General features: G+C 39.8%; 1 protein-coding gene across 1 annotated transcript; it reads left to right on the forward strand.

Annotated features, from left to right (window-relative positions):
* Positions 1 to 84: 84 nt before the first annotated feature.
* LOC105916836 (aarF domain-containing protein kinase 1) lies at positions 85 to 67,899 on the forward strand (the record flags this gene model as incomplete). Its single annotated transcript, XM_036131448.1, is given in 10 exon segments — positions 85 to 189; positions 2,185 to 2,268; positions 26,493 to 26,696; positions 38,653 to 38,811; positions 43,342 to 43,500; positions 45,052 to 45,168; positions 46,425 to 46,574; positions 50,951 to 51,148; positions 63,431 to 63,624; positions 66,380 to 67,899. Coding segments are annotated over 10 exon segments (1,530 nt in total), but the record flags the coding sequence as incomplete, so codon positions are not given.
* Between the last annotated feature and the right edge of the window lie 37,433 nt (positions 67,900 to 105,332).

A 105,332-nucleotide genomic window follows, 5' to 3' on the forward strand; every position in this document is an offset into this window, starting at 1 on the left:
TCATATGGGAACTCACTGAAAATAAATTGCTCTCTCTCTCGTCCCACAGTCCTCCGATGGCGGGCCGGTCTCCTCAAAGTCTCCTCTCTGGCCACAGCAGTGTTGGCCTCCTCGGGTTTCTACCTCTACAACAGGCAGCTGGACCTCAGTGACCTGAGCGTGATCCGCTTCGGACGAGCCGCAGCTGCCGTGAGTTCACATCGAGCTCAGATGTTCTCACATGTAACGACGTCTGGTCTGGGTTTGATTACAGCGTCCGAGAGACAGTTAGTGCGGGGAGGAAGCGTTATTGCCGATACGTGTCTGTACCAAGGTTCATGGAGCTCTGTGAACTCCAGCTTTATAACATATCTGCAGACCGATGATCACAAGTACAGAATTTCTTTTAGAACCAGAACTTTATCCAAAAAAAAAAGCAATTTTTTTTAAATCATATTTGATTTGTTGCATGAGGTATAAAACAGAAGAAACACTGTGCCAGTGTTTGTGTGTATGTGTATATAATAGATATTATATATATATATATATATATATATATATATATATATATATATCAAATAATAGTTAAATGACAATAGATGAAGTCAGGGGTCAAGTAGCACACTAATTACATCTACTTTTGGTATTTTTTAGTATGAACTGTCGTTCATTTCTACATGTTTCTCTCCTGCGGGTTGTGCTGACATAAACTCTAATACATTACATTTTTATAAAAATGCTTTTATTCACATATGTTTTTATTTCCTTTTTTAGAAAAAAAAAGTTCATTGCTTTTTCTAAAAAAAAACATCTTTTTAAGAGTTTGTCTTTGACTTACGTCTCACTCTTAAAGCAGTACGAGTTATTTTGACAGATATCAGTGTCAATATTCTATAGGGCTGGGTGGTACGGCTTAAAAATAAAGTCTCTGACTTTGCCATACCAAATCTGATTAATTATTTTTTTTTATTTTTCCACCTTTTATTTCATAAAAATGAATTTGAGAAATTCTGCTTAAATATTTGCTTTTATTTCAATCTTCTTGTCAGGGAGTGGACCTGAATTCAAAGTGCAACTAAATACAAGCTGGGAAACATGCATGTTTCTAAGACAAGATGGTGGCCCTGCCGTAGTAAACAATGAAAATATAACAAAATGTTTGACGCTATCAGTAGTACACAATGAGCTAGATTTAAGCATACATCTAAGAAAAGGCTTCACTTGTAACTTCAAACTAACTTGTGCCTCATCTTGTGGCAAAAATGTTTCCTTTTTAAAGGGGTTAAAACTAAGACTGGAATTGTTCTCTAAACCACAAGTATCAGGAAATGATTGAAGTCGATTATAAAAAAAAAAAAAAAAAACCTTCTCCAAGAATTAGGAAACAATAGGCAGTTTGGCTATGCCCCTAAAAGTACCGATAAAGAAATCTTATCCGGTCAGACGACAAGCTCAACACACCACACACCTGAACAGATTTCACTTAAGATCATTCAGATATCAGATGGGAAATCTTGCAAATCTTCTCAAGATCAAACGTGAGTCCGGAGTAAATAAACATGGACAACAAGGAAGAATATTGGTGATAGTCTGTGGACTAATTTTAACAAAGAAAAAGCATAAAACGAAAAGCTGTCAGTTAAAGTAGCAGAGACAACGAGGCTGGGGGCCCTGTGCTTGCTGAACTGTGAAATGGAGGCAAGCCGTATTTTTTTTATTTTTTTCCTCTCTCGGGGAATCCCTCACCTAGCTTTCTGGTGTCATTCAGCAGGCTGCCTGCTCATTTGTCTTCGGGAGACACCCCACACGGTAGGATGTCGGGACAAGACAAACCAACGTGTTGAATATCCCTGATTTGAGGTCGGAGCGGTGCCGACGTTCCACTGAGCGGACCTGATCGTTCTTAAAACACCACACACGATGATCTCTTAAGATTATTTTAAGAGACGGCGATAATCGGCGCCTCTCGAAAGGGCGAGATCGGGGCAAAATCGGCCGGAAAATCCTGATATCCAAATGACCTCCAGGAACTGCTGACCTCGATCTCCTAAGCAATAGAAGCATCAAATAAAAACAAGAACCAAGCGGTGAAGCAAAATGGAGGCTTTTGGGGTTAAAATTTAAATCATGTTGAATTAATTTATTGCTGCCTGTTTGATTGTCTCAAGATTCTGCATTTTCACCTGTTTTTGCGTGTATTTTCAGACGGCAGTGATCAGCTACGACTATCTGACAGCGTTCAAACATGTGGACTACGGCACAGAGGAGTACTGGGCTCTCAAGTCCAAGGTAGGTGTTCAGTTTCTATGGAGGGTGGTTCGTATAATAAGTGAAATCGTCTTTGCTCTGCATGGTTGTTTTAAAGAGGATTTCTGTTCAATCTGGCAGTAGCCAAGTATAACTTTGAGCGTTTCACTGTGCTTGCTTGTCAACGTGTTACCGTGATGAAATAAACTGTCTCCCTGCTCAGAGGCAGATTTAATTAAAGAAATTGGATGTGTGCAAAGTTTCAGATTACCAGAGGAGGTGGGTTGGTTATCTGCCTTATACAAACCAATAGCTAAGATGTTGTTTGTTGTTAAGCAACTACCGTAGTGTTGTGTTAAGGTCAACGTTGCAGCCACCCCACCTACCTACCATTGGGGCTATAGCATTTTTGATAGGGATTCCCAAAGCCTGTGTCAGGCCTGGCCAATGTAGGTTTAAAATGTTATGGTATTTATTCTGATGATTATAAAACTGAGGATAAAACTCCAAAGCGTTTCCTCACATATTTAGTTTACGTAGTTTGCAAAAATCATCAATTGGAGTTTATTGATGTTGCCACTGAAGTTGTTTTCATGGTATACAGTGGCAATGTTGCTCAACTCTGGAACGTGGGAATGAAGAATTTGTTTTAACAAATTAAGTAAAATGTGAAGGTTTGAATAAATGTCCAGAGAAGTTAGCCTTAACAGCATTAAATAAGTATTTCCAGTGCGGTGTGGAGAGCTTTAAATAGTATCTTTATCTACTCATTTTCTGTCATGGCACTCAACACACACACAAAAAAAAAAAAATTATGATTGCCCTGTTTTGGATAGGAATAGTGATTGTACTTTGTTGATGTATTCTTTGTATGATTCTATACACCGGACTCTGACGTCTGTAATGCGATTGCTCTGCATCAGTGGCGGCTGGTGGTGATAGAGTCAAACTAAAGTTCATGGATTATAATACAATAATAAACTAAATGAACATTTTGCGCTCGTCTCCTTAATGGCAGCAACATTTCAACAAGTTTCTAAAAGAAATCTATCATTTAAAATAAATAAATAAATAAATAAATTAGGGCTGGGCAAGTTAACGCGTTAATTTCGCGTTAACTCATTAGACTATTAACGGCGATATTTTCTTTAACGCGCGTTAACGCATGTTGGTCACATGCTTTTATTTTGTGAAGGTCTGTTGCTGCGGTGTAGGGGTTTGAATCAGAACAGTAGGTGGCGATAATGCGCCAATAACCTCGCTGTCAGCCCAGCCTCAGATTCAAAGAGGAAGAAAGGTGCTGGCCGGAAAAAAACAAAGCCGACATGCGGAAGGCGGTGTTTCCCGCAGGAACCGCGAGCGAGCTTAGGCGGGGCGAGGCGGTGAGTTGGCGGCCGGAACAAGTTTTGTGCGGAGCGGAGCGGGGGGGGGGGTGTCTGCATCGACGCCGTCGGTGAAGTCGCTTCTCGTTTCAAAGTATCCATGTATTTTTGCCTGTTTTCCCCCTGCCATTCACTATATGCGCGCGAGAAAGCAACAACAAAAAACCGCGTGTCAACGTCAAATAAACGCAAGCATATCGAGTTAGCAAGCATTTCAGTTTAAAGTTCTTCCAGCATCGAATATGACAGAAACAAGTTAGTTGTAACCACTGCCAAGTTAAACTTTGGTATTAAACATAAAATGGTAATGCTGCTCCCTGCTGTTACCTCAGAAATTGCCTGTTTTTGGTAGATTTTTTCCCCATAAAGAGAATTCCCTGTCAGTGGCAATAAGCTTTAATTTATTATTATTGCTATTTTTTGTTTTACATGTTTAAGTTGAGCTTTACACTAAATATGTGTTACTGATAAGTGCTACAAATGTTACAACACTTTTGTTCATATGGCAGCAGAACATTAAAATAAAAGTGCTCTTTACACTACTTTTGAATTCATTCTTGGAGTTTGTAAATACAATGCGATTAATCGCGATTAATCAGTGCGATTAATCAGTGCGATTAATCGCGATTAAATATTTTAATCGTTGCCCAGCCCTAAAATAAATACATTCCCTTTTTCCACGGAGAGCATGACCAGCGCATTCAGTTTCTCCAGGTTCATAGTGTTTCTGAGAAATGTTTTTACCGAGAGTTGAGGAACACCTTTCATTTTCTGCGGTGGTCACGGGTGCGATGATGATGAGGATCTTTAAAAGAGTGGCGGTCTCTGAAAATTGTTCTCCATGAACAACTAGAGTAGGTCCACAGCACCACAACAGGTTATCTGCTGTAGATGAGACCAGGTTCTGTCTCCAGCTGGGTCGGCCTTCAAGGCACTGTGCGTCTTCACGAAATGACCTGTGATGTTCCTCAAACCTGTGCCCCTGCAACATGGTTGCACAGACTAGATGTTCTGTGAAGGAGAGGCGCTCCCTAGTGTGTCCTAGAATGCTGTTGCAGAGAAAAAATAAATATATATAGAAAAATAAATATGTAATAATTTCATTTTGTTGACACTTCTACCTTCTATTGTTGATGATTTTAAATATTTTGAAAGAATTTTCATCATCATAAAGAAAAAAACACAAAAATAGATGCTAGCCAGAATTGGGTTTGGCATAACACGAGTGTCCTTCCACGGTCACTTGCCTGCTGCTGGACTTTTAAGCCTGTTTTGATCCTGTCATATCACTTTATCAGTTGTTTTTTCCTCCAACAAAAGCCTTTATATAATTGCTATATATAATTATATAATTGTTTTTGTTGTAAATAAATGAAAGAAATTTCTTTTTTTGCCATCTTTGTCTCATGTCATTTTGTTGTTGTTGCCTGACTCTTCCATTTGCATCAGGAAAAATAGCAGTTTTGTCTCAGCACCCGCAACTGTTGGGTGCTAAGACGTGTACCATTGCAGCCCAAGATTTGAAATGAAAATAATCATCTGGTTCTCTTCTTGACTTTCGTGAGATGAAACTATTAACTGTCTTTGGAAGTAAGAGGGGTTCATCCTGCTGAAGCTGCAAACTGGAAAACATGAGAAATGGAAAAGCTTGTGGCACATTCTTTGCACCTTTGAATTAAAAGGATTTTCATGATTCATTTAACACTGATGTTACAGCTTGGTGAGGACACATTGTATTTATCTTATAAACCTTAAAAGTCAATGCATACTGCAGATAAACTGCAGTATTCACTGACATTAAGGCTGCAAGATATTTGGTAAATATATTTTATTAGTTTGCAAAGAACTGTTTGTGATGCAGTATTTGCTGATTATTATTTCCCCAGAATCCAGCGTTAATGCCCTGCATGCAAAAAAAGATATTGAGCTGGTTGAATGGAATAAATGCTCAGATCCCAAACAGATTATTGTGCCCAATATGCTAAAGGTCACAGAGACGGTCGGATGCATCCTAGTTCCAGATGAGGGATGACGAAAATATGTTTATAATGTAGTGATGGTGTCAGTTTGATATTTACCGATCAAATCACCATTGTATTGTTTTGTAATATGATGATCAATGTTAGATTGTATGAAACAGTCACTTCAGTGAGAACTTCTACTAATTTTACAGCAAAAATAAGAAAACCAATATATAGTATTTAATTTTTTAAATTTATTGGGACTTTTAATTATTTAGTGGTACATTTATTTCATGATTTATTTATTTAATTTGTCCCTTTAACCCTTCATAATCCTTTAATTAAACTAAATGGGTTAATGGAGTTATAAGTAAGATATTTACTGTAAAGTCAACCTAAATCATTCTCATTTGTCACCTGGGATGGAAGTAACATTCCCTATAAACAATTGGTCCTCTCCATCAACAATGTCTTAGTCAAGTTTTTCTCCTGTCAAACCTAGAGGTACAGTAAGTGTGTAGCCTTTGTTTACTTCCTGGTTCCTGAGCCAATCTTATGAGACTTCCCAAGGTTCCCAAGATAGAGCGCAGCATTTCGTATTTTATGTTGGCAAAAGAGCAGTAGCATGTTAATATGGAAGCCAGTAAGAGAAGCAGCCCAGATATAGAACAGAATACATTGTCAATCTATCCTTTTGTTAGTAAAAATTCAGAAGGGTTTCACACCGTTTAAAAACGGCATATTAGATATTTGTGATTGGCAAGCTGTTATACCGATTTGAGCCACAAGGTGTCAGTATTACTTATAGCTCCTTTTAAATTGAAAAAGTGTTATCATAGTTCATTTGTGCAAAGGACCCAATAGACCACTAAAAATCAATATTTCACACATCCACTTACAAAAACGAAGAGTTCAACGCACTTCCTTGGTAGAAATATTGTCTCTTTTTATTTCATTTTCCAGTGTGACTTTAGCAACAGGTATCTTTCCGCATGTCTTTCTCTTTCCCTCTCCTTATGTCCTCTCTCTCTCTGTTTACACTGTTTCAAACATTTTTACACCGTCATTATTACTCAGAATGGCCCCTACCTGTGCCTTTGCACACGGGGAAGCACTTTTCTTTTGAAAACTGTGGAGGAAATAAACATCTCCTGCGCTGCTGCGATTTGACGGCAGCTAGACAGACTAGCTTTGTGGGAGCCTTTCACCGGTGGAGCTCTGGAAGTTAAAGACGGGTGCTTGCGCTATGATGCTTCTCATCCTGTCACCATAGAAACACGGATTAATTGATTGCGTAACTCCAAATCAAGTCCCGGTTGCAACATTTGAAGACTATACATTAGTTCCACCTGCAGATAAATTATTAAAAAAAAAAAAACCCATAAACATCAGGAAGTGTTCTTGTGCCCGGCCTGTCTTGAGCAGAACTTTTGAGAATCACTGTCCTTATTCCATAAAGCTTTGTTTTCATGATAAAATAAATCCTAGAGTTATCTCCTGCTGCTGAATCAATACGCTATGTGAGATGTTTCTTTAAAGCTGTTGTGTTACCAATCTGTTATGTTGAGGAGAGCACCACCGGCAGTGTGACAGTTTGCGTGGTGAGTTTAATCGTCTCCCGATGTGCTGCATGCTGCGTACAGGTGCTTCTCAAAAGGTCGGTCAGGATCATTCAAGTCGGCTCTGCGGAGAAAAAAAAAAAAAAAAGGTCAGAAACAACCTGCTTCCCGTCTTTGGAGCTCTGCTGCTGTTTGGTGGTGGTGCAGGAATACTGCAGTGAACCTTGAAGAGCACAGTTCAGCATGGCTGGCCATGTGGATGGGACTCAAACACTCAGACAAGTGCTCCTGCCCCTCGGGCTGCGCCGGTCAAGCCTGGCTGCACACGCTGATTAGAATTAATGCATGTTGCTGATTTATTCCAGAGAGGAGGCTCAGCTCCTAATTATCCTGAAGTCAAAGAGGTGAGGCTTCAGAGCTGCAGCTCATTCTTCTTCTTTTTTTTTGCTTCTGCGGACTCAAAGGACCACAGGTAGAGATAGTAGGTCAATGACTTAATAAAGTCTGCTTTATTATAAGAAAAAAAGAAAACACAAGCTTATCTCGTTTTGGGGAACAAAACACTTTGAATAAAGTGTTGAAACAACATACATTCAATGAATATAAAGTTAATATATTCAAATACAATGGTGCTGTACAGTGGTGCTGTTGTTAGCACTGTTGCCTTGCAGCAGATTCTGAACCAGTTCTAATCTGAACAGATTCTCAACACTGATTCCAGATTCTGAACAAATTATTCCTTGGACTCTAAATGTTAAGTAACTGTTAACGTCTGACTCTAAACAGGTTCTTTAACAGATTGTGAACAGATTCCCAACAGATTCTCGGCTCGACCTAAAGAGGCATTAAACTTCTACAGTCTTTCTGGAAGCATTTTCTTTTAAATAGACTCCTTGGCTGTGAACACGCTCCCTGAGCAATTGTCTTAATCAATAGTTGTCCAAGCTTTTAGATTTTTTTCTTTGGACACCGGCTGCTCTTTTACTCAGTTTAACTCTAGTCGCTCTACTTAACCTTGTGCAGTTATTACTTATGAATATGACACAAAAAGTCACATGAGTTTAAAACAAGGCAACATTGGGCACAAATTAAGGTCTCCAGCACACACACAGCATCCAAAAGTCTGGCATTTTCCCAAAAGAAAAACAAAAACAAGAGCTGAGAAATCACTCAACCTCCATTGGATCATCTACTATAATCCAGGCAGTCAATATGAAAAAGCAGGTTAAATCCATGTAAATCCTGCATGTCAGATGAAGTCATTATGTCAGCGCCCACTGACTTCTAAAATTATTTCCCTCTTTGCGACTTGTTTGACTGCATGGTTAATGAGCTCCTGCAAGTGCTCCTCCACTTCTTCCTCGTCGTCCTGGCTGCATGTTCATCGCTCGGCAGAACAGCCAGCTGCTTTCAGCCTCTCCTGAAGAGCTTGATTCAAAAGCCACTTGAACAGCCAGTGTCGGAGCCTCATCAAAGGCTTCCCTGAGCGACCCCAGGGGCCATTCACAGCCAATTAGAGAGCATCACAGAACAAGCATGCAAACACTCTGAAGTCTGCCAAATGAGAAATGGAACATGCCTGTAGAATCTGAGTCTGCTGACTAAATTACTTAAGTCAGAGAGAGTTTGAAGTAATTCGTAGCCTTATTAAAGCTTATTCGGAGATGACCAAAGTTGGATTAAAAGAAGAAGTTGAGCTGTATTTTATATGTTTTCTTTTGGTTGACGCCTCAATAAGCCTCTAGGGGGATCCCGACAAGATGTTTCTGAAAAAGATGAGATTCTTCAAGTGAAGGCCATGAACATGCCACTCACTGACATATAGATGTCGATATTCATACTATTTTTTTTTTGCTCAGTTTAACCACAGCGGTCCTTTCAGCCTCATAGTGGAGGATTGTGTGTTGATTTATACAGTCTAAACTGAAAAGAAAAATAGGACAAAAAAGTGATTTCTATAACAGACATTACTATTTTTGTTTGTGGTAAAATACATTGTTGTTTTCTCTTCTACTCGTTATCTGACTAATTGTTTTCAATTCAGTTTTATTTAAATAGCCCCAATTCACAGCACATGTCATCTCAAAGCACTTTACAAAGTCAAATTACACTGACAGATTGGTTTTCCTATCTAAGGAAACCCAGCAGATTTTCTTTTTCTGGTGTGTAATTGTTGTTCCTGTCAGCATGCACAGAAGCGCAATCACAAAAGTCTGAGCTACAGACCGTTGTCTGTTTGTTGGCAAAAGGACCTTGGGTGGTGCTCTATCGTGGCATTTTATGGCAGGAAGGGGCTTAGCACTTAGTGGCAGCTGTTCACATCTACATACATGTGTGCATGTTCATGGGCCGGCCCAGCTTTGTAAATGAGACTGGACAACAACTTAGATGTGGTGTGACGTCATACCATAGTCCATCTGAAATATTACCTTTGGTTTTTCACATCACTTTTTTTTTATTATTTCTACCTAAAATAATTAAATTTAGCTTATTGCTTCTTTAAAGGTGTATATAGCCATGTTATATGATTACAAAAAAGACCAAAAACCATTTGATCATGATAAAATAAAGCTACGTACACCAAGCCTTCATCCTGATAGTGTTTTGATTGTCCTTTTGAGTCTAGATCGAATCCAGCAACAGGTGCGAGGAGCATATATAAACAAATGTGGCGCCATCTAGCGGCAGTATCGCAGAACTATCAAAATGCCGGTTTGCTAAATTATTAAAACAGTGTTAAATAATGCAGGACCAAGCCTGGCCCTCTGCAAGGCCTCGCAGTAAAGCAGCAGCTCGGCGTGATTGAAGACCAACCGTTATTAATTAAATACAACGATCTACAGCAACTCTAAGAGCCTCATATTAGAACATTTACCCACGTCAGTCAACTCTGTGGTCACATCTGAGCCTCCGCAAGTTTAGTGTCCACTTCAGTGAACACCAACATTCACACTGTATGCACAGCGACATTCCAATATTTTCCCTCTTGGAATTATATATTTTTTGCTATTTTTATTTTATTTTTTTTATTTATTTTTTATTTTATTTATTTATTTATTTTTTTCATTGCATCTTGGATCATTCTTCATTGTTTTACTGGGAGAGGCTAATAGCCGTTAGCAAATAATGTGCGAATAATGCACCTTTTAAAGTGCAACTTACCCTCATGTAAAAGCATAACCCCACCCCTAAACAAATTTTGAGAAATGCCAACAAAGTGTGCAGTGCCAAGAGACCCTGTGCGAATATGGAACGTTCAATATTGAATTCCTGGCACCTTGTTTAGCTTTCAAGTTTACCCAGTTAATGTTTGATATAAATTCAGGGGTTTGTAAAGCCATTCCAGAGTCTTAATGTTATACTGCTCTGTCCACTCTAAAATCCACTCTAAAATCTTAATAATGTTTAGATCCCTAATCCAATCTGTCCTTCTCATCTTAATAGAAATTGGTTATAATATCGTGTTGTCCAATTTTTAACAATTTCTCTGTAAATTAAGTCAATTCATAGGGGCTTAAAGAATTGAGAGACTCATTTCAAAGCTGAACTTTTTATTGAAGGGCTTGTGTGAATGCGAAAGAGAATTTCTAACTTGGCTATTTTTCAAACTGGAGATTTTGTTTATTGAACCTCTCACACAAGCAAACATTTTGGTGGGAAAAGTATATATATTTATTTTTTTAATGCCCTCTGAAGTGAAACATCCCAACCTATCCAGTAAAACAGTGATTCTGTGGAATGTTTCCTATTCTTATTTTCTTATTTCTTATGTTGTTGATTGTGGCGTCCTCGGATTGCAATTCTCCATTTTTTTTTTTCTTTTGTGGTCCTTCCACCTGCCCTTCAGCTCTTCATGCCACTGAGTCAAATCAAAGACAAAACAACCAGACAGATTAAAATGCACATCAGAAGCACCATTAACATCACAGAGTGCTGTGCGACGGAGATAGGTCTTTATCTCTGCACTGATTATGCAATCCTCTCCTGCTCCTCTTTGACTGTTGTCTCTCTCCTACTCTCTCCCTCTCCAGCTGTACAGGCTTCTATTAGCATCTCATTACAAGCCATGCCAACACATGATTGGGAAATTAAATGTAGCTTGCTTAATGCAAATGAATAATGCATGACTGGTGACTGAGGCCGGGGGGCATGGTTGGGAGGGGTTCGGTCGCCTTGAATATAGAGATTTAAAAATACAGTAATTGAACGTAGCCTCACTTTAAAGATAAAGGACCTAACAACACCATGGGCTGTATCACTAGTGGGCTGCTTGTTATTTCTGTCTGCTGTCCATTTTCAAAGGATAACGTCTAATTGCAAAGCAGAAGTCTGCTATTACCTCGTGTTGCTTATTCACTGCTGGTCCTATTAGCAGAATATGTTGCGCTAAAAGGAGGATCTCCACATCTGTCTAAATCTCAGAAATGTTTTCATTTCAATTTCACTAAAACTAAGAAACATTTCTTACCCTCGCTGAAACAAACAAAAAAAAAAACAGCGATTCAGTACGCACAGATAATCCAGTTTGGGTGGAATTCGGTCCGTATGCAGACCCGAGATAGAGTTGTATATTATTAATTACGCAAGGAGCTGAGGTATCTGTCTACAACAGGCCACAGATAATCATTTGTGGCATCAGGCAAATAATAGAAAAACGGTGAGTGATGGTAAACGAACAGCATTATTCATAGTTGATGGAGTTTGATAGGGGTTACATTACAGCTCTGCATGTTGCAGGGTGGGTCATTTGGTGATGGCACAAACACTTGTCATGAAGTTGTTGTTGTTGTCCCAGGCAGCTTACACCGACTGAGAATTGCCGTGTTACTCCACCAAATTCAATATGCAACCCGTGATAAACTCTTTACCATCCCATCAGCTCCTGAATTGTTACTCGATGAACAGCATCAGAAAGAGAATGCATTCACCATCCCATCCCATGAATAACAGAGCAAACAATTCAACTTGCTATCTTAATGTGGCTACTTAGTTTCACTGTTCTAGAAAGGGTAACTCTTTGCCAAAGGAATTACCCACTTACCCACTATTGGTCTGCATGGGAACCAAGTTACCTCACACAAGTGGACCAATCCTTCTGGGATGCTTTTCTTCATTTGGTCAGTGAGTGTAGCTGAGCCATTCAGCTCTAAGGTCCATGAACTGCATATAAAGGCCATCTTCAGGGAATCAAGAGGTGTCGTCTCATCCAGTAATATCTCACTTATTGAATTTGCACATCTAGCAAAGCCAGACATTTGCCCTTTTTATAAACCAAATTTGAGGTTTATGCTTCCCTGTTAGTCAGTAGCAGATCATTTCTGATGGCATAATCTGCCCTCATACTGCATTGTCGATGCTCGGCAACTGCACAGTAAGATCTACTGGCCTCATCAGTTTCCCAATGACAGTACACTTTTTAATTTTTATTCAGTGTTCTTTCAATCTTAGATTATGTGCTTGAGAATTTCTCTTGTATTTAAATTAATAAAAAATAAAATAAAAGGGATACAGTGAATAGATCTGGTCTATTTTCTTCCCTTTAACCACTAAAGATAAAAAAACAAAAACAAACATGTGTTACCCAATCATCTAATCACCACAATTTGGCCTTGAATCCTGTGCGTTTTGATTTTAATGTTTTACTAACCCCATCTTGCTTGGGTCAGATTGAATCATACCATATAAATTAAGGTTCTTAATATCTTATTTGCCAATAAAAGATTATTTTTTAAAACTGTTGGGTTCTTCATCACATTTAAGATGACCTAATGAGCCATTTGACTTTTGGTTGAGATTATGTTGGTATGGGAAAATAAGTTCTGCCATTGGCTAAAAAGCAGAGATCATTTTTTGTTGATTTTACGCTATGCTGTAAATCCACGCCTTCTTGGACTTGCTTTTTAAAAATGTATTAAAAAGTGTCAAGATTATCCCAGTTTGTTAACACTACATCCGTAATGATGATGTTTCTTGATCCAAGTTAGTTGAAAAATACTGGTCTACCACATACTGGTGCATTTTCTTTGTTCCATGATGAACCAGAGTATGTGTTTCAAATGCCGTGGTGGCACACAAAGAGGAAGATTTTGCATTAGATTGAAAAAAAAAAAAAAGGTATAGTAAGGAGATGAAAGCACACTGCAGGTGTTTAAGTTCATTTTAACTGATGGAGAGAAAGGAAAAGCACAAAGGGAGACGTGATAAACTGGTGAAAGTGATGTCTAATGATCCCTTTGCCTCCTCAGCTGCAGGAGGCAGAGCGGCTTTAGGCAAGCAGCCATTTTGAAGGCAGCTTTCCATGGCTGAGATGAAAAGAACAAAAACGCTGATTCACTCGACACATCTGCACAGCATTATGCAGCCTCTGTCTCAGCACCGCCCAGAGGTTAAAGATAAAGCGCTGCTTTTTGCCCCCGTTACACTGAATATGTCTGAGGTTGTCACAGTGATATGAAAGAACCACCAAGGGGAAGGAAATCAGAGCCTCGGCTAACATTGATTTGTGACTTTTCACCAGAGAGAACAAATCTCGCTCTGTATCAGCTGCTTTTCTGATACTGAGCTCTACTGTATTTTTTTTCTTTATTTTGCATATATGATTTAACTGGCTTTCTTATCCACAAAATACAGAAGCTATTACAAATGGCTGCAGGGCTCTGCAACCCTCCGCACAAGATCATCTAATCAGTGATCGTTTATAAAAGCAGTTTCTGAAAGCACTTAGAGAGAAATCTACATACCAATAAAAGAAGGATGCTAACCTGGTCCTTGGAAAGTCCTGAAAATGTTCAAATAATGCTCTGCTTTTTCTCTTTCATGTAGTTTCCTTTTGCTTTAACATGATGTCGTTTGCTGGGATTCAAACATGTTTTTTGAGAACTCTGGTTTTTCAGCTGCATGTCAAGTAGTGGTAATTACAATCTGAGCTAATGATACTCTGCCAATAAACAGCTTTTCACCCCAGATAAGAGAGGTTTTACAAGTGAGTTCCTCGGCTGCATTATTTTCCTGGTTAAAATATTGATGCTGAGGATAATATTGTTTGTTCCTTTAGTTCATGCACATTTTTTTTTGTTAAAAAGATATAAACATTAATCCAAGTTTTGGGTTAGCTTTTGTTGCTGCAGAATTTAACGTGAAGGTTGGAAGAAGCAAGATCAGAGTCTTTCACTTATGAGCAGTCAAGTCACTTTACTGAATTCCTTCTGGTTTGACCCAGTGGATTTGGTACATTAAAGAAAATATTTAAAAATGATTTCATTTGTTCTTTTCTCCAGGTCCCTTCAAAATTTCCTTGTAAAACTAGGACATTTTCTTGATTTCTAGAACGTGTCTGGTCAAAATATCTTTTCATTCCACAAAGTAGCAGCTAGGGACCTCTAAAAAAGCATATGACCTTGCTAATGTGTAATTTTATGTCAAAACCAATATATAAATTAACAATTTTTTATTTTAATTTTTTTTAGAAATTGAGAAGCTTTGAATTTTATTGTAATTTTCAATATTACTTGTTAATGGTGTCCAGCCTTGAATGTAAACCTGTTTTTCTCTCAACTACATATTGTAGAAAACTAGTAAAGTGAAAACGTCGCAGTCATGAGCTGGTCGTTGTAACTTGTGATTTGATTTTGTCTGCTGAACGTGACCCCGAAGCCACTTCTGATTGGTTGATCAGGCCCTCATGATGTCTACTTCTCTTTAAGTGCTGGCTCCCAGAGCGTTGTGACTGAAAACTTAGACCGATCCTTTCAGTCCATCAAAACGTTTTTTCCCAATTAGGTAAGAAACCTTTTGAGATCTGTTTTTTTTTTCTTAAAATATGTTTTAGTTAAGTTTTTGGTGTGCATCAAATCCACTTTGTAACCTTAATCTGCAGGCGTTAAATTCCTGCATAATTATGTTTTTTTCCCCTTAATCCAAAAGACAGAGTAATTCAGATTCTGCTTAACAATTTATCTAAGGTTTCCCTCTTGTCGTATTAAAATTGCGGTCTCTTTGTTATTCAACAGTCAGAACAGCCTGGGCCAGGTCTGGCTGCCTTCCTTCTTCTGAGTGACTGCTAGGCTGATTCAAACAGCTGCTTGTGCTGAGATATAGGTGTCAACCCAGGTTAGAGACAGTGGGAAGGAACAGCACACTGGCCAGAGGCCATCTCAAAACCAGAACTGTTGGAGCAGCTCTGGTTTTGAAATCTGACTGATTGAAATGATTTCCTTCCTGATTTTTAGTTGTTGGCTGATATTTTTCTCATAATATTTAGCTGAAGTAGTGATTTCATTGTTGATTCTTTAATGTTTAATTGTTTAATCTTAAATGGTTGTCATTACAATATTGCAATCGCAAAGGACCGCTTGTATTGTTTTTTTTTAAGTGCCATTCTGCCAGCAATTATATGTAGTAGCTGGATAACTATAGATTAAAAGAAGTCTCTTAGGTAAGGCATTCTGGGTTTCCTGATAATGGCATGCAAATGATTTTCAGGGCCTTTTTTTATATTCTTTAAAGACTGGATCTGATTCACCTCATCTTTTGTTCAAAGTGAATATTCAAATATGATTGAAATAAAACTAGAAGGCCTGGTGTCGATGGAGGGGGAGCTGCTTTAGTAGCGTGAAGTTAATTTGAAAATCACCTCTTATCCTTTGTTAGAAACATAAGTTCACACAACGTTCAGTGTGTATCTTTGAAATTAAAGAAGTGTTTACAGCTTGTTGGTCACCTAACTCCCGCTCACCCTGACCCTGTAGCACCACCGTTGTCCTGTCTCTAGACTTTTACAGTTTTGGTGCTTTTTAGTGTCGAAAGAAAGCAATTTGATGTTGGCACAGTGCAAGTCTCTCATCGTGTTGCCCTCCATCTTTCCACCAGCAGATGTCAGCATTGACTGCATCCATCAGCACATCATGACTGGGAAAAGGGGGGGCGTGCTCAGCCCTGATAAGGGTCCACCACCACTCCTGGAGCTCTTGCTCTTGTGAGGGACAAGCTATGTAAATACGGGGTGGGGCCAGATAACTGCTGACCTTGACGTGCTCATGGCAGCAGCTTATCAGCCAAACAAGTCCGAGGCAGGAAAATCCTTGAGGGATGATGGAGAGGAGGGAACGTTTAACATTTGCTTCCCGACTGCCTGCTGTGGTTACATCATGGCTGACAAGCTGCACTCCAGCAGCAACAGCAGCGTAAATACTCCATTTCACTGTCGCTGATGTGTTTTTGTTTTTTTTTTTCTTTTTTTTGCTGTTGTTTTTTTCTTCCTGTGTGCCAACCAGAGTAGACGTGTCCCGCGGCAGCTGGCACGGCGCCGCAGAAATCACACCATGTTGTGTTTTTTAAAGGAGTGGCCACTGCACTGCAACATGATGTGCAGGATAATTTAATTTCTTAATTTAATTCCCCACTCCCTTAAACCTGAGAGCACTTCACTATTGGATCACGTATAAAGGAATGTGTAGATGAAGCTAAAACATTTTAGGATCATTTCAAAGAAAATATGTTCGATCAAACACAGGGAGTTGATAGACATGGTGTGGACACGTTTGTTTCCATGGTGACCTCTGAAGTCACTAAAGTTGACTATCCTTTTAGAGGCGTTGTTTCCGATTTGTCTCTGCCATTACTGTTTTCAGGTGAAGCTTAAAGCAATTTAATCTGTTTTTGTTCTAAGCAATCATCTTTTTTTTTTTTTCCTGATGGCTTCATTAACGTGTTTAAAGCCAGACAGCCTCAGCAGCTGACGTTGCCTGTTTACTGCTGTGAATAGAAATGAGGAGAAACTGATGGAGGAGTTAAATCTCAGCCTGATGTTTTGGCTTTACAGAAAATTATTTCAAATAGGAAGCACAACACGTTTCTGGCTGAGTTCCTTATTTGTGTATGATTTATATTTAAAGTCGCCTTAAAAAACAAATCCAGGGTATCGACTGCAACACAAAAAGAGGATTCTGGGTGACTACACCAAGGATTTAAAGTTTTGGTTATCTCTGAGTCTCAGCAATAAAAGATCAGTGATCATCACAGGTGAAGATTGTTAAACTTTAGTTGAGCAAGTTTGTTAGAAGGTTGTTGTGGTAGAGCTAAACGTAGCTCTTAGCAGATTAAGACAGCTGCAACTAGAACTAAGGACATTTATAGAAGCATGGGCAGTCCCTGCTCCAACCATCACATTCTAACTAATCACAGCACTCATTTAACAGACGTCAAAAAAGCTGCAAACAGAAGGTCACAGGAGAGATAAAATACAAGTCTGACAAAGCTCTTATATTATGCTCCTAAAATGTCATACAATCTACTAAAAAAGACATATTGAATCAGATGTCATTCTGCCTGAGACAGACTGAGGTCTAATTCACTAAATAAATTTCATAAAACACACAATCTTGTTTTTCCCCAATGTTTTACAGTAAATAAGAATAAACATTTGATTTTTTTTGTTTTGTTAGGATTAATATTATGCCTAAACAATTAAAAAAGGTTAAGATGGCTTTTTAACTCCCTAATAATTCCCTACCTCTTAGTTAAATAGAGGCATACGTGTGCATGTCTTAAAGGGGACATTTTATCCAAAACCCACTTTTTTAGCCTTTAACTACATTGTGCTGAGCAGTTTGAGTCTCTATGAGTGCAGAAAACCTAAATGTAGTCTTCAGATACTACGTAGATATCTTTGATTTTGTTTGAATAATATTTTTCAAGCCGCTGAGTTTTCTCTATTCTGTGTTAATTTTTTTTTTAACAATTATGTCACAGTATTTACTGCAGTGCTGCTTAACAAGGTCATTAACTTCTGGATTACCATTTTCGCAAATCTGCCATTTTGATTTTTTGCTGCGATTTTGTACTCTAAGAGTGGATGAAGTCAAACGTTTGTTTATTGGGTGAATTAACCCACACAATTCATTACACTGTACCCCAGAATACTACAAAAATGGCTGAATGGGGTTGAGTGGAAAACTCTGTGACATGGAGGGGGGCGGAGTTGAGGTGCCTCCTTTAGATTTATATAGACCGCACCAAAGCAAGTTGCTCTTAAGCCCCATTTATACTACCCTTTTTTAACCGTGCCGAGAACAGTCCGAGCTCGGTAACTGAGACAACTATCGAGTGTAAATGGAACGCAACTGAACTGCACTGTGCCAGACACAACCGATCTGCGCTAAATCTAGTCCAGTTCGATAGGTGGGCTCGACCCAGTTTTTCAGTGGCTCGGTTCTCTGATAACAAAGAGCGCATGAGCAGACCGCGTCATCTCCTCACAGTCAGAAATTTCAGACATTCATAAAAACACTAGCTTACCTACCGTGCCACATGATTTCCTGTAATGATTCTGCTTAACAGTGTGATGAATCTCAACGTCTGTCGTTGTTTCCTGCGTCTGTAAGCCCTGATTAGACTATTGTTGTCTTATCCACTTCCCAAAAGCCAACTCTGTCAAGTAAATTTACCAAAGGTTGCCTTTTCGCCTGACTCTCCGCAAACAACGAAATGTCACAATCATAACATGAAAATTACTTCCTGAATGTTACGGGTGCCGCCATTTTTATTTGCTTGATTCCCTCCTTCAATCCTAGAGAGCAGTAGTACAGTAGATCGTCAATAGGAGGCGAGGAACCATGCTAGTGTGATGTGTAAATGATCGTAAGAACCAAGCTTGGCACGGTTAACTGATCCAAGCTCGGTCCAAACTTGGCATGGATCAGTTAAAAAAGGGTAGTGTAAACGGGGCTTTAGACGCACCTCAGAACAGGGGCAAAACAGGGGCTGTGAGGCAAAAATAACAAGCAATTGAGAGCAAAGCATTGCGGTTCCACTTATATAGCCCACAACTGAATGATTTTAAATGTGAAAAGGAAGATAAGAAAAGTATGAAATGTCCCTTTAAGGCAACACTTCAAACTCACTGCTTCCTTGTGTGATATCACTGGAAAATTAAATCAAACCAGCCAGCATATCAGGAAGAAAACTGACATCCAGGAGTCTGGTTCATCCTCAGATACAGTTTCTCAGATGCCTGCAGTGTTTATCTGTTTAGACAATTACATGCAATTATGAAAACCTTATAAATGTCCAGCAATGAAGCCATTCAGGAGACTTTTTTTTTTTTTTTTTTGTCCCAGACATGAACGCGTGTTGAAATGGCGTGCATGTCAACCCCAAAACAAAAGCAAAAGACAGCTTTCTGTTTCAAACCATGTAGACAACGTGCCCCCGGTTGAACTAGCAGGAACTGACAACATTTTGGAGCGTGACATATTCTAATAAGCAAGGTAGTGGATCTGAGCAAGGCTTGAAGTAGATCGCAAAGCCACAAGACGATTGGTAAAAAGGTGACTAATAGAGATGCACTGATCAGTCTTGCCGCTACTTTTAGCCAGTTTTTAAAGACTTGATAGAAATGTCTGATTCTGAATTCTCTTTAAGTAGATATTTAAAGATCTAAAAATTAACTTATACGGTGCCATGAAAAAGTATGTGCAACCTTGCACATTTTTTTTTGTTTTTAATTTTTTGTGACACTTCAGTGTACCACATCGTCAAATAAATTTTGCTTAGAAGAAATTGTACACCAACTAATTTTCTTCTCCTGCTGCCTCAGTGTGCTACCCACAGCTTTCCTTAATGAAGTTTTAACATCTGATTTGATATATAATAATGAACACGTCCCTTCTTTCAGGTTTTTTTTTCAGGCCCTAAAACAGCAATTATCAAACTGCTGTTGAAAAAGAACAATTTGGACAAACTACTACTGTAGAACGTCAAGCCTGTCTCTAATCTCCCCTCAAACCTATCAATAAGATTATTGAAAAAGCTGTGTTTCAACAGTTAAATACCTTATATACAGTGGCCAGCTGCTTTGACGTTTTCCAGTCAGGTTTCCGTGCTCACCACAGTACAGAAGCCACCTTTGTCAAGGTGTTCAATGACATCCATATGAATCCAGACATTGGAAGAACTACAGTACTGGTACTATCGGTCCCTCTTTTTCAAGTGACCTGGCCAAGACAGCAGCATAAAACGTACAACAATACAAAACCAAATTCATAAAACACACAACCAGAAACCACAAAAATTACATGCGGGGTTCCCCAAGGGTGCATCTTGGGGCCCCTCCTATTTAATATCTGCATGAGTCCTCTAGCTTAAATCACAAAAAAAAAACAAAAAAACAAAAGTAGGCTAAGTGACTTATTTTTGGGGGGAAGATTTTCCTTCCACTTAACCTTCCATTAATGTCCCAGAATACAGCTTTATATAAGCAGCCAGCTTCTTTCTCTCTCCACCTTTCTCCTATTTATCCATCTTTCTCTCTTTTTATTTTTCTGTCTCTATCACGTGTCTTATATGTGGTTGTATTTTGAAAGACATCTGCCTTTCTTCCTCCCTACTTCTTGATTGAATGAAAATATCTTTAACTCTAGAGTTTAGAATAATCTTGATCTTAACTATTCAATTTTAATTTTATATGAGCGATTCATGGGGTCTATCTAGCAACAAACATTCGTTTTCCAAAAATAAAGCAGCCACATGTTTTCAGTGATGCACTCCGGATGGTGGATTTTTGTTTCCAACAGACAGATTTTTCCGTGACAATCAAAGCAAATGGTATTTTGGTAAAATGTCTAAAGATGACCATAGATCCGTGTACTTGTTGAGAACTTGCTATATTGAGTGTTAAAGTTTACAATAATCGATTTTAAACAGATGCGATCATCATATTTGTATTAGGCAAATGTTTTTGGTGTGTTGAAATAATCACGTGTGGCACCATGTGAAACTGAAAAGGACACATTTGTTCTGTTTGATCCCATTCTTCCGACACAAGCATATAATTCTGCCGGGGATAACTTAATTTAAGTATTCATGACCCATGTTCCTCCATCAGAACAGACTCCACCAACGTCTGCACAGCTAGTAGACGCTCAGTGCTCCTGACTCTGTGGCACCCTTTAGAGCAGCCATCCTCAGAAATTGGGTGTGTTTACAAAATGCAGGTACCTTTACCAAGGCAGGTAAAAATATGTCCCAACTCAACGTGCTCTCTCTCCTGGCGGGATTGTGAGTTTACCTGGTTGTGAACGCCTATTGGCTTAATTTCTTGAGACAAATTTCTACATTTCCCACACCTTCTGCCAGTGGACGAAGAAGTGAAATGGATAGTAGCATGTTTGATTGAGCACCTAGGGCTGTTTCTTCTCCAGCAGGCACCCAAGGCACACCTGTCAGTGCAGCTCAGAGGGGCTGCGACGCCACGAGTCGTGACTGCCTTGGAGCAGTGAAGACTTCTTCCTGCCGAGCAGTTAATAGTGTGACACCGTGTAGTTCTCGTAAAATTTAGCTCTTCATGGACTCTTGTCCACCCAAGTATAAGGGAGCCAAGCTATAGAAATGGCTTGTGATCTGGTGCTATTTAGAAAGGCTAATAATTTTAGTAAAAATAACCGTGAACATGTACAGACATTTAATAATTTACTACATCCCATGACCAAGGGTTCTTGTTGGAGCACCCCCCTTGTAGAATGGTAGGGGAAACACTGAACTTATCCTGACCTATTTAAAAGCTTTTCAAGGATTTCATTTATTTGGGTAAATAGCAACTGCCCTTAAATTTAAGAATTGGTTGTGCCAGAGTTGGTGGCAACTACTACCGTATTTTTCAGACCATAAGGCGCACCGGATTATACAGCGCACCGTGAATTAACGTGTCTATGTGTGTCTTTGTCCACATATAAGTTGCACCGGATTATAAGGCGCACTAAATATTCTTCCCAAGTGTGTCATATCACTCCGGCCCTCCACGTACACAGCTCTCTACTGAGAGGGAGAGCTCTGTCGGGAGGCCAGAGTTGTTGGACTGCAATGCCCTGTTTCTAACATAACGGCAAAATAAACGTAACTTTTATTTCAACACAAAGTTTCTTGCAAGTCAGGATTTCCTAACTCCAAACTTTAAAATTCACACCGGCTGCCTTGACTATAAAATAATAGTACTTAAGGGGAAACAAAATCATTCCAGTTTTGTCAATAAATCATTTACACAAAAAGTATTATACAGCTTTCTTTAGGTTGGTGGTTCAAAACTCAGCCTGTCACTTGCTCCCCATGCGCCACTAAGTGTGGAAGCTCAGTTCTCTATAAGGGTTGGCTTAAAAACAGAGACAAATTTCCCTTCTGTGGCACTCTAAAGGGAAATATTTATTTATTAAGTGAAGATATTATGACAGTTTTTGAAAGTACAAATTGAAAATACTGCAAAATTGTTAAATTGGGTTTGATTTAATTCCCATATAAAGTTCTGACTTCAAAGCTAAACAAAACAGCATAATTAGTCAAGTGAAAAAAATACAATAAATAATTTTGAGTACCACTAAAGGCAGCACGAGGGCCACTAGTGGTCAGCTGTACTCTTTGGTGTCAGTCAAGACGAAGATAAATGCTGAGCGCAACCTGAAGAACACCATCCCCACAGTCAAGCATGGAGGTAGAAACATCAGCCTTGGGCCTTTTTTTCTGTCCTGATCCGGAACGTTAAAGATGGGGCTTTTGATGGGTCTTCTAGGAGGACAGTGACGGAAGAAAGGAGTGTTTAAAAGAAGCAAAATAAGGTTATGGATTGGCATAGCTAGTCTCCGAAGTCCTACAAAGAGTCAGTAGAGAGAACTTTAATTTTGAGTTACCATTAAGCAGGCATTAGCTCTTTAAAGAAAACATTACTATGGTACAAAGTAATGGACCAAAATCCCTCCTAAAAAGGGAAACCGCCTCAGTATTTGGTGGCCTTAATGATGAGGGTGAGTATTATAATTTCATTTCCAATGTTGAGGAAGTATTTACAAATTATAATTACCTGTAATAGTTGCTTTCTGGAGCATGTTCTGTATTTGCTACACGCTGGGTTGGTTTTTACTGATCCCGAGCGTCCACCGGCTCGTGGCAGAGAGTCTCTCTGCCGTTCTTGCAGCACCAGGCACCGCCACTCAGGCATGACAATAAAATGCAGAGCATGAAATTAACTGTGCCTGCTGTTGGAAAAATCAGCGCCCTCCATCTTTCCGTGCCCTCTCTCGTCTTCGCTTCCTAGGCATTCTCCCCTAAACCCCACATCCTGGCTGTTCTCAGGGCATTACAGTGAGAAAGCCGCATCGTAGCGGCACAGCGAGGGCTCAGAGAAATAACAAACGGCATTTACATTATTATTTTTTTCTCCCAATTTGTCATGTTTCTGTCGGGCTTTGTTAAAATAAATATTTTTAACATTATCCGGAGCAGCGGAGCCTGTGCGTTACTGCAGGAGAACTCTTTGAGAGTGGCTTTGCCGCTTTAATACTTGTAGCCGAGTCTTATTGACCGTACAGGCTTAAATCTCAGCACAAACACTGCGCAGCCTCTCCCCTCCCCGGTGACAGGCGGAGAGATGAGCCCCAGTGAACTGAGTAACGAGCTAATCATGAGCATCCCAGTAATAAATAGGTCTTGTTCATAGTCCACTAATCCCAGTCATTTAGTCGTGGTGGGGCTGCAGAAATCAATTACTGCAGCTGGAGCTCGCTCCCTGCTTTCCAGCTGCACACAACATGTCCACACCTCTGACTCTAGAGACAAAGGGTTTCACTCTCGGATCTGTTTCCAGATTTATTAGTTATATAGTCATTTTCCTTCTTGAATTTCAGGGCTTCTGATAATGTCCGCTACTTATTTTACTTTGAAGAGCCTTTAATTTTTAGACTCATTTGAGGTTTGTTGTATGGTTAATGGGTTTAGGTCATTGAACGTGTCTCTCTAGTGAGGATCTGTGTCAAATTGATTTAACTAGTGCGTTCACTCTCTTGACTTTACCCTGAAACAATATCAAAGTGCACAAAAGCGAGGTGAGGGAGGGAGGGGGGTGCTCTCCTGGAAAACAATTTGCCATCTGTGCTTAATGGTATCTGAAGGCCGTCCACCGGCAGGCTCCGCAGGGAGCTGCCCTCGGGGTCCCCACGTTTGAGCAGAAACGGAGTAAACGGCAAAAAAAACAAAATGCGGCCTTCATGGACCTAAAATTTGTAAAGCTGTGGTTGAAACATCGGGAGAAAAGTTAAGGCTGCTTTTGTTTGACAATAGAAACGCTGAAACCGATAGACACCGGTTTACCATGCAGTGCCAGCCTGCTGGCCTAAGAGCTTGCTCGTTTACTGCTTCGATGTTCTAAAAGTGATGCTTTGATTAAAGTAGCTGCCAGTTTGATCCTTTTTTTTTTGTAGAGGGTACATTTTTTTTCATCCTCCCTTTTGCTTGCTTGCTGGTTTAGACTCGGATCCATCCCACCATTAGACTCCTGCAGCGCTTTCTTTCCTCCAAATCCCCATCTGAGTGCAGAGAAAGAGTGTGGAGATGCTGTGAGGCGTTCTGCACCAACCCGTATCTCTCACGAATTAACCCTTGGTGTCTCAATCACTACTACTCCCTTCCGTTGGACTGCGCACGCGCCGAGCTGGTGGGCGGTGGCGTGTGTCAGCCTATCCCCGAGCAGCGTCCCCCCCCTCCGGCTCTCAGGGAGCTGCATCGCCATGGTGATGTCATCCTCAAGCCCAGGGCCCGCCCTCGTCCAACCAAGCTCGCTGATTACTGGAGGAGAGGGGAGAAGAGGAAGAGCAGCGATCGAGCTGATGATCGAACCACAAGTCGACGTCACTTTGGGTCTGACCAACTTCCCACACAAGTTTGCAGTCACAGTCGTTTTAAAGGGCTGTTGATTGGATTTAGATGATGATGACATAATCTGCTGCAAACAGGTAATCGTGATAACGATCTGCAACGTTCATACAGTTTAATGTAATCTCATTAGAATGTAAAATCTTCCATGGAGGCAGTAAAGGTTGAACTAAAGTCCAGCTCACATGATGTTTCCAGAACCACAGGGCCTTCTGATAGAGGCCTTATGCATACTAACAGAACTAAAACCTACACAGTTTTGAGTTTTGATCATCTTATTTCTAATAATGCATTTCTTTTAAGAACCTTTCCTTTTTTTAACGTTTTTGTTCGTCCATTGTTATCTTATTTGTATTTCAAATTTTTTTGCTGTCTCTCTTCATGTTCATCTTTCCTTAATGCTATATATATATATATATATATATATATATATATATATATATATATATATATATATATATATATCTCATTAACTTATTGTTTTTGTTTGTAGTAGTTTATTATTTTGTCATGTTGTACTTGCTTTTTATATATTTATCTTGCTACATTTAACAATTTTATATGCAGTAGATCCTGATGGAGAAAACACCACAGATTGACTCGCAATTGAAAGAGTTCTAAACACCCAATATTTGTAGGACATTTTCTATTCAAAATACCAACTTAGATTTTTGTAGTTTAATTGTATTGTATAAGGAGACATGTTAAATAATAGCAAAAATAATTTACGGCCGAAGTTAATTTCTAATGACACTTTATTCAGAATCCATTGTCATTTAAAATATTCTTTGTTTTTATTTAATATGAACTCTAAAATGAAAAGTGTTTTGTACTTTGTTTAATTCAAAACTGTTTTTTTTCCCTCTGAAATAAAGGAATATTTTTAAACTGTGCATTTGGGTTAATTGTAATTTTATTATATGTATTGTTTTTTTCTTTTCTAAAATGTTGTACGTTAAACACTGGTAGAGATTTTTAACCCCCCCCCCACCCGCACCCCATCCATTTTTGTATTTTCAGAATTCTTTTTTTATTCCAGCCACTGTTTCTGGAGCTAAAGGAGTGCTCCGTGCACCCCAGTGTGAGAAGGTGGCGCTGCCGTAACACAATTCAAGACATTTCTGAGCAGAAAAGGCTCATCTGGTAATCTCTGGTGACTTGTTTCTGTCATTGCGTTGTCATCATCGGCCAGATGACACTGGTGTCAAACGCTCCTGTGGGACTCAGCTCTATGTGTGTGTGTGTGTGTGTGTGTGTGTTTGTTTGCGTGCGTGTGTGAATGTGTGGGGGTTACTGGGGTTAAGGGGAGCTAATTTCACGCCTTTTTATTTGCACGGGTCTCAGGAGACAAACTCTCTATAAGCATTATCACTTCCAGCTGGTTCAAATGGGACAGACGGGACCAACACACACAGTCTTTGTGTTTGTCCCTCTTCTGTCTCGGTGTGATGATGCCTTCCAGCACAAAGTCAGATACATAAAGAAACTATTATCATGTTCCTATTTGTGGAGGAGGGAAGGTTTCAGACGACATGAAAGCTCAGCTTTCACCTGATCTTGATAAAGGAACCATTGATAGCTGCTTGCACTTTTCAGATGGGAGCATTTATATCATAACGATTAGAAGAGGTTTTATGTTTTGCACAATAATCTAATAATCTTTCATTCTGCAGGTGCATCGACGATCAGCAGAGCGCCTTCGAGACTTGTGTTGCGCCAACCGGGGCACCTTCATCAAAGTGGGCCAACACCTCGGTGCTTTGGACTATCTACTGCCCGAGGAGTACACCTCCACCCTGAAGGTGCTCCACAGCAGAGCTCCTCAGAGCACCATGGAGGAGATTCAGCAGGTCATCAGAGAAGATCTTGGAAAGGAGGTACAGCCAGTTAAATGTATGCAGCACCAACAACTGACCAATGTTCTCAAAGGTTTAAAGATTAACTTTAAGCAGGCATTATGACGCTGAAAAAGAGGTCGTTATTACTGCTTGTCTGATCATTAGACATCATTGATTATTTTCGCTAGGACCAAGATGTCAATATTGTATTTTCAAAAAATTCTAATGGTGGAGTTTGGGGTTGAAAATTAAATTATAGAAGAGAAAAATACCCACAGCATCACAGAACCTCTACCTTACGTAGCAACGGGCATAGTACGTCTTTAGCTTATCATCCTTTGTTTCTTGCCAATCCCTTCAGGAGTTACTGGTACTAAAAAGCTCAGTCAGGATTTGAGCTGACCGAAGCTGAGAGTTGCAGTTAAAGTCCCAGTAGAGCAATTTTGGCAATTTCCACATGTTTATGATCTTGATGGTAGGACAGACAAGACTTTGTTTCTGGTCTAGTCATTTCATGATTTCCAAACGTTCACACACACATCTCCCTTACTTGAATGGCATCTTGTCCAGTCTCTCCATTTTGAAAAGTAGCCAGTAGAAATTGTGCTATATGTCACTTTTATTCCCAACAGAAACTGGAAGTAACGGATTACTTATTAAAAGTTGGTGTGATATAATTTTTAGTGACTGATAAATGAAAGATGCACCATGAAGTGTGCTGGTTTACGGTTTTGGAATGACTTCACTCTCAATCCCTGACCGGTGACAGACCAGTCAGGAGCAAAAAAAAAACAAATCTATTTATCATGGCTGAGTGCTAACAGGTTACCGTAACAACAACAACACACTTTGGTTTGAAATTGCTTTGTAAATACAAAATTTCAGACTCAGAAGTTTAAAGAGATATTACTGCTGTTTGAAAATAAAATTATTTTCTATGGTGATTTGTCAGTTGCAACAACCGGAGGGTAAGGCCTTAAGGATTACTGAAAGCTGGAAGGATTACAGTAAAGATGTTCTGATTTACCTTTTTATAAAATCATATTCTATCTGTGAGGGGAAATACTCCATTTACAATTATTGGCAGTCTTTTGGAATGATCATAATTAAGTTAACTATCTAATAACTCTACCTGCAAAACACACAGATGCTGCTTTTAACAATTAGCTATGCTAATTGCTAACAGAAGATTTATTTTTAACCAAAGATTTATATATTATATACTTTTTATATTAACAAATTTATTAGGAAAGTGTACTTTCTATTTATTCGTGAAAATGATTTGTCTAAAATCTTCATAGCACATTAAGGCTTTATAAAATTTTAAATCAGAAATTGCCAAAATACTCTCTAGTCATTGCATCTTTTTCCAACACACAACTCCAAAAAAGGTGAATTTCTTTTCAAGCTTTTTATTTTTTAATTCATCATTGCAAATACATGTGCAAAAAAAACATGGAGAGTGGCTGTGAACATGTAGTCTAGGACTGAAATCTTGGCTTTTTATTCAGCAGCCTGTTTACACCTCTCTACAACAATCTGGTTTCTTATATGATTGTAAAATTCAGCAATTCTCTAATTTTGAAAACAGCGTGAATTGGCAGTTCAGTCTGGAAAGTACAGGTTAAAATATAAATAACACTGCAGGTGAAGCGAAGTGAGATTTACATTAGCCAAAGTACTCTGAGGAATTTATTCTCTCTAGCAGAAAAATACGTCTTTGAGCTCCCGATTTTCTTTTATTGCACTTACGTTTGCACTTTTTGGCACTCCAGGCTCCTTTATCACCAGCTCTGGTTTGGCGTTAAATGTGCACTGGTCTGTACATCTGCACTTTGTGGGTTGGAAAAAAGAGGGAAAATAAAGCAGAGCTTGACCAGTCTGACATTGTGTCCTTGTTTGGTTTTATAAGCTGAAAAAGCCGTTACAGCTGTTGGCACCGAGTGCGCCGTTTGCTCTCAAACCAGTTGTTATGACAGCCTTTTAGGGCCTGCAGGAGGCCAGGCAATTATTCTGTTATACTCGGGTACACAGGTCTTCTCCTAGCACACAGTCCCCACTGCTGCGTGGTAAAAAAGTGGGCTTGTTGTGCCCAGTTTAGGCACATTGAATCAGCAACATCAGTAGCAAAGTTAATTGTGTTCCCCTTTACGTAATTTAGCTCTGTATAAAAGTTGATGTAATCTTTGCATCAATCAAGTTGCATAAAACCATCAGGTTTGGACAGAACCTTAGTCTGCTGCTGGGGGAAAAAAATACAGCTAAATATATTAAATGATATATCCTTTTAGAGAAATTTATATTTCCTTCAAATATCTTTCATTATTTTCATCGGATTAGAAGGATCACTTTTAGCAGTTATTAGATCCGAACAACACAGTTGATCGTGTCTGGACTGTTTCTCTTTCTTGGATCACTTTGGTGAGCACATTAAACTTTCTCACTGCTGGGTGTTTCAGTGAACCAGGTGGGTTCTGAAATGATTAAAGCAGGCCGCAGTTATGTTTCTGGTATGATCTTCCTAAGATCCCGGCATCAATTATTTAGATAATCTGTGAACTATGCCTAAAAGTCAAGAAACCAAGGCCTTTAGAAGAGCTCTACTCTTTCCAACAGAGTAGTCAAATATACACCCAGAATTATGCCAGAAAGTTGTTGATGGCTATCAAAAGCATGTGAGGGAGGTACAACTTGCTAAGATAACTGAAAATTTACAGACGTATATAAACACCCATCCGGCTTAACAATCTATTGTGTTAGTTCCCCTTTTATTGCCAAAACAGACATGACTCGTTGGGTAATGTACTCTTCATGGTCTGCACCATTGTTCGGGCAGGTAGAACATGTCTCAGTAACCTAATAAACTTCTTCTATCTAGGGTTAATTAAAGACCAACCTAAATATTATGTTTTAGGCCTAAACAATGAAAAGCAAACTAATATGCACTCTAAATTAAAAAAAAGAAACAAGGCAAAAGGAATAGAATTGTGTTCCAATGAATTTTAAATTAACCTGAGTTTGTTGTTCTCCTCAAACCAATTCTGAATCATTTTTCGCTTGTGGCGTGACATGTGGGTTAGCTGGTGGTGCAGTTCATAGCACTGTGACCTTGCAGCAAGGAGGTTTTGGGTTTGAAGCCTGGTCTAGGGTTTTTCTCCATGTAGTTTGCATATTCTCTGGTGCATGCGTGGCTTCTCTCCGGGTACTCCGGCTCCTTCACACTGTCCAAAAACATGAATGTAGGGTTAATTAATCTCTCAAAATTACCCTTATGTGTGTGCATGGTTGTTTGTCCTGCGTGGCTCTGTGTTGCCCTGTGATTGGCTGGTGACTTGTCCACGGTGTACCCCCGCCTCTCTGCTGGAGATAGTCACCAGCCTCCTGTGAGGATGCAGGGATAATAGTATAGACAGTGGATAGCTGGTTGTATCTTCACCCTTTGCTTGCTAGGGTTCTTTCAGAATACTGTGGTTTCCTCTAGTTTAAAAACATGTGTTTTAAATTAATTGGTCTGTCATAATTGGCCTTAGTGAGCATAGTTGTCTGTCCTGTGTGTCTTTGTGCTGTCCTGTGATGGACTGGCAATCTGTCCATAATATCTCACCCCTGGATATATATGGATATATATGTATAGATAATGAATTTCACATTATCCAATTGTAAGAGTACAGAGCTATCTCAATACCATCTCTATGAAAAGATGCACATGGTCTGCAACAATGTTTAGGTAGGTGATACATGCCAAGGTGATATTCAGATGAATAGCTGAATAGCTATTCATCTGAATAGCTGAGCATTGCCCTGAGCATCACGCTACCTTCACCGGTTTGCCTTTTTTCTTGGAATGTGTCCTGGAGTCATGGCTTGCCCAGATAAATGTGGTTCTCTTTCAATCATTCGCCCGATATCTCCCTATGGGGTATGTTTTCCCGCTAAGAGCTTAGAATCTTATCACACTAGATTCCTGGATCAATGTGTGCTTCTCTGCTTTTTTTCTCACTCTTTTTGTATCTCTGCTCTGTCTTCTCTAACCCCCAGTCGCTCGAGGCAGATGACCATTTACACTGACCCTGGTTCTGCTGGAGGATTTTCCTCCCTATCAAAGGGGAGTTTTCCTCTCCACTGTCACATCATGCTTGCCCAGTATGGGGGATTGCTGCAAAGCCATCAGACAATGCAGACGACTGTCTCTGTGGCTCTTTCAGGAGGAGTGAATGCTGCTTGGAGAGACTTGATGCAACCTGCTGGGTTCCTTAGAGAGGACACTTTTTGACCAATCTGTATAGTTTGATTGAATCTGACTTTGGAACGTGCTTTGAGATGACATGTATCATTAATTGGTGCTATATAAATTGAATTGAATTAAATTGAATTGAATTGAACTGGCCATGAATGGCTGCATTGGGGTGTGTCTGTGGATGCAAAATAACACTAATAACATCTGCTGGTGATCCGCATGATGTTTGTGTGCCCTGTCTGACAGCTCTACTGCAGCAGGTGCTCTTCACAAGTGAGAAGAGCTGATGGGCATCTGGGGACTTAAGACTGTACTGTAGACAGCAGTGTAGACAATAAGGTACACAAGCTCCAAGTTGCTTCTGCACAACCATAGTGTAGTAGAATTCTGATTTTCCAGGCCCCAGGGGAGTCAGCTCAGGTTTTCCAACAGGAAATATCCTCACTGTTGACATGACACCACCAGAGGAAACTAATGTGGTTTCTACTCCAGATACTTTCTTGTTCCCAAGACAAAAGTGGTGGAGCTACTTCCCATTCTTTATCTTTAAGCTTTGGAAAAAAAAAAACATTTTGGAACTTATAAGTTCAACATGTTGACGCATGCCGCCCACTTAAAGTTTGTGCATCCAGACAACAAATGCATAACCAGAGGGATGCATACTTCCACTTACCAATATACCTGCTGCACATAGGGTCTCTCTGTTTTGCGTTTCATGATCTGGTTTACAAATACAATGTTCTGCCCTTGGTCTTATCTCTGAGTCCTCAGGTATTTTTGTAGTGTACAGATGTGGCCATTGCTCCTCTCAGGAGTTAGAGCGTTTGCATTGCCACCTACATTGATTAATGGCTTTTTATGGTGAACTCAAGAGCTTAAGCTCTAGCGCACAGCAGAAAACATCAAAGCAGAAAGTTCCTGAATTCAAAATAAACCAAGAAAAAAAAAAAGCTTACTGACTCCCAGTCAGGTTTGTCACTGGACATTGTCTCATTCAGGGCTCTCCTGTTCACGGCTCAGTTGACAGCTTTCCAGACCTTGACCTATTTGGGGTGGGGAAATCTCTCCCATTCAAAGTGCGCCTCAGGCTGCGTGGCCTTATGACCTCAGCTCTGGTCACAGCTCCCCTGAAATCTCTCCTTGATATGGAGAACCCCCCTCCTCTATATGGTTTCAGTACCGGGTAGACAGTATGGCTTTGCTGAATCTTCCTTTTCTCTCCTGAGCAGTTCCACTAGGAATTTTCTATGGCTGCATCCCTGACAAGCTGGGGTGCCACCTTCGAGGGGAGATTCAAACATGGGGTGTGGGGACTCTACGTGCAATCTTACCACATCAGCTGCCTGGGATAATTGGCTGTGTTTCTGTCTTTAAAATGTTTCCTTCCTTTCATAAAGAGTCACCATGCTTTGATCAGAACAACAGTCATGACATGGCAACAAACAGGCTAAGGTCCCTTTGGTTGCACAAGCTGACACACAGACTGTGTAGAGCATCTGTTCATCTCTACTCCACCAATAGTATTGATTCTCCCAACTCTGGCCAGAGTAAGGGACTGCCCTTAACCCTTACTGGCCCAGCAAACACTGGCTGTCAGAGTATGACCAGTCGCTGTGTGGCAAACCTTTACAGCTACTGAAACACAAGGATCTACTTTCTTATGCACACGGGTAGATTTTTCATTCTCAACCACATTTCTGTTCTTGAGCCTTGCCCTGAGGGGGCCAACCCTATATGCAGCAGACCTGCCCTCTAATTTTTTTTTTTGACTTTTCCAAGTTCTTGGCCACTATCAACAGTATTTCTATACCTGTGTTGATGGTAGGGTATTTGAGGAGTGGCGCCATCTAAATCACACCGTGCCATTCACCTTTTCGATACCAGTGATCCGTACATTACTCCGGAAAACAACTGGACAATGGAAGAACTACTGTAAAAGTTTATTTGGCAGCCACTTCCTTTCTGTCACATTGGATTTGACAATATGGCGGTGGGACAACATCCCCTCGCCTCTTGTTTTATGAAGTGTGTTCCAAGGCTACGGCCATGTGTCTAAACAGATGTCACGCTCCATGGGATCTCCAAACTGTTTTGGATGAACAATCGCAGGCAATTTTAATAGTTGCATTTTTAAATTTTATTTTGAGTGTTTTACATTTGAAGAACTAGGACCTCTGGAAATTTGAGACTGATAAGGTTGGAAATGTTTATATAAAATGTGTATGAACTCAGGAACATTGGAACTGTGTATTTCAATCAATACTGTTTCTATTCAGAAGAAAATATCAAAGAAACATTTTTAAAATAATGTATTGTACTTGATTTTTAGGGCTTTGCAATTAAAAAAAGGTCAGATTTTCCATAAATAAGCTTTATTGTGAAAACGGGATTTTCTATTTTTATTTTTTTGTTTTTAGGTTATAGTTAATGGACATGTATATTTATTAAAAAGGTATTAAGAGTTTTTTTTTAACTTATTTATTTATTTTTTAATATGTAACAGCATATACATGCATATTTAACAGCATATAAAATACTATTTTAATTTTTGTTGTAGAATAGGCAGCAGCTCTAACAGCCAGGGTAATTATTAGTACCACTTGATTTTCAAACTGTTTACAGCAGCACACCTGCAGCATCTCCAACATTCAGAGGAACTTCTGTAAAGCCCTCAGAGGAAAGAACACAAATTATAAGCTTGATCTTATATTTTATATCTGTACAGTTATTCAGAGCCCTCCACTAATGCACAACCCCTACATAATATTTTTCTCAGGCTTTTGACAAAAGGTGCTCATTGGATATGATTTCTCCTGCTATCTGCGTGGGGTGTCATTGTCCCTGAAAAGGCAATGATACAACTCTTGTATGTAGAAAGCAGAGGGAATGGGATGAATCAGCCCTCCTCCCTCCTGAAGTGGCTGGGAAAGAAGCAACGCTGATGAGCTGTACCAGGCGGCTTCGGAGTGGAAGCGGCCGCTGCTCCAGCATCATTTCCGTTTCACCGCTCGTGTTTCTTTTTTACAACATGGCCTTTTTGTCATGTAGTAGCATTGAGTGGAGCGTGGAGCTGCCGTGCTGTTTCCAGCACCATTTGTGGCAACATATGCATTCCCACTGAGCACAGATCTGGCTGCAGTGAAACTGCTGAAAAGCCCGATATGCACAATATGTCGTTTTATTAAACGGAGTCCAGGATAAATGTCACACTTAGCTGGTACTAAAGGCGTGACTCAGGAGAACATGATGACAACGTGACTGTTCAGATTGGGCAGTGTGGGTGTGGGGACATCTGTGGACGTGCCGCTTCAGGAAGTGGAGGTGTAATGTCGTTCCCAAACTGATATTATCCATAATGAGCCAAAAACATTGAAAAGAAAAGAAACATGAGGGGGGCAGATTATTTTGGAGGCACAATGCTCATACTAGGAAATTATCAAATTATCAGACCCTTTTTACTATGAGTGCTTACAATTATTCATGGGGCCTAATTTGTGGGGGGAAAAAGCAACAAATACGGCACTAATCCAAAAATACTAGATGGATTCAGAGATGTAATTCATTGTATTGGTGCCAATTCACAAAAAATACATTCTCAAATTACTTAATTGAATTTTGGAAAATTTTGGTATAAACCAATTCAAATCTCTTTGTTTTTCTGTCAGATTATTCTTAACTCGGCATGTGAGCCAGAATTATGAAAAGTAAACAAATTTCTAAAGGTCCACAATCTGCTGTACGCAGGATGGAAACCGAGAGGGAAAATGGTTGTCAGTAACTTTGTACTGATGGATTAAAGGTTATTTGGATTAAAGTGATCTTTATTGATAGGAGCATCAGAAGCTGTTTTAACGACAAGCAGTCACATTGGGGAGCAAAGGGTCTATTGTGGCATTTATGATGAGGGTTGCCAGGTTTTCTTGCCCCTGTGGCAGCGAGAAGATCGAATCTGCAGGTGGAAGATGCCAACAGCATGATGAGTTCAGTGACTGATGGAATGTGGTGAAGAGTAAAGCATCCCGGGTTCTGACTCCAGGGAGCGAAACTGGTGACAACTCGATGCGGACTGCTTTGGAAGTGGATGCAACAATAACCATTTGTTTTGACGGGGACATGAGTGCAGCCATATATTTTTAGACAGAAGAGAGTGTCCTTTCATGAATTTAGACATTTAGCATGCTAAAATTTAGCTCTTTTTTTTCTTCGTTGAACATTGCACATCAGGTATTAGGATGATTTTGTCTAAGATGTCTACTTCCGGGATTATCAGAGGCTTTTTTTAATTGGGTGATATCTAGGTGGCTGTTTTCTTCAAATAGCAGTGCAGGTCAACAAAGGCATGGATATTTTGTTTTTGTATGGCTTTGAGGTTTACATTAAGATTCCTTGAGAAGGGCCGTTAGTTTTTCAATTTCTGCAGGAGCAATCTCTCTCTTCTGCTTCCTTTTTGCGCCGCTCTGTTATGATTTATGTATTTTCAGCCAGCTGGGGCTGTGGCTCTCTGCCAGCAGCCAAACTGGCCACCTTTCCTCTCTGACACAGACACCGATGTGTTTCCATCCAACTGCGAGGCCTCGGGGGCCATTTTATTTGTGCCATAACTCATTTCAGGGAACGTATGTCACTGAGGGTCTGCCCTGTGGGAGCAGGGCCCAATCGCATGAATTACCATGTTTATTAACTCCACAGCCGAGTCGAACGTGAACGTTTGACTGCATGGCGGAGAGCTGCAGACGTTGGTGGTTTTCCCGCTTCTCTTAGATCATGTTGATCTGAGTTTTATAATTCTTTGTTTGAATTATGCTGGGGGCTTTAAGAGCTCAGGCTGCTGCTTACCCTGATGGGCTCATCTGAGAAATTACATGTTTCCTTAACCCATGAAATACTTTTGGCACGTCAGATCCCACTGGATTGTTGTTGTCGTCCTGTGCAGACACTGGTGGGTGCAGACAATTTCATTCCATTTAGCATATTTGCATAATGAATAGCTCAGCTGAGGCCGCACAGCAGCTCATGCTGGATGTATAATTTAATATCTGGTGGCATCTTCTGCAGGGCTCATGTTCTGTCTGTACCTGACGGGCCAACATCATGTTCAAATTAGCCTCTTTTCACGTTGCACAAACAGCAGGGGACTCTTTCCTGCTCGTGGAGTGTTTTGAGCTGGGGATGATAAAATAGACGTTTGTTCTAAGTTCCTGGAGGAGCTGCAGAAGAATTAAACTAAATCTTTAAATAAACCTGTGATGCCTCGTTACATTAGTAGGATGACCTCTGGATTTCCAACTAATCCTGAAGGTGCTATATTTTTTCTGTGTAGTTATGTTTCATGTTTTTTAATTTTAACAACATAGAATACCTTGGGGGGCGATCAGCGATTTCACTTAGAAGTACACGAGTGCAGACATCAAATGACAGCGTTTGTGCCAGAGCAGGACGAACAATAAATTACGGCAATGGAATTCCATTCCTGTTGTTTTCTGAAACTCTTTCAATGGGATTTAAATATGTTTTACCTACACGCTTTAGATAATAAACGGGGGAAAACTTGATGAAGCAGTCAAATATTTTAATTCAAACGAGAGAGAAAAACACTGGATAACAACGCAGAGAGAAATAACTTCTTTGTTCAAAATAAAAGAGGAATACTCAAGTTGAAGTTTGCTCAGGGTCAGGGTAAGAAGGCCATGGTGAGGCAACACCATGTCAGGGAAAATAAGTAGCAGTTGCTAGTTCTAAAGCTTATCCCTCTACATCAGGGGTTCCCAAAACAGGGGTTGCAAAACATCATGTGGAGGTTATGAGGTGATCCACATTTCTGACTTTACAATGTCAGGGATATACTTTTTTAATACAGCAAAGTTATGCCATTAATCATGGATAAACTTTTTCTTGCGAAACTGTGAAATTAATCTCAAAATGAGTTTTTTTTTTTGTAGAAATGTACTCCTCTGTGGCCAATACTTTTCTATAATAGCCCTAATACAATTATTTGAGGTTAAATTATGAGAATAAATCATAATATTATGTGTACAAGAATAAAGAACATAATGAGAGTTGTTGTATATAAGAATAAAGTCGTAATACTACCCGAATAAAGTCACATGTTTTTTAATTTCTGATACTATAATTAATGTGATTGATGTGCTCAAATATTTAGTATTTCCTTAGTTGTGAGACCGGTACCAGGGTATAACTTTACTAGATGCTCATGCCTCATTTTACCACAGGGGAGCAACTGCACTTTTTTGTGTAAGTTCTCATGAAATTAATACTTTATTCTCGTATGTTCATGACTTTATTCCAGTAATTTCCAAAAACCACCCTCACCCCACCCAGACAAAATGTGTACATCTTTTTCTTGCAGTGCTATTTTAGGAGTCACACGCTGAAAAGTTTGGGAACCCCTGCCCTATTTGGACATAGGATCAATATAATAACAGTTTAAAAGCAAAAATGAATGGTAATATATGCCCAACATGGGAAACTGGAATGGACTACATACCATTATGTTAAGAGTCTAGGTCTCATGGCACCCTGTGGAGTCAGATGACCAGCCAGTGGGCTGAGGGAAGGATAGTTCCATTTGGTAATAATTCAAGAGGTGTCCAGCTTTTATCACTGCACAAACAAAATTCATGAGCACTGCAAACACCAATTAGGATTCTTCAGACAGCAATGAAAAGATTACATTTTTTTTATTTTTTCGGGTATTTAAAAGCAAAGAAAGAGAGGGAACAATATGGCCCAATGAAGGTTTTGTAACGGCACCAGCTAGAATGTAAAACTAGTTTCATCCCTGCACCTTAAGACCAAGTTACTCAGTTACAGTCTTTAGGCTTTGTTTTCTGAATTTCCTGCCATATGAACAAGGTAGGCATCTATCAGGAAATACATTTTATGTTTGTATTTTGGTGATTCCTTTGTTGGCAAATTATGATTGTGTGTTTGTATGTTTTTTTTTTTTGTAACTTCGCTGATTCAGTCAAAGGTAGAAGCTGTCCTACAAATCTGTTCTGAGAAACATGAGTATTCACAGTTACTGCAGTGCAAACCAAGGACATTTTAATCTGCTGTTATAAATTGGAAATGCTGCTTCAAAGTTGAAGTGTTTGTCTAAATATGACTTCAGGATGCATTTAATTGTTAACATTTGTTGTATATAACAACAATGTCAGTAAGTAGCTGCTGCGGCGCTTAGGGAAAAGTATTTTCTCGAGGCTATATGTTGCTTTTTCTTTTGTTAACAGAACAGATTTGTCTCCATGAAGCTCGGCAGCCTCAGGGCGATTCTTAGATTTGCAAGTACACAATAAGTCGTTTCTAATAACCGAAGGTCCCTCGGGAAGTCTGTTTAACCTTCAAACCCACACACTAATTACTGTGTGTGTTCTGAGAGTCCACGGAGAGCAGTGGCAGCTAATGAGGGACCACCTATGCTCTGAGGACAAACTGGGGGCTGAATGCTGTGATAGAGACATACCGGTGGGCTGAGGAGATCACACGGCAGCCTTGGATCTGTGCACTCCTGGTCGGCTCTCTGGAAATTCATAGGGTTGTTGTTGTTTCTTATCAGGGGGGTGTTGCAACAGGAAATGCACCTGCTTCCGGGTTTTAACTAGACCTGCAAAGTACCTCTTACAAATACTCCAAGAAGAGAAAACGACAAGATTATCATTTTTAGCTCTGCAATTATAAAATATTTTACCAGACTAGGGGTGGTCATTTTTTGCGCTCTTTTTGTCTGTTCCTTTGCAGCTTTCTGAGTTGTTTGTTTCATTCGAGGAGCAGCCTCAGGGGGCAGCCTCTTTAGCACAGGTCCACAAAGCAGTCCTGCACGATGGGAGAACGGTAGCCGTCAAGGTCCAGCACCCCAAAGTCCAACGACAAAGCTCCAAGGATATTATGGTGATTGAGGTGAGTCTGAGTGTGCGAGATCTTCAGTTTTCTAACCCTCTGTGTACACTGGCATGTCAGAACTGTAGAGCTATACATCCTCTATCTGTATTAGCTCCATCATGTTTACAATCATATTAGCAAGGGCTGGGGTCAGTGGAGCCTGAAGTCCAGCTCAGCACAGAACCTTACTGGGGAAAATACACACACACACACACACACACACACACGGGCAATTTAGAGTCACTAGAGCAACATGCATGTTTATTAAAGACAAAACCAAAGTATGCAACCCAATTTCAGATACAAAGACCCCAACTAAGCTTGTGTATCTTTGAGGCCAAACTGCTCAGCACTGGAGCTACTAGCCCGATACTAGGTGCATTTTTCCGAAGGGTCCTTTCCAAAACTCAGTGTAGATTTTTGGTAGCTCTCTTTTTTTTTTTTTAACCCTTGCTGTTTCAGCTGCAGGAACGAAGGCCAAAACAAATGTGGGCTCAGTGGCGGGCTAATGCTAATAGGCATGAGCTGATATGAAGTTGTCATAGTACGACAACCTTAAAGTAAAACTACCACGGTGTTATGAACAGGAGATCAGAAAACGTGATAACCAAGCCAGACACCGAGGTAAGATTTAAAAGTTTAATATAAAAAAATAAAATATTTAAACAAAACAGATGTGGGCAGGAAAATGTCCAGAGTGGAGGTGGCTGCTAAAAGCAGGAGATGGCAGACAAAAACAAAAGGGCTCGGCCGGAATCGTGGTCAAAACAGTCCAAGGTCATGTCCAGAATCAGAGAGCCGATGAGGTGTCCAGCAAGGGCAAGGCAAACGAAAAACAGACGCTATGGTCAAAACAGGCAGGCAGACAAGGAGCGCTGGAAGGTTTACTCACACAATCTGGCAGTGACTGACTGTGGGAGGCAGGAATAAATAAGCAGAGTCCCAGGTGAGAGGACTTGAACCTAATTAACAGCAGCAGGTGAATTGAATGAGGTAAATTGGCTGGAGCCTATGGTAGAGGGTGCAGACTGAAATAAGCATGAATGAAGCTGAATGGAAATGCAAGGACATAATCTGATAACATAAACACCAAACTCCAAGTACAAATGGATGTAAGATTAAACTAAAACGCAAAAAGTGAAGAAATGCAGTAACAAGGACAAAATCTAACAAATTTAAAACTTGAATAAGTGAACCTTATGGCAAAATTATACCTGTCTATGGCAAAACCTGTAGAACACAAATGACAAGAAAAACATTAATCTAAATCAAAACCATAACTAGAAACCTCCAAATCTTGACACATGGATGTAGAGGTGAGCATGATATAACATCTCTTAAAACTTAAAAGCAATAATTACTACATTGCTGCTTATTAAATAAATTGATAATTGCACAAAAATAATGTTATCTTTGACGTCTATTTGTTGTTTATATTTAGCTCACAGCCAAACGTTTTGACAGTTGCCACACATGTTCTGACGGTGTCAGTGTGTTGAATATAATAATTTTTTTCAACCAAAGATATCTACATCAAAACCTAAAAGCGTCTTCTTAAACGATTAGTCGAATAAAATTTTAGTTCCAGTCTGCCAAAAACAGGTCATTCTCTTTTTAAAGCGATATAGACGCTGGTGGAAGCGTGAAGCAAAATATGGATTAAACATAAACGAGGTTGAATCAATAACATACTAACTGCACAGCATAGTACTGCTTCTTGTTAGGCTCGCTTAGTTGGCCTAAACATTTCCGACCAGTTATACTATATATTCCCAGAATTATTTTCAGTCATGTCCCAGATTAAAATCCTCTAGTTTTTAACTTTAAGTTATAAAAAGTGAGTAAATGCTGATTTTGCTTGCAGACACAATTCCAACCCAGGTAGCATATTGCAGTGATTTACATGTTAACACTTAAAACAGTCGTGAAAGTTTGCAGAGTGGAACACATCCCTCCAATTCTCAACAAACTGCAGTGGCTTCACACTACCTACAGAATCCATTACAAAATTGCTCTCATCGCCCACCAGTGTATTCATGGAAATGCTCCAGAATATGTAAAGGACCTCCTCACACCCCACTCGTCCATCCGCTTTCTCCGTTCTCATAACTTCATCCACCTCACACTTAATTATAGACAACCGGTGACCGGGCCTTCTGCGCAGCTCCCCGTCGCCTTTGGAGCTCCTTCCCCGACCAACGGAGAGCTCCACACACACCTGCTGCTTTTAAAATAACCCCAAAGACTTCAACAAGCACTTCCCTCTGATCCATTCGTTTTTTTGTATATTTTAACTTTATTTTCTACTGTTTTTATTGTCTGCTTCTGTTGCACGCTGAGGTATTTTTTATATAAATGTGCTTTACAAATACAATTTATGTTTTTATTATTATTATTATTATTATTATTATTATTGTTATTATTATTATTATTGTTATTATTTTTTATAATTATTATTATTATTATTAAATAAATACACTGGTAAAATCAGCCAACCTTTATGGACATCTTTATAAACCAAAACATAAAAGACTCTCATCACCTACCAGTGTATTCAAGGCAACATAAATTAAGTAGGGACTACTGCTTTCAGTGTTTCTGGAACCATATACAAAAATCACATCAAACCCTTTTCACTGATTTACCAGCATTTATATTCCAAGATGCAGAATAAAACAATTACAACCCTCCAGGATTGAGTATTTTTACCATCTAGTGCTGCGCTAAATGAATTGTAAAAATTTTTTTGCCGATAAGCATATAATAACTACAACAGAAGCTGCAGAATGTCATAAATGTGATAATGTCAACAAGTATGTCCTCCAAGTCACACTTTTTTCATAGTTTGGTCGATCCTGCGACTTATAGTCAGGAACGACTTGCATATGAATTTTAAATGGTAAATCATACTGAACAACATGAACCAGGTAGTAAACATTACCATCTGTAGCCGCAAGAGGGCTGGAAACTATATGCTGCTCCTGTACCACTTAAAAATTAATTGACAATAACTTATAAACGACAAAGACTGAACACATGTTCATTTATTGTTTCGCTGTTTCAAAATGCATTCAGTATGCTGTGGTGCAGCCCAGAACCAGACAGAACAGAACCCCGTTATTGGGCTGTCAGTGAAGCTAAAAACAGTTAGCGTTAGCTAACAGGTCTGTTGTCTGGGCGTTTGACAACTTCACTGATGCACATGAGCTTTATGTGGCTCTCAAACATCCAAGTCTTACTGTTAGCTTAGCATATAGCACCGTTACGCTCACTGTCTAATTTCAGTGTAATTAGACTGAAATTATATGATGAGAACTTTCCAGGTTGGGGTTGGTGGCTTGTTGTGCTAATTTACAATATGGAACAACCTCCCAGGTATGTTCCATATTGTTCAGCCGTCTGTGGATGCAGCTGTGCATAAGTTGTCTTGTCAGATTAAATGTGAGTTTTTAGTCTTGGATTGTGTAAAAATAAATTTCTAAATAAATGCGATTTTGTGTGACTTATAGTCCGATTATTGGGTACCAAGCTCCTGCTGATGGCTATTAGCTACAGTCATAATGTGAAATGGTTTTAACATTTTATAAGTGACTTTGGGTTTGTTTTTTTTAAAGTTACTTGTAAATTCCTTGAGTCACGGGTTTTTGTTTTTTTTGGGCTTGTACTCGAACGTGCACTCACTTATTTGGGCTCTAAAATAAGCAACTATAAAAACGGGTTTTACAGAGACTAACCTTGCACTGCTGCACCACAGACCCCGTGAACTGAAATATTACTCCACCCCAGCACGTACGATGGAGACAAAGACGAACAAATTAGGCGTCTCTGCCGGAAGGACAGAGTAGGTGCTAGACTACACTGCTCTGTTTCTAACATGACGGCAGAAGAAACTTCACTGTTATATTGAATTAACTTACCTGTTCAGCAGAAAGCCTGTTTTGAATGCCTGCTCCCTCATAACTTGTCTCCATTCCTCCTGGTAAACGCTATACCGATGTAGACTTCTCCTGGTTATTTTTTCTCTTTCTGGTTACTTTTCTTCCCTCTTGCTGGGCAAAGAGTATGGCTGGTCCTATATTTCAACAGAAAACAGCAAATGGAATGATCTACGGTTGCCATTGCTTGTTTTCTCCTCCTCCACCGACAGGATGCAATTGTTATTAGACCTTGGCAAAATATGTATTTATAAAGCGATACTTGATTTTTACTAATTAAAAGCCAATTTAGTACACTGTCCCTTTCAAGAGATTCACTTTGAATGAAGCAGACATGCTCCTGCTAATGCTATTCAAGATACAAGTTTCAAGCTTTCATTGATCGACGTCTGTGGATGTGTTAGATGAGATTTGAATTCAGATTTAGAGTGTAACCACTATGAAATAATCAAAGCTGTGCCTGTAGGACACAGCACAGCTTAATGCCATCTGCATAAATATGTTGGTCTACATTGTGGTCTTTCATGAGCATGCTAATAATTTACTAAAACTAAATTCTTTGCTCTAAAGGGATACTGTTTGTACCTACATTTCTGTTTTGGTTTCTTTTAAGGTGTTGGTGAAGGCAGTCAATTGGCTTTTCCCAGACTTCGCCTTCATGTGGTTGGTGGAGGAAGCCAAGAAAAACATGCCACTAGAGCTGGACTTCCTTAATGAGGGACACAATGCTGAAAAGGTGGCTAACATGCTGTCCCACTTCCCTTTTCTCAAGGTACACACCTTTTAATATTACTTTCCTCCAAATCTATGTTTCACAGCATGGGACTCGTGTAAACCCACAGCAAACTTGTTTTATTCCGGCGCTCTCTCTCAAGTTAAAGTCAGAGTATTTAAAATGTTCCCGTCTGGCGGTAATAGAGGTCAGAGTCTTCCTTTGTGTCTGAGATATTCCTTTGTGTTGCCCATCAGCTCCTCTACTTTCTAGCAAAGCCACATTTGCCGAACCATATTTCCATTACTAGATAGAGTTAGACTTCATATCATTATCGTTTAATTTCCTGGTGGCCTTTTTTCTTCATATGTCAGCTTGAGAGCCTTTATTAGTTTTTCTGAATGCAAATTAACTTCTTCAAGTTCTTGGCTTTTGTACGTTTTTTTAACCCAAAAAGAAAAAAAAATAAATTAACCAGCAGCTGATTCTTATTTAGCAGCTTTTGATTGTATGACTTGGCATTTGATAGAGACATAATCCTCAAAGAATGAAATACAAATCTCAATATATTTTCAATCAAATTGACATTTCCATTGAAAGGAATCTGGTTGTTAAACAAGTTGTATTTTAGGCTGCAACAAATTCCTGAGAATGTTATTCCTGGAGAGTTTTCAGTCTTTGTCGTTCCCCTGCCGCTAGAAGCTTCTGTCATAGTGATAGTGAGCCATTGAGGCATACATTTTATTATCATCAACCAATGTGTGGTTTCTAAGTTCTCCAACAGTCTCTGTTGTGGAGATGCCAGGCCTGTAGGCAGGTCAGGTCAGTAGCTGCACTCTCTTCTTAATCAGCCGTGCTTTTGTTATGTTTGTAGAATGTGGTTTTCCACTGTGTTGATGAAAAAATATCATATACATCCCTGGTTAAAAATATGGTCTAAAAAAACAATGTCTGACTTTTCTGCAATAATGCTGCAGTACCATCACAGAGCCTAGCTTTAAAAGCAATGTTGCTGGCAACAGTCTGGATAAGCATTTTTTCCTTTTTGCTGAATGTCTTGATTCGGAGGGACGGATGGCCGTAAACTCTCATCTATTTGAACACAATCCAGGTTTCCATCATGTGATATTCCTTTCAAATATGCACCCCAAAACATGAATTTGAGATTGTAACTCTGTTGTAGAGCTTGGTTAATGCTTCCCAAAGCAATGCCTTCTCTTTGTGTATTTATCCGCTGGATGTGTTACAGTCTGAAATTCTGGAATGGATTTATGTTAACAAATAAATAAGCTGACGAGGCAAAATGTGTAACATCTTGGTTTTATATTGTCTGATATGAAGTTGATGTTAGAGAAAATGTAAGTATTACGCTTTTCATACCCATTTTCAACAGACTATAAGGTTTTTGATTGTATGATTGTCAATGTTGTTCGTGTGAGGTATTGAGGCAAAGCACATTAAGATGAAGGTTTAGGAGGCAGCGAACCTCATTAGTTTCACCAATGCCATCAGAAACAGAAACAAAAAATCTTTTCTCTGCCATAAAACACTGGAAGAAAATTAAAAGTTCATTTCTGTCTCTAATTTTCCTTGCTGTTGTTTTTTGTTCAGGTCCCCATGATTTACTGGGATCTCTCCACAAAGAGAATCCTGACGATGGAGTTTTTAGAGGGAGGCCAAGTCAACGACAGGGAATACATGCAGAAACATCACATCAACGTCAATGAGGTTCTGCCTTTCAGCTGTTTGGGTGACAGTTAAAAGTTTGAGCAATTGAAGTAATTTTATGACTGTAACTTCTGTTTTGACTATAAAAGCAGCAGAATTGGGCCAGAAAAACTTCTGTTACACTTTTACTGACCCATCTAACTGGGATCTAGCCAGTGTTATATAGTCCCACACAAACAACTAAAAGTGGAATGCTGGAAAAGCTTTTTTCCTCAAGGATATTCAAGGAAGTATTGGAGTTTGTCAAAGCAGTTTTCATGTAATTTGGAGAATGGTAAATGGCTTGTACTTCTACAACGCTTTATCAAGTTCAATGAAGCCAAAGCACTGGTCAGTCATTCACCCATTCACACACACATTCACACACTGACAGTGGTGAGCTATATTAGTAGCCACAGCTGCCCTGGGGCGGCTGACAAAAGCTGCCATACATCAGCACCACCGGCAGCAGGCAATGAGGGTGAAGTATCTTGCCCAAGGACACAACCACTGAGACAGTTCGAGCTGGGGATCAAACCAGCAACCCGCTGGTTACAGAATTACTTCCCTAGCTCTTGCTCCACCGTCACCCCGCAAGGACTCAGGAGAAGACACAAGACTGTTTCCTTCTTGATCTTATGTAGGGGTGGATAATGTGGTCCTGCTAACGTCAAGGACTCGATGGATGGATGGATGAATGGATGCAATGGTAGATGTCCCAATGTATAATTTCTTGATTACTTGGATGTATCCACCAGTGCAACCATCGATCAATGCAATCATCCATTTGTTCCAAGTATCCATTGAGACATACAACTAGGCATTGATACGCACCGATGGATTGATGGATGCATTACTAGATCTCTTAATAGATGAATTGATTATTTGATGGACGGGTGACTTCTGTGATGGATGGATGTATTAATAAGTGTGTTGTTTGATGATGGTTTGGTTGTTGATGTGTGGACAGGTGGATGAAATTAGCTTATTTGTGTAAGAAAATGCCTAAACAGAAGGAAACATGTGCCAGGCGTTAAGTCGCAATTGTAATAGTCAAAGAACATGTATAAGGTATTAAGCGAGAATAAGAATGTGATGCTTCTTGGATGGATTGCATTATTAGGTTGCATGTTGGTCTTTGTGTTTGCGAAGTCATATGATTTATGAAGAACCAAATGGAATTCCTGTAGAAGTTGCCTACTCGATTTGATCTGATAAACACAATGCTTTGTTTGTTTTTTCTCCTTTTTCACATTCCTCCTTCACGTTTCCAACAGATCTCGGAAAACTTGGGTAAAATGTACAGCGAAATGATCTTCGTCCATGGCTTCGTCCACTGCGATCCCCACCCGGGCAATGTTTTGGTTCGAAAGTGTCCCCAGGGCCAGAAGACAGAGATCGTTCTGCTCGATCACGGCCTGTATCAGGTAGGAAATCTGAAGGGCTGCCCGCACACAAACACAACCCCCGTTTGCTGTAATATTGCAACCCATTTTTCATGCTGCCGGTCGAGGCTTTGGCTAAATTGGCGGAGCAGCAAACACGCAAACACTGCGATGACGCACACTCACAGAGACAGACACACTTTTATTAGAGTACAGCAGGATAAAAGCTTTTTGATAAACAACTCATTTGATGTTGTTCTTAGCAGAGTGCCGTGTGCTGCTTTTGAATGCACTGCAGCCTAATCATACCGGGGCAAACGTGCACGCTGATGTTGACATACACACTCCCACAGGCTGATGCACATAGCTCTGATGTGACATTGTTGGCTGCTTGTTGCCATATTCAAGGGAGACTTTAGTCATAAATATGCAACTAAATCATCTGCCATACACACACACATGCACTCACTTGCTTGCCTTGAACCATAATGGGTCCAATTTATTCCTAATGACTTGTGATTTCAGATGTCATTTTGAAGTAAATGTAGAATTTTAATCCAGTCCTCACACTCACACACACATTTGCATACAGTTTTTTCTCTGTCATTACTAGTACGGTAAAGCTTGATCTATCTGTTTATACTGGTAGTTTATATAAGGTTGACAAATGACTCCACTTTAGAATAAACTCCATGTAACTACATTGTTTTAAAATTGAGCCACATATTTTTGCATTAATAAACTTTATTTTAACATGTTGTGTAAATGTTAATAAATTATTTCAACATAATTACTGTATTCACACAAGAGAAAACACCAGCTGGATTTGACCAAACTGACTAACTAAAGATGAGACAAATCTCACCAGGTTCTGGGTTTGAGAAAACAACACAAGCTTGAACCAATAAGCAGCCTGTAGCTATTGGTGCATTTTTACTGTGGCAACAATGAACAGCAAGCCCTTATAAACTAGCCAGTCTCAGTTCACAGCTCTGCATGAAAAAAATAAAACACATCTGACCACAAATACATTATTGATCCATTCTTGGCTCCATCAGTATTCTGACAACTGACTAATTTACCTATTTCCACCATTAATTTACTTGCACAGAGTCAATCAAGAATCTAAAATCTTTATTGTCACTAAGTGTTACCATAATAAAGTTTTTGATGAGACACAGACTCAGAATCCTCAAGTTATAGAGCTGTGCAACTTGAATGGATGTCCAACAAAAAAAATCCCTGGCAAACTGAAGTTCGCAAATAGACATTAGCATATCAGAGGTGGTGCAAATAATTCTCAGTCGAATCAAGAACCTGTGGAACCAGTAGTAAGTTTGAAAACATGGAACAGACTCTGAACTGGGCTGGTGGTTTATTGATCCTAAGCAGGGGACAATAGCCTTCACAACTCTGGGAAAGCCGCTTTTTTTAAGTCTGTTAATTTTTGATTTAATGTTCCCGAATCGTTTAACTAATGGAAGTGGGACAAACAGTGCATTTGCTGGCAGGTGGAATCTGTGGCTATACTGCCGGCCATATTCTGGACTTGTGCAGCATAACCTGTGTCTAGGTCCTGTAGACTGCTTCCCACAATCTCCTGTCCTGACCTCAGCCACTGTGTTAAATTCTTCCTCTCCTGTGCCGTGCAGCTCCTGCTGAGACACAAAATGCTTTCAACTGTAGCTTTATAAAAGTTTATTAACAGCTGAGTAAAACATCGAGTAAGTTTTCAGTTTCCTGAGAAAGAGACATCGTTGTTGGGCCTTCTTCACCAGGTGGGAGGTGTTCACAGTCCAGGAGAGGTCAGAGGAGATATGTATACCAGGAACTTTATGCTGTCCACACGCTCAACCGCCTCCCTATGTATGTATGAGATGAGCATGTTCAGTCTTCCTGGACCTCTTGTAGGGTATAATAGGTTCAGGAAAGAAACCCAGAAATCTCTCTCTAGCTCCTCCTGGTGAAAACTATCTAGTCGTAAAAAAGTCCAAAAAAATTCCCTCTGTATTCTGTATTTTCTCTGTTATCTCCACTCAGTGGGATGTGCCAAACTGACTATCTCAAAAGCAGATCTCAACCACCAAACAGAGGTAGCTCATTTCAGACGCTTGTATCCAGGAGCTCATACAGGACATTCAGTCCTGATCCGTTTCGCATGACCACAGGTGAGGCAGGGATTATAGATTGACCAGTAAATCCAGAGTTTCACCTTTAACCTCAGCTGCTCCTGCACCAGAACAGACCAGAGCAATGGCCTTATTACTGCAGATAAAGCAATAGTCATTCCGATCCGGAGGAATCCTACTGCTTCTTCTTGGTCAAGAAACTGGACACCAGACTTCACTGTGAGTCCTATTTGATATGAAAAGATATAAAATGTTATGTTTATGAGTCTAGGGCTGCAACAAAAATAATTTTAATAATGGATTAATCGGGCGATTATCTTTACGATTAATCGATGAATCGGACAAAAAAATGTCCACTTCTTTTTCCACTTCTTTTTCCCAGAATAGAACATTTGGACTGAAAGCGCTAATAAGCGCACAAAACAAGTCATTACTTGGGTGTTCTGTTACAATAATATTAGGTAATAAATAAATATACTTCAAATAAAGAAGTTTATATTGACTAGATTGTTAGTCAATCATTTAATGGTCAATGCTGTCTATATGAACAGGGATTTAACACAACAATAGTGAATCTGTAAAACTGGGGTGTCGATGCTGTTTGGTTGAACCTCACCCTTTAACTAGTGCATGTGGGGAAATAATTGGGCATAACAATACAGCCAGAGTAAAAACACCACTTCTGACAGTCAAATAAACCACCAGCCCATTTCATAGACTGTTTCAGCACAGGCTGCATTTTATGCAAATACTACATGCATGTTTATTCTAATTTTTCTTTGAAGAGTCCAAAGGGTGTATGATATTTAATACTTTTTACATTTTTGTCGGTGTCCTTTAGGGATTTTTAAATCTCGCTTTTCTGTAAGTAATTTCAATTTGGGTCTGCCTCTTATCATTCTGTGTCTCACCAAAATTTAATTGTGGTTACATAACAACAATAAAGACTCTTTATTGTCTTGACTTTTCTTGAAAACTTTTCTTGAAAAGTTATTTCAGAGCCCTGCTCCTCTCTCCCATACGGTACCTTCACTCAGAATTTGTCAGCAAATTAAATGTTAAACCTTAATCAACAAATTATTACCACCAGAATGAAATTGTATTCCGATTGAGAGTGCTGGTTAATGATTCATAATCCAATCAGCGTCCATCTAAACACTAACTAACTCATTAACTCACAGCGCCTGCATGCGGTGGTTGGGGCTGCAGGCTGTGCAGCACAGAACATTTTGAGATGATCATCATTTCCTCCCGCTCTCTCTACAGCAACAGCAGGAGTTCTCAACCATCTCAGAACCTGGTGCGGGTCCATTCTGTGCGCTCATAACAGAACCAACACACCTCCATGTTTATTGTTGTTTAACATTGAAGTACAAAACTTCTGCTGTAGTTTTATGGAAATTCAACAACTCTGTTTAAGTCAGAGAGTTTTTGCTTTGAACAAAGCTTGATGCAAGTAAATGCACGTCATGATCGGATTGTTTGATTTTGAGCCCATATAAACTGTGCTTTCGTAATACTTTCTTTCCCTTTAATCCGAACACATTTCAATCCAATCAGGAAAAGTTGTGCATGCAAACGAGCTCCTGTCATTAACAAGCTAGCAGTCGCATTACGAGCTACCAGACTGACGTTCAAGCAGCACCCCAAAGTACGATTTCGGCCTCGCAGAATTCCACTCACAGCCCCAAGCCAAGCGCTGTCACCGTTTTCATCACTTTGAAACGGAACAGACATAAAATATTGTAATGACTTACCTGCTTTTGAGCTCCCTTCATCCTCATCAGTGACTCCATGTTGTTTCAGCTCCTGTATCACTGTGGTGCTCTCGTGTCATGTCAAATCTTACACCTTACTGATTTTTTTGGTCCCTATCTTTTGAGGACTTGGTTCAAGCCATTTTCTCTATGTCGTCATTAGTAGAATTTACTACAAAAAAGCAGTATTTGAAAATACCGCCTCCACCTCGCTGCGTTCAACTCCCTCTGCAGCCAGTCAGTCAGCATTGACGACCGCCTGCATGTGAGGTAAACAGCTGGGCGACATGGCGAGTGGATGTATTTATCGTGAGACACAAAGAATCAATGATGAAATTCGTTGTCAACGCTTTTTTCGGTTTTTATTGATTTTATCGATTCGTTGTTGTAGCCCTAGATGAGTCTAATGTGTTGACATCAGACTTAAAGGCTAAAAAGTATATTTATTCCAGGTTGGCCTTGATTTTTTTTATTTTTTTTAAATACAAGATGGATAAATAAAACCTTATTCTAGCCATGTGCTCTGTTCCAGGTCTTGGAGCCAGGCTTTAGGATGGACTACTGTCGACTTTGGATGTCTCTCATTAAAGGCGATATGTCGGGAGTGGAGCGTTACAGCCGCAGACTTGGAGCTGGAGATCTGTACCCCCTTTTTGCCTGTGTGCTGACGGCTCGTTCCTGGAATGCCGTAAACGCTGGAATCAGTTCTGTTCCTGTCACACATGCAGAGGTACGATATCCCAATGTTCCTGCAGGTATATATAGTACTCTGTAAAAGTATTTAGCCCCTTACGAATTGCTGTTTCTGTTGTTAAACTTAATTGTTTTAGATCTTAAAGAGAATATACTGTGAATATCACATAAAGAGAGCAATGAAAAACCGATTCATTGAAAGAAATCATTTTGTAAAATCCAATTCCGAGGAATTGGGAATCCAGTGAACCGCAGCCATTCATGACAAATTGAGAAAACATGGAACAGCAGGGAACCACTGCTGACCAAAAAGAACATAAAGGCTTGTTACATTTTTGCCACAACGATCTGCTCAATCCCCAAAACTTTGGGAAAATATTCTATAATCTGACGAGTCTAATGTAATGTAAGCACGAGGAGCTTGAAGGAGGATTGCTGCAGAGTACCGTAGCATTTGTCAAGGTAATAACAGCTAGTGCGTTAGCTTATGGAGGTTTTTTCCCACACGGGAACTTTAATGAACCTTTTTATGTTGCTCTCAAACGTCGAGAACATCGAGCATTTCAAGTAAACAAACAATGTTTAGCCAGGCAGCCTGCCAGGCTTATAACACGGTGGGGGAAACCCTGTTTTAATTGAAGGAAGTTTTGGAGAAACCTATTCAAAGTCTAAAATTAAGCCTTTTTGCTTTCTTCTAACTGATGGCAATGGTTGTCGTCAAGAGTGGGAAAAGCAACTACTTTTTCACATTGGGCAAGCCTTGTTTGGATAGCTTTTACCCCGTAATAAATTAAATGAAAGCAGGGCAGGAAGTGCATTGGGGCATATATTGAACATCCGTCCATTCGTCTGGATGTCTGAATAAGAATATTAAAGCAGATCAGGATGGAAATTATGTCTTTTACCTAGAGAGACTCTATGGTAAGGGTCAACTTTTGGTGGACATTGACGATCATCAAGACCCAAATTCTCTCTTATTTGAACCCAAATGAATTTTCAAATTTGGATGGAATATTTCTGTTAAACCCATTTATTTAGCTTCAAGGTTCTCGTTTCCAAACGATGCAGCTTTGCTTGCTTCTGTTTTAGTTATACTGCAACACTTGTTAATGGCCCTGTTTCGCTAATTGTATGGTTCTGCACACACAAAGAAGCCAACAGAGAAGTAGAGGCCCGCAAACATGAGAAGGCGACTGTATGAGTTCAGAAGACTAACATGAATCGGCGTAAAAGGCGAGCCGCCGAGAGGCCTTAATTCTGGGTATCAGCATCATGAGGAAGACTGTGACCAAATATGGTGGTGAAACAGCTTGTAGTAAATTTGATGCTTACAGAAACAAATGTCATAATAATTGTTCTAATTTATTTTAACCTTCTCTTTCCATGGTGAAATATAAACCAGAAATATGCTATTATTTACGGTAATAAAAAATATTTGAACTTATTTTCCTTTGTGTCATACATATGTTTCTGACCCACACAGGGCTAAGATTATACTTACAGACTCAAATATACACCTGCATTTACCACAATGCTTTATAAAGTGCTGCTGAAGGTCCTATAATGTGTTTTCAACTTGACATGGTCAAGGCCTGTTAACTTCTGATAGCAATTATGATTGACTACAGCTGGTAGATTATCTCCTGCCGTGTAAACAGTAGGAGATTCCTTTGACATCCAGCTGTACAAAAGTAGAAGTTGTTTAGTTTGTAATCACTTTTCCAAGATCTGGAAGAAGACCCCAAAATCACTCAGGGAACACAACCAATAGGTTACAACAAAACAGATATGACAGTTACTTGATCAGAGATACGTTTTGGTTCCATAATGTAGGATTTAATCTAGAGGGGGAATGTGGCCTTGACTTTACAAGTTACTCTGACTTCTCAGTCTGCTGGTTCAGAGTTGTCTCTTATCCCAGATTTCAAAACATGGAGGGAGGCAGTTTAATTTTGTGCATTGTTGCCAGTGGCCTTCAGGGGCGCTAAACCTGGAAGTTATAGGTCTAGCGCCCCTGGTGGCTGAATGTTACACGGTCCTGCTTTAAGAAAAATACACAATAAATGTAAACTGCTTGTTTATTCGTTTCACCCTGGAAAATAGGGTGGTTTATTAATTATTACAAGACCAAAGTATGATGTTTATGCCCTTGATGAGTGGGTGGAAAATTCTGACATTAACTGCACCTACTCCAATTTCGAGCTTGTTTTATAAACTGAAAATTACTGACAAAAACTGTGAAGTTGGCTTGTGAACAATGATTGGCCTCATGTGTCATTAAATATTAATAAATACAGCTGTACTACATCATGTAGTATAAAAGTACACACTTAGCGTATAAATCTCCAGAAAGAAAGTTGGGATGCATTTCACACATTGTTCTCAGTCGCCTGCAGTTTTACAGTTTGAGTCTCTATAATTTCAGCTCCTCCCTGTTGGCAGCTTATTTCCACACACAGTTATTGTGTGTGTGTGTCTGTGTGTGTGTGTCTGTGTGTGGTCTGGCGGGGGGTTACCCTTATTGCTGGGAGATTTGCTGCTAAAACTATAGATTCAGACTAACTCCAGTGTTACGTAGCTTTTTCTCCAAGATGACACCAGCTTCAGTGTCCATCCTGGGTCGTGTCCCATCAAACCCTCAGGTGTTCTACAACACCATCTGTCCTCAAGATTGGTTATTTATACCTCCCTTATGCAATGCTTTGAAGCTGGCAGAAGTACGACACAACGGTCTGCTACAGTGTGCCACCCCCTCACACATGGTGGGGCCACAACATAAATACCTGGGGGGGGGGGGGAATCATTGTGTTTGTGAAATACATGTATATCATGGGTGAGGCATGAGGACAAAAATTCTGATTTAAAACTTTTGATGTTGGCTGGTTTTGATTTCCCTATAGACATCTTCTATTGAATTGGGATCGTTCATCCCAATTCAACATAGAAATTACTTTTACCTTTTTAAAGTGATGCTTAGTTTTATACATCTATAGCTTACCTAAGGGGAAGCAAACTCAAAACAGAAAGATCCCAAATGGGATTGGAACCTCGCACCATCCTACTGTGAGAAATCAGTGATAACCACTACTTTTATCTTGGCCACAAAGAAATCAAAAAATCATTTCATGTCTGCTAGACTTTTACTAGACCAGTTTTAACCAGATATTTAAATAGCAAATAGATGTCTGCCCTTTTACTAACGTTGTCAGGTGTCACTGCCCTCTAGCTTTCAACATGTTTATTAAGTTGGCTTAGTTCTTCTAAAAAGATCTGAATTAGCTTCTGAATTCAAAAGGAAATAGCAAACACATCGACGAAGATAGAAATCTTGTTCATGTATATTTTCAGAATAGAGACTAAAAAGAGGCCAAGCAGCATGTGGAAGGCATGTGTTCGAACATTAAATACTTGGCAGCATGCGGACGGAAAAGTTCCACCATTTCTGTCTTGGTCCTCTTTTTTGTCCATCCTTTTGCTAACTGCCCGGTGGCTATACTGCACTACGCTGCTGCCCCAAGTAAAGGTAGAGTCGCCAATTTTTTTCCGGAAATGTGAGTGAGAAATGCCCTGGTCCCTTTTTGAATAACTGAGCACGAGCAAGAACATCTTACAGATAGAAAATAGAGGGACCAACACATGATTACTTGGGTCGTCGTAATGTTATGCCTGATTGTTGTATTTGGGAATTGCTAAGTAAATCGACTGTTTGTTTTCCTATGAACGAGTGTGAAAATACAAAAATTCAACATTTGGACATGTTTTTCTTTTCTTTTACATTTATGCTGCTTTTAAGTGTAATTTTTATTTCAAATAGTATTTTTCAATTGTAAATTATTTTCTAAATAGCCATTTTGACCCCATTATCTCCATGCAGTAGATGTTTAATAGCAATTTTTTGTTGTGTGTGAACATTTTAATTTTATTTTTCCGACGCGAGCATCTACGTCCGCTTTGTGTCCCAGTCTGAAAACGTCCCATTTACCTGCCGATTTCCCTCACTCTTGTTATTGTGGAGTTTAAATGTGAAGACTTTGCTCCGTTCACGTCCACTCACCGGCATTGTCTCGTCTTTTTATTTCCCCTTAACATCTACCGTCTTCTCCTCTTCCATTTTTACAGTTTTTATCCCCCACCCCTCCCCAGAAGCTCTCTTGTTCGTGGATCACTTTGACGCTCTGCTCCTAACAACCGATCATGCATTCCATTAGCGGTAATGCAATCACGTGTACACGGCCAGTGTTGAGTGCTTTTAGAGCTGTGGCTTTTTGCTGCTTTTTCTTTCACGGGCAGGAATATTTTACCTTCTCAATGAATGCTTCCCTACCAAATGCAACCAAAACAAAGCTGTTAAAACAAGTCAAGCATTTTGTGTCGTGTCTTTGATTGCGCTGTGCCTCTTTTTTTTTTTTTCCGGGTAGTTCAGTGTCGGTCCTTCCATCACATTGATTTATTTATGTTTTTACCTCTGCGTCTTTTACAATGTTAAAAGCCACATGGCGTCTCATTTGAAGTTATTCTTTAAATGTAAAACGAGGAGTCTGAGAAACGAGGGCGTTTTGTGGTACAGCGACTGAACTCTGTGTGAATATTAGTCCGACTGCAGTGTATTGTTATTGTGCTGATGGGATTATGAAGTTTGTGACAAGACTGAGTCACCATAATAATCACTTTGCAATTTGTGACAGCAAAAAGACAGTTTCTCTGAGTAGCAAATTGTTGTTGTTTTTTTTTATATTTTTCTCTGAGTTTATCAGAGAACAAAAAATTAATCCCAAGAATAATTTTAGCATAAATCGTTGTATTCAATCACTCTGAAAGCTGAACTTTGCTTTTGTCTTCGATTCATCAAGCTATAGTGAACATGCACTTCGCATCCATCCATCCATCCATCCAACCATCCGCACATGCATGCATACATCCTGGGCTCTCTGTCCAGTTGCACGGGGTCAGAATGGCCCTTAGTTAAAGGCCTGGACCTCCAAACTTACAAGGTATCTGCAGCGGGCACAAGGTACATAATCATAGGCGTTCTCTGTGTCGACAAACTCCATCATACCCTTGATTATCCTCAAGGGCAAAAAGCTGGTCTATGTTTTGTTCATTGCAGATGATTTAAGAGATTAGTGATGCATGTTAGGTATGGTTTGTGTTTTGTATGAGGCTATTTTTGGCGTAACCACAAGAAACTAAAGCTTCTAGTTCAAGTAACCAGATGTACTCTTAACTATTACATTTTGTTGAATTGGTGAGGATAAGATGTGTCCTTTTTTGTTGATTGAGATGAGAAACTGCAACGATTGTGTATTACTTGACATTTAGGTCTCCTGAATGTCAGTGCATCTTCTTTAACGTATGCATTTGAATTTCAGCTGCGTTTTACATTCCTACTTATTAAAAATAGCAAATAATACAGTCCTGGCCATCTTCTTCTGTCTGCATGTCTGAGTATTATATCCCACTGTCTGCTTTCTGACTCTGAATATGCTGAAGAAAAAGAAAAATCACCAGCCTGATCCCCCTCCCTTTCCCAAATGAATTTCCTTTTGCCTTTTGCACAGCCCATTATTGCGCCACTCGCAATACAATATGTCCTTATTGAAGCTTTCAGATGCAAATGAGAGCGCCGTCACCTTCTCTGTGTCCTGCTGGCAGCTGTGAGGCCGGCCTCCCAGCCTCCGATAATTGCTACTAATTGTTATTCCCAAGGCAGGACTTAGCGGAGCACTCCTGAAGACCCTGTTATTTGGACTGGAGGGGGGCGAGGCGCGATTTTGTGTTGAATGTCGATGTCTTTAGCTTGGTAATTCTTGGTTTAGATTGTCATGTAAGTAGAGGAAATGAAGAGGTGTGAGGGGTGAGACAGTAAAGGGGATGGGTCACAGTTCTTCAAGGAAAAAAAGGGATCTATTGCTAAAACACAATCTTTTAAAGGAAACTGTAATCACCGAGTCCAGATAGTTTGAGAATGATCAATGATCACTATCAGCAGGACTCTGGTGACACAGAGTCTTTTTGTTCAATCTCATTTATGCCAGTTTCAGATATAATTAAGGAACTATTAAAATAATTACTGGTGTTATTATAAATCTCTTTATTTTGAACTATCTTAGATAACCAGACCGCAAGGCTAAAGTGATAAACCCACATGGGAACACCTTCTGAGCGTGTCTGTCCAGTTGTTTCCCTGTTCCTCCAACAAGATAAAAGGTAAAATGTTTATTTTACCATTTTTAAATCTAATCTAGATGAAAAATCAAACTGCTCTAAGTCTTAATGTTTCTTATAGAAAGTACATTCTTACCTCAAGCATAACAATTCCAAAAAGATTCCCACATTTCCAAATCCAATATGTTCTATGCCAGATTGAAAGCTCAAAAGAGTAAAACAGCAACTTTGCTGTTCCTATTATCTGCTCTCTCTTCAATTCAATTCAATTCAATTTTATTTATATAGCGCCAAATCATGAAACATGTCATCTCAAGGCACTTTACAAAGTCAAGTTCAATCATATTATACAGATTGGGTCAGATTATACAGATTGGTCAAAAATGTCCTATATAAGGAAACCAGTTGATTGCATCAAAGTCCCGACAAGCAGCAGTCACTCCTGGGGAACCGTAGAGCCACAGGGAGAGTCGTCTGCATTGTACATGGCTTTGCTGCAATCCCTCATACTGAGCAAGCATGAAGCGACAGTGGGAAGAAAAACCACCCATTAACGGGAAGGAAAAACCTCCGGCAGAACCGGGCTCAGTATGAACGGTCATCTGCCTCGACCGACTGGGGTTACAGAAGACAGAACAGAGACACAACAAGACAGACAAAAAAGCACAGAAGCACACATTGATCTAGTAATCTGTTCTACATTAGATGGTAGTAGCGGGTGAGCCGTCTTCTCTGGATGATGTCACAGTTAACAGAACGCCAGACCAGGTGTACCTACTATGAAGAAAAAGAGAGAGAGCAAAAAGTTAAAAGCTGAAATGACGACAGTCATTTCAATGTAATACAATGCAAAACTGGAGAACAGTAGACTGAAGAACAGTAGAAATCAGTAGAGTGAGAAAATTAGACCCTGATGTCCTCCAGCAGCCTAGGCCTATCACAGCACAACTATAGAGATAGCTCAGGGTATGAGCCACTCTAACTATAAGCTTTGTCAAAAAGGAAAGTTTTAACATTAGTCTTAAAAATAGATAGGGTGTCTGCCTCACGGACCAAAACTGGGAGTTGGTTCCACAGGAGAGGAGCCTGATAGCTAAAGGATCTGCCTCCCATTCTACTTTTAGAGACTCTAGGAACCAGCAGCAGACCTGCAGTCTGAGAGCGAAGTGCTCTGTTAGGAACATACGGGGTAATCAGAGCTCTGATATATGGTGGAGCTTGATTATTAAGGGCTTTATACGTTAGAAGGAGAATTTTAAATTCTATTCTTGATTTAACAGGAAGCCAATGAAGGGAAGCTAAAATTGGAGAAATATGATCCCTCTTGTTGATTTTCATCAGAACTCTTGCCGCAGCATTTTGAATCAGCTGAAGACTTCGAACTGCATTTTGTGGACTTCCTGATAGTAAAGAATTACAATAGTCCAGCCTTGAAGTAACAAGGCTCTTCCATTTTAAAAAGAAATATAGCCACTATCATTGAGACTTTTCCCACTAAGTGGTCATTAATATGCCTCACCGTTTAATGCCAAATCCGTTCCTGACAGGTTCACTCGAACACAACTGTATTAGACTGATTTTTATCAGTCAGCAGCAGCCTTTCCCAGGTTTAAAAATCACAAGGTCTTCAAAGCTGCTTTCCCTCCTCCTAATGCGCCGCCCGTGACACAGAATTGTTTAATTGCTTTCACTGTTTCACATTTAAGCACTTTAGGCAGTGATGACATTCTAGTTTGTCATCTGTTAGCATGATTTCTCTGCAGGGATTCAAGGTAGTTTGATTTTTTTTCTCATTTTTCTTTCTTTTTAAACTTTTAGTTGCTCTCTTCTAACGCCATTTGATTGTCACGATCGGAACAAGACAGAGGGTTAGCTCTGGCGTGATAACCAGAAAAGGGAGTTCAGTCTGGAAAAAACGAAGCTCAAAAAAGCGACGTCACGTTCAGAAACAACTCCAAGAAACCGCAACTGCCGACTCACGCAAGTTACAAGTTACTTTATAGAAAAACAAACCAAAAGTTGTTGATAATAAGTGAACTAAATGCAACACCGAAGCTTACATGAACACCCCTCATGGATTGTATAAAGTTTTAAAGCCGCTGAGAAAAGGCCAAGTAAGCGTGGCCTACCTGTCCAGATGCTGCAGTCGCTGTTCTCAGGTCTGAACGTTCAAATGTTGGGGCTCCCTACCACCGAGGAAATGTAGAGACCACATTTAGGTGTCTTTGGTCAGATTCCACTGTAAAGTCCTCTCGGTTACAAGCTCGTATGCAACACTGACATTTCTCTGCAATCCTTTGCTGTTTTGGAAAATCATTCGAAAAAAAAAAAAACTCCCTTCATATGATCACGATCACCATATCGCTAGTCACTCCCAGCAGATACCAATGCAGCAGCGGTGTTTTGTTGTTGCCATATTATTGTCTGTTGAGGCGTTATTCAGGACAGATCTGTTCACTATTTAACTCAAACAAGTAAACTATTCAAGCGTTCCTGCTCTGCTTGTACCACCACAAGATGACCGCGACGCATGCGTCTAAATTTAGTAACTTGGCGTCATTTGATGAATGTCCTATTAGAGTTTCAGATGCACCCCTGCAATGGTTCAAGCATTTTTTTCTAGCTGATGCTAAACACTGTTGAGTTGGACTTTTTTATGTGCTGTTTGTTCAAGTGCTGATGGTACATGAACAAACAGCCCTGATGTATAATCTCAAAGAAATAAATGGGAAAATATGAAGAACAAAAAATAGCCTATTGCTTAAAAGGATGGCCTCTGCAAGTGATCAAATGATTGTGCAGCAGACATCTTTCTTTGAGTTGAGGATGTGAAAAATATGTCTGGAAAGAACCTAAGATCTCATAAAATTTGCGTGTCTGATTGTGAACAGAACAACTGGTTATTTTCATTTGCGTGTGTCAGGCGTCTGGATCGAGTGGACCGTGGAGCACAAATCACTCATGATGTTGTCTCTGGTTATCGTTATACCTCACTGTCACTTCTACAAAGTGGTAGTTACCGGATTATAGTCCGCTCCTGGAAACAAACTCCTATTGATAGAGAAACAAAAAAAAATAACATTTGCGCAGCTTGTTCTGTTGGCTGCTTTATATTTTAAAGCCCTGCTTTAACACCCAACCTTTCATTGCAACGTGGCCTTGTTCCCGTGAAGCTGGGCGGTGGTGCCAGGACAGGGAACACGGCATTTTGTGGTTTTACTTTAAACTGCTTGTGTTGCAAAGAAAGCACCTGAAGTCACTTGGACAAATCAGCTGGACAGGTGTTTTAGGATTATGGGAGGTGTTCTGCTCAGAGTGGCAGAAAAAGTTTCCTTTTTTATACTCTGAAGGTAAGAAGTGACATGATTCTATGAGGAAACAGACTTGTATGTCATGTAGATAACACATCTTTGCTTTCCTCTGCAAAGCCTCTCACGCTCTGTTATATTTGTATCCAGGATAATGTGGTTACTGCATGTTTGCTGCACGGAGGTTGTCAATTCTCAGCACTTCCTGTGGGCATCAGAGACAGACGCAGGGTTTATCCATGTCACATTGTTGACTGGCTGTCTGTCTCCCTCTGTGCGTCTCAAATCTCTCTCTATCTGGACCGACAGCTCTGACAACCATGATGTTACACTTATGCTCACACAGAGCTGGACCCTAAAGAGAAATTGCTGCATGAAATGGAAATACAGTGAACAAATGCATGCAAAGGTAGCTGCAGCTAGGGACAGCAAATAAAAGAGTTTATATGTTTTTTTCTATAAACAAGTCATGATTAAAAGGTTTGAATTGAGAGTGGCTGTGGAAATGGTTCAGATTATTATTATTTTTTTATTAAAAGTATCCTCATCCACATGAACAGATTGAAGATGGATGTGCAGTAAAAAGTCACAGTAATTTAAGAGATTTAACTTTAGAATACAATTACCGTTGTTTTCCCACAATGGGGTTAGGGAAAAAAGGAAAGGAAATTGCTTTATTTGTCATTATACATACACGGTACATAGAGCAAAATTACATAGATCAGATGGAGGGTTACAGTCAAAGCATGCAGGAGTGCTACTTGGATATAAAACAAAAATACTTTGGTGGTGTCCTTTTGGTGTTCTTCAGTGCAGGGTCAGTATCAACTGGTAAAGAACAGTAAACTGAGGCACCCAAAAATGACCATGCTTTTTTAGAAGAATCATCACTTTTTGAGTGCCTCATTGTACTGTTCTTTACCAGATGAAGGGTTATTCTGTAAAATGTGGCGCACACCTCTGACTTAAGTATTTTTCCTCCATTGAAAGGCTTCTCTGGGCTTTGAGTTCAGTCAAAACAAACTCCTGTTCACGTTGGTGAGGTGTTTTCATCGAGTATTTACCCGACTCTGCTCACTTTGATTAGTCTGTGCGCACGAAAGCAGCCAGCAGATGTAAAAAGTGCCTCCTAAGACGAGGCAAAACCAGATATTCTCTGAAAGCAATCGTCAGTTTAGCGATGTACAAATAATAAAATTGATCTGTATTAACTGTGACTTTCGATATTGATTGTAGCTTTTAATTTTTTTATGTAAACCTGTCGTTTTCAGTGAAAAGAGTTGGTGGTTTAAACAGCATTTTAAGTTTGCTTAAAGTTTGCATGGCAGTTGGATGGAAACATAGCATGTGAAGCTACAGCTCTTGATTTACGGGTCCATAATAGTGCCTAACAGAACAAGACCCTGGTTACGTACTCATGTTGTTAATTTCATCAGGATGCCGTCTTAAAGCCTCTTATATTTTTGGGCACGTGTCACTTAGAGAAGAGCCCAAGGCAGAACAAATGTCTGCAGGTTTTCCACTAGAACTAGAACTTTTACTGAACCTTTTAATTAACCCTGGTCTTGTCCTGTGTTTGTCTCAACTGATTTGTCCATTCACTTAAATTGCATCCACATGTGGTCTGGTAACGCCTCCAACCGCAGGAACGTTGACCGACATCTTGTTCTGTCGCTGAATGTAAGAAAGGGAGGCTTCTGTTGAGACGGTAACATTCCTAACAGATTTAGTCGTCTACTTTGGTGAATATTAGAAGATTTGAGAATCAGCGACCATCATGGTTCGCAGGCTTCCTCAGACCCTATCAGACATAATATGTTACCAAAGAATAAATGTCACCGACATTCAGTAAATGCTTTACAAAGAGGAGAAAGAAAGCTTTGAAGCACACCTAAAGGTCAGAACTATCAGGATTTCTGAAAGTAATTTCAGTGAAATTTAAAAAGTTCTCTTTTAACACAAATGAAAACCCAATTTTCTGTTTTTTTTTCTGTTTCTTTTGCCTTAAACTAATCTACACATAAATAACTGGATGTAATCACACAGAGAAGGGCACGGTTGTCTGGTCCAAATAATTCCTTCACCACAAACTTTGTGCGGGGTGTCTTCAGCTATTGGTGTTGAAAATAATTGCGCTGTGTCTCCTCATTGCAGTTTAAAAGTGTGCCGATACAGGTTAATAAAACACATAAAATAAAACTCTGGTCTTTGTGCTTGGAATTAAAATCGTCCGTTTAGTTTTCAATCAGCTCCTAATTTCACAGCAGTCCAGCTCCTTGTAACGTCACATCCTCGTGCAGATTGTCCGCGTCCTGGTTTTCCTCTCTGCTTAAAGACTGCTGAGTGTCTAAAGGATTGTAAGCCCGCAGTCCACTCTCCTCCATGACTAATAGTGTAATTTAGGCCGGCTGATGTGCAGCAGGCAAAACCTTTGAAGTGGAGTAGAAGAAGACAGTGGCGCTCGAACAGCGACATCAAAGAGAACAAATGGTTTCCATGGAGGTAAACGCTGCTTTCTTTCTTCCTGCATCGTCTCTTTTTCCTTTGCTCTTTTGTTCCTGTTTCCTCACCCTCGTCCTCCAGCTTGGATTCTTGTGGAAGTCTGTGGTTGCAGTTATGTGAACCTTGTTTAATCCATCTCTATGAGCACAACTGAAATGAAGGGCTCATTATTGGTTAATTTACTGACCAACAAAGGCTACTTTGGGAAGTGTGGGTGTGGGGGGGGGGGACCTTATGTTTTTAGTTTTGTGACAGACTCTCAGTTTCTGTACTAAGTTTCCGTCCAAGTTTTGGTGTGTGGGTTTAAACCAAGAAGTGAGCCGTGTTCTCTGTCTTTTATGCAGGACGTTGAGATTCGGACCAACGCCACTCTCTACCTGCCTCAGATCAGCGACCTGTTGAACCGAGTTCCCCGACAGATGCTGTTGCTGCTGAAGACCAACGACTTGCTGAGGGGCATCGAGACCACATTACAAACCAGAGCGTCGTCCTCGTCCTTCATCAACATGTCCCGCTGCTGCGTGCGTGCCGTTGCCAGGTCAGGTCACTTGTCTATCAGTTTGAGGTATAAAACTAGAAAGTGCTTGAAAAATGAAAATAAAACGGCTTCAAGGAAAGGATCTACTATAGAGGATGCACACACGTCCTGACAGAGGTTGTTTCTTTAAAATGTCATTTTTCAGCATCTAAATTCAGAACTTTAGGGATCCGACGTCGAAAGCACCATTAACGGCAGGTTTTAGATGTATTACTAGGCATAAATGTAGTGCGTCAGTATGGCTGTCCTGTTGTACCTGAGTGAGTAAGTAAGTAGCTGTTTGCATCTTTCTGCTTGTGAAACACGCCTAATGCACGACGCGCAACAGCTCACTCTGATACATTTTATTTTTTATTTCTCATTTTATCAAACACAATATGATCTAATTCAGTGCGATAACACAAGCTCTGCATAATAATTTCTCTAAACTTAACTTACAAAATACCTGCTCTGAAATAATTATACAATAAGTCTCAGTGCAGTATGAAAATGTGGTCATGCAGACGTGCTCATCAGCCTCTTAGTGACTTAGTAGTTAACTGATAAATGTAGTTTTTAGATTATGAAAAACAAAAAAAACAATATATTTCAGATTACAATAAATTCTTTACAACAATTTATAAATGGAAAAATGTAAACTTATATTCAAAGCATGCAGTATTAGTCTCTTGAAATGTGATCATGACAGTAATGTAGCTTATTATTTGTGTTGTCTCATTTGGGAAATTAAAATAGTGCACATATAATTCATCTCTGTTAAGCCCTGCATTTCAGCCACATGCCATACAAGATGTCTCTTCAGGAACATTAGTTTATCCACATGATCAGGGTGAATGAAACGTGCTATCTGTTTGTGGTGTAAAACTAGAGAGCAAAATTTCATTTAGGCTGGATTTGTAGGGGCTTTTTTAAAAAAAAGTGTTGTTGCCTTTGTAGTTCTGGTTCTCTCCCCAAACAGTAGCAGTCGCCACTGAGAAAATAATGCGGCTCCACAGCACGTATGGCAGCAGAGGAAGAACCCTGTAGGTGTTTGGTCGGAAACATGACGTCCTTCATCTGAAATTATCCTATTGTATTCATTAAAACACTGTGCATATGGATTAGCATTTAATCTTCACATTCTGACTGTCCTCTAATGTTTTCCGAGGGTTAGGCATGTAACCTCAGGCTGTGGAGGCAGGTGGGTGCGTTACGTCTCCTCCCAATGTAAGCTCATGAGTAACATCAAGAATAATATATACAGGCAGTAACAATCACAAATATTCTTTTGGTACAAAAGTTAAAATGTAACTTTTGCTCATCACATGGTCTTCTATAGGCACAAGGTGCAATCTTTCAAAGACGTCCAGGGGCCTGGAGCCAATCAGAGATGAATACCCGCTTCGTCTGTTTCTCCTCTAAGCAAAACACCTCAAAATCACTATGACGAATTGAGTTTTTAAGGCACATGTGATTGCCCTGTTTGGGTTAAATTTGCTTGTATGTCCTCTCCTATAAACAGTTACAATCTAAGAAAGTATAGAATTTGCGTTTCTCATTTTTCAGATCAGAATAAATATGGAAAATCAAAAACAGTAATAAAGATAACACACTGTAAATTAAATAACCTGCATTTGGTCCTATTTGACAAGCCATGCTTGTGCAGATTCTGAAAAAAAAAGACCTAACCTAAGAACTGGAAACCAACTCAAAGCTGAAGTTCAGCCGGATGCTTAGAACAGATCAATGCATGGATGAGCCAAAACTTTCTCCAGCTGAACAGAAACGAATTGAAGTTATTATCTTTGGACCTAAAGAGGAACAAACTATAGACATCACGCAGCTTCAGTTATTACAGCTACAAACTTGTGATCAGGCCCGGAATCTGGGTGTAGTGATGGACTCAGACCTGATCCTTCAAGGACATGTAAAGACAGTTACAAAATCAGCGTTCTATAATCTGAAGAACCTTTCCAGGATTAAAAGACTGATGTCCCAAGGAGATCTAGAGAAACTCATCCATGCATTTATCTTTAGTCACATTAATCACTGAAACTGTGTCTTCTCAGGTCTGCCCAAAAAAAATCTATTAAGATAACTGCAGCTGATCTAGAATGCTGCTGCTCACGTTCTCACTATAACCAGGAAGATAGAGCACATCAGCCCAGTTCTAAAGTCCTTACTCTGGCTCCATGTAGCTCAGAGATTAAGCTTTAAAACACTTCTGTTAGTCTATAAATCAATGAACGGCTTAGCACCTAAATACATTAAAGACCTGTTGTTGCTGTGTCAACCCACCAGACCACTCAGGTCTTTTGGTTCTGGTCCACTCTGCATACCCAGAACCAGAACCAAATATGGAGAAGCAGCATTTAGCGTCTACGTTCCACGAATCTGGAAAAACGTCTAGAAAACTGCAAATCAGCCAAAACACTGAGTTCCTTCAAATCAAGACTGAAAACCCACCTGTTTGGAGTCTCTTTTTACCCAAAATTCTAAAAAATTAGTTTGGAAAGTTTGGTATTTTGAAATTGAAGACGTTTGGGAATTATGTGTAAAGATCAGGAGCTGTCTTAGAAAATATCACTGTAAAAAGGTGAACTTCGTGCCGAGTTGTTGACACTCACCTGGGTGCGTAATTCATGTGAAAGCAGAAAGGATGCACTTTTTTTTTTTCATTCACTGCGCCTCCATCTGATTAGTTTGGTGTTACAGTAGATGTGAATAAAGACAGGAAAGTGACTCTTCAGCTCCTCTTCCTCTGTTGCTCTGACAGGCACAAGAGGAGCAAGGCTCAGTCCAGGAGGAGGTGTCTGCAGATCACGCTGGCCGAGTCTGTGAGTCTGTGGAAACTCTCAGTATATGAATTTCTGCTGTGGATCAGAGGATCTGTGATGGCTCGCTGGCTCTCCTCTCTGCTGGCGTTTCTGCACTAAGACGCATCTGGAACAGGGACATCATTATCGTCATCGGGCCAGGACACTGACACAGTCTCGCTTAGACGTCCCACTAATCATCATGAGTTATGCTTTTCATGCGAAAGCATAATTGCACTTTTCACCTTTATCACTCCACAATTTTGGGAAATATTAAAAAAAAATCAAGTGTGATAAGGTGAAAACTGTTTTTGTTCTATTTATTTATGGTGTAAACTATCATCTGAGATAACCTATTATCCAAAACAATGCAGTTGTAAGCAACTCTGACTCATTTAATCTATGAGTGACTGAATGAAACCTGTCTTAACCTGAATGGTAAACAGGCCACTAAAACACCATTAAAGTGTTGGGAAAAGTGAGTCGTCAGTCCCGTCTTCAAAATCCCAGGAGTGGAAGATGAGGAGCTTCTGCCACGATGCTGGGAGTTGTATCTAAAGTCTGTGAAGGGTTTCACTGACCTGATGTCTGCTCCATTCCTGTTTCTCAACAAAATACCTCAAGACTTCCGTCAGACCATAGCTTCCCACCGAACTTCGATAGACGGATCATGTTTACTGCTATTTGTAAGTCAGATCCCATTCCTTCATTCATGCACCATGAGTTTGTGTTACTCTTGTTATTATTAGCTGTTCCGATCAGACCCGCCATTTCAGTCCGCCATTGTAGAAATGACAGTGGACAGCTATGTACATCTGAATTTTGTTGCCTTTTCATTTCCAGAGAGTGGCTTAAAGCATCTTCTTGTCTGTTTCTCTGTCTTTTCTGGACCTCACGAGGATTGCTTTTTACTTGCTAAAAAAACAACAACAAAAAAAAAACATTTAAATCTACAGACACTGAAAACACCAGTATTTCATATAGGCTGTTGTATTCAACTTCCTGCAATGAATTTGTCACAAAAATGAATGTCTTGTGATTATGTGCCACAACTACAACCAACAGATGTAAAATAGGTACATTTGTCATGTGAAATCACTCCATTTCTGCCACCACAACCATAATCCATCTTGTTTTATGTTATTTTATGGTGCTTTCCAAACAATTAGCTAATCTTTAATTTGACATCCCTTCTGAGGGAGGAAACCACTGCTTATTTATAGTGTGGTAAAAGAAAATCCATCTCCACAGTTTAATGCCAAGAGTTGTTTCTTAATATAATTTGCCATACACAGTTTTAGAATGTTACTTTATTTTCTTCCATTTAGTTTTATCTTTTTTATTCTCTTTTATTTGTTACCTTTTTACTCCTAGTTTTCGTTGATCTGGTGGCAGGTTTGAGTTTGGTTGCTTGAGCCTAAACGGTTGGACATGCATCATTTGAGATTATAGCAATTAAAATGGAGCTAAGTCAACAATATTCACGTACATTGTGACTTATTTCTGCTTTCTCCTTAATGCAAAACCCTGTTTTTTTTTTTGTTTGTTTTTTTACACAAAAGTCTGAGATGTATACAACAAACACCATTAGAGCTGACATTGTCTATGTGGGTCCATATTGATGAATGGTGGTTCTTGATGCAGTTCCATCTGAGTTGTCAGAGATCACAGCCAAATATTCATCCCTCCGGCCAGCGATGGGTCAAGGTGTTCCCTGGCCAGAATGGACATAAAGACAATTTTGTATCTGTGACCGTTTCCCCCAACTGGGAGGGGCTTTGAAAACCTCCAAAGGGTGATGAAGCACCTTAGCTTCGGCCGTATCCTGTCCTTTGCCCGGATGACAGAGCTCCTGATCGTACATCTGAAGTAGTCCGGCCACCCTACAGAGGAAGTTCATCACAGCTGTACGTTTACAGAATCTTGTTTTTCCTGTCTTGATCCATATCCCATGACTATTGATGGACAATAAAAGGTATTTAAAATTGCATCACAGCCGTTTTGGCTGTAAATATCTCCCTGCATGTTTTCAGAGCCTTAAAAAGAGAAATATAACCCTAAGAGTAAACTTACCTATCATCAAAAAGGCAACAGTTGCATTCTGTAATGTAAATTTACAGTAAAACTGTACACAGTATTTGCAATAAATCATGCTTTGACATGGAAATGCAGCATTTATTGATCACAAGAAACAGTGGAAGAAAAAAAGTTAATTTAAAGCAACAACCCCAATTATAGTTTCAGTTTTTGCAGACAATTAGTTTCTTTGCTATCACCCTGACTAATTATCATTGTGATATATATGATAATATATGTGATATATATGATAATATGATATATGATAATATATATATATATATATATATATATATATATATATATATATATATATATACTTTTTTTCAGGAAAGCAATAAATTATATAATTACCCACACTTATGAGCATAGGTGAATTTATATTATTTGTTTTTGAATGTGCTATAGATGGAGCAGTAACTCCTGAGCTTCACCTTTCAGCTCAGCATCTTCAGATAAGAGATAGCCAGATAGCCCTCATATACCAAAATTATGAAGCCATCACTCAGGAACAAACCACCAAGATTTTTAAAATACTCTGCTTGAGACAGAGGTGCATCCTCGACTTGGAGACATCATTCCAATCTGCTGTCTCTCATTACAGCCAGTCTACACATGACTGCAGACCATTCCAGAGCGGACCAAGAGCTGCGACTTTAAGACACTCACAGAAAGCAAACAGGACACTCTGACTGTGTTAAATCAGACACCCTTTACTACGTTTTGGGATCCTGTTTATGAACAATGCAAACAGGGTCAGACAAGGGGCATCTCTTCAGGACCTGGACACAGTCTACCACCATAGCCCTCTTAAATTTCCTTGGGTGAACACATTCATAAGATTTAGTGACACAAAACACGTGTAGCAAAATCCACTGCCCCTTAGAATGAGCTTCCTATCCCTCTGTTATTTATTTTTAACTCAAATAACACTTTGCCATTAAATTGATACTGTCCCAACTTTTCTTGGAACATGTTGCAACCCGAGATGCAGGAATGGATGTACATTACGAAAAGAAATAAAGAAAAAAAAAATTTTTTTTTTAATAGTATATACTTTTTAAAAAAGTGTTCCTTCTAATCAGAAACTGCATATAAGCTTTGATTTGTGTGCCTCAGACAAAAAAAAAAAAAGACACCTTATTGCTGACATCACTCACAGTGGAAAGTTATTGGAAAAAAATCACAGCAGTTCCAGCACACCGGCTGTACTGTCGTCCTGATGAATATCTGAGGTCGTACATTTAAGTACCGTTGGAAGGCCATAATTACCTCAGAAAATCCAGATTAAGAATACAACCACGCTGTGAGGAAAATACTTAAGCACAGCAGGGTTTCCAGTTAAAACGAATGTCAGCGGGCATGTCACAATACTCAGAGTCACTCTTACATTCTTCTGTGCAGCAGGTAAGAGGTCTTCTCAAGTGGATGTTAGTTTTTAAGGCTGAAGTCAAACTGGATTTATTTTTGTCAAAGTGATGTGATAAAAAAGCTTAAAAAAAATGAGGGGAATAAGCGGGGTTTATCGCTCGCCGTGAGGGTAGCATGTCTACCCCAACAGAACCTCAGAGACAATCCCATGCTGCAAACACCCACAGTCTGGACGAAATGAGCATGCTTTCATTTAGACCCGAGATTCAGCCCAGACCCAGAATATCAGCTTCTCGTTTCCATTTCCATAATCCCTCCAGCAGCCAATTTTAGAGACGCGCTCACCAAGTCCGCTGATAATTTGCTTCTCCCTGCAGTTCATCAGCAGAAGTGCATAATTGCAAAAAAAAAAAAAAAAAATGTCCAAAAGGGGAAAATAATTTCTCTATTGCACTTTGGACATCTAGTCCGGTGTAAATGTTGGTAAAACAGGGTGATGGATTTGCTTATTTCTGATCCGTCAGGAATTAAAATTAGCTTGAGGTTTGTTCTTTCAGCCTCCACGTCGGGAACACCTTTTCTGCCGCTGCTGTTTGAATTCATAAAGGAGGCTAAATGCACACTGAAAACCTCACATTTTCCTCTTCATCAGCTTCCACTGTTTGCCGAAGTGCTATAACTGCAGTAGATGTATCGTATTGTGTGTGTGTGTGTGTGTGTGTGTGTGTGTGTTGGAGTGCTGGATCATCCATCTTTATCACCGAGCGCCACCCAGGCCTGCCACTGTTAATAAGGGCAGCTCTCTCTTTCCTCCCTCTGTGGAACAGGCCTGGAGGAGTACAGAAGGTCACAAACTGATCAGATACACATTTAAAATTGTGATGGCGACAGATTCTGTGGATTTTGTTTTCACAATGCAATGTTCTATGCGCCAGCCGTTGTAATTTGGCTTACCTAAATATGCTGATGAAACCTAAACGACAGCATAGACCAACAAACTTCTTCTTTGAGACAGAATGATGAATAATTGACATGTTCAGAGCGGATGAATCACTACCACAAAAAGAAAAAGAGCTGTATGGTCATAACAAAATGTCCAAAGCGTTCCAGTGCCTCCAAAAGTGTCTACACTGAATTGCTTCGGTCCATGAAAGCCTATTCAAAAGAACCTGATGTCCTGCCACCAGATTTAGAAGTCCAACATCCATTACCAGACAAATACAATGTACAACAACAGGGTACGGAGGTTATCATACTGAAAAGTTTGCACGCAAAAAAATACAAGCTCTTCATTCAGGTGCTTTATATCCTATAAAAATACCGACAGACGCGTTAAATGCTCATATTGATATATTCTGGCAATGTGAACATGCCTCCAAAACACACAATAGAGTGGCTAATAATGGCCCCTTTCTATCCTGGTCAAGCAAACAGATAAAGTGTGAATCAGATTTAAATTAGAATTTCAGAAAATGGATCCTTTGACAGTGTAAATAGGCACCCTCTCTACAATTTCTTACAACATGGCTGGATTGCAGCAAATTTGGAATCCCTCCTTTATTGTGGCGGTAGTCGTGATTCTGCTACAATCTTAAATAGTTGTTTTTTTTGTGTGTGCCAGTGTCTGTCACTCTCCTGCATGTTTATGATGCATATTTACACGACAATACTACAGCAAACGACAATGACTTTCTCACCCTAGTTTTCACAGCTTTCTGTGCAGAAAACCCACCAGGATGTGGCGTGCAGCTTAAAGTAGCTGTATGGTGCTACTGCCAGCTGCCCAGCCCCCAGTGGCTCTAGTCCATGTAACGGGTGCCCAATATCCTCCTAAGACCATCCCCCTAAGACCTCACCAACACCATCCATGTTATGGCTATTTTTAACTGTAGCGGGATCTTAATATTACCTATGTATTACTACCTTTGGTTTGGTTAAAATACGAATTGTTGAACATTATTGAACAGCTGAAGCTGGTTGACAGGAACCATTTGAAGTTAGGAATAAGTTACTGATGCCTGGTGGGAAAATTTAAGAATGTTGTTTATGGGTTTTGTTAGAATGCAGGGAATTGACGGGCAGATTGGTTCTGCTTCGCCCAGTAACGGTCACCATCTACTGTGGGTAACGACTGAAAGTACAAAATAATCTTTCTTGGGAGCTGGACACATCCATGGGAACATGATGAACAGTCCATATGTTTACAGTAGAGATGCAGCTTCTCTGCATCTTAAAGAGCCAGTTGAGGTTTCCTTGGCCTTGGGTATGAAATTCATCAAGATGAGTTCCCTAGAAGACGTTTCCAACTCTGAGAAGACCTCGGGGGAGACTTGGGACTCACTGCAGAGATAAGTGTATGTTTCTGTGTTGATTTAGGAGCTACTATGAATCCTCTATTCCAACAGGTTTGAAGAAAGAGTGATCTGAGCATCTCTATTGGAGTTGTTGCCCTAATGACATGTCCCTGATTGATTAGAAAAAGATGAATCCATGGAAAGTTAAATGTAAGCCATAATTAAAAGGTAAACTGAAGAAAACCATTGTCATTGGGCTAGAGAGAGGCAGCCATAGACTGAAAAATAGTTAATTTGCTTTGGAAAAGGAAATGATGCCGGAACTTTCCGTAGTCATTGACGTTAAGGTGCTGCATGAGAGGCCAAAGGAAATGGTAGTCATTAGCGATGGAGGAAATGACAAAGTGGTTGTTTTATCGTTCAAGCTTTGATGACCATCAAGTCAGTTTTACGATGAGCTTGCCATAGAGAAAAAAAATATCGAAACAATTCTCCAGGAAATGCAAATCGACTCAGTTAAAAAAAGCCAGAAATCAGCCCAGATCTCTGGCAACAAGGACCATAGAAAATACACAAAAATCAGGTTTCGTGTTGCATCAGCTATAAGGCTGTCCTCGTGTGATTTGGACACTGTTGTGAAAGTCACCATTTGTAAATGTCAGACTTTTTCAAAGTAATGAAACTCAACTAGGGATTACTAACGACTTTTGACAACAAATCAGATCTCATGCCAAAATAAAGACACATCTGCTACAGTGTAAAAAAAAATAAAATCAACAATCCAACATTTCAGCCAATACCACGTGGAAAATAATGACCCGATCACCAACATCGTCCAAAACAAAGACTTTGTAGTATTTTTCTTTCATCAGCTTACTCTGGAAGTAAAGATGTCCTAAGCTGAGCTCCACTGAGCCAAACTGTACAAAACAGTATTTTTACCCTCATCTATGGCACTCCAGGTAGGTGAATGCGGCTTCGCCATCTGAGCTGAAGAAACATGCTGCTGGCCGTCTACGCAGTGTGGGGGCGGCAGCAGTGTCATTGTACCTCTGTTCCAGTGCGTCCAGGGTAATAAATGAGGTGTCACTGGGAATTGGCCTACGCTGTTCACAACACAGTAGCCGTCGAGGTAAGTAAACAGTAAGTGTTTCAACTCTGCGATCCATCCCTCCTTCTGTCTTGCCTTTTTATTCTCCTGACAGTGAGTTCACTCACTCCGGCCTCCTGTCGTAATGTCTTCTTATTTAGACTGAGGTTGACATTTCCCTCTGATTAAAAATCCAATATGCCTTTTGCCGCGCTCCACCCCCAGCATGATGGATGTGATTCAGTTTGATTTCAGATTTACAGTAGAATTAATCATTGTGACTATTTCTACCGCTCGGAAAAGCTGTTTGGATTGATTCCAGATAATAATTTCAGCTCGCTTTAGCACGGAGAAGACCAAGGCGTGAAAGGTTTCAGGTTACGTTTTGTCCCATCTTTCTCACAAACACGTCTTATAGAGACCGATAGAATGGGATAAATCATATTTACACATGATCCTAAATTATGTGTTTCTACATTAATGCTGCCATCACCAAAGGGGGCATAAAGCTTGGATTTGGACAAGAGGCTGGATTTTGCTTTTATTCTATGCCTCGTTTCTACTGACATACAGTAGATCAAGAATACTGATCTGGCCAGCCGTTTCCATGTGCGATGATCCAAGTTCAGCCATAAAGTTTGGCCATAAAGTTCCAACAGAAATTTGTTGTGGTCTGCAATACAATACAAAGTTATACTCTCAAATGTTTCCCTAGGTGATTCCTTGCCCTTGTGGTTCTATCGGCTGCTGATGGATGACAGTTCTTGATATTCAGAGAACACATTGTTTAGGCTTGCGACCTGAAATTCCTCAAGATTCCTAAAATAGTTTGATAATGTTCTCCTCTGCAATGTGAGTAGTATGAAATGTCCTTCCAGTTTTCCAACTTCCTTGTATTCTGGTTGTACTAAACAGTGGAGCAGCTCACAGACGACTGTGAAGTGGCCGTGGCCGGGTGTCAGTCTATCCATTGAGTGAATTAAAGTAGCTTGGTATATTGTTCACAAGTGATGGTAGGATGAAGCACAAAGTGGAAAAACAGATAGGAGCCATGTCTGCTTTAGTGCAATATGAGCAAAATGTCTTCCTGGCACCTCCCCTAGGAGGTTCTTTGGGCATGTCCCTCTGGAAGGAGACCCCAAGGCAGACCCATAATCTGCTGGAGGTACTGTATTTGAGTTCTGGTAAAATACAGTACCTCACAGTACATTGGGACCTCCCAGAATGGCCTGAGGAACTACTCAGGTTCCCTATTGGACAGGTTAGCCCTGCAACCTGATCTTGGATAAGCAAAAGAAAATCGTTGGATGGACTAAAAGGTGGTGAATGGTTGTGGTAAAATTCAGATCTGGAGAAATAATAGAATGATTATTATCTCAATCGTCCACTCGCTTCATTTGCATCCCTGATTCACATTTTCACTGGAGAGAACAGCACTCACTGATGCGAGACGCAGCTACAAACATTGGCATTAAGATGGGAAGAAAGCCATCAACCTGCTGCATCTGAGTTGAATAATTAACTTTGTTTAATTTCATTGGCAGAAAATCAGCCATTACAAATGTGTCTTTATCGTTATTCAAAAGGTCAAGAACAAACACAAAAACTTTGCTGTAATTGGAAAGGAGACTTTTATGTATTACTTTCTTCCTTGAAGTAGACTCTTTTTTGCTTTAACTCTATATGAGTTAAAGCAAAACAATACAAAAAAATGTCTGAGGTTTTATATAATGCAAATTATTTGTAAATGAAAACATGTATTCACTTTTAGTGAATGTTTCACTAGGTCTTGCATGGATATTGAGTCCAATAACAACTGATTTTCCTGTGAAAAGTGGATGCAAACTTATCTCAGGATTATCAAGGATTCACTTCTTTTTTTAGGTCAAAAGGGAAAAAAAATAAATCAACAGGATGACCAGAGGTGTCTTTGTCAGCACTATTAACCGATTAAAGCCCCTCCAAAAAGGTAAGCATTAAATGTCCTCCATCTATTCATTCCTCAGTCCACATATCGTTACTCTCATCTGGGATCAGGTCATTGGGTCAGTAGCTTCAGCAGAGATCGCCAGACCTCCATCTCCCAAGCTATCTCCTTCAGCTTATAAATGGGGAGTCTTAGTGGCTTTTTTAAGCTACCCATGAGATAAAATCTCTCCAGCAAGTCCTGGCTTTGCCCTTTTTTCATGTTCAAAATGTTTCCCGGAGGAGCCCAAGCATCCAAACCACCTCAACTGGTAACTTTTAAAGCAAAGACTGCTCTCATCTCGTTACTCTGTAGCCTTAAGCTTAAGTCCTGCAAACCTGCAGAATCTTGTTTCACTTGTGTTTATGATTTAATTTTTTCAGTCATTACCTAAAGCTCATGTGAGAGTTGGAATGTAGATTGGCCGGTGAATTGAGAGATTTGCCTTTTATCTCACCATAATTCTTACTATGACAGACCAGTAGCTGAAAACCTTAGCCCTGAACTGCAGACTCTCCAATATGCTCTATTGGTATTATGAAAGAAACATTCTGAAACCCCAAACTCCTGCTTGATTGTTTTTTTTCTTTTTTGTTGTTGTTTTTTTTTTTTTGGTTTTGTGTATGAATTTTAGAAAAAAACATATTTTTTTATTGTCTATAAGCAGAGTTGGAGTGGTACACCAATACCCATTAAGCTTCCTACTCGCCTTTAATGGAGTTACAAAATGTACCTTCATTTAACAGATTTTCAGTTTTATCCATTTTGATAATTCACTCCCTTTACAGTTTTTTTATGATTGCATAAACACTAAAAACTAAAGAATTACATAATTATCAACACCTTACACTCAATAAGAAAAATTTTGAACCAGATTCTCACCTCTGTAAACAAAAACTCACACTTTTTGCAGAATAATACAATACAATATACAGTGATTTGCGAAACACTTAACACACTTTTCTATATTTGACACAAAAATATGGCCTAATGTCTCTTCCTCACATTTCCAAAGCACAGATTGACAAATCGCCACACACATGAGCTAGTTGATTAAGTTAAGTCAAGGTTATTTGTATAGCAGATTTCATTAAAAAGGCGGTTCAAAGTGCTTTACATCATGAAAACATAAACACATCGAAACGGTCACCGGTTGTGAGACAATGGAACACACAATAAATTGCATCAAGTGAAAACATCAATACATCTCAATTATGTTGGTCCTATTTGATTAAACACACGCATCAGGTGTGCAGACACATGATTGCTTTATTGTAGACACACCAATCAAGTTTAAGCACTACAAAAATGCAGCAGGTGAGATCACTTCTTTTAACCTAAATGGAAGAAGTCAGAGGAAAAAAAACAGTGAGGGTGAGAATCCATGGACGACGAGCAGGAGGTACAGGTCGAGGAAGAGGAAGACCCGAAACAGGAGGAACACATCATCAGAGAAGAAGAGGACCAAATTTGTCAAATATCAGCTGTGCAAGGATAGATCCATCATTCAAGACAGTTCTTCTCATGTTGTCTTGTCAATGAGGATATTGCTTGATGACATTCTCTGAACAGATCCAGCTAGGCGAAGAGATTTAGCATTTACTGTAATTGATGCTATTCAGATTTCTATTTGTTTTCTTCTATTACTTTAAAGTACTTTTAAACTGTACTGGTAGTACAGTATTTGTATTTGTACTACCAGTACAGTTTAAAAGTTTTCTTGGCTTACAGTGTTGGGACGTGTGTTGTTGTGATTGTCTATGTTGACTGATTTTGGTGTCATGAAGGGAAATAAATTATATTTTCAATAGTCTGGAGCCCTAATCTTGTGTTGTGTTTGGTTAATTCATCGTGTTGTATATTTTCACTTTCTCTGTGTACTTTGCTTACAGTAATCTAATCACTGAAAGGTAGAATTGTTACGTGTTTAAGCTAAACACAGGAGTGTGTAAGTGGTTCACACAGAATTAAGCCTTATGAAATGTTTGTGTTTCATATGGTAACATAATCTGTTTTTTTTATAAATGTGTGTATAGTTTTTTGAGTGTTTCATTTTGCACAACATCTGAGGTATTATCCATATTGTGTGTGTGGTTCTGCTAATTGTGTGTAGTGTTTTGAATTTCCAAACCCTCTTTTTAAAATCATGCTTAAGCAATTATATAAAAAAAACCTTGTTAATTGGAATATGTGACATCCATGATTGATCTTTTTGTTCTTCTTCTAAGTACCTACTCACATTTTTCAGTGTAGTCAGAGCTAACAAATAATGGCTTAGTCATCTTTAATTATCACCAAGACATTTAACACCTGTTAAAGAGTTCTTTGGATGTACACACTTCCTCTTTTCTCTTGTCAAGGATTTCTAAAATACAAAAACTTTATTGCAAATTGCAGTGCAAATTCAGTTGGGTAACAAATTGGGATTCCAACACATTTTATCCCTGTGTGACAGAGCTTCTGTCTCAGTGCCTTGCTGCATTTCCTGTTAGCTGTCACATATGTGGAGGGTGGCTGATCTCATTTCACAGCTGACAGTTGGCGAACTCACAAGCTTGCAAACTGTGGCGACTGAAGTGTGTCGCCCTGTTTGTGTGTCAGTTAGCATGTGTTTATTACCATGTGGGCCACTCTCAGATTGCCAGCAGGCTCCGTCTGAGACAGCCTTTTGGACGCTCCAGCAGATCTGAAAACTGTCATTCTCAGGCCAGCAGCTGGCATGGTAGCTCTCTGCCATCAGTGTTTGAGTATATGAATGGTTAAATCTGGGTAAAGTCCTGTGGATAAAAGTCTAATATACTGTTGGTTTAACCTTTGTCATAAAATGTGTGGTTTGATCTCAAAACAGTTCCAAACCAAGGCCAAAGTTATTCCAGTTACGGAGTACTGTAAATCAGGCTGCAACATGTGTGAATGAATGAATGCAGTTTATCTGTGCAAGGCAATGTGTGTATCTCTTCCTCGCCTGATATCAGGTGTGTCCTTACAGCTGGAATATGTTGAGCCTAATCAGGAGGAGCTTAAAGAGGAGTGTTTTCCCCTGAGGCAGATGCCAGATTGTTCTGCTCACGAGTGGTAATCAGACCTTCTACTCCTCAGCTTCTGCATTACTGGACATTATCGTATTTATTATCGTTTGCCTTCCGTCAACCTTCCGGCAACCTTAAACACAAAACAAACCCAGAATATGACAAAACCTCCATATTTGCTTGACCAATTAATCATTCATTCAAACCCAACCTTGTTTAGTGACTTATTTATACAGAGAGGCTAGTTTACTTTTACTAACTGAAACCTAGCTGACAGAGCAAATCCCAGACTCCAGTCTGTTATCGTCGACAGCTTCCATCTGATCAGAGCCGATAGAACGAGGGACAGCGTTAAGAAGCGAGGAGGGGTGTAGCTGTGTTTGTGAATGGCAGATGGTCCAGCTCAGGACATGTTGCATGGATGAAGCCATCATTTACCTGCTACAATGAGTTCTGGCCCACCTGGAGAATTCTGGGAGCACAGTGAGGATTATGTTATTGGATTTTTCCAGTACTTTCTACAAAATCCACCCACAACTCCCGAAGGACAAGCTGGAGCGGTCAGGAGTGGCTCACCAGCTGTCCCATTGGATATTGATTTATCTCGTTGATCGACTGCAGAATGTGAGGACATGGGTGCTGTTTCTGACAGGTTGAGCTGCAGCACGGGAGCACTGCAGGTAACTGTGTGCTGGTACCGTCTCTGTTCACCTTCTACACCACAGAGTTCTCCATTAGCTCACCAGGTTGCCACCATCTGAACTTCTCTGATGACTCCAGTAGCTGGTCTCATCACAGATGAGGACATCTCAGACTGTCTGTCCTCTGAGTCTCAGAGTGGATAGAGAACTTTGTAGACTTTTCAGTCTGCTGCTCACAACAGAATTTATTCCTTAGAAATTGTTCACAAACGTGCAAATAGTCGCACAGGTTCTAATCTGATCATGAATTGTTTGCACTGTCTCTCAGATGCTATGGTAAACTTGCACACACCTTAGTGACGTCGAAATGCTGCTGGACTACCATGTATATTGCATATTATCTTATAATGACACCAGGAAATCATCTAAAGATCAAAACAGATCCATCATTAACGTGTTGTAGACAATGTAGATCACCTCGACATGGTCCTTATTCACACCACAACTGGTAGGAGGAATTTTGATAAGAAAAAAGGGATATACTCAGGATTTTGTGTAGTAAATATTGTCAATATAAAACTTAAAAAATATTCATTGTTTCTGATATACCAAAAGTAGGTATATCGGAAACAAAAAGTTGCTTCGGGGTAGATAGTAATAGTAATATCATCTTTATTGTCATTGAAACATACATTACAACGAAATTTGTTCTCTGATTTTAACCCATCACCCTTGGGGAGCAGTGGGCTGCCATGTGCGGCACCTGGGAAGCGTTCTGGGGTTAAGGGTCTTGCTCAGGGACCCAGAGTGCAGGCGCTGGGGATCAAACCGGGTACTTTCATCCTTCTCTGAGTGCAAAAGGAGATAGTTGAGATGGTTTGGGCATCTGGTTTAGATGCCTTCTTGGCTCCCTTACAGACTACCTTATAAGTGTTTTAGAAGTGTTCTTCTAAAAGAAGACCTCATGGCAAACCAAGGACCGGAAAGATGATATCTTTGAAAGGTTAGGAAAAACTACAGATTTTTCCTAGATGAGAAGAAGTTAGCTGAGGAGAGCAACACTTTCAGTGGTAGAAGGTGTAAAGAAAGCAGTATGGTAGCATGCTATAACCCTGCATAAGTGGATAAGCACTTCTGCATATTTTAGTTAAAGGTGAACCATAGGTGGATGCTCAAAATGTGATCTAACTTTTGTACCCCAAGTAAATAAAGTTAAAGTTAAAAAGTTAATGAGAAAATTACCTGTATGACTAATTCAGATGGGCCAAAATCCCTGAGGTCACCACAGGAAAATGTTAAATACGATGGGGAATTGTTTGTTCCCTTCCAATTAGACCAACAGAGCAGTTTCTCTGCAACAGTTCACTTCAGTAAAACAAGAAGTGCCTCCAATAATTGGCATCTAGTATGTGCCCCTTTTAACAGAAAATTGAACTGGAGCTTTAAAAAGGCAAGAAAAGTAGATGCTAAACAATTCATGGTGAGTAAACAAAGTAGAAAGAACTGAAGAATCCAAATGAAAATAGATGAAGTAACAACTAGGGCTTGGGGCATAAAATAAAAAACAGGACCTTCAAAAAATAGAAACAACCAAAAGTAAAATAAAGAGGAGATAAGGACACCACTGGACACAGAAGTCATGCCAAACAAGACAAAAGTAGGGACAAGAAGGCCAGCTGCAGTGGAAACACAAGACACAACAACAATCAGAAAATAAATTGTGTCAGACAGGCATTGCTTGAGGTGACAGATGACTAAAATTAAAGTGAAACCATATCATTACCTAATTAACTCCAAGAACTATAGAGGCAGTGTTTCTGGGCACTGCCTTGGAGACTGCATCATGAACATGTATTTGACACCATGTCATTATTTTACTAATAAATGCTAAGCTGAAATGGATGTTTTTTTTTTTTTTTAAAAAAACAAACAAAAAAAACTCATGTTTGGTCATGATGGCATTTGTCGCTGCGACCTCTAAAAGACATTCTCTATACCTTCCCCGAACAACCGACACGTTCCAATCAATTCGGTGAGATGCCAGTCTTTGTTACACAGTCTAGAGACAAACCACAAAGGAAAAACACGACCCGCCATTGAATGTGAAACTCTCTCACTTTGTTCTATTTCTCCATCTCTTAAAGTCACTCTCAGCTTGCAACGAAACAGTCAATACTAAAATATGTTACATACATTTTATTGGTTTCAGGACTATTTGGTTATCTTGATTTTGGCCAATTACTTTGAGTACTAGTTATACCAATTACATACAAGTACATGCATCTTCAATGAATATTCTAAAACCATTTTTACTTATATCAAAATAATAGTTGCATTTTCTTACAGAAAAAGGGAGCCAGTGCAATCCTATTGTCCTCAGATTAAATCTAATTAGGGGAGCGCAAGACTTAACATGTTGGCAAAACAGAAAATCCCTACTCAGTTGATAATTCTTATACTTATGCTATTTAGTTTACAAGGTAATCACCAGTGCATTCTCTGCTTTATAGATATAGTTATAGTGAAAAAAAAAAGAAAAAGAAAATTATTTACCAGATTATGCATCTGCTTTTTGCATTAGCAGCACATGGCTAATTAATGTTTAGTGTGTAGGCGTCCACAGATTTTCTTTAACTCTCCACTGAGACAAAACTGAGTCCCGGGAAAGAAACCAGACATGTTCATCAGTTTGAGGAACAATTAAATCATTAGGACAAATGAATCCTAGTTTGTGGACCAAATAAAATGAAAATCTACAATTTAAAAACTGGTAAATTCCTACAAATATTTGTTGACTGCTAAATCAATTGAGATATTTTTAATCTTTGAACATGTTTATCATTTTGCTTTGGGTCTAGAGCTCATTTTCAATATTTACAATAAATGTTTGCCACCAGTAGCCTCCTGTCAACTTTACCATGTTTTTTTTTTTTTGCTTGTTACTATTTCATTAATAGGTTATATTTCCCTCTTAACTTAATTTTAACTTTCTAAATCTCCACAGTAACAATGTACATTTCTGGACAGCATCCAATATACTCCGAATGTTGGTTGATTGCTAAATCCAATTCAAATATTTTCCTCTTAAATCCATTTAATCTTTTCTTTTGCTCTATTTCTGATTGCCAGTTTTCACACAAAGAAGAAAAAATTGAGAAAACAAGAAAGGATTTAGATTCTAAAATTACAATATTAATCTTTAGTTTTTTTTAACTTTTGTGAGTCTAAGGCATGTGTTTCTGTAGCAACACTCATTTTTAACCGCAGGCCGTTAGCGTCCTTTTTGCAAGCTGGAAAACAATTAAATTTATTAATTGCTTTTAACTACTGTTGGTAATACAAGCTCATAAAATGTATTTCTCTCTACTTTTGTTCAAATACTGTAGAAACACATTAACAATTAGGTGTTGTATTGTGATGTAGCACTCTGATAAAACAATATAAACAATCAGATGAGCTAATAAACGGTTACTAATAGTTATTTATTGTACTTCTACTACATGTGAAACGTGTGGCAGCCGTATTGGATACCGAAGTCTGCTCCCTATCAGACTCTGAAATTCCCAAAATATCAACTTCAGTGGACAATGAGGTTGTATTTCTTACTGGGAACTCAGAAATGTTTGCTTTGGGTACCAACACAACACTTCACAATGCTCACCCTACTGGTAACCTTCATCTTATTCTCTGAATGTCTCGGATCAGAAAAGTTGAACGTTGGCATCTGACAGAAGGAAGTCATTCTGCCCTCTTGCTCTAATGATTTATATCTACATACTCGGATGCTTAGCCTTTGTCCCCCCACAGAGAAATAAGATGTAGAGCGACGGGTACACTCAAAGATTTGCCTCCTGGCTCATCCTCTACCTATTCAATTACTGCGAACGCTGAGTACATGTGCTGTCGTTGAGAAACTCCCACTTGTGGAGCCTCGTTACCTCCCCCCAACATGCCGACGGAGAGTCGGCCGTAATGCTAAAGCAAAATGCCTGCAGTGCCTCTGTGGTTGAGTCAATGGCCGTGTTGCCGTCTCCAGGACAGGTGGACCGTTTGTATTGGAGTGAATTAACATTGCTGCGTAATCACTCTGCATTACGGAGCAGCTCGATAAACTGACACTGCAGGTCACCGGCATGTCAAGCTGCTCCTGTCAATATATGTTCAAGCCACTGGTCACGCAGACAGCAGAGACTCGTGGTAACACACGTCCCCACCCTGAGGGAAGACGTGACTTATATGCTCAGAAGTGGAGGAGATAACACAGTGATGTGATCAATAGCTTTTTAGTGGCAACCGCTCCCTGTCCCTGTGCCCTTAGGATAAATGCTGTTAGAGGGCAGTAGAAAGCCCACAGGACTCCCTTTTTCCTCTGTTTATTTCACCTTATCTTCATCACCATCTCTGTCGCTCAGAGATCCATCCCCTGACGTAAAATATATGCCTCTCAGAGAGAGAACAAAAGGCACCATCATCCTCCCAAAGATCGCCCCGGAGCTCCCACTCCGTGTCACGGCCGTCTTTGTGGCTGCAGAAGCATCAGCGAGTGCGCCGATCATCCGTATGAAGACATTTAACTTGCAATAGATTGAATAAATTTAAACTTTTACAGAATGGCAGCTTTTAGGCGGCGGACTCAACCCCATCAATCACTCCTCGAGTTTTGCTGGTGGCTTATTTTTATTCATGAGTTATGTAAAACACTAGCACAAGCTGTCAGTCTTTTACAGGACTCAGACAAAAACATCATTCTACATGGTGTTGGATGTAACCAACAGCGTCGCCATCATTTTGGTGCCTTTTGATTATTTTTCTCTAATTGAATGTGTATACCTTCGGCCCGCAGGAGTTATTTCATTCTGAGTTATTTGTTGATTTTTTTCTTATTGTGCAGAAATGATAGAAAATCCAAATTTAATGCCAGATATGTTCTCTGAAGACGAGAAGAGAAATGCCTTTGAGGGATAACTGATATTCTGCCTTGGAAGAGGTGATGACTACAGGTGATAATGCTTCAGAATAAAAATGATTCCCACATCATGCATATCAGACGGTCCTACGGCCCGTCAGGGCACAGTTGTTCCCAGCAGGAATTATCGGTGCTTGTCCCATCCTTAATGTATCCGCCTCTATCTTGTGATGTTTTAATGTCATGAAACTCGATGATGTTTACACTCCTGCAGAATGATTTCCACCCACGATTCATCGCTTCAGGGTCATCGTACATCATGTCACCAGGCACTGCATCACTTTAAGCTCTGAGCTAGGATTGGTTTGGGGGACAAAAAAGTGTGTTGGGGGTTGAACCTTTATCCATTGTTTAGTCTCCTGTTTGAGTAAAAATGTTGACCCATGATGTCTATACTGACCAGCATGTTAAAAAAAATTATGCTTGAGGCTTTTTACTTTGGAGAATTTTATACCCAACAAAACATCCATATGTAGTTGTCCGACAACACGTCCGAAAACCTGATGTTTTTAACTCAATGTTAAGAGAGGTGGAATTCCTGACTAGCTTTTAGTTTACTTTTCCAAAAGTTTTCAATGGGCTAGATATGTAATTATTATCAGTTTATTTACATAGATTTTATTAGTTGGTGCTAATGAATCTCCAACAGATCTCAGATAAATCTGTCCTTGTGACTTTGTGCATTATTAACAATTAGCTTAAATAAATAAAAAATACTGAATTGAATAAATCAGAGTGCATTTAGTTTATTTATTGGGTTAATTTATTTAATTAATTCAATTCAAAAAGACCCAAAAAGAAACATTCAAATTATTTTAATGTATTTTTCAGTTGATGAGTCTTTCTGCATGGAGTGTGCATGTTGTCCCTGTGCACAAGTAGATTTTTCTCCAGGTACTCTGGCTTCTCCCCATAGTCCAAAAAATATGTAGTTTGTTAATTGGTTTCTTCAAATTACATTCAAGAGTGAGAGTTTTGCTGCACAGTTTTTTTTTGTTTTTTTTTTTGTCTTGTGTGGTTCTGTGTTACCTTGATGGACCGGCAACCCAAACTCACCATAAAACGCCATTCATTAAGAACCTGGCCGCTCAGAGTGCTGTACCCAAGCATATCGTGGAAAGTTGAGTGGAAGGAAAACATACATGGTAGAAAATGGCAACAGGGATAACTGCAGCCGGGAGAAGTTTTTGAAGCAAAGCCCGTTCAAGATTTAGAGGGAGATTCAGATGTTGTGGACAGCAGCTGGAGTCAGCGCTTTAAAAACCACCTCACACAAAATATCCAGGACCTCACTGTTAAATTTGTTCTCTCTCCTAAACCAGAAATAGCGTTACAAGCATCTAAGGATAAAAGTACTGGACTGTTATCCATGGGACCAAAGACAGATCAGACTAAATTTTAGGGTTGCAAGATTTATCGCAAATTTATAATTTCCGCAGTATCAAGGACCACAATGTTTTTATGGCAAAGAACCAAATAGAGTACAATAAGTGTCAGCTGATTATTGAGGCACCCTCGATCCAGGGTCTCGGTGGCACTAATATGTTCGGTGACATTTGTTGTTTAATGCAACATAAAAAGCTTGAGAAGGTATAAGAAACTGCAGCTAAGTTCTTTCATGGTCAAAAAAACTATGAATGTTTTTGTGTTTTAGTAGCTGGAAAGACTACCGTACTCATTGTCTGGGGTCTACGCTTGCTATGCCCCTTAAACAGAAAGACATTAACATTGTATATTTTTTTCTGTATTTTAAGATATATCATTATCACAAGATTTCCCAATATTATCTCACATCACAACTTTTACTAACTTTGGTCTTCAGCCTCACTAAAAACCAGAAAATGCAGACAATTAAACAAGGCTAGATTTCCGTAAACCATCAGCCTGATCGCTGTGTTGCCACACTAAAATATCACATTAATTATTTAGAAAAGGAGCCCTGAGCAAGCATTGAGGGCAAATAGTGTTCGGCACATGGATGTACTTTTTTCTAAAACTGGCATTTATCTGTTAAAATGTTTTTGACAAATCGGTCTGGAGGATTTGATTGAATTTGACTTTGTAAAGTGCCTTGAAATGGCGTGTTGTGAATTGGCGCTATGTAGATAAAACTGGACTGAATTGAATCGTGTTTTGTACAAAACAGAACTGTTTTCATCAGTTGTAAACCATTATCACCAACGTTATAAGAAATAAACATTTAAAGCAAACTACTCTGTGTAATGAATCTGCATCATATACATATTTTACTGTTCTTAAATGGCTTGCTGCCATTAAATTACTGTTCACTGGAATTCACATTTATTCAGATTTGCCTGTAGAGAGTGAGTCATTAATCTGGTGCTTTAGATCCACTTAGATCTCCAACTTGGAGACTTGCTGACAACGTATTCTCACAGCTCTTTGCTTACTGTTTGGGCTGTGCTCAGAAGCATTAGTTGGTCATTGTCAAAGTTTTAATTAATTAATTTTTAAATATGTAGGTTTAAACGTAACAGCCTGAATGTTCAGAGCTTTGCTGCTGAAGTCTTGGAGAGCGCAGGAAACAAGTCAGTCTTTACACACTGTAAACCGGCTTCACTTCATCTCCCCTGCTCTCTAAAGGTACCAGGAGGCCTATAACGCTGTGCAGTCGACAGTTAAAGACTATTGGAAAGCCTGTCCTTTAAAAAACAATGACAAGCACTTGGTTTTGGATCAGGGCTTCATCTTTGGTAATGGGGCTGCTGCTCCAGTCTGTTGTACTAAAGAAAGCAGAAGTGAAACATTAAACTTCGTTCCTTCCCTCATCTACGGTCATGAGACATGGATTGTAGTAATTGGTAAAGGCTATGTTAAATTGTATTTATGTAGTTCATTTGGTATTTCCCATTAAGTGAAATTCATCAGCTTTAACCTGTTAAGACCTGAGTTTTTGGTCCAAACATAGGCTTTTAAACGCCTGAATAAGGGCTGACAGAATAGTTTCTCTTCAAACATGAATGTTTGACCAGTTGTAAATCTCCTTTACAGATTTGTCGGGAAAAATAAAAATATACGATAAAAGAGAAACTGATCATTTCTAGGTATCGAAAAGCTTATGTTCTCGGGTCTTAAGAGCTATTAAAAATCTGTCTGCAGGGGACATTATTTACGTTAACCTTTAAAAACCTTTGATTTGAAAAGAAATGATTAGAAATGTCATATAAAATAGATTTTTTGTTTTGAATTGCGCCACTAATGTTTAAACTGAAATTCAATAATTATTAGAGCTAAAAGATAATGTAATCAGGACTTAATTTATTATTAATCACCAATCTACTGCCATCACCTAGTGTTGGTTGGTTTGGTTTTCGTCTGTTCAGTTTTATCCTCCTTCTCATTTCCAGCAGCTCTCCTCCTTGGGTGGGACTTCCCAGGTGATGGTCCACCGTTTAACTTTCATCTCAGGCGATCTCTAAAGCGCAATGATTCCTCACTTTGGTCCGAAATCTAATTCTAAATTGGGACCTCACGTGTGGGGAAGATGTAGAATATTGCTGGAACTTTACAAACATTAAAAAGCCCATACAGTAAATAACTCCTTTCTTGTTTCAACCAAGCAATGCACAAAATGATCAAGTTTGACATGTCCAAATTGATAGAACTTCTTAGTGCTGCGGTCAGTCTCCATCAGCTGATCAAAATAATCCGTAACCAAAACTTAACCAAGATGGTTCAGGATAAGGGTTTAGAATGCAGCTTATTTTAAATTCTACTTCCTTTGATTTAAAATCAACAACTAAATGTTTCTGTGTGCTGCTTTTAACAATTGCACAATTGGCAGAACATTTGCCTTGTAGCAAAAAGGAAGAACAGGAAGAACATGCAAGCAGGTAGCTTGCATGTTCTTCCTGTGCAGGTGTGAGTTATCACTGGGTACTCAAGCCTCTTCCCACATTTATAAAACATGACTTTTAAGTTAAATAGTCTCTAAAGCTGGCGACACACTGTACGATTTTACTGCTGAATCCCAGTGCAGGAAAGGCTGCATTGGTCTAAAATATTGTAAATAATGAAAGGCCTTAGTAAAATAAACCCAGCATTTAAAATATTAAGCTTAAAGCTAAAAATTTTCCTGAATATAAAACTTTTTATCACCACCTGTTTATTTACCCTTCAGACTGTCGCCCTCCATATTGGCGGCTTCCCTTGGCTTTAGCTTTGTTTTTTTCCCTTGCCATGTCCAGCTTCAGTGGCAAGCAGAATGGTGCTCTTTGCTCTACCAAGGGAGGCTTTATACCTATAAATCCTCCTTTGATGCCCAACCCTTGATGATTTATTTTATTGCTGTTAAGGTACTATGTTCAAACTGATGCCAAACATGACAGAGGGGAAGAGGAATAACAAGGACAGAACAAGAGAAAGAGATAGAGGACAGAGAGAAAAATAAAACATGTAGACAAAAATTACAAAACCCGCCAAACACCTGCTACAAAAAATCATCCAATGGCCACCACAGGGTTTTGATTGATTTTAAAAATCCTGGAGTCTTGATTCCTCAGCGGGTGAAATTATTGTGTGTCTTTTAGTTGTAAAAAAAAAAGAAAAAAAGAAAAGAAATCTGCTTGAACCAGCCTGTTAATGTCAAGTCTTGTCAAAATGTGGGAGGACTGTAAAAGTTGTTTCCCCAGCTTAAGTTGCTTAAGTTATTTTTTAGTGTGTGCACAGTTGTCAGTCCTGTGTGTCTCTGTTACCCTGTGTTGGAAGTACCCCACCTCTTACCCAATAATTTCTGGAGATAGGTACCATGGATGGATGGTTTAAATTATCAAAAGCAGCGCAAACAAAGTTTAACACAGACTGCCCTAGCTGGCTGCAAGCAGCTTTTCGGGACGTAAAATCGACATGATGCAGGACAGGAGAAAACTGTCAGAACAGCAAAAGATCAAGTTCAAAGAAAACCGCGCTTGTTTCATTTGAAAGGCTTTAAGCACTGAAATGTAAAAAAAGTAAAAACCCTGGGAAGCTCTAAACAGCCAGCGTTCGATAGCACTCCTCTTTGTTAGAAAATGCCTAGATTTGCAGGATTGAGGCTGTAAAAAAATAATGTCCTGAAGTGACAAGCAGCTTGAAAGAAGAAAGTTTAATGAAAATTATGAAATGGTTGGTACTTCTGAACTTTTATTGGGGCAACGGTGGTGTAAGATTATAGAGGTCGTCCTATAACAGGTAGGTTGCTGGTTTGATCCCCCTGCTCTGACCGTCTCAGTTGTTGTGTCCTTGGGCAAGAGGTCTTGCCTTCACCCACACTGTGGCAGCGACGTACGGCTTATGTCAGTCAACCACAGGGCAGCGGTGGCTACAAACACAGCTCACTATTGTGAATGTATGGCCGAATTTAGTGTAAAGCGCTTAAGGGTGTCGTCTGACTTGATGAAGCACTATACAAGTACAAGCCATTCCCCATAATAAAATCCAATAAAAGCATCCTGTGATGTTGTTTGAGATGATTTCTGCTCTTCTGCCCCACGTCTTCATATAGAACAGCCATGAATGTGTTGGTGAGCGCACGCTGAGAGGTTCATGTGCTCATCTCCGGAAAACATCTTAATGAAACTAATATTATTGATAATTTAGAATGAATTTGGCACGGTTCCTAAAAGCTGAAACGTCGGACGGTGCTGTGACTGCAGAGGCATTGAGAGAGCATCAGTCTGCAGTTTTAATAAACACCGTTCATTAGCAGGTTTCCATGGCAGCACGGTGGAGTTGAAAGAATTTTTTAATCATGTGTGCACACGATGGGCTCCACATAATATCTGAGATTTTATCAAACATATTGCATTAATATTATTAATATTTCTGATTCGTTTTGCTCTCTCCATTATGCATTTCGTAACCCTTTTTACGTTGTTTAACACGCCTGAATAATAACATTTGATAACCCTTGAAAAAAAGATTAGGAGAAAGGATGGATGTTGCTGCTTGGTCCAAACTGACAAGGGAAATCATAAATTTGCCACCCAAAAAGGCTGTAGAACCAGTGTTTGCACTTACACTCTTTTCTTCAAAATAGTCATAAATGAATACAAAATTTAGGCCCAGTTTACAACGATAAACGATAATCCATTGTAAACAGGATTATTGTTCCGTCACACATCTACATGACAACATTTTAAATATGATCTCCTCGCACACAGCACTGGTAGAAACATTTAAAACTGTGTAATTTCAAGAATAGAATTTAAAATTCTTCTTCTAACGTATAAAGCCCTTAATAATCAAGCTCCATCATATATCAGAGCTCTGATTACCCCGTATGTTCCTAACAGAGCACTTCGCTCTCAGACCGCAGGTCTGCTGGTGGTTCCTAGAGTCTCTAAAAGTAGAATGGGAGGCAGATCCTTTAGCTATCAGGCTCCTCTTCTGTGGAACCAACTCCCAGTTTTGGTCCGTGAGGCAGACACCCTGTCTACTTTTAAGACTAGGCTTAAAACTTTTCTTTTTGACAAAAATTATAACTAGTGACTCATGTTACTCTCAGCTACCTTTATAGTTTTACTGCTATAGGCTTAGGTTACTGGAGTATATCAGGATCTAATTTTCTCACTATATTGAGTTCTACTGTTCTTCAATTATGCATTATGTGTTGTCATTTCTGCTTTAACTTTCTGTTCTCTCTCTTTTCTCTTCATAGTAGGTACACCTGGTCTGGCGTTCTGTTAACTGTGACATCATCCAGAGAAGACGGCTCACCCGCTACTACCATCTAATGTAGAACAGATTACTAGATCAATGTGTGCTTCTGTGCTTTTTTGTTTCTCTTGTTGTGTCTCTGTTCTGTCTTCTGTAACCCCAGTCGGTCGAGGCAGATGACCGTTCATACTGAGCCCGGTTCTGCCGGAGGTTTTTTTTTTCCCGTTAATGGGTGGTTTTTCTTCCCACTGTCGCTTCATGCTTGCTCAGTATGAGGGATTGCAGCAAAGCCATGTACAATGCAGATGACTCTTCCTGTGGCTCTACGGTTCCCCAGGAGTGAATGCTGCTTGTCGGGACTTTGATGCAATCAACTGGTTTCCTTATATAGGACATTTTTGACCAATCTGTATAATCTGACCCAATCTGTATAATATGATTGAACTTGACTTTGTAAAGTGCCTTGAGATGACATGTTTCATGATTTGGCGCTATATAAATAAAATTGAATTGAATTGAATTGAATTTATGTGCCATGCCACTAGTAGGCAGTTTGTTCTTTGAAACGCAACAACATAAGCATGTGTGCAAATACTCCCTGCTTGCAAGGGAGACCTCTTGGCCAGGTCTCCCTTGCAAAAGAGATTTTTAATCTTAATGGGTATTACCTGGTTAAATAAAGGATAAATAAATAAAAAAATAAAATAAAATAAAGGCGCAACCACTAAGACATAGGCTCAGTCCGAATAGTTTGTCAGGGGTCGCCATGATAAGTGCTGTCCGAATAGTGCAGTCAGTAAGGAAGGAGGTAGGAAAAGGAGCCTGCATGATTGCTTGCGCGGCTAATATTGCCTAGGAACCCAGTGAAATCCCTTACCGGGGCTAAGAAGCCTTAAGGTATCCCACAATCCTTTGCATTGCATAATGTATAAGTAAAGCCCTCTCGCAGAAATCAACGAAGATGTCCGGAGAGAAGACATTGCGCACTTTGTAGTTCATTTTCGGAAAGCTGTAGGCCTGGATTTGACTCACATCGTCCATGTGCGTTTTCATCTCATAATGATGTCGGAATTTGGCACAGCAGTCTGAAGCTCCTTTCCTCTCCACAATAGACTTCTTACGGTTGACCCCGTGAAAGGTCAAGGAATAAGTTATAAAACAAAACAACTGGACTTTTTTCCGAAGTTTGAAGGCGTTCCGCTTCCTGTCCAGAAAGCTTTCTCAATTCAAAATGTCTGGAGTAGTCTGGAGTTCCAAGCTATATAGTACTGCCCAACAAAGGCCTTGTAGTGGCTTAGATAACATGCAAATTGAACCGAAACAGGTCCACGCCTCTGCAATGGGGAGTCGTTAGCGTCGTTATTGGCCTGGTTTACAAGAGCGACGTTTGATCACCTGTACGGAGGTGAGAATTGAGGCGATCCTCAATCTACAGGAACAGGAGCTAGAAGATATTATTAAGGGTATTCAGGTGGAGCCCAATATATTGATGTATAATATATTGAGATATATTGATTGATTGTGTCAAATCCAGGAATCCCTACATTCATATTTTCACTTTGCAATAATGAATTAAAGGGGCCAGCATTGCTGATTTTAAAGACATCATTCCAAGGGTGTTTTTTTTTTTTATTCAGTCAGATGTTGTTACAGTTCTGATTAGTGTCCCGGTTTGTCATCCGTCTGGACCTTCATCTCACCCTATTTCTCACTTCTATAGCTGCTGCATTTTCCCCCGAAATTATTCTTTTACATTGTGACCTGATGGAAAACTCATATTTGTTCACCTGGTGAACTCGATGGGCGTGTTTGCACCTGGACATCATTAGTGTTGTTTACTTTGTAAATCAGACACTGGTATGGAGCAGATGGTTGGTGAAAAAGACGGAGCTAAAACCACATCTTAATGGACCCATGCCCTGACTGTGATTCTCTAACCTCTTGGTTGTTATCTCCTCCTGTTCTGTGTTACATGTGACAAAAACTGCAGGATATCTCAATGCCATGACTGGGTGGAATACAGCTTGGTTTTGAAGCTGAGCTGACAGTATTGTACAGGCATCAAAGTAACTTGATTCCACGCGATGACAGGTGCGATATTGACCTGCGTTTAGTGAAAGAGGAGAGGGGTGGAAAGGTGGATGAACAGGTAAGAGTAAAGGAAAGCCAGTTGGAATTTCACCATCATCCGCTGTGTGCTTTTATTCATAAAATAAACGTGTCTTCTTTTGCAAAATTGCATGATTAAAAGTAAAAGCATTTTTGGAACATTGCGTGTTTGCAAATCCACAACATTTCCTAGGTTTCCATCCTTGTGTTTAGGTAACAGGCTTAAATAAACCTCCCAGAAAGCAGTATTTGACATTTTCAGCATAGTTGAAATAAGATGCTACATTTTAAAATCTGGAACTTTTAGGGAATTGTTAAGTTTATTTTGTAAGCATTCTTTGTTTGATGGTTGTGCAAACATAGTTGCAATCTGAGGCTACAAGTTTGGTCTTTTCTCAGTGACTGAGCTTGGTTTGTTCACAAATATATCTCAGCAAATAATAACCAATCGTGGATAATGTTCTCAAAAGGAAAAAGGGCCCCAGATCAAATGCTGCTTCGGGTTCCCTACCAACCTTGGTCCGGACGTACTTTGGCAGCTTAGGGGTTGGTCTTTTGACTCGGGTGGTCTGTTTGTGTTTCTATTTGTTACTATTTCCAATGGTGAGGTTACCACATGGTGTTGAGGTGGATTATTCGGACACCGGGTTTTAGGAGCCCTTGTGGTGTTTCCGGCAGGGAGCATCGTGCAATATCCGGGGTGACTTCTTGGCATGGTGGTGCTGAGTGGTGGACCCTCAGGGGGCCTGTAAGTGGTGACGTCACTAGTTGTGGCTCTTGGGCTCCTCTCAACACTCTGGGTGCTTTGGGGCGAGGTCTGGGGAATTCTACGTACGTAAGGTCTGTTGGTGGCTTCGACCGTGGCACACGGTTTATGGGCAAGTGTTGGTGCAGGATTTGTCCTGTGATTCCTGCTTGCATGGTGTGTGCTTTGCTGCTGTGTGGCCCAGTGTTACAGCGTGAGGTATGTGACAGTGAGGTAATTATTTTCTTTGTTGCTTTGTTCTTTTTTCCGGGTTGATGAGATGGGAATTGGCTAAAATAAAAGTAGTGAGGAATGAATAGAAGGGGGGACTATGAGAAGAAATAGAGAGAGAAAAAAAAACAAATACAGAAGAAGAGAGAAATTAAAAAAAGGGAAGAAGAAGGAGAGAGAGCTGGGAAAAATGAAAAAGAAAAGAGAAGAGAACTGAAAGAAAAAGGAAGAAACAAGATGCTGTGCATTCATGATTGAGGCCCTTGGTAGAAAGGAAAAGCTTTACGGCGGGAAGAGTTGGCAGTGTGTAGCCAGCTTGGACGTGATCTTGCGTGGTGGTGGACATATGTGAGGTGGTCCTGTGCTGACCGGCAGGGCAGATGGGTGCCTGGGCTGGGTTCGGGCCACCGGCTTTGGCACTGCTGTCTGGGCACCGCTTTTACCTTTAATTGAAATGTTCTATCCCCACACATTTAATACTATAAAACCCAAGGGGCTTGAAGGCGCCTTGTTGGGACTGACCCATGCTGTCCTGCTGAAGCAGTCTGCAGCAGAAAAGGTTTAACAATGTTGTTTTTTCATCATTTAATTTTGTTTTGCTGGAGTTGGAGTGTTAGTGTTGGGTCGTCTAGCCGTGGCTTTGTCCGTGGAGGCAATTTTCTTTCTTCTCCCTTGGTTGGGATACCTGCCCTGTTATGGATGCACTCCAGCTCTGGTTCGTGGGGAGCTCCTGTGGGGGCTTTTTTTTTTTAGTTAGAATCTTTGGAGTATGCTTCTTTGCATTTTCAATTGGTGGGTTGCTAAAGGGTGTGCATGTCCGTGTTGATTCAGGGCGTACCCTGGGTTCTGGAGGGAGTTGTGGATCGGGTATCAGTGGGGTTGTTTGGTGCTGTGGGTGAGTGCATGGACTGCTCTTGGACCTTAGTGAGGCAAGATGTTAATTCACTTAATAGTGTGTTGTTTATTTGTGTGTTTTTTTTCTCTCATCTATTTTCCTCACGGTATCATTGTCGGAGTGACAAGATGAGGGTTATTGTTGCTTTAACTTAATTTAGTCAGCTATGCAACACAAGGAATATGACATTACCCCCATCTTGTGGAGCAAATTGGCCTCAATACAATAAGGTATCAAGACTCACCATATGATTTGCATAAATTGTCAGATAGGATCCATGTTGCAAAAACAAAACAGAAAAAAACCCACTTATCATGGTGGTTGCCAGCAGGCATTGGGTCTTCTTTTAGACCTGCTGTCATGTGAGGCCAGTCAGTGGAACAGGTGACTGAAATCAAATACCTAGGAACAATAACAGATGACAAGCTGACCTTCCAGCCCAATGTCGGCTGTGTGTACATAAAGGCTAGACAGCATTGTTTTTGTTTGTTTTTTCTAGGCTAGGGGGCTTCAATCCCAGTAAAAAACTCTTTGTAACTTTGCAAAGTGTTTTCTCCTTTGTTGCAATGTCCTGGTATGGAAACCTCCTCACCAATGACAGGAACAAGTGGAATCAGGTAGTTAAACAGGCCGGCAAGACAATTGGTCACCAGTAAATGTATCCTCCTGATATAAATAAACATGGTTTGAATAAAGAAGTAATTTAGGTTTAAAATAACCCAACACATCCCCTGCAATCCTCATTTAAACTGCTGTTATCCAGTAGGAGACTGATGGTCCCACTAACAAACACTAAGCACTATGAAATCTTATTTATCTCCTCGGCGGCGTTCATTGTGAACAAGGAATATATTAAATAAGTGTTGTCTTTTAGCAATACAGTGATTTTTAATTAATTCAACATCTTGCGTCCATGATGCTGTTACTTTTAGCTATGTTGTTTTAACAACGCATTTTGTTTCTGTTTTAATCCATGCATGTTTAACACGTGCTTATTTTTGTCAAGAGCCAGACAGAGGATCCGGGAATTCAGTCAGACACAGAATTGCATTTTAAAAAGCTTATTTAACGAAAATCCTGGTAACAGTCAGGGAACCACTGCAGGAGCAAGCTGGTTTGAACTTGGCAGAGATGAGAGCAGGCTTTACTCACTGTAGAGTCATCAGGCAAGGTTAATAAACAGGTAGGTAGAAGACGGCAAACCTGTGAGCTTAGTCAAGCAGAAACAAGGTCATGGTCCAGAGATTAAAAGCTTAGTAAGAACCTGTCAAGGAAAAGGCAGGGAAAGCCAAGGAACATAATCATAGTTAAAACATGGTGATCAGATATGGAAAACCGCTGAACATTTACTGGGAAAAGCTTTCAATAATCTGGCACTGAGCACTCCTCGGCGGCTGTGGAGGACTCAAGTAGTGTAGGAAGCAGGTGCAAGGCATGAAGCTGACTGCAGTGGAAAACGTGGGCGTGGCAGAATGCAGACAGATATAAATCATTGTCATTATCAAGCTAGCTGGCCTGGTTAGTTTCACTGACACGCCCACTCCTGTGCTTTTCTGTGGTCTGCCACAGAGCCTCAGAGCCAACTTTGTGCCACTTTTGAGGCCCCAAGCTCAGGCCTCTCCAACACCTCCGTCTCCTGTTCCTGAGTTCTTCAACGAGGGCGTCCAGGTGGATTTCCCTCCTTCTCCAGGGGTCCGTTGCGTTTCTCCTGGCTTACTCTCCAAGGCTCGTTTGAGGGTGCTCCCAACCCCCACAGTGTTCTCCCGGGCTCAGTCGACATTCCAGCAGTCCAGCCACCATTCTCCAGAGCTCCTCTGTGGGTTTCAGGGATCCAGCCATCAGTCAGTCTTGGGTTCCAGTCTTCAGAGTCCTAACCTGGGTTTCAGTCTCCAGGATCATCCAAGTCACCCGGTAGGCTGCCTCTATGGGATCCTCTATGGAGAATCCAATCTCTCTGTGGTTTCTCCCAGTATACTGATTTGCCCCAAACCTAGCCGCCGCTGACCTCTTGGCCTCCTGGGCCAGCGATCTCCGGACCCCTTTTGCCACCAGAGATCAGAAGCTGCTGGCCTCCAGACCCCCAGGATACCTGTCTGCATTTTGTTCCTGTGGAAAACTCACCGTCCATGACAATTTATTGGTCATGTTATTCTTAATCTGTCCGGGGAGTTCCTGTGTCTTCCAGTAGTGTTTGTCCTTCCTTAATTCTCTCTAATGAAAATATGTAGCCTTGACAAAACAACTGGATTTATTTTGAGATTCAATTAAACACAGGTGAACTTTTATTCAAGGTTATCAGAGTAACGGATGCTAAATAGGAAATTCACATCACACAATTCTAGGATTTTTTTTATTTGGGAAGTATCTAACAAAATAACAGCAATGCATTATTTTCCTTTGTATTACTTTGTGATGGTTTGCATAAAATATCAATAAATGTGGAAAAGTTCAATGAATAACATTACCTTTGCAACGTTCTGTGTTTATCATCTTTTTAACAATAAAAATAGCACTGAAAAACATGTTAACTCTTGAAGATTAGGTCTTGGGACTATTTTCCCTATTTGTTCCACGTTTTTAAATTAAGAACTGAATTCAAATTTCTTCTTAAATATAAAGCTCCGTCTTATATTAAAGATCTTATTGCCCCATCAGAACTGTCCGACCTCAGCTGCTAGGTTCTTTAAAACAGGATTTTTCTTTACATATTGAAACTAACAGAAACTAAATGAAACCATAGCATCCATATGCGCCTTCGCGCACATTGTGCGCACTCTCCTTGCGCCTTTAAAGGGCGCGCGCTAGCGCTGAGTGGAGGGCGGACCCTGCTTGGCGCGCGCGTGCGTGTCAGCGTGTGCGCGCCTCTTGCCCGCAGCCGCCGCGAGTGGCACAGAGCAAACAGCGGCTTTTGTGCGCATGATGCACCGTGTTGGACGCACCTGCGAGGAGCGATAAAGGTAGCCCGAGGACGGCGCTGCTTCCAACTGGATCCTGGATATTTTTTTTGTTAAGGCAAAGAAGGAAAAAAAAGTGGCTCCGTGTACAGTTGGCAGCTGGATTTTAGCAGGTGGACACTTTTGGTCTGTTGATCTGAGGTCAGTAACGCCGTCTGTGACAGTTCAACCTGTTCATGTTAGTGTCCGCCTTGAGAATGGGTGTTAGAGGAGCAGAAACAGGAGGCGAGAGGAGGCAGAGAAGGCTCGAGTTTCAGCTCCTGACGGACAGGTATCACAGGGATTTTACAGGAGTTTCTTTTCCCCCCTTTTACCGGTTTTTACGCACAGACTCGGCGGATGTTTGCGGGTCTCCTTGAAGGAATGGCGACATGTTGGTGTTTTAAATACAGAATTCCTGCCATGTTGGCCTCTAACGTCTCTTTGACAGACAAGTGTAGAATTACAGACCTCTGCGCAGTCCTTATGGTTACAGAATGAATTAGCAATTCTATATTTTAGTAATTAGCATACAGCAAACATTGTAGGGCGTCAAATAGGCCCCAAGCTTCTGTTTGTTTTAACAGAGATAATGTAATAAAAAAGAAAAAGATAAAAAAGTGGACCTCCTTAACCTTGTTTGGGGCTGATGAATAATAAATCCTATGCGCGCCAAGTGTCCAGTTTCCACGCATTGTGTTCACGCATTGTCTCGGCTGCATTCGCGTGTTGAAATGGCACGCACGCTTCTCGTGGACTATTTAAATATTGATGCATATTTTTCGCGTAATTCGACCAGCTTTTCTTTTTTGGTGCATGACCTTGCGTTTGCGCCGAGATGGGCAGCAGTGACCGTTGCATTCCTCCATCATTCCTCCTGTTGGGGAGGAGAAAAAAACGCACGCTGCTGCTGGTGTTTTCTTCTTCCCACCCAGCAGGTCGGTTTAACAAAAAAAAAAAAATAATAATAATAAAAAAATCACAATTTCGAGATAAAATGTAGATACCTGATATTTGACGATTAATACTAGACTAGGAGCAACCCCCATTCGATCCTTTCAGATTCAGAATTGTCGAACAAAATTGAAGCAGTCCGTTTGTAACCCGACGCGACATCAGCGAAAGGATGTGAGGGATTTAAATTTTGAGATGTTCTCAGGAAGCGGGATAAATTGGGCTCCCCGGCCGATAAATGGCATCTGCAGAGGGGTTCGCTGAAATGATCTCACCGGAATGCATTTCATGCTGCATCTTAAGCTGATAGCTTCTTATTTTATTATTATTATTATTTATTTCAGTTCATCATGAGTTAACGTTGTAGCTCAAGTCGTGCAGCTTTCATCTGTGTCACCTCCACTGCGACGGATGGTGCGAGATGTCCCATTTATAGGGAGCATCTTTGGAGGTTTTTTTTTTTTTTTTCATTGCAGAAAAATACCAGGCCTTGCGTGCATTGTACGAAATAAAAACAAGTAATAATAATAATAGTTGAAAACAGGCCTGGATTTTCAGTCTGCTTCTCTAAAATCCTCTCCAGCCCGAACAGTGGAGTTTTGGTGTTCAGATTTACCAAAAAAGGCGGCTTTTCTCTTTCCCTCCGTCGTCGCTGCTAAAACTTAATAGGATTAAAAACAATTCCTGTGCCTATATGTATGCATAGATGGATGGATGCAGGGGGAATTCCTAATCAGAATTTTTTTCACCCTCTTTCCAAACCGCCTACAAAATGGGCGTGACCCGTGTCCCAGAATTTATTTATTTATTTATATACTTTTTTGTTCTGAAGGCCCAAAGATGTTCCTTCATCTGATGGAGACTGTGACGTTTTTAAATACACAGGCTCACGTAGAGCAATTTGAAATATTCAAGTTTCTTCTTTAAAAAAAAAAAAAAAAAAAAAAAAAACACAAAACAAATCCAATCTACTAAATGCCAGCTTTATATTAATTAAATTAAGAAACGTTTTCTTTTCTTCTTCTTCTTCTTTGCTTGAGCAGGAATCTCACCTTCCCCCGTTTCTCCTCTCTTTGGTTTAATTCATTGTCTGGGATTTGGATTTGAGGTGGGGGGTATTTGTAATTTAGGCTTTTCTGAAAAATTTCCCCCTTCGTGTTTGACAGCTGATTAACTGCCCTGACAAATCAGCCGCAAAAAGCCAAGGGCTCTCAAGGTAACACTAATCCCTCTGGGCGGGGACAGACTGATACTACGCAGGATTTTTTTTTTTTTTTTTTTTTTTTTTTTTTTTTTTGGAGAATGCTCTTTTCTTTCTCTCCAGCGTCTCAGATTCGAGCGTGGAAAAGTGCGCGGCCCTGCGGTGCATTAAACGTTATGCACTCAGTATTTATCTCACTAAAATGCAACAGAAACGGTTCTACTCTGACTGCGCTAAAAAAAACATGATGCATTTTTTTTAATTGTCACTTGCAGTAAAAGAAAATAAAACAAAGGATGGGGTTTTGTTAGAAAGCCCGTGTGATGTTACATAAACCGTTGATCTGCTGCTGCTTCTGCTGCTGCTGGTGGGAGGTTTTTGAGCAGAAACATGTGCGTGGATTTTAACTCGTGCGTGTGTAAAAAAAACAAAAAAAAAAACAAAAAAAAAAACGTATTTTTTTGGTGTCTTTTGCTTGCCTGCAGTCGTTTGTGGAAGCGTTAGGTCATTATTGTGGCGGGAACAATTATCCGTTTAGTGCGTGCGTGTGTGCGTGCAGATGTTGTAAACGCGGGCTTGTACGCGTGGGTTGGAGGTGTCTCTGATGATGTAATGCCATGAAGGGTGCTGCAGCCCGGAGAAGGTGTGTCCTGCCTGCTGAGGAGCTGGAGAACCGCTCGGTGCCCACGCTGCATCGCTATCACACACACACGCACGCACGCACACGCACGCACACGCACGCATCCACGCACTCTCCTCCCCTCTACATTTACATGTCTGTAATTAGGACCTTTTTAATGGTGTGATTTTTTTTTTCACCACGAAAAGGAATCTGCATAAATGTTTTAAAACACGAACTATGGACTTTGCGATTTAAATGGATTTATTTCAAACTCCTCAATAAGGATTCAGGTCTGGACAGGCAGTTTGGGGGGTTAGAGGGCAATCTCTTTCAAGCCATAATGTTCGGTAAACCTAGCTCTTTTAGTCTTTATGTAATTATTTCATTAAATCATATAAATCTTATCAGTTTACTGGACATTTATCAAATTATATTTTTAGATGCATATCATCACCAGAGTCCTCTAGATTTAAACTGTCACCAAAAACAGACCCTCAGCATCCTAAGCCCCCCTTCCCCTTGACAGAAGGAGATGTTTCCACCATCCAGCCTTGGCATAAAGTCTGTTCCTCGCTGCCTTTAAACCCAGAGCTTTATCAGTCCTTTTATTTGGCAGCCTTTTATTTTAAAAATGTGAAAAAAAACAAAGTTATTTCTACTCAACTGATAATATTTTTATATAATTTGAACACAACTGCTGGTGTAGAAGGTTTCTGCTCAAGATGTGATCCATGCAAACGGGCCCCAAAATACAAGGTACACGTACAGGTTACACATTACTTAACAAAAAAAGGTTATGCAACATATAAACAGTAAAATTTGAAAAGTATTTAATGATGAAATGTTTCTTCAGATTCAGCTGAAATACCGTTTTGCCTTATTTAGAGTGCTTAATACAGACGTAATAACACCAAATTAAGAACATTAAACAGATGTTTCACAGAAGAGGTGTTAAAATCAACAGAACTCTTATTGTTTTTGCAGAAAGATGAAATGAAGATCATTTTTCTGGGGATGCACTGATCAGGCTTTTCCTGACCAATACAGATTTCTGTCTTCGTTTAAGGTCAGACCTGCCAGTTTCCAATTTTGGCCGATTCACCTTTTTGTTTAACACAGAAGAATGAAAGAAAATATGTTCCCAGCTTGCTTAATGACGTGGTAGTTTGGAGACCAACACAAAATGAAGAGTGCTGAAATTATTCTGAAATGTATGCATCAAACCACATGAACTTTGCCTTTTATCTGATTTTTATTAAAACTCAGCAAAGTGCATCCATGTATGTGCTGCTGGTGTTTATAGACTGAACATTCTGTCTGATTTAGCTGATTTCTGAACAGACTCCACACCAATGGGACAGAATATTTGAGCTGTTCCAGAATATTTCATAATAAAACAAAAATAAGTGTGAAATGATTCAAATATATTTTATAGAGGGGGACATAAAGATGAACTCATTTCTAGAGAGGCATCAATCAGGTGTTTTCTGGTTGATATGAATTTCCAGTTTTCTTTAAGATCCGACCTCCTGATTTGGATTTGACCAATTTTCTTTTTCCTCCCTAAGTACCATAACATGTAAAAGAGAAATGATTGTGCTACACTTTGTTTTGAAAGAGGTATTAATTCAGCATCCAACAGAAAATGAAGGGATTACAAAATGATCCATGATTTAGACAACAAAACACATGTTCCTAACATTTTTTCTGGTTTCTTATAAACTCCAAAAAAGAGCATCGAAGTGCATGATTTCAGTTGAGGCGTTTATACACTAAGAATGGGTGGGGTCCTTCGGTTTTATGGATTTAACGAATGGGAGAAAAATAAAATCAGATTTGAAACGATCACAGCCAATTAAGCAAAAAAACAAAAAAAAAACAAAAATGCTGTGAATCTAATTTCTAGAAGATCCCCTCCTCCCCCATTTTCTGTCAGTGTGTGTCTGTTTTTCTGTTCTAATAAACTAATATAATCTAATTAAATCAAACTTAATTTTAGATTTATCTGGTCATAAAAAAAAATTAAATCAAATTCTAACAATTGTCTGAAATTAACCAAGGGCAAATTTGTTATGGGAATTCCGGAGACAGTTTGCTTTTATATGCAAATTAATGTTTGTGTTTGAATACGGGTAGCAGTATATATTCCCTGTCACACTTTTACCTTTTTAGTTTTATTCTTGTCGGCCGTTCTGCGTGGAAACACAACCCAACAACTCCTCATTCTGAAACGAATGCCCTGACCTTAAACCTTACTTAGATGCCTTGACTGCAGCTTAACTTCAGGTGAGATAGACTTTAACCTTGATTCATGATGAATTCATTTGAACGAGAGGTTCTGTGTTTACGCTGATGTAATGTTTCTGTTCTGCAGAGACTACTGGGTCTTAAATAGGAGGGCTCTGAAAACATACTAATTAATATCTAAATATGATAAAGTGAATCTGAAGTATAAGGTTTTGACCAAGCCCCTGTCATTTCGTTCCTCACTGTCATTCCCACCATGGGTCCAATAGAAAATATTTTTCACATTTGCAAGCCTTTATTTAACTATTGCAGAATTATTCTCCTCTTCTGTTTGGGCCTACAAGTAGTTTTGGAAATGTAAAAAAATATTTATACCATATCAGACAAATTTTATATTTTTAGATTTGAAGACTGTTTTTTTCCTGCAGAGGAAGGCCTGATTTCTATTTTGTTCCATCTTCTCCTCTCATCCTGAGGATAGATTTGTAGATTTTTTTTTTTTTTTGGAGGGGGACTAAATAACAGTGTGACGATCTGATGCATCACTGTGGAGGACGGTGGGAAATACGGGCCAACCCCTTCGAGCACCGACAGATTTGAGCCTAAAATGGAGACAGGATGCTGAAGGTGCGTGTCTGAGGTGTGAGGACGAGCGTGAGTGGAGCATCCCTCCCTCTCTGTTTTGTCTCTCCTCCTCCTCCTCTGCCCCCTCCTCACGTCTTGCCCAGATGATGGTGCAGAAAATCGACTCCACAGCAGTGAGATGTGAGCTGCTCGCTCCTCGTCAGTGTGCGATGACAAACTGCCGCGTGTTCTCTCCGAGATCTTATCGCTGTGGAGGACATTTTGTCACCGCTGCAGTGTTTGATCACGGCCCGTAAAATACACCAAGTGGCTCCTATTAAAGCACAAGAGGCCTGCTGGTGCTTTTATTTGCATTCGCACACACACACACAAACACACACACACACACATACACCACGCTTGTAAGGCTGTTTAATAGGATCCAGAGTGCTGCAGCCTTTTGTCACTGAGTGGATGTGGACTCGTCCCTGCGGGCCTCGTCAAAAGAAGCCCTTTCAGAGAGAACAATGATCCATGCCGTTTTAGCCTTTAACCCCTGACGCTCGCCGCACTGCAACACGACACAATGAGACCATCTGAAAATGATGTCTGCATTGGTAACATGAGTTTACGCCGCACTGTGTGGTATGTGCAGGTGAGTGTGTGTGTTTGTGAGGGATTGATCTGCTGCAACAGAAAGCTGTAGTAAAACACAGGCAAAAGACAGCAAAGCCAAAATTACAATGGAAAAGGTAAACATTATGTCTAGATTAAACAGAGCCAAATCCTTTAAGTGTTGGATGCAAATCAACAAATTGGTGTCTTTAAGAATCAAGCGACATGTTTCATCGATCTCATTTTTCTCAAATGTGTGTAAAAATCTGAACTAATACAACGTTAAGTAAGCTTTCCTTTAAATACGGCTCAGTCTGCGAAAAATGAAATGAATCTTATTGTGATGATTTCAAAGAAATAGTTGATGCAATTTGACAACGTGAGGAAAAAGCACAATCACAGGGTTGTTATCGTCTAACAGATGATGCGTTTAAAGATGGACACATTTTATTTCTGGGAAGTGATCTGTGTGATCAAAAAGGGGGAGCAGGTAAATGGCCAGAGATTAAAGCTGAACCATTTTGTTATTGATCAACTCTGATTGATCAAACACTGAAGAATTAGACTTTGTTATCTGTTACTTATATTATGCATAATAGTAATGCCCACAATTATTGTTCCTTAAATGCATCAACCAGTGTCATGCAGTTTAATGCTCTCTTTTGAATTTAATAAAATCAGATAAAGGTTAGGCATTAATTAACCTACAGTACATTTTTTTATCTGCTATGTGTCAGAATCCCTGGGAAAAATATCTGCATGTGTCAAAATCAGAATTGGCAGGCCAGAAATCAAAGAAAACCAGTAATTATGCAGGAAAAACCAGAGTGAATGCCAAAAAAACTGTTTTGCATTATTTTCACTTACATTTTCTCTTTTTTTCCCTCCTTGCTTTTTCCTGCTTGTCTGTCTCATTAATAATCTGCAGCCTTAAAACATTTTGAACCTCAGTAAATCCTTTGCATCCGAGTATTATGCCTAAAATGAAATCTGCTTCTGCATAGCATATTTTCCATATTTTTCTCTCTTTTTTTTTTCTAAAAATAGAATAAATTTTAATTAAAAAGAATCTCTGAATTTTTTTTCTGCCCTGTCATCCAACTGGTGAATGAATACAAATCAATTTGTATTAATTTGTATTCATTCAAACAACGCAAATCATATTTAGTCAAATCATTTGCTGAAACCATTTTTTTAATTTTAAATCCAGTTTAGTTAAGATCTTTTAAACACCAACCTAGGCCACTCTGATTATCAGATACATTAATTAGCAGATCTTTATATTTAGAACCAAACCATTTAAGAGTGGAGAGAGAAGCTGTTGTACCCCGACAACAGCAGTACGCCTTCAGATCTCAACAGGTCCCGGAAAAAAAAAAATCTTAGTTTGATTGGAATATTAAAAAGTTTTCAGACTCATCAGTAGAAAACTCAGGAGGAGATTATAATAGAACACATTGACACTGTCTTAAAGTTCAACATGAGGAGCTGACGTAAGACACACAAGATGCAACAGGTTCTCTTTTCTCAATGTTTTGGTCAAAATTTTTGATACATATGAAACTGTTAAAAAACGGTAACTTGAAAGATGGTTAAACAAAAAAAAAATCAATTTAACACTGAAAACCTACACAGAAATAAAACACAGTGCTTAAAACCTTAATCTGAACCTGACACACCCTGGTAGGTAACGGACATGTGGTTCGA

The sequence above is a fragment of the Fundulus heteroclitus genome, unplaced genomic scaffold, assembly GCF_011125445.2.
Source record: "Fundulus heteroclitus isolate FHET01 unplaced genomic scaffold, MU-UCD_Fhet_4.1 scaffold_434, whole genome shotgun sequence".
NCBI classification, from domain to species: domain Eukaryota; kingdom Metazoa; phylum Chordata; class Actinopteri; order Cyprinodontiformes; family Fundulidae; genus Fundulus; species Fundulus heteroclitus.